At 46.5% G+C, this 144,179-nt stretch overlaps 1 protein-coding gene across 3 annotated transcripts; it reads right to left on the bottom strand.

The window, feature by feature from the left end:
• Window positions 1-64,918: 64,918 nt before the first annotated feature.
• Window positions 64,919-143,747, bottom strand: LOC146839151 (uncharacterized). 3 transcript variants are annotated; one of them, XM_085603174.1, is made up of 6 exons: window positions 143,578-143,747; window positions 101,683-101,789; window positions 95,015-95,155; window positions 83,164-83,224; window positions 72,435-72,512; window positions 64,919-71,966 (listed from the first exon to the last, which is right to left on the bottom strand). In XM_085603174.1, exon 6 carries the CDS (start codon window positions 71,105-71,107, stop codon window positions 69,557-69,559), a length of 1,551 nt encoding a protein of 516 aa, XP_085459300.1. In that variant the 5' UTR covers window positions 71,108-71,966; window positions 72,435-72,512; window positions 83,164-83,224; window positions 95,015-95,155; window positions 101,683-101,789; window positions 143,578-143,747; the 3' UTR covers window positions 64,919-69,556. The 3 variants fall into 3 exon arrangements, with proteins under 3 accessions (XP_085459300.1, XP_085459299.1, XP_085459301.1); XM_085603173.1 differs by lacking the exon at window positions 95,015-95,155; XM_085603175.1 differs by lacking the exons at window positions 72,435-72,512; window positions 95,015-95,155.
• Between the last annotated feature and the right edge of the window lie 432 nt (window positions 143,748-144,179).

Here is a 144,179-nt window from a genome sequence, read left to right as displayed (position 1 = left end):
ACAAAATGCTCTTTGGCATTAAAATGTTTGTGCCAGACCTTGATGGTCTAGACTTTGTGGCGACTGCCGCACCCTTTGACGTTGAAAACCATTGTGCTATGTTACAGGATCTACAAAAGGCTTTTGCTTCACAAGCAAAAGCACGGATGCAGCGGTGCTGATTCCGGTTTCTGGCTGACTTCCTAAAGTTGGAGATCTCATCCGAGAAAAGGTGGAGAACCAAAAAGAATTTGGTCCATCATACCGTGCACCGGTCTGAGTCCTTTGTTTGAAAGGCACCCGTTCTGTGATTCTGCCCCCACTACCTGGTCGTAAGGAGAATTGTTACATTTCAATCGAGCATGTCAAGCTACACCATATGGCCGATGCTGAGTAGTATGCCTAAAAGCGTTCAACGCCGGGATATTTCACTGAATCCGTCAGCTTCTGTTTCCTCGACGTCTCCCCAACAAATGGAGGGGTAGATGGAATCTTCAATTGATTTCTTGCCTGTTTTACCTTCTACATCTACAACTGTGGATAATGAGTATACTTCACCTCCAGTTGAAGTTATAATTGACATTCCGGAGAGTACAATTCATTCATCTTCAAATGAAGAAAAACCCCTGTTGTTTCAGCTGGGGTCCAGTGGTTACTATATGGACCGTAATAGCTTTTCCTCTGATTCATCTTCGTTGTCATCATCAGAGGCAGAGCCCCCTACACATACCAGTCTTTTTATCACCTGGTTCAAAAAGACTTCCCAAGTTCCGCCCTGCACATATGTCTGGATGGTGCTGACAATGGTGTTTCTCTTCATGTGGATTGGGTTTGTGACTATGGTTTTCCTTTTGATTAATGGCAATTACTTACCTGTACGCTCTGCTGTGGGCTTGGTCGACTTAGTTCTGGCCCCTCACACTTCTTCACATAGAATGAAAAGAGATCAAGCCCTAGTAAATATTTCAGCCTTCCCAGTTGTTCATGGCATTGTTTGGGATAAAGTACCAATCGGTATCCATGGCCCGACCGAAACTTTGAACATTCCATACATTTTCCGTGTTTCTTTAGGCGATGTGGTTTGACCTGGAATACACTCTGATGACTGGGGTGTTAATGCTGTTTATTCACTGTTTTCTTATTTAAAATATTATACTGCAGGTATCCCGTATATAGTACCAGTTTCACAACGTGTGACTTGTTGATCACAGATTTCAATTAGCTAAGCAGACTCAAAGTGCTATTGTTTCAACAATAACATGAATCTCCCCCTCCATTTTTGGAGAATTAATACACCAAATACTTAATTCGTTTAATACAGAGGGCCTTGCCCACTTTTTTAAACTTGTGGGAGCTGTACTTGTCACCTCCTTTCAGACTATTTTTGGAGTAATACCCGCTATTATTTATTCTACTTTTTCCAGCATCTTCGGAGGATTTTCTCTGGTGCTACTGCTAATTTGTGGCGTACTTGTCCTTCTATTGCTGCTCCGCAATGGCTGCTCGATCTGTAAAGCTGCCAGACCGGGTAAAGTTGCAGCTGTACCGTGATCAGATGCGCCAGCTTTTTGGCTCCATGCCATTAAAGAATCTTAACGTTGACTATTGGCTGACCTTCCATTAAGCCTATTTTACCTGCGTGCAACCTGTGTTCCACTGCCTTCGGTGCCCTTTTCAATGGGCCCTGGATGTCTGCCTCTCCAATGAGACACACGCTGCCCTGGATTATCCACTGTTAATGTGTCAGTTGAAGGCCCATGACCAGGAATGTTCCATGGGTAGGCACCTGGTGTGCGATCCTCTACTTGGACCAACAGCAAAATTGAGTACCTGTGCTCTGGATCAGAGTTTCTTCTAAGTTAACACAGGTTGCCCTGATATGCTCCTAATGGCCTCTGGATATGAGGAGCATGTGTGCTCATTCGACTTACTTAACTGGATCGCATACCTTTTTACTATGGAAGGTTCAGACAACATATTGGAGTTTATGGAATTCCGCTTTTCCCACAACATTTTGGTCTCTGAAGAGTAGCTGTGAATGGATATGTTTTTGGGAACTACATTGGCTATTTGAAAGGCCAGGTACAGGCAGAAGCTGATGAAAACAATGCAATAATACAAGCCGGTGAATGGGCATCCGAAGGAAGGTCATGTAAAAAGCAGAAGCTGATGGAAACAATGCAGTAATATGAGCCAGTCAATGGGCGTCCGAAGGAAGGCCAGGTACAGGCAGAAGCTGATGGAAACAATGCAACAATACAAGCCAGTCAATGGGCATCAGAAGGAAGGCCAGGTACAGGCAGAAGCGGATGAAAGCAATTCAATAATACGAGCCAATCAATGGGTGTCTGAAGGAAGGCCAGATACAGGCAGACACTAATGCAAACAATGCAATACCATGAGCCAGTCAATGGGTGTCCAAAGGAAGGCCAGGTAGAGGTGGAAGCTGATGGAAACAATACAATAATATGAGCCAGTGAATGGGCTTCCGAAGGAAGACAAAGTACAGGTAGAAGGTGATGCAAACAATGCAATAAAACTAGCCGGTCAATGGGCATCCGAAGGTAGGCCAGGTACAGGTAGAAGTTGATGCAAACAATCCAATAATATGAGCCAGTCAATGGGCGTCCAAAGGAACGAGAGCTACAGGTAGAAGCTTATGGCAACAATGCAATAATACAAGCCTGTCAATGGGTGTTCGAAGGAAGGCCATGTACAGGCAGAAGCTGATGCAAACAATGCAATAATACGACCCGGTCAACGGGCATCGAAGAAAGGACTGGTACAGGCAGAAGCTGATGCAAACAATACAATAATACTAGCCGGTCAATGGGCATCTGAAGGAAGGCCAGGTATACCAGAACCAATATCAATATTGGAGCTCTCTGATGCCAGGTATACCAGGTTTCCTGCTGACAGCACAAATTATCTTGATAGTGTAGGGGAACAATCTCATTTAACATCTCTTTCTATACAATCACCAGCCAAATACCATCAATTCAAATACATTTGTATTGTATTACATGTCAACTTCTGAAAAGAAGCCTTGTTGTAGGCCTGGTTATCAACCAGTGTGTGGGTCATTGAGTTCCGTTAAGGATCCCTCGCTCTTCTGGAGAGAAGCCTTGTCCTAGTTCACAAATATTAACGGCAGAGTAAGGCAGCAAGGCTCAGAAAACTGTACCACCCAGTATAGTCACTCACATGTCGCAGCTCATGTATTGCCCACCTCAAACGACCAGCTGCCACACGGTCATAAATTAAATACAATTTCAACAGCAAGATTAGAGGCAATACAATCTTAACGGGACATTTCAATCCGATGACTTTTTGTGGACGTGGGACTAACCCGATATGAATACTTTAACCAACACAAGAATTTGAAACGCTGGGAGCTGTATGGAGAGTCACATTTGATTTGATTTGAACCCAACTGTGAAGGTACTTCCATGAATACTTGATGAATTACTATTCCATGAAGGATGAAGAAGCAGTCGAAGTGCGATAGAGTGCTGGCATTACTGTTTCGAATTTTAAGATAGTGTTACTACATTACGTTGCCCTGATGAAGCCCTTGTAGGGCAAAACGCGTTGGCTGTGCCTACTTGTTATTGAAGATAACGAAATAAAAAACCTTTCTGCTTACACGAAAATACAGTGAATGGAAAATTATTGAAAATTGAAACGTCCCGTTAAGAGTTTATTGCCTCTCATCCTTCTGTTGAAAAAGCCTTGTCCTAGGCCTGGTTATAACAGTTTGTGGGTCAGGGACTTCCATTAATGATCCCTCACTCTTCTGGAGAGAAGCCTTGTCGTAGGTCTGGTTATCACACCGTGTGAGGGAATCAGTGACTTCCATTAATGATGCCTCACTCTTCTGGAGAGAAGCCTTGTCGTAGGTCTGGTTATCACACCGTGTGAGGGAATCAGTGACTTCCATTAATGATGCCTCGCTCTTCTGGAGAGAAGCCTTGGCGTAGGTCTGGTTATCACACAGTGTGAGGGAATCAGTGACTTCCATTAATGATGCCTCACTCTTCTGGAGAGAAGCCTCGTCCTAGGCCTGGTTATAACACAGTGTGAGGGAATCAGTGACTTCCATTAATGATGCCTCGCTCTTCTGGAGAGAAGGCTTGGCGTAGGTCTGGTTATCACACAGTGTGAGGGAATCAGTGACTTCCATTAATGATGCCTCACTCTTCTGGAGAGAAGCCTTGGCGTAGGTCTGGTTATCACACCGTGTGAGGGAATCAGTGACTTCCATTAATGATGCCTCACTCTTCTGGAGAGAAGCCTTGGCGTAGGTCTGGTTATCACGAAGTGTGAGGGAATCAGTGACTTCCATTAATGATCCCTCGCTCTTCTGGAGAGAAGCCTTGGCGTAGGTCTGGTTATCACGAAGTGTGAGGGAATCAGTGACTTCCATTAATGATCGCTCGCTCTTCTGCAGACAAGCCTCATCCTAGGCTTGGTTATAACAGAGTTTGTGGGTCAGTGACTTCCATTAATGATGCCTCGCTCTTCTGAAGAGAAGCCTCGTCCTAGGCCTGGTTATAACACAGTGTGAGGGAATCAGTGACTTCCATTAATGATGCCTCACTCTTCTGGAGAGAAGCCTCGTCCTAGGCCTGGTTATAACACTTTGTGAGGGAATCAGTGACTTCCATTAATGATGCCTCGCTCTTCTGGAGAGAAGCCTCGTCCTAGGCCTGGTTATAACACAGTGTGAGGGAATCAGTGACTTCCATTAATGATGCCTCACTCTTCTGGAGAGAAGCCTTGGCGTAGGTCTGGTTATCACACCGTGTGAGGGAATCAGTGACTTCCATTAATGATGCCTCACTCTTCTGGAGAGAAGGCTTGGCGTAGGTCTGGTTATCACACAGTGTGAGGGAATCAGTGACTTCCATTAATGATGCCTCGCTCTTCTGGAGAGAAGCCTTGGCGTAGGTCTGGTTATCACACAGTGTGAGGGAATCAGTGACTTCCATTAATGATGCCTCGCTCTTCTGGAGAGAAGCCTGGGTGTAGGTCTGGTTATCACACAGTGTGAGGGAATCAGTGACTTCCATTAATGATCCCTCACTCTTCTGGAGAGAAGTCTTGTCATAAGTCTGGTTATCACACAGTGTGAGGGAATCAGTGACTTCCATTTATGATCCCTCGCTCTTCTGGAGAGAAGCCTTGGCGTAGGTCTGGTTATCACGAAGTGTGAGGGAATCAGTGACTTCCATTAATGATGCCTCGCTCTTCTGGAGAGAAGCCTTGGCGTAGGTCTGGTTATCACACAGTGTGAGGGAATCAGTGACTTCCATTAATGATGCCTCGCTCTTCTGAAGAGAAGCCTTGTCGTAGGTCTGGTTATCACACAGTGTGAGGGAATCAGTGACTTCCATTAATGATCCCTCGCTCTTCTGGAGAGAAGCCTTTGCGTAGGTCTGGTTATCACACAGTGTGAGGGAATCAGTGACTTCCATTAATGATCCCTCACTCTTCTGAAGAGAAGTCTTGTCGTAGGTCTGGTTATTACACCGTGTGAGGGAATCAGTGACTTCCATTAATGATGCCTCGCTCTTCTGAAGAGAAGCCTTGTCGTAGGTCTGGTTATCACACCGTGTGAGGGAATCAGTGACTTCCATTAATGATGCCTCGCTCTTCTGAAGAGAAGCCTTGTCGTAGGTCTGGTTATCACACATTGTGTGAGGGAATCAGTGACTTCCATTAATGATGCCTCGCTCTTCTGGAGAGAAGCCTCGTCGTAGGTCTGGTTATCACACCGTGTGAGGGAATCAGTGACTTCCATTAATGATCCCTCGCTCTTCTGGAGAGAAGCCTTGTCGTAGGTCTGGTTATCACACAGTGTGAGGGAATCAGTGACTTCCATTAATGATCCCTCACTCTTCTGGAGAGAAGCCTTGGCGTAGGTCTGGTTATCACACAGTGTGAGGGAATCAGTGACTTCCATTTATGATGCCTCACTCTTCTGGAGAGAAGCCTTGGCGTAGGTCTGGTTATCACACAGTGTGAGGGAATCAGTGACTTCCATTAATGATGCCTCGCTCTTCTGGAGAGAAGCCTTGGCGTAGGTCTGGTTATCACACAGTGTGAGGGAATCAGTGACTTCCATTAATGATGCCTCACTCTTCTGGAGAGAAGTCTTGTCGTAGGTCTGGTTATCACACAGAGTGAGGGAATCAGTGACTTCCATTAATGATGCCTCACTCTTCTGGAGAGAAGCCTTGTCGTAGGTCTGATTATCACACAGCTGCAGCGCTGTGACTTTCATTGATGACCCCTCACTCACATTTGCTTCGCCACTAATGGTCATACAAATCACATATCCCTAAATATAAAATGGCCAATTTAAAACTAGTTTGTCTTTGTGAAAAAGTAAAAGGAATGTAATCCTCCTAAATGTTTATGTGTTGTGTTATGTATCAGGATGTGTGTGTGGAAGATTGGTCTCTGCCATTTCCCACCGGTTGGGTGGTGGTGATGGTGGTCAGTGGTAGGGAGAACTTGCAGGACTCGGCACTTGGATAACATTAACTCAGTGCAATTCATTGGTAGTTACTGCTTCTGTCTAATGAAGACATTTCAGTTTTTTGGTGAACCTCTTTATATGTGATGCTGGGCTTGAGAACGCCCTGGGTTTTGTGGTTCCACCCACACACAAGCCGTTTGCAGATGATTCAGAATGCTGCCTTCAATCATACTTGTAGTCTGAACAGCATCTTAATTGTTAACTCTATGCTCACAAGACAGCATCTACTTTTTAAGTCTATGCATTCACTTCCCGAAATGGGTTTTCTTTTTTTTGCATAGACAAGCCCCAGAATCAGTTGTGTCCCTTCTCCCCTGAACCCAAGTTTGTTTTTGCAGTGCTAAGGTTCCAGAAACATAAAACAGGTCATCGACTTTCGAGTATAGCTCCCTAGACCAGGAATTACGCAGCCCATCTCAGAAAAAACAAGGCTTATATTTACCCATATCTAGATGATTGGCTTATAAAAGTAAACTCTCCTAAAACAACAGCAACAGCAACATTTTTTACATTTGTGGCGGATTCCCTAATACTGTGGATGATGGACACCATTATTTGTGTGTCGTCAGCATAAGACAACATCTCCAGCCCAAAGGATCTCACAACCTTAGCTAGCGGGGCAACATAGATATTAAAAAATGACGTGCTCAATGAGGAGCCCTGCGGAACTCCACATAACAAGGAATGTGAAGCCGAGTAGAATTGGCCCATTTTCACTGTCTGTGCCTAATCACTGAGAAAGGATGCAATAATGCCAAGGGCCGTGCCCCGATCCCTATCTCCTTGAGACGTTCGACCAGCCTCAAAGGAGATAGGGTATCAAAAGCTGCAGTAAGGTTGAGAAGAACCAGCAATGTGGTGTGCCCTGCATCGACCTGAGTACGGATGTTAGTAAATTCTGCAGTTAATGCTGTCTCCGTACAGGGCCGAACTAGGAACCAAAACTGGCCCTGGCAAATTTCTCTGCCGTCCCCCCAGGGGTTGGGGATGCGGCGAGCTGTTTGCCACGGCCGGTTTCGGCCGATTTCGTTACAGCGGCCGATATTGCAGCTGAGCTGCAAAAACGGCACTGCAACAATATCAGCCCCAGGGGCCCAACACCGGCCCCCAAGCTATAGCCAGTCTGGCCTTGTCTCCGTACTATGATGGCTTCTAAAGCCATGCTATGAGCCATCAAGTAGCTGGTGATCATTTAGGTAGGCAGTAAGGTGAGAATTTAAATGTGTTTCCAAAATCTTTGCTGGGACTGGTAGCAAAGACATTGGACGATCATTTTTCAATCCCGTTGGGTCCAATGAAGGCTTTTTAAGACTGGCTTAACCACCGCAGTCTTCCTAAGGGTAGGATACTGCCCCTCGGAGATAGCTACGTTAAGTACAGCGGTGAGGTGGGGAACAATAACTTCTCTACATAATTTTAGTACCTTCAGAGGGCATGCGTCCAAAGGAGAACCGGATGTAACTCCTTCTAGCAGCCGGTCCGTAACATCTGGAGACATGCGAGGGAAGGTGAGTAGCCTGGGTGCCTCCTCCATGCTTACACAATCATTCAGGTGGAGTTTGGGCTGAGCAGATAGAACCGCTTTAGAGTTGGAAGCCTCCAACAGAGAATATATATCTGTAATGTTGGTGTGGAAGAAGTCTGGTATTCTATCACAGAGTTCCTGCAAAACCTCCAATGGATCTGTGACAGGGGGGATGTGAGAGAGTTTATAACATTAAAAAAGCTCTCTTGAAGATTTAATCGACTCAGTGATCTTTGCATAATACATTCCTTTTTCTTCCATAATAGCCGCTTTATATTCCTTCAAGCGCTGTTTGTGTAACTCTCTACCCCTCGGCGCTAAATCTGTACGCCATAGTCTCTCCTGTTTGCGGCACTATTGCCTCAGCATTCTGAGTCTGTCAGAAAACCAAGGAGCGGAGAGCTTTTTCCTAGCTGCATGGTGATTTTTAACGGGTGCTAAAGTGTCCATGGCTACTAACAGCTTTTTAGATAATTCAGCTGCTTCCAGATTTGCATCCAGGTGCCTGGGAAGCTGAAAGTTCTTGAAGAGGTTAGTGAGTGCCTCCTTGCTAATAAGGCTCCGATTTCTCCTTTCCTCCAATTTTCTACTTTCAGCTAAAACAGTCCCTGATGCCAAAGTCTGTAAATTAAAAGGAATGGCAAAATGATCTGACCAGGAGAGATGTATCGGCTCTCCCACCTTGATTTGCAGATCACTAGAAAAAATGCCATCTAATATATGCCCGCCACATGGGTGGGGCTCATAACCAACTGTGCAAATCCGCAGCAGCTCAGGGTTTCCAAGAGAGTTTGAATGTCTTTACATAACGTTTTATTCAGATTAGAAGTTAAAATCACACAACAGTGTAAAATGAGACCTTCCAGGTAGGGATCTCAAAGAGTACTTATCGGAGAGTAGGATCAGCACTTATGTTGCCCCCACTTTTTTTCTGATGTTAACACTGGTTTCTGGCTATAGTCTGGCTGGGTCTCTGCTAATCAGGGCCCCAGCCTCTCTGTTCTCTCTAAACAACTTGGACAGCATACTAGATGCACTAGTGATTGGATACTGTGGTACCTTATGAGCCCCTAGTATATGGTACCTTAGGTACCAAGGGCATAGGTACTTCACAGGCCTACCAGGGGCTGAAGCATGTATTATGCCACCCCTGGGAAGCAGACTAAATCTGACACCACAGGCTTGCTACTGCAGCCTGGGTGAGGTAGTGTTAGCACTCCTCACTGAGATATAGGTTCCCTAAATCTCACCATACACACAAATATAAACCTATCAGTCACCCCTAAGGCAGGCCCTATCAATCCTGAGGGCAGGGTGCTTGGTTTACAATGTGAGGGGGTGCCTCTGCATGAGCAGGGCCCCTCTGCAGCTGGCAGAGTCTATTCTCTGTGGCTGTTTGTGGATGCGGCTAAACCCTATACTCTTAAGTGCATTACAACCTCTCGGTAAATGCCAACTCTGGGATAACTGCATCAAAACATGTCGTGTTTGGTGTCAAACGCTTTGGAATCATACCCCCACACCAGTAACTGGCGTGGGAGTTATGATCCCACCCTTCTAGAGGGGAAGACATGTACCTACTGTGGAAACACGGTAGAAATCTGAAAGAGCCCTGGCATCACAAAATGGATGCAACCAGCACAGACACGGGGCTGCCCTCCTGCTGCTGACTGAAACTCGCAGTGCAGGAGGCCCAACAATAGGCATCCTGTCACAGGGAGGTGTCACCACCTTCCAGACAGGATTTAGTGTATTGGGGCTGGGTGGGTGCACTCCTAGAGTGCTTTGAAGTCCTGCACTGGGGGAGCAGTAGGCTCCTCTGTGCATATGCCAGCTCAAACCGGTTCAGGGGCTACCTGCCCCTGCTCTGGCACGAAACTGGACAAAGGAAAGTGGGTGTAACCACCCACTCCCCTGACCCTCCCATAGGAGTGGTCATAGAGCTAGTCCCTCCCTTTCCTTTATTATAAGTTTGGGAACCCTTGCCATTGCAAGTTAGATATCCCTTAATGACGGTCTACAAGAAGAATCCTGGCCCTTTGACGTTCCACTACCTTTGGAAGACTGAAGAATCTCCCTTGGAGTCAAGGAGCGACTCCCCTGCTTGGCAGGCACCAAAAACTTGAATCAACGGTCGCAAACTTTCCCGCTCCTGCTGGAGTCCGAAGTCCCTGCAGCCCCAGAAGTGGATTTTCTGACTTCTCGACGACCACTGTGAGTCCCCAGCAGAGCTGAGGCGAGTGGACCCCACGAGTGACGAGGAATAGCAATACCCAGGGACCGGTCACTATTATCGAGTGCAATCCCTTCACTACGTTCTACGAACTTGTGCATTGGACCACGTGTGGTCCAAGCCTCCAGCAGGATTTCCACCGAAGATCAGAGGCCTACCTCATCCCGAGTGACCATGGGCGCCTGTGAAGTGAATCCTCACAAGGTGTCTTTGCGATCCCTTGCTGGCTGGCTTGTGGGTCCCCTGAAGACTTTCTCATCAAAACAAAGGGCTCTCCTGGTTGCCCCAGATGTGCCCTCACTTACCCTTGCTGGGTGAGTCCCTCAGACCTTGCCGGTCTGCACCGCTCACTTTCTTTAAATTCCAGAAGACTTCTTGTTGCCAAGGCTTGTTGGCTCCAATCCGGTTGCCGACACCTCAGTAAGCTGCAGACTTCATGGTAGACTCCAAATCCAGCTCCTGGTCATTGTTGACGCCTCCTGGACCTCGTGGCTGAAGAGTCAAAACACCCTTGATCACCTGAAATCACCCGACTACCGTGGGCATCCATCTTGCTGGCCACCGGTCACTGGCAAGTGACTGTGAACACTGTCCCTTCTGCTTTCAGGTCTTCTTCTTCTTCTTGAATCCAGCCTTGGATTCCACCGGACACTTCTTCAGTCTTCACAAGCAGCAAAACTTTTCGGCTTCCATTGAAAACGACGACGCGACCCGACACCAAAAGACACCTATGCACCCGGCTTCCCTGGGTGAGGTAACTCGTGCACTTCGGTGCTCCAGTGGGTGTTGGCCCTCGAACTACTTACTTTGTAGTGGCTTGCTTATAGACTCTCTAGAAGTACCCTAAAACTTTAAAAATCCAACCGCGACTTGCTCCATTGAAATCAATAGGGAACCCGCGGCTGTGTTCTCACACTGCACGCATCTCCCGTGGGTCCTTTACTTACCTGCCTTGGGTGGATTAGTGAAGCCCCAGCGCTTCCGAAGGCCCTAGGCCTTGTCCCTTTGCAAGTCGACATTCCTAAACCTCTTTTTTAGTATATGGTCTGGTACGCCCCTAGGGCCCCAGCCATATTTGTGCTTGACTTATTGTGAAACGTTGATATTTGCATATGTTCCTGACTTCTAATCTCATAAAGAGATTAATAGAGTGTGTCTAGAAATAAATACATATATATTTGATATATATACCTGTGTAGTGTCCTTCCATTTGGTAATTCAAGACATTATAAGGTAAAACAAGCTGCTTTACATTCCTCAGAGACTTAGCCTGAAGGCTGCTCTCCACAGCTACCACTAGGATAGCTTTCTTTAAAAGGTTGTCTTAAACCTATCTACCATAAGAGTCGAATTGGACTGGTGCAAGGTGGCCACTATAACTAGTGACCAGCATATGCCAGGCCAACTTCTCACAGTATTAAAGTCCTGACTGAAGGATGCTCTAGATGTGGGTTGCCGATAGGATAAGACACCAGAGAAACTTTCAGTAGGATGAGTATTTATCTAAAAATATAAAGCCTGGTACTGATAAGAAAATGAGGTGAGCGGCTCGGTGCGACAAGTAAAATACTCCCTATGGAGAATGCCCAGCCCCCCACCTCATCGGCCTACCCGATCCAGATGAAGTTCAGCATGGCTTGAACGAAACGTGTTAGCTGTAATCATTGGCTGTTTTTATGAAACAGAAATAGAGAACGGAGGAATTTTACCTACAAAAAAGACCTGTGGATTTTACTGTGGATGCACCTTCCAGTGATTTGCTCTACAATATTTCAGTTTGACACCAGTTTTAAGTGACAACTGACATTTTGGTTGCAGTGCACCACACTTAGAAAGTGTAGGGAACTGTGTGGAGGTGTGGGCCCAGGGATCTGCCGTTGCGAGTGTTGAGAATACCGACTGAGACGAAGCTGCGTTCAACGCTTGCCAGGCTGGTGAATTCTTACTATTTGCATTATTTTAAAAGAATTTGCTTTTATTCCTGATTTTAACTTTGTTTACTTACACTCCTGCTAATCTGCTATTTTTGCACAAAGAGCGCACTGGGCACTTTGTCTTCAGTGCCTCGCGCTGATCATTTGTTAATGCTTGCTGCTTGTGGGGGGAATCATAGACAGGACGCCGCCATCTTGGCGGTTAGCATTCTAGCTTCTCTCCCTGGGGCTATAAATAGTCATGTTGACGCGACCGCGCCGCCGGCGCGCCAAAGGCAAGCCCGTCTGCGCCCGTCCGAGCTCGGTCCGGGCTCTGGGCCTGTCCCCCTGGTCCTTTAACATCAAACTTTGAAGCATATCCCAGGGAGCAGCTCATGGGCTGGGATCCTGAGGGGGGTAAGGCCTGCCGCCCAAGGATTATTCCTAAATTAATCAAGGAGGCACAGGTCGAGCGCTTCCCTAAGTGCTCTTTTGCCCTGCCTGGCATCACTGAGAGTCTTAGTATTCCTCGTAGTAATATAGCCCATGCTAGGACCATCCGAGCTACTCAGGCGCCACTTAAATGCCTTGTGCTCAATGCTAGGTCTTTACTCAAGCACAGTGTGGAATGTGCTTTGTTTATGGAAGACCATAACATCAAATTAGGTTTTATAAGTGACTCCTGGTCTGATGAAGCTTCGGGCCCGGTTTCTTCTGCTTCACCCTTGACAGACTCTCCAAGAGAGGCGGCGGGCTGGCAGTCATTCATCATGACTCTCTCAAACCGAAGCCTCCAAGCAGACTTGCGAGGCACTGTTAATTAATATTCATACTTCGGATCATGACACACTTAACACTATCCTCCTATATCGACCCCCAGGGCCCAGGGGTGCGTTTTTAGACTCCATAGGATCACTTTTGGAGGAAGGATTGTGCAACTAGTATTTCACAGTCATGGGCGATTTTAATGTATATCTGGAAGATCCGAACGACTCTGATAATATAAAACAAGTCTTGCATAACCACCACAAACCTCCGGTTAAGGCAATTATAACCACAAGGGCCTGGAAAAATATTGTTAATCTTGCTCTAGGAAATCTTCTACAAGGCTCACCATTGCCTAACGTAGAAGGAACCCCGACCATCAATACAGACTGCGTGGATTCTGCCTGCAAGAAACGAGTGCCAGGTAAACGGTGTATTCTCAAGCGGGCACTGCCAACTGCCCCGTGGTACTCTGAAAGCTTAAAAACTCACAAATTAGAGCGCAAAAAGTTGGAGAGAGCATGGAGGAGAGAGTATAGTAACTCTGGTCGAGAGGCCTACAAGGTAGGTCTTGCTAGTTATAAAAAACTGCTTTCTGAAACCAAAAAGACCTACTTTGGGGAACAAATTAGAGTTGCTGGATCCTCATCCAAAGTGCTGTTTAAAACTATTTCCATGCTAACTACTTCTCCCCCAAGACAGAAAGCAACTCAGAACTATGCGAGTCTTTGGCTGCCCTCTTCTTACAAAAGGTTGAAAATATTTTTTCCTCCTTTACGTTTATCCCACAGCTACTAATGAGGTAGTGCCAATAGACCCGAACAATTATAGACCCATCTCTCGTCTCCCCTTCCCGGGCAAGATGATTGAGAGGGCTATGAACGGCCAACTTAGCTTGTTCCTTCAGACAGCACGCAGTTTGGATTTCGTGCGGAGCATAGCACTGAACTGGCATTAATAAAATCCACAGACGAGATCAGGGAGGCCTTAGATCAGGGTGGTGCCGCCATACTTATCATGCTGGATCTCTCGGCCGCATTTGATACGGTCCATCACGAAGTCCTGATGGACCGTCTATCAGCGGTCACTGTCCAAGGCAAGGCTTGGGACCACCTGAAATCGTTCCTGGCCAACAGAACACAAACTGTGAACCTCGGTAGAGACAGTTCTAAGCCCTTCTCCCTCCCCTGTGGAGTTCCACAAAGGTCTTCACTCAGCCCGACATTATTTAACATATATGTCGGTCCGCTGGCAGTCCTGATCAAATCCTTTGGATTCCAGTTAACCTCCTACGCCGACGACACGCAAGTTGTGTTGTCAATCCAAAAAGGGTCACAGGCTGAGACTGGCTCAAAATGTCATAACGGCATGCAGGCGATTGCAGCCTGGATGGCATCAAACGGCCTCAAACTCAATGCAGAAAAAAACGAGGTCATATTATTCAGGAACACTGCCAACCTCTGGACACCGGACTGGTGGCCGAATACAATGGGCGGGCCTCCAGTTCCGGTGGAAAAGGCGAAAAATCTCGGAGTGATTATTGACTTAAAACTTGCTTTTGATGATCATGTCAGCAGGGTTGTCTCATCCTGCTTTTTTATTCTTGGAATTCTCTGTAAAATTAAATTCCTCCTCCCGGAAGACAGCCTGAAAACTGCAGTCACTGCGCTCATTCTGTCACGGCTGGATTACTGTAACAGTCTCTATATTAACATCCAGAAAAAACATCTGTCCAGACTCCAGATTGTGCAGAATGCGGCAGCTAGGATGCTCACAGGTACACCCAGGTTTGTCTCGGTGAGGGCGGGACTCAGAACTCTTCACTGGCTCCCTGTGGGACTACGGATTCAGTTTAAGGCCATGTGTATAGTCTTTAAAGCCCTATATCTCTCTGTATGCTGATGATCTGCTGATGTTTTTGGTGGACGCCGAGGGTGCACTGCGTGGGGCGACTGCCTTGTTGGAGGCCTTTGGACGCCTATCTGGGCTCAAGGTCAACTGGGGCAAGACATGCTTGTTCCCGCTGGGACCGGGCGGCCGGGCCCCCCAGTCACTGGGACTGGTCCGATGGGAGGGGGGCTGCCTGCGATATTTGGGGGTTAATATCTACCACACCCAGCCGGATTTGCTGGAGGGGAATATTGGCAGAGCCATTCGCGGCTTGCGGGGTAGCATGAGTTTCTGGAGTACGCTCCCACTTTCGTGCGCCGGGAGGGTGGCGCTGTTGAAGATGGTGGCGTTGCCACGACTCCTCTATTTCTTTCGCACCCTACCTATATGGGTGCCTGCGTCGTACTTCCAACGGCTCAGGGCGATGTCCACGGGCTTCATTTGGGGCTCAGGGAGAAGGCGGGTGGCTTTGACCACCCTGCGGCGGCCGAGAGCGGAGGGGGGCCTGGCAGTCCCGGACTTCGAGTGGTACTATCTGGCGGCACAACTCCAGTGGCTTACGCAGGCGGTTGCCAGGGAATACAGGGGCCCGGAGGGCCCACAGGGCAGGTTGATTCCGCGGCATGTGCTAGCCTTCATAATCTTGCAGCAGAGGCTGGACCTTGCCCTGCTTACGTTGGAGGAGCGTACACTCCGGCTGTGTTGGAACCGGTGCCAGAGGAGGGCGGCGATAACTCGCCCCTACGCCCCGGAGTTTCCTTTGGGAATGTGTACGGCGTTCCCGCATGGAGGCGACTGGTCTGGGCTGGCTGTTTGGGAGGAGTTGGGCGTACAGATGGTGGGCGACTTATTCCGGGAGGGGGTGCTGCTGCCTTTCCAGGAGTTGCAGGACTCCTATGGGCTCCCACGTGGGGACTTTTTACTTCACGCGGCCCTGGTAGCGAGCCTTCAGCGGCACTGGAATGCGGGGCTCTCGGAGCCACCTGTCGCTGCAGGTTGCCAATATGTAGTGATGGCGGCGGGGTCGTCCAAGGCCATTACTTGTCTCTACCGCAGACTGTCGTCGGAAGGCCTACCGCCCCTTGCCGCCTTGAGGGGCAAGTGGGAATTGGACCTTGAGAAACCGATCCCCGAGACTACCTGGACCACGCTGGTGCGGCGGGCCTGGAAGGGAACGCGCAATGCCCGGTTCCAGTTGGTTCAATTTTTTACGTTGCACAGGGCATATTTGACGCCGGTTAAAATATTGCAATATTTTGGGGGTGCGCACTCGCAATGCCCGCGGTGCGGAAGAGAGGGTGCTGATTTTCGTCACATGTTTTGGTCCTGCGTTCAGTTGGGTGATTATTGGGCAGAGGTTATGGATTGCCTAAATCAGGTGACGGACCGTGTTATTGACCCGGACCTGGGGGCCTGTTTACTGCTTTGGTTCCCACACACCCGCCGGACGAAGGTCACTAGCAAGTTTTACGACTTAGGATTGATAATGGCCAAGAGGGAACTGACTATGCACTGGAAGTCCAGGACGGGGCCTAGCTTCTTGCGGTGGAGGGCGGCCTTTGCGCGTTGGGCGGGGGCGGAGGGTGCGCTCCGGTTGCAATTAGCTCTTCGGAGGGACGACGAAAAGGCGCTGGCGACGGCCCGTGCGTGGGAGGCGCTGGTGGTGGAACTTCAGGGGCTGATGGCTAACAACGGGACAGAGGGGTACACATCTGGCGGGCAGGAGGAGGCGGTGAACGGGGAGTAGAAGGGGAGTAGTAGCGAGCGCTGGAAACAAGGGTGTGGCTAAGCGCGAGGGACAGCCTTGGTTCTCTAGTGGAGGGTGGGCACCCATGTCTGATTTATGGCAGGGAGGGGGCACATCAGGAGCGAGGCGAAAGACAGGAGGCACACTGACATGGGGTGGGGAGGGAGGGGGGAGGGCCCGTATGGGCTGGAAGCTTATTCTCCCGGATATTGGCTGGTAACTCTGTATGTGCAATACATTCTTTGACCGGGGAGGAAGCGGGGCTTGTACGGAGTTGTTGCTATGAAAACAATAAAAAATGTTTCAACAAAAAAAATGAAGGTCATCCTGGTATTTCTCGTACTAAATCCAGGGTAAGAGACCATTATTGGTGGACTGAAGTTGACAATACTGTTGAGAAGATTGTAAGAACCTGTGTAAATTGCAAAATTGCTGACAAGTCCAAGAAAACCTTTAATCCACCTTTAGGTATTGTTTGTTCCCCTAAATTACCTTGGGAAGAATTAGCGTTTGACATTGTGGGCCCTATCAATTGGATGGATGGTCTTCCAAAAAAGATTACAAAAATCCATCATAACACTGTGACTTTAGATAATGGTGAAACATGGCACATGAGTCGCTTAGCTTTGGCTCGCTCTACCAGTTCGGGTGATTTACCTGTTTCTGATCACCAATTAAGTACTGGCACAAAGTCATCTCCCCATCATTATTTCTGGTGTTATGAAGATACCAATAAAGATTGACATTCTTCTTCCTTTGATGTTGTTCCCTCCAACATTAACAGTGATCCAGTGCTTGGACGCCGGCGGGAGGGCAGCATTAATTTTGCTGGACCTCTTGGCAGCGTTCGCGACGGTCCCTCATTCACTTCTCCTTGCGCGACTTGCCGGGATCGGTGTGTCGGGTGCGGTCTGGGGCTGGCTTAGGTCCTTCTTGGAGGGGCGGGTCCAGCATATTTGGCTTCCATCGTCCTTCTCCTCCCCTTAGTCAGTGACAACTGGAGTCCCCCAGGGGCCTTCCCTTAGCCCCCTTCTTTTTAATATATATGTCACACTTCTGATATATCTGGCGGAAGGTTTGGTGGCCAAGGTGATGGCCTATGCTGACGACACCCAGCTGCTTTTCACCTGGGACAAAAATGCGGACTCAGTTCTATCGGTCCAACACTGTCTATCTTCTATCTTCAAATGGTTGGCAGATGCACAGCTCAAGTGCAATGAAGAGAAGTCCGAGATTCTTCTTTTTCAGAAATTTCCTTCCAACTTCCGAGAATATCTCTGGCCAGCTGAGTTCCCCTTGCCCATCTCTACAGGGAAGCCTGTTAAAAATCTGGGGGTGTGGTCGGATGAGAGTCTCTCCTTTTCGACGCACATTAAGAAGTTGGCTGGTTGTTGTTTCTGTCTTCTCAAAACCCTTAGAAAATATTTTCCTCTCCTACCTCAGGCGGCAAGGGAAACGGTTACTTGTGCACTGATTCTGTCTCGGCCTGACTATGCCAATGCCCTCCAGGCTACCTGCTGAAGAAGCTCCAGGTGGTTCAAAATACGGCAGCTAGACTTCTATTGGGCATCTCGGCTAGGAACAGCATTTACCGTCAGTTGCGATCACTTCACTGGCTCCCCGTGATGGATAGAGTTAAATTTAAATCATTGGTTCTGGCCCATCGTGCTCTTCATGGTTGTGGTCCTCTCTACTTGCAGAAACGTTTCTCCTTCTATGTTCCTTCGGGACCCTTGCGGTCTATGTCCCTACGCTTCGCAGTGCATTAAAGTGCCAGGTTTTCTAAAGTGCAGTGTGCTAAAGTGCTAAGATTCCAACGATACAGTCAAATTATAAAAAACTTCCAAACCACAACAAACTTTTTTGATGCGCCAACCCGTTTAGCATAACTTCCTCAAGTCTCCTTATCCTTGACATTTTATTTATCCATTTCAGGTAAGATGGACTCTCTTCCGACCTCCAATTTTGGAGAATTAATGAGCGTGCTACTGAAGAACAAATTGAGATGAACGTCTCTTCGGCTTTAGTCAAATCTGGCCCTGCTTTAGGGAGCCCGAAGAGAGACACTTCTGTCTCAGGGTCAATCTTTTTTTTAATAGACTGGCTCATTGCTAAAACAATGTTTCTCCAAAAGGCTTCAAGCTTCGGGCAAGTAAAAAATATATGAAGCCTGTCTCCCCCACCGTGTGAGAGACATCAAAAGCATTTATTCTCCACTTCCGCATGACATTTGTTTAGCTTTTTCGGAGTATAATAGACCAGCCACCGTGATAAGAAGGCCATCCTTTTAAAATTAGCTGCTCTCAGAGCCTTGCTTCCTACCCGGGCTATAGCCTGCCATTCCTGATGAGTGAAGGAACAGGTAGTCTCCCGAGTTATTTTTCCCAAAAATTCATCAACCAGGGGGAAAACCTTTTGTTTCAAAATTAAGGGATACCAATTTCCTATTCCCTTTAATCTTACTTTATATAGAGCATTAACCACGGCAATTGGAACCCCGCTTGGCAGGAGATTATATTTTTTAATGAAGTTAATAATCTGCATGTATTTCAAGAACCCAGGCTTAATTCAATTCCCTGCTCTACCTAGTACTCCTTCCCAGGAAATCACTGTATTTACCATGAAAAAATGGCCCAGATTTTCGAAGCCAATGTCCTTCCATCTCCTAAAACAACTGGAATGAATTTGCAGGCCAAACCCCCTACATTCCTCCAATTTTAAAAAAGCAAACCCAGACGAGTTTGCCTGTTTAAAAAAGGACTGGAGTCGAATGGAATAGTTACGAACAGTCTAATAACTGGACTTTTTGGGTAATATAGATGTCTTTAGAAAAACTGGAATTTGTGTACCGGACTCATTGATCATTCTTTCAAAAAAAATTGTGTCCATCTGGTCGTTGGGCTCCAAAAGACGTGCTGTAAGAGCTAGTAACACTGCCTCATAGTAGGTACGGATATTTGGTAAGGCTAGACCCCCTTGATTTGTCTCTAGTTGTAGTATGGGCAATTTAACCCTTGACGCCTTTTTATTCCAAACAAATTCCCTAAACATAGAGTCAAGTTCCTTGAAATATTTAGCATTGATTTTTAAGGGTATGTTAACAAACAAAAATATTAAAAGTGGGAGAATTGACATTTTTAAAAGTGCTCCATGACCGATCAAAGTCAGAGGTAGAAGGGACCACTTGTCCAATAGGATTTTAATTTTATTTCGCACAGCTAGGTACTTCAAGTTAAATAATTGATCTATGTGACTCGAAACATAAACACCCAAATATCTAATAGGCTCCTCTTTCAGGGCCTGGGTTCTTAAGATCGTGGGTAAAAAGTTGCAGTCCGTATTAAGTACTAAAATCTCAGTTTTGTTTTGGTTTATTTTATAGCCTATTTGTTTTAATTTACTAAATTCTAAAAGTGCTTTTTCTACGATCTGTTTATCCGGGCCGAGATACATAATTATATCATCCGCGAATAGTTTTAACTGAGACATCCCTTCGCATGGAGCTTTAATTAGGGGATTTCTACGGATTCTCACAGCTAGGGGTTCGATGAAAAAAGTAAAAAGCAGGGGAGACATCGGACACCCTTGTCTAGTGCTGCGATTTATGTCCACGGTCCCTATTGAGTCTCCATTAACTAACACCCGGGCTTGAGCACCTTGGTAAATATTTTTCAGCATATTTAGGACTTGCACCGAGATGCCAAATTTACCTAAGCCAAAAAACAGTGCTTCCCAGTTTACCAGGTCGAATGCCTTTTCGGCATCGACCATGGTAATAAAAGTAGGTATTTTATTATTTGTCACATAATCAAGGGCTTGAATTAAAAACCCGGTATTAGAGGACATGGACCTTCCCGCTACAAACCCGGTTTGGTCGCAGTGAATTAACTCCTGGGCGATGGGAGTAAAACGTTGTGCCCAAATTTTCATTAATATTTTAAAATCCCAATTGAGAAGACTGATGGGCCTATACGAATTAATGTCTTTACCATTTTTCCCCTTTTTGACAAAACTAATCAAAATGGATTTCCTAAAACTAGGGGGGATACAGCCTCCCTGAGTAATATTATTAAAAAGGTTTACCAGAAAAGGGGTCAGCTCTCTCCAAAAGGTTTTATAAAATTCAATTGGAAGACCATCGGCTCCGCAAGCTTTTACTCCTACAATAGATTTTATTACGTTCACAATTTCTTTTTCAGATATGTCTAGCAAGAGCTGCTCCACCATAGGCCCTGGAAGAATGGGGAGCTCGACCCCATCAAAATTGTTGTCAATTTGAGTCGCTCCAACTTCACATCTAGTGGTGTTTAGCTGAGAGTAGTGGTCAAGAAAGACTTGAGCAATCTCCTCTTTACCTGTTAAAGACAATCTAGTTTTGAGGTCAATACTTTGCGTAATGGTGGCTGCCTCCTGTTTAGTTTTGGTGCTACCGGCAAGCACCTTGCCAACCATCTGACTCTCCTCATATACACGCAGTAGATATGTTCTGGAGCTGGCAATCTCTTCAAAAATAAAAAACTCATTTAACTCGTATTTGGCCCTATCTAGCTTTGCTTTGGTGTCCCCCATCCCTGTAGACTGTACATATCTAGATGTTGTTGCTTCTACTACAGTCTGCTGAAGTTTCAAAAATTTCTCTTTCCTCAATTTGACTTGAGATGCGGATAGTGCTATCACCTTTTTAGTTTTGGGTTTAAGCTCTTTTTTATTTTTATTTGAGGTATCTTTCTTTAAGTCCTGAATGAAGTTAAAATCACCTCCCATAATTATTTTTCTGGGGACCTCCCTTAGTTGCTCACTAATTCTGAATAGGGCAGTGGTGTCATCCACAATGGGGCCATAGAAGTTGATAAAATGCAATATCATGCCATTTAATTTAGCCTCAACCCATATCCATCTCCCCTGGGGATCTCTCTTTACTTGGCCAAGCTCCCATGGGAGATCCCGGCAGAAACATATAGCAACTAATCTTTTAGCCAGTCCTGCAGAAGCAAAAAAGGCATGCTAGTACCATCTTGGGAGGAATATTCTAGGAGAATTAGTTTTGAAATGTGTCCCCTGAAGAAATAGTACTTGGGGTGAAAAGGAGGCTAGCCATCTAATTAGAGCTCCATAGTTTTGTTTGTTCAGGATCCCATTCGCGAAAGAATACTGCACATACTTAACATTTATAATCCTATATCTATAACCTCACTAATTACATCAATACTTTGCATACTCCCGACCCTTTTTTCAATCCAAATCCTTTTGCTGCCCATTTTAACCATGCTTTCACCCCCCCCCGAACCCTCCCCTCCTCTCTAATGTGGTCTCCTCTGATCCCGAAAGCCACATTTTCCCCTTTCTCTTAACGGGGGGTGCCTTGACCCTGCACCCTCAGTGACCGGCCCCACCCTAACCCACAGACAGATACATTTTCCCACAATAATCAAGTATTACAAAAGAAACTCATCTCATCACGTAGATTTCTTTAAAACAATCTTGGGCTTCTTCTACCCGTGTAAACAAGTGAAATTTCCCTTTAACCAGCACCTTGACTTTAGACTGCTGCGCAATGGATGCCTGGGCCCCCTGAGCTTTGAATAACAATAACAATCAATCAATCAATAACTTTATTTCGGTCAAAGACCATAAAAGTGCAAATAAAATACATACAAGCGCATGAATCATAAAAGCAATAAATAACAGCAAGTTAATATACTATTAAAAACAGATTAAACTGTATAGTTATCAAGTGATAAGATCAGTAAAAAACAACAATATTTACCCAAAACTTTTCCTTCTTCACCACATACCAAGTAAAAAACGGGAGACAGCAAAAACAATGAGGGGATGAGTATCATATGTTAGAATCCTGCATGCCTGTATACAATGTCTAAGCCCAAGGTTCCTACATAGTGGGATCAACTAGTGTTTCCTTATCAATTGATAAGCAGGGCAGAAAAACATAACATGGCATACATCTTCTCGGTTATAATTACAAGCCGGGCAAACAATATTTTCTGATTTTGCCCATTTATGGGTAAATACTCTGAGTGGTAAGCTGCCATGTCTTAGCTGTATATAAAGCTTCCTCGCGAGGGGTGGGTAGATTACGTCTAGGAAGACTTCTGCTCGTGGTTCGGATTTTACTAAGAGGAACTCTCTGGAAAGTCTCCCCAAAGAGCTTGATTGATATAGGGCAAGTAGTTTCTGTTGCCTCAGCTGACTTATAAGTTCCAATTTACGTATCCCTAAACAGGACACCTCTGGGGACTCCCAGAGCTCACTCCGGCCAATCCTTATGCTGAGATTCTTGATATGGTGTAACCACGCAATATTCTTATTTTTTATAAGAGCCAATTCAGGCACTGACCAGAGTCTTTCCCAATAAAGCATGGGCCGTACAGCTGCTAGGTCTTCGATTGATTCCAGCCCCAGATCAAATCGCAGAGGAATGAGTGGTGTACTTAGCGGCAGACCCAAGAGGCTTCTCTTGAAGCCCTGCTCAGCCCTAAGGAGTTTAAATATATTTTTGTGGCCCCAGAGTTCAGCTCCATACAATGAAGCCGTTCTGGCTTGTAATCGATATATTTCTATAACCGAAGCTGCCGGTTTGAAGACCGAAATTCGGTGGACTTTACTAATCCCCCCCATAATTTGGGACAGCCTGAGCGTTGATTTCAAGATTTGAGAATCCCAGTCAAAGTTCTCCGTCAAGTTGATCCCAAGGTAAACAAAAGTCTTAACTCTCTCAAGCGCGGAACCATTGAGAATGGGGTTTGGGCGGGTCTGCTTCGGAGGATTGAAAATCATAAACTTGGTCTTATCCAAGTTTATCTCTAATCCTCGAGCAGTGCAAAATGCTGCAAAGCCATCCAGGGTACGCTGAATGCCCGATGATGTTTTGGATAACAACAAAGTGTCATCCGCAAACATCAGAGCGGGCACTCGGCCGGTGGCCAACCTGGGGGCATCGTTGTCAATTACATTAACTAAATGGTCCACAAGACCATTAATGTAAAGACTAAACAACGTTGGTGCCAAAATGCACCCTTGTCGTACACCCTTCCTGACTGGAAAACGTGCAGTCAGGTTGCCATGCCTCCCGCACCTAACTTGAGCATAGTTACCGTTGTGGAGTCTAATTAAGATGTTCAGTAGATGGGGTGGAAGACCCATATCTGCTAAGACTTTCCACAACTTTTCTCTTGGGACAAGGTCGAAGGCAGCACGCAGGTCAACGAAGATGAGGTAGAGGCTACCACCCTCCACTCTCACCGTTTTCCAAAATAGGACCTGCAGCTGAAAAATTTGGTCTATAGTTGAAATACCCGTCCTAAACCCTGCCTGTAGTGTGGTCAATATTTCGTTTTCTTCCATCCACCCTTGAATTCTGTCTAGAATAATTCTACCCATTAGTTTCTGGGAAGTATCTTGGAGGCTAATGGGCCTATAATTTGCTGGAGTTAGCGGACAGCCTTTCTTGAAAATGGGGACAATCTCCGCTCCTAGCCAGGTATCTGGTGGATCAGCCCCCATAAAGATTGAATTAAATAGAACCACCAGATACGGTGCCCATATTTTAGGTTGGGACCGAAATAGGTCCCCGGGCATCTTATCTAAACCAGGAGCTTTATTAGGTAGTAGCCTTGCTATTGCAGACTCTACTTCCTTGAGGGTGATAACCTCCAACTGATCTAAGTGAAACTCGCCCCCATCCACCAGGGAGTCCTCACTCCGTCCGCCGTTCGAAAACCCCAGAAATCGATACTCCTGCTGGGGCTCAGAGACGGCGAGCAAAGAGCAGAACGTGGTTTCACCAACGGCCGAGTCAGTCCCACTCACCGGTCTATGATCGAAAAGTAAATCGGGATTAGAAAAGAGTGTGGTATCTTCACCCAAATCACCATATAGTGCTCCAAAATGCGCTTCCCACACTCCGGGTGCTATATTTGCGATTGGGGATGAGCCTTCCCTACTCACACCGAAACTCACAATAGCCCAGAACGCCTTAGGATCCCTTCGAGAGAGGGCTGATCTAAGCTCCTCCCATCTATGCTCCTCCCAGTCCTTCTTTCCCCTGGAGATAGCCTTTTTATACTCTAGGCGGAGTTTCTTAATATTGGCTCCATCTTCATCTTTTATTGCAGAAAGCAGATCCTTTTTTGCTTTTCTACAGGAGGCATCATACCAGGGATGTGTCCGATCCTGGTGGCATTTTTCCTTTCCCACGGGATTGAACACATCCACCAGCTTGGCAACCAGCTGCTTATTTCCAGGGGGGTATCCTGGGAGTCTGCACCTAAGTTACCTTCGCTTATATCCCCCATATCAGAAAGAAACGGTATAACTGTCTGATATATTTTAGCAAGTTTAACGGGGGAGTTCTGGAAATGGGGCCATTTGACCCTCCGCCTATTGTTGGATATCAACAAAGGGAGCAATAGACCATTGGGGTCGGGGGCAGGGTTTGTTAACCCAAAACTTCCCGGTTTAAGAGTTAAGACAAGGGCATTGTGGTCACTATCTTGTCTGGGATATATCGTAAACTCCAACAACTTATCCCAGTGTCTGGTTTCCATCAATATATAGTCAATGATGGAAGTTTGCCCTGGTCTATTAAACGTAGCTGACCCCGGGCGATCTGATTTCAGCCTCCCGTTACAGGCCCTTAAAGACATTGCGAGGGAGAAGGACTTAATTTCAAGGACCAGAGGTGTCAAAGCTCCAACAGGAGGGATTTGAGGATCCGGAACATGCCAGAACTGGTCCTCGTCATCCAGCTCTCCCATATCCGAGCTCTCGAGGGGCTCAAATTGGCAATTGAAATCACCCCCAACTAATAGAACCACTGAGGGGTCGAGTGACATTATAAAGTGCTTTAGTGCATCAATGGTGACAGATTCTTGACTGCTCTTAACTGGTCTAGAATAGATGTTTAATATGGCAACCCGTGACATATCTTTAAGTGTTAAGAGTACACATTGGACGTCAGGGGAGCTCGTAGATATTTGAGCTGCCTGGGTGCCCAAATGCGTACCCACCCATATTGTCAGACCACCCGAGGGTCTCCCCCTGCCCCTTGTGGTTGCCAGGATGTCAAAAGTGGCAAAACCAATCCTTTCATTTTCCTCTAGTGCCCATGTTTCCTGCATCAGGCAAATATCATGCTTGTCTATGAAATTGCCCCACTCAGGTATAGATAATTTATTCTTCAACCCGGCCACATTCCAGGACAGAATTTTTATTTTCCCATCTTCTACCCTATTACTAGCCGATGAATCACCCTCATTTTGATTAGGGCTGATTCTTCGTGATCGAATATTAGATTCAAATACCATTTCCCTTACCTCATCTCTCAACGGCACCTCAGATCAAAGAGAAGCTCCCACATATTCAATAATTTCTCTTGCTTCCATCCCTCCCCATCCCTACTCAATGAGTGGGGTATTAATGCATGAATCAAAAGTTGGTCGCACTCTGCTCGTCACACCAGCAAGTTGCCCCAAGGAACTGTGGTCAATGTAGTGGCGACAGCGAGTACGCCTATGCCACGGTGTATGTAGAAAAGTATGTGTCGCATTAGCCATCCCTGGACACATGTTTCGAGGTAGTTGCCTCTCGTCAGCAGCGAGCAGGTCAGTGTAAAGGGGTGCCGCGTGGACTGCCAAAATGTAATTAAAACAGGTAGAGTACCTCTCATGGCGCGCAGGTGCAGGTCCAAGGCTCGTCAGCCCGTTGGCTCAAGGGAGCCGTAATAAATTAATCAAAAGTTGGTCGCACTCTGCTCGTCACACCAGCAAGTTGCCCCAAGGAACTGTGGTCAATGTAGTGGCGACGGCGAGTACGCCTATGCCACGGTGTATGTAGAAAAGTATGTGTCGCATTAGCCATCCCTTGACACGTGTTTCGAGGTAGTTGCCTCTCGTCAGCAGGGAGCAGGTCAGTGTAAAGGGGTGCCGCGTGGACTGCCAAAATGTAATTAAAACAGGTAGAGTACCTCTCATGGCGCGCAGGTGCAGGTCAAAGGCTCGTCAGCCCGTTGGCTCAAGGGAGCCGTAATAAATTAATCAAAAGTTGGTCGCACTCTGCTCGTCACACCAGCAAATTGCCCCAAGGAACTGTGGTCAATGTAGTGACAACGGCGAGTACGCCTATGCCACGGTGTATGTAGAAAAGTATGTGTCGCATTAGCCATCCCTGGACACGTGTTTCGAGGTACTTGCCTCTCGTCAGCAGGGAGCAGGTCAGTGTAAAGGGGTGCCGCGTGGACTGCCAAAATGTAATTAAAACAGGTAGAGTACCTCTCATGGCGCGCAGGTGCAGGTCCAAGGCTCGTCAGCCCGTTGGCTCAAGGGAGCCGTAATAAATTAATCAAAAGTTGGTCGCACTCTGCTCGTCACACCAGCAAGTTGCCCCAAGGAACTGTGGTCAATGTAGTGGCGACGGCGAGTACGCCTATGCCACGGTGTATGTAGAAAAGTATGTGTCGCATTAGCCATCCCTGGACACGTGTTTCGAGGTAGTTGCCTCTCGTCAGCAGGGAGCAGGTCAGTGTAAAGGGCCAAATGAAAGGAGAACCACATAGTAGTTATATAAAAATATGTATTTATTAATGTAACACTCTCTACTACACGAGGATAGAACACAAAGCACACAATACTGGATCGATAGAACAGTCGTAAGTAGCACAATACACAGCGGGCTCCAGGGGGAGACTGAAACATATACTAAAAAAATGGTATAACTATTACGAGTTGAATAGACACAGTGCCTAGAGCACGTAGAATCGCTGGGACCCCAATGAACCTCCCAAGGTAGTGACACAGGGAGAACACGGAGGACGGGTACAGTGAGGAAACACAACTGCGTGCTCCGTACAACTCTATGAGAAAGTCGCTGTTGCAAAGTTATAGTTAAAGGACACTTCTAGGAGGACTTCAAGCAAACCCTTTGGAACATAAGAGGTTCTAAGCCCAACCCACCCGTGGATACCAAGGTACCCGAGTTACCTATCCCAGAGGAGCCGGGTGCCTAGTGGTCAAGTGGTGTTGGAAACGTAAGTTGTTTTCAATGGATTGCTGAGAAGAACTGCTGATGCCATGAAGGTGAAAAGTGTCCAGTGGAATCCAAGCCTGGATTCGGGAAGGAAGGAACCTGAAAGCAGAGGGGACAGATTCTGGGTCACTTCACGTGACCGGGGGCTCGGCGGTCACAAGGACCCGGAGATGTCTAGGACGACCAGGAGTCGGAGTGAGCTGTCCCACAAAGGATGTGCTGAGGGGTCAGTGTCTGGCTGGAGCACCAATCAAGCCTTTGCAAATGCAACCCATGAAGGAAGACAAACAGGTTACGGTGTGGACCAGCAAGGTCCAGGGGACTCTCCAAGCAATTGAGAGTCAGGGTACGTCTAAAACAACCAGGAAAGCCCAAGAACAAACAAGGTGACCCTCACCAGGACCCACAGGCCAACGGACCAGGAGTCGCGAGGAGACCTCAAGCAAGTTTGCAAAGTACCAGCCCACGGAGCACTCAGGGTGAGGAGGCCGGAGTTATTCAGGGAAAATACTGCTCTGGGTCAGGACTACCTGGAGTTCAATGCACAAGCTCGGGAATTGCCAACTTGCAAATGTATGTGGTGAACAGGGGTTCGGGTCAAGCAGTCCCCACGAGGGATACTGGCCTCAGAATTGCTGAGAGGGCAGATCAACCTCAGGGACCTTCGGAAACCCACCTCCTGTGTTGTTGAAATCTTCTGAGTCCTCAGGAGCTCGGGAGCAGCAAGGGCGCAGTAAGCCAGTCAGATGCACCTAGGTGCCTGTTAGTGCAGGGGAGTAACTCCTTTACTCCAAGGGAGATTCTTCAGTCGTCCAGCGTCGTGCAGACAGTCAAAGTACTTGGTATCTTTTTAGTAGAATCTTGTCCAGGTAAAATCTAGCCAGGTAACCCATTTTATACCCACGGGAAAGGGCTGGACAGATTCAGGGGACCCTCCTAAGGGAGGGGCAGGAGAGGGGAGCGGCTACATCCATGTCCTTTGTAGGAAGGTGGAATCTGACTGCATGGTTGCCCCCACTTTTTTCCTGGTGTTTTTGACTTAGTTTGGCTGGGAACCTGCTATTCAGGTCCGCAGACTATCTGCTTTCTCTTATAAATTGATTCCATGTACTTTAGGTACACTCCAAATTGGATTCTGGGGTACCCTTGTGAGTCCCTAGTGTGTGGTATACTATGTACCAAGGGCATAGGTACCCCAGAGGCCTACCAGGGGCTGAAGACTGTATTATGCCACCCCTGGAAGGCCACCCAAAATGACACCACAGGTTTGCTACTGCAGCCTGGGTATGGTGGTGCATGCACCCCTTACTGAGGTATAGGTTCACTATACCTCACCTACCACTGCACATACAAACCGATCAGTCACCCCTATAGCAGGCCTTATCAATCCTGAAGGCAGGGGCTTGTTTATATGTGAGAGGGTGCCTAGGCATGAGCTGAGCCTCTCTGCAGCCTTCAATCTCTTCTCCGGGGTTGTCAGTGGTGCAGCCTGACCATATACTCTTAAGTGCATTATAACCAAAAGATAAATGCTAACTTTGGACTGGCTGCACGGAAACATGTTGTGTTAGGTATCAAACACCTTGGAATCATACCCCCACACCAGTAACTGGTGTGGGAGTATGATCCCACCCTTCTAGAGGTAGAGACATGACAGCACTGGTAAACCCGGTAGAAACTTAATAGAGCCCTGTGTAGTATGTCATATGCATGGCATACACTTACAATATCTCATCTGGGTATTGGTTGGAAGCTTTAGAATGTTAGTAGTGTCATCTGCGATGTCACTGTATTCTAGGTTGGGGATTCAGAAGTAAACTGGGAGTTGCTGGATGACAAGGGTCTGGATGGATGGGATCTCTATGGAATAAACTTACTTCAATCTACACTTCAGCTTCCTGATTCTTTATTGAGGAATGCTTCACTGGCGCAGAGAAAACCCATTTGAAATCCCAACACAAGACATGGAAATTTGGTGAGAATTTAATCAACTTTAAACGAACTCTTGTACATTATTCTGCTATATTTACTGCTCATGGATCACAATCTAGACTGATCGGGACTTTTAGAAGTTATTGCGATAATTAGACTTCTTCTGGCGAAGTTTGTGTTAATCTCTCTCCAATCATATCCTTAATCTGGATGGAGCAAGGCAGTTTGGATACCAAAAGCTTTATCATTCATTGATACTTTAACTCTGGATTTATTTCGTGTTCCTCTCTACTCTTGCAAGTTTTTTTTAAAAAAAATAAATAAAAAAAAAAGAGAAAAGAGGAGGAAACGTGTGAATTGTATCGCTTGATTACGAGTGGATTGCTTCGTTTGACTTTGTGTTTGTACAACTGAAGGATTTCTTACAACGTTAACGCTCGCTCCACTTTGGCAAAGACGTTCAAGTAATAACAAGACATAACAACGAACTTTACCTGTCCCGAGGAGCTGTGTTGTCAGGAGTGTCTCGAGGAGCGACCAGCTGCGTTGCCTGGAGAGGAATCCTCGTCTTCTTCCCCATATTACTCTTCGTTGGAGACGCTCACGCATAAGAGCGTGATACACGTGTGAAGTCATTACGTGCGTGACAACGCAAGTCTCTACGTAGTCACGCAGAGGCTTTGTTGCGTATCCTGGCAACAGAGTACATTCGCCGATACGCACGGCTCTCGTATACAAGCAATCAAGTGAGTCTTTGGTTAACTTTTGTTTGCGTATCTTGGCAACGATATACATTCGCCGATACGCACGGCTCTGGCATTCAGGCAACCAAGTGAGGCTTAGGTAAACTTTTGTTTGCGTATCCTGGCAACAATTCACATTCGCCGATACGCACGGCTCTGGCGTTCAGGCAGTCAAGTATATTTCGCCGATGCACACGGCTCTCGGTTTGCATCGTACATTGTTTTTTTGTTAGTGTGATGATTTTGGGGCATAGTTAAAACCCTTTCACACTGGTACACACAACGCTTCTCTTAGTATATGTTGTATTTACAGTTACCTATGCAGTTGGTGTATTTTTCTACTGGTGTTTATTTAGTTGGCATATAAAGGCATTAATTAGTACTTTATCTTGTAACTTATATACATATTTCAAGACCAGTACTCAATCTCTGTGAAGATGCAAAATGGCACTGCGGCGCCATTTTTTTTATCTGAACCTGGTGAGCCTAATATAAAATGGAAAAAGTGGAAAGTAGTTTTTGAGCGTTATGCTAGAGTATGTGGCCCTTCACTCAGTGCGGAGAGGAGATCTGCTTTGTTATTGCACTGTTTGAGGTCAGAAGGGCAAGATGTATTTGACCATCTTCCAGAATTATCACACGAGGAGGCAAATGGGCTCAATGACTATGAAATTTGCATTAAGAAACTAGATAAGCATTACTTACCTAAAGTAAGTACTATTCTTGAGAGGTATACTTTTGCTAAGATGATGCAAGCAGATGAAGAAACGGTGGAGGATACATAACCATTTTAAGAAAGCTTGCGTCTTCGTGTAAATTTGATGGGCAAACTGATGAACGCATTCGTGATCAGTTCATGCTTGGATGTAATATAGAAAAAGTTAGAGAGGAATTGTGGTTACGCGATGAACCCACTCTAGATGAGGTTCTTGTCGTAGCCAAGAGGATAGAGCACTCTATCAAATGTGTGGCTGTCTTAAAGAAAGATGCTCCTAATAAATGCAAAGTTCAAGAGGTGAAGAGTAAGGACAAGGGGAACTTTAAGAATAAAGACACGCCAATAATCCAAGGTGTCCAGCTCTAGGCTCATTGTGTCCCAAGTGTAAAAAGAAAGGTCACTTTGCTCCTATGTGCAATAGTAAAAATGTATCTAAAGTAAAAGTAGTTCAGGTTGATGATGATAGTGATGATGTAGTTAACTCTAATGAATATGAATGTGGTCAAATTGTTGTGCAGGTTGTGACTGGGGAAAAGAAAAGAAAATCCCCATTAGATGATATTCTAGTTGAAGGAGAAAAAACCAGAGTTCTATTTGATTCAGGGGCAAAAATCACAACTGTCTCAAGCGAATTCTACATGAATAATTTGAAAAGCAGAGTTGAGCTTTTAAAGCCTGATATAAAACCTTTGGCTTCCGGTGGGGAGCCCATCAAATTACATGGGTTCTTCATAGGTTTAATTGAGTATAAAGGGAGATCAATCTCAGGTAAGATTTATGTATCTAGGAAGGGTGATAGCATCATCAGTTGGATTCATCAGGGAGATCTTGGTGTATTTCTTGATCCTAATGGTGATCCTCCCATTCAATTGAGGAGCGAGGTAAACTCCATTGAGAAGGCTGGGAATGTTAATCTAATTGACAGTCTCAAAAGTGATTATCCAAGTGTGTTCAGAGAAGAGTTAGGTTGTCTCAAAGGATACAAACATAAAATATTACTTAAAAAGGATTCTACTCCAGTATGTTGCAAGGTGAGAAATGTTCCAATTTCAGTGAGGGATGACATGCAGAAAGAAATTGTAAAGTTAAAAAAGGGTGGCATCATAGAAGAGGTTGAAGGGACTGAGTGGTTGGCACCAGTTGTAGCTGCACGCAAACCTAATGGGGACCTGAGACTTTGCATTGACTTGAGACAGTTGAATAAGTGTGTAGTGATTGACAAGTACCCTCTGCCTAACATAAATGAGTTGCTGTCTCTGTTGGGTGGAGTTAAAGTCTTTAGTACGATTGACTTAACTTCAGCATATCACCAAATAGAGTTGGAAGAGTCGTGTAGGGACTACACTTCTTTCATAACACCATTCGGTACTTTCAGATTTATTCGTATGCCCTTTGGGTTAGTGTCGGCCTCTTCTGTCTTTCAAAGGTTATGGAAAACATGCTTCAAGGTTTACCTGGGATCTACGTTTACCAAGACGACATTTTAATTTTCGGGCAAGATACTAATCAACACAACGTTCGTTTGAGATCAGTCTTAAGAAAACTTTCTGAGCATAATTTAACAATTAAGGCGTAAAAGTGTAGATTTGGAACTAGCTCCATTGATTATTTAGGGCATAACATAACTTGTGATGGTGTAAAACCTAAAAAAGACTTAATCAACACAATTCAAGAAATGAGCTCGCCTTCTAACAAAAGCAAACTCATGAAGTTCTTAGGGGTTGTTGAGTATTACTCAAAATTTGTAAGGAATTTTGCCGATTGTGCGGCAAACATGAGGCATTTACTAAGGAAAGGAGTGGACTTTCAGTGGACAGAAAGCTGTGAGCAAGAATTTGAGGATATCAAGAATAAGCTTAAAGCAGCCCCTTCCCTTGCTAGCTTTGATCCTATGATCAAACCAATTCTCATCACTGATGCAAGCGAAAAGGGTTTGGGGGCTGTCTTGCAACAACATGGTAAAGATGGCATTCATACTATTATGTGCTTGTCATGTAGCCTCAAAGACCCTGAGACAAGATATTCTGTTGTAGAACGGGAATCTCTTGCAGTGTATTGGGCTATAAAGAAGTTGAAGAAGTTTCTTTGGGGTATAAGTTTTGAGGTGAGGACAGATCTTAAGCCGTTGGTGGAAATATTCAGCAAGAAGGGCCTGGATTCAATATCTAGTAGAATTACCAGATGGGTAATAGGTCTGCAAGTATATAATTTTGAAATGAAATACATACCAGGGGATGAGAATAATGTGGCAGATGTACTGTCATACCTCCCGCCCATGAAATCTTCTGAAGAGGATGATTGGGAAGATTCAGAAGAACTGGTTTGTGTCATTGATCAGAATATGATTAGTGAAGAGAGATGGGGCAATGAAATGGTTATGGATACTGTTCTAAATGAAGTAATGGTTCTACTTAGGAGGGGTTGGAACAGCAACAAACAAGGATCGTTAGATACAAAGAAATTCTGGGCGGTACGTAATGAGTTGTCTGTAGAAAATGACCTTTTATTTCGAGGAACGAGACTGATTCCTCCCTGTAGTCTTAGGAAAGAACTTAAAGATCTGGTTCATTCCTCTCATGCAGGCATTACCAAGTCTAAAGAACGCTTGAGGATGTCGTATTGGTGGCCGGGCATGGATATAGAAGTGGAACGTGTAATTCGAGATTGTGTGCCGTGTACATTGAGTGATAAGTCCAAGAACACGCGTGTCCAACCTATGGTGATAAGAAGGCTTCCTTCGAATCCTCGGCAGGACATTGCCTTGGATATCCTTGGTCCGATTCACTCGAATGGATCTCAGATATTCGTATTGGTGGTAATTGACATGTTTTCTCGTTGGCCTGTGGTTTTCTTTTTGTCAAGCATTAGCTCAACTCACATCATTAAATGTTTGAAAAATCTATTCTCAGAAGAGGGAATCCCTGGTTCTATACTAACTGATAATGGGGTGCAGTTGGTGTCAAATGAGATGAAGAATTTTCTAGCATCCAAGGGCATTACACATAAAATATGCTCTCTTTACCATCCCGAGGCAAATGGGATGGTGGAGAGATTTAATTGAGTGATTAAAGAGACAATTGCACTATCTAAATCTATGTCCTTGAATTGGAAAGATGAAGTGTTGAAGAAAGTTGAAGAGTATAGATTATCTCCTCATTCCACTACTGGTAAAACACCTTTTCTGTTGTTCCGTGGGAGGGTTCCAAATACTAATGTAGAACCTACATGGGTTAATAGATATGAAGTGGGAAAGGGTAAGGAAAAGAAGTGTGATAATGAAATGATTCAAAAAAGAGAGGAGGAAAAAAGCAATTTGAGGAAGCGTTATTTTGATGGAAAAAAAGCTGTAAAGGTAACTAAAGTTATGGTTGGCGATTTGGTGATGATCAAACGCCCAGGTTTGTTGGGTAATGCTGTTTCCAAATTTATGGAACCTATGAAGGTTATTAAGATCTTTAAGAATGCCGTGAAGACACAAGATCATAGAATTTGGAATTTGAACAGGGTTGTGGTGATAAAAAGAAGGGTGGATGTCTACCATCGTGATGTGGCCAATCCAAGTATATCTGAAGGTGGTATGATTCATGCTTCAACTAGGATTTGTAAAAGGCCATCTTATCTGTTGGACTATGTTTAGAGTATAATATGTTTTATCTGTTAGACTATATTTAGAGAATAATTACTTAATGTTTATATGTTATTATTTTGAGTGATTGTATTCTGAATTTTGTGTGACGAAGGGAGGTGTGTAGTATGTCATATGCATGGCATACACTTACAATATCTCATCTGGGTATTGGTTGGAAGCTTTAGAATGTTGGTAGTGTCATCTGCGATGTCACTGTATTCTAGGTTGGGGATTCAGAAGTAAACTGGGAGTTGCTGGATGACAAGGGTCTGGATGGATGGGATCTCTATGGAATAAACTTACTTCAATCTACACTTCAGCTTCCTGATTCTTTATTGAGGAATGCTTCACCCTGGCATCACAAAATGGATGCTGCAGCCACAGACACGGGTCTGGCCTCTTGCTGCTGACCGAAACTCCGGCAGGGGAGGCCTGGACAATAGGTTTCCTGTCACAGGGAGGTGTAACCGCCTCCCAGCCAGTTTTATGTGGATTGGGGCTGGGTGGGAGAACTCTCTGAGTGCTTTGAAGTCCTGCACTGGGGGCACATTTGGTGTCCCTGTGCACAGTCCAGCTCAAACCAGTTCAGGGGCTTCCAGACCCTGCTCTGGCGTGAAACTGGACAAAGGAAATGGGTGTAGCCACCCCTCTATCCAAACCCTCCCATAGGTGGGTCCCCAGAGCTAGTCCTATCCCTTCCTCAGGTATAAGTAAGGAACCTCTGTAACCAGAGCTTTAGATATCCCTGGATGAAACTCTGAAGCTGAATCCTGGAACTTCGACGCTCTACTCAAGACTAGAGGACTGAAGAAATCTCCCTTGGAGTCAAGGAATGACTCCCCTGCTTGGCAGGCACCAATGAAGCAATTTGCCGGTCTGCATTTCCGAAGCTCCCGCCGGACGCCAAAGTATTTTCAGCCCAGGAAGAGGATTTCCAGACATCTTAGAGGCCGACCCGAGTCCCAATCAAAGCTCAGACCCGCAGCCCTCGTGAGTAGCGTGGAACCGGAACTCCTGGTCACCGTGCACTTTTGCAAGTGCATTGACTTCTCAACGTCTAATGAAGTCGTGCTTGGGCTGATTGATCGCCCCCTCCTCGAGCACAGAATCCACCAAAGATTGTTAGCCTAGTCACCCCGAGTGACCATGGGCCGCCATTTTGTGTTTCGTTTTGAGGTCCTTTCGCTATCCCTTGTCCGTCGACTGGTGGGTCCCTGAGAGGGTAACTTTGAATTTCCTTGGGCTACCCTGGTTGCTCCAGACGTGCCCCGGCACCCTACCAAGTGGTGAGACCCACAGCATCTTTCTCGTTTCTGCGTGGGTTGCTGTTGCCAAGGCTTGTTGTGTCCAATCTGGGCAGCGACGCTGCAGCACTAGACATCCTTCGTGGGGCAGCTCAAATCCAGCTCCTGGTTGTCCTCGACACCTCGTGGTCCTCGCGGCTGAAAAGTCAAGCATCACCTTCTTCACCAGAAATCACCCGACATCCGTGGGCATCTGCCTATCGCCTTCCTGGTCACTGGCTTGTGACCCAGACTCTGTCCCCTCTGCTTTCAGGTTCTTCTCATCTTTGATCCAGGCTTGGATCTCTTCGGACACTTTGCATCTTCCCGACAGCAGCACTTCTTCGGCAGCTCCCATTGAAATCGATGACGCGACCCGACACCATTTGACACCTATGCACCTGGCTTCTCTGGGTGAGGTAACACGAGTACTCCGGTGCTCCCGTGGGTGTTGACCCAAGAACTTCCTAAGTCCCAAAGGGTTTGGTCCTGACTGAATTCTGAGTGTCCCTAATCTTTAAAAATCTAACCGCGACTTTCCCCTAGAAGCTAACGGGAGCTCGCAGCTGTGATCTCACACTGCACACGGCCCCCATGGGTCCCCTGTGTCACTACCTTGAGTGGTTCCTTGGGTCCCAGCGATTCTACAGGCTATAGGCCTTGTGTCTAGTTAAGTCGGGGTTCTCATACCACTATTTTAGGATATGGTTTGGCTCGCCCCTAGGGCCTGACGTGTATTTGTGCTATTTTACTGTCATATTTGAAGTGTAACTTATGTGTTTTGAACTCTCGTCTCATAAAGAGACTAGGGGGTGTGTTTAGTAATAAATACATATATTTTATATATACCCGGTGTGGATGTCTTTCATTTAGGCACTCAAGAGATTATAGACTGGTAAAACAAGCTGCTTGACATCCCTTCAAGACTTAGACTGAAGGCTGCTCTCCATAGCTACCACTAGGATAATTTTCAATAAAGGTTGTCTTTAACCTATAACCAATAAGGGGTTGTTTGGACTGGTACAGAGTTACCACTATAATTAGTGAACCGCATATACCAGGCCAACTTTTCACATTGGTGTGCAGCAGGTGGGATTCCAGCTTGCTATTGTTTTACCAGATAATCTCAATTGAGTGACTAACTGAAAACCACTAAAGGTACCCTAGGTACATATAATACAAGCTTTAGAATACAGTAAGTTCTACTGAACTTAGAGATGTGTGTGAAGGGCTTAGCACACCCTTTGTACAACTCAATAGAGTTTAGTAGGCCACACTAGAGTAGGTAGTGCAATACACCACACAGTCTTCAAGGCCAGGAACCAGTGGGTCCCTGCTAGAAGCGAATGGGCTTCTAGTTTCCAAGTATGATAACCTCCCATTCATGGAACTGAGAGTATTATGTACAGCTAGGAAACTGAGGACAGGCAAAAGTCCAACTACCCAGCATCTCATAGTGGTACTCAGGCTGGATGATCTCAGAAGATCTATAGGATCTGAAGGGGTAGGCAGAGTGGGTGGGACAGCACCAGAGGAAGGGCCTAGGGATGGAACTCCCCATGACCTGACCTCTGATGCTGGCCAGGCAGATGACAATGACCTGGACCTGGAAAATCCAATTCCCCTGGAAGGTGATGGAGAGGGCCTCAATGGACCACTCTTTGGGTCCGATTCACAGAACTAACTTAAGACACAATCCTAAACTTACTACCATTTTGGTATTCACAGAAGGCACTTACTCATTTTGGTATTCACAGAAGGCACTTACTCATTTCGGTATTCACAGAAGTTAGGAGTCCTAACTTTAGGACTCCTAAATGCCTTCTGTGAATACCGAAAGTATTAAAATTAGGATTTTTCTCAGTTTAGTAGTAGTATAGTTAGGACTCCTAACTTTAGGACTCCTAAATGCCTTCTGTGAATACGGAAAGTCTTAAAATTAGGATTTTTCTCAATTTAGTAGTAGTAAAGTTAGGACTCCTAACTTTAGGACTCCTAAATGCCTTCTGTGAATACCGAAAGCCTTAAAATTAGGATTTTTCTCAGTTTAGTAGTAGTATAGTTAGGACTCCTAACTTTAGGACTCCTAAATGCCTTCTGTGAATACCGAAAGCCTTACAATTAGGATTTTTCTCAGTTTAAGTAGTAAAGTTAGGAGTCCCAACTTTAGGACTCCTAAACTGAGAAAAATCCTAATTTTAAGACTTTCGGTATTCACAGAAGGCATTTAGGAGTCCTAAAGTTAGGACTCCTAACTTCTGTGAATAGCGAAGTGAGTAAGTGTCTTCTGTGAATACCAAAATGAGTAAGTGCCTTCTGTGAATACAAAAATGGTAGTAAGTTTAGGATTTTGTCTTAAGTCAGTTCTGTGAATCGGGCCCTTAGTCCCTCCTGGAAGAGTTGGTAGTGGGCGTAGAAGGTCAAGATCTCCCTCAGTGGAGTCTGACCATTCTGGCTCATCCATAGGGACCTCTATTTCCTCTCACAGGAGGGAAACCGCTCAGGAGAGGAGGGAGAGACTGTTTAAGTATGAGGAAGCTCACCTGGAAATCAGAAAGAGGCAGGTAGCCCTAGATAAGGAGGCCCTAGAGCTCTACAGAGCTAGAAAAAGTTGGGACTAGAGTCCCATTGTGGTAGCAACATCCCTAGGGATAGGGAGAGGTCTTATGATCATAGAAAGCTGAATAAGATTGTCCCTCCCTATCAGAGTGGGCATGACATCCACAAATGGATAACTGCACTGGAAAGGGCCTGTAAAGTTCATTGGGTCCCCCAGGAGCAGTGGGCAGCAATCTTATGGCTCTCCTTTGCAGACAAAGGTAGAGATAAGCTCCTCACTGTTAGAGAAGATGATGCTGACAATTACAAGGTCTTGAAGAGTGCTCTGATTGATGGGTTTGGCCTAACCACTGAACAGTATAGGTTGAAGTTTAGAGACACCCAAAAGGCTCAGACTCAAGACTTGGTTGGCTTTGTAGATTGTGCTACTAAGGCTCTGGAAGGTTGGATACATGGCACCAAAGTGCTTGACTTTCATGGATTGCACAATTTGATTATGAGGGAGCAGATCCTTAATAATTGTCAAAAACAGCTTTTACACCAGTACCTGGTGGACTCTGATCTGATCTCTCCCAAAAAATTGGGAAAAAGGCAGATAAATGGGTCAGAACCAGGGTAAGGCCTAAGAATCAGGGTGGTGACCAGAAGAAAGATTCTACCAAGTCCCAAAAGAAAGGTGGGGATACATCTAAGCATACGTCCACTACAGGGCCCCAAAAGTCCTCTTCTGGGGGTGGGTCCCAAACTCCTTCCTCCCCAGAAAGGAAACCCTATTGCCATGTCTGCAAAAAGCCTGGACACTGGAAAACAGATCCTAGTTGCCCCAGGACTGGCAATAAAGAAAATGTTCCACCAACTAACACTACCACCCTTCCTGGTACTACAAGTAGTAATCCCCCAGTTGGGAGTAGGGCGCCCAAAAAGTTAGGTGCTTTTGCAAGTGGAACAGAGGTAGGCCCCAATTTAGGAAAGGCCTCCTCATCTGACTCCTCTGACTCTGATGGTGGCATGGGATTTGCCACTTTTACCATAGGTCCCAATGCATTGGGCAGGTACAGATTGGAGCTACTGATTAATGGTCAGAAAGCTGTCGCATTCAGGGACACGGGCTAGTGTCACCACGGTGACAGGGAAACTAGTCCCCCCTCAGCAGCTTTTACCTGAGTTTAAATACCAGGTGACCAACATTGATGGTATCAGAACAGATCACCCCATGGCCATAGTCAATCTCAGCTGGGATGGGGTCACAGGCCCCAAGAGAGTGGCAGTGTCCCCAAGCTTACCTGTAGATTGCCTGATGGGCAATGATCTGGAAATGTCAGCCTGGACTGAAGTTGAACACCAAGTCCATCTCAGAATGCTGAGCATCCCTGAAAAAGTTAGGGGGGCTGTGATGGCCACAGCCCCACCCCAGGAAACTTTTGGAGTGATGGAGCCTGAAAGAATGGCCCACTCTCCTCCACAAGAGAGCACAAGGGTTGAAGAAAAGTCTTCTTCCCCCCAGACTTTAGGTAAGGGTCAGCCTCCTCAGGGAACTGATCCTACCCCTAGTGAAGGAACTGCCCCAGAGGTTGTCAGGCCTGTCCTGGCAACACTTCTGATGGCAGGAGACCCTTCCGAAGTGGTACCCAGTCTGGAGCAGGTAACCTGCCCCTCTCTACCCTGCCTCAGTCAGCCCAGGGCTGTAGATGTCAGTGGACCCCACAGGCCCCCCTGTCCAGAGGAACGTCCTCATCAGCAGATTAGGGGCACCCAGTCTAGGAGCCCTAGCCAGGTGAACATTCCTCAACACACTGAGGGATCCCCCATAGCTTTGTGTAGGGACCTCCTCCAGAAGGACTCTGTTGGGCAAGGGAAAACCTGGGACCAAAAGTTTCCAAACCTGCCATGTCCCTCCAGAGTTCCGCCCAAAGGGACTCAACCCCCAGCTGTAGGCAGCCAAAGGTTGACCCTTAGAGCAAAGTGCAACTCAGTCATGGAAAGAGAGGCGTACAGGGTGATCAGTGATCTGAGGAAGTTGAGACCAACTTTATTAGGGCCTCACTTCCCTACTCAGGCACCTCACCAGCTTTTGTCTTTACCAAAACACACCACAGGTAGTGATACCCATGGTGGAGACCCCATCATACCCTTAGGGTGAGGGATAACTTAGTGGACCATAAGACAGGGGGTAACCATGCTAGTGCAGGTACTTCCTTATATGGCCACTTAGTCAATAAAGGCTTAACTGGCCAAGGTTAGCCTTATCTCCTTTCGTTTGGGGGGGGGGGGGGGGTTATGTAGGAAAGTGGGATCTGACTGCATGGTTGCCCCCACTTTTCTCCTGGTGTTTTGATGGTTTTTGACTTAGTTTGGCTGGGAACCTGCTATTCAGGTCCCCAGCCTATCTGCTTTCTCTAATAAACTGATTCCATGTACTTTAGGTACACTCTAGATTGGGGTACCCTTGTGAGTCCCTAGTAGATTGTATACTATGTACCCAGGGCATAGGTACCCCAGAGGCCTACCAGGGGCTGAAGCATGTATTATGCCACCCCTGGAAAGCCACCCAAAATGACACCACAGGTCTGCTACTGCAGCCTGGGTAGGGTGGTGCATGCACCCCTTACTGAGGTATAGGTTCACTATACCTCACCTATCACTGCACATACAAACCTATCAGTCACCCCAATGGCAGGCCTTATCAATCCTGAAGGCAGGGTGTTTGGTTATATGTGATAGGGTGCCCAGGCATGAGCTGAGCCCCTCTGTAGCCTTTGGAATCTATTCCCCGGGGTTGTCAGTGGTGCAGCCTGACCATATACTCTTAAATGCATTATAACCAAACGGTAAATGCTAAATTTGGACTGGCTGCACGGAAACATGTCGTGTTTGGTGTCAAACATCTTGGAATCATACCACCACACCAGTAACTGGTGTGGGAGTATGATCCCACCCTTCTAGAGGATGGACATGACAGTACTGGGTTACCCAGTAGAAATCTAATAGAGCCCTGGCATCACAAAATGGATGCTGCAGCCACAGACATGGGTCTGGCCTCCTGCTGCTGACCGAAACTCCAGCAGGGGAGGCCTGGACAATAGGTTTCCTGTCACAGGGAGGTGTATCCACCTCTCAGACAGGTTGATGTGTATTGGGGCTGGGTGGGAGCACTCTCTGAGTGCTTTGAAGTCCTGCACTGGGGGCACATTTGGTGTCCCAGTGCATAGTCCAGCTCAAACCAGTTCAGGGGCTTCCAGACCATGCTCTGGCGCGAAACTGGACAAAGGAAACGGGTGTAGCCACCCCTCTTTCAAAACCCTCCCATAGGTGGGTCCCCAGAGCTAGTCCAACCCCTTCCTTAGGTATAAATAAGGAACCTCTGTAACTAGAACTTTAGATATCCCTGGAAGAATCTCTGCAGCTGAATCCTGGAACTTCGACGCTCTACTCAAGACTAGAGGACTGAAGAAATCTCCCTTGGGGTCAAGGAGTGACTCCCCTACTTGGCAGGCACCAACGAAGCAATTTGCCGGTCTGCATTTCCGAAGCTCCTGCCAGACTCCGAAGTATTTGCAGCCCAGAAAGAGGATTTCCAGACATCTCAGAGGTCGACCAGAGTCCCCATCAGAGATGAGACCCGCAGCCCTCGTGAGTAGCATGGAACCGGAACTCCTGGTCACCGTGCACTTTTGAAAATGCATTGACGTCTCGATGTCTCTTGAAGTCGTGCTTGGGCTGACTGGTAGCCCCTACCTCGAGCACAGAATCCACCGACGATTGTCGGCCTAGTCACCTCGAGTGACCTGTGGGCCGCCATTTTGTGTTTCGTCTCGAGGTCCCTTCGCGTTCCCTGGTCCGTCGACTGGTGGGTCCCTGAGGGGGTAACTTTGAATTTGCTTGGGCTTCCATAGTTGCACCAGACTTGCCCTGACTCCCTACCAAGTGGTGAGTCCCACAGACCTTGCTGGTCTGCACCGAAGCATCTTTCTCGTTTCTGAGTGGGTTGCTGTTGCCAAGGCTTGTTGTGTCCAATACGGGCACCGACGCTGTAGCACTCGACATCCTTTGTGGGACAGCTCAAATCCAACTCCTGGTTGTCCTCGACGCCTCCTGGTCCTCGTGGCTGAAGATTCAATCTTCACCTTCTTCACCTGAAATCAACCGACATCGGTGGGCATCTGCCTATCGCCTTCCTGGTCACTGGCTAGTGACCCAGACTCTGTCCCCTCTGCTTTCAGGTTCTTCTCATCTTCGATCCAGGCTTGGATCTCTTCGGACACTTTGCATCTTCCCGGCAGCAGCACTTCTTCGCCAGCTCCCATTGAAATCGACGATGCAACCCAACACCATTTGACACCTCTGCGCCCGGCTTCCCTGGGTGAGGTAACACGAGTACTCCAGTGCTCCCATGGGTGTTGACCCAAGAACTTCCTAAGTCCCAAAGGGTTTGGTCCTGACTCACTTCTAAGTGTCCCTAATCTTTAAAAATCTAACTGCGACTTTCCCCATAGAAGCTAAAAGGAGCTCGCTGCTGTGTTCTCACACTGCACACGACCCCCGTGGGTCCCCTTTGTCACTACCTTGGGTGGTTCCTTGGGGTCCCAGTGATTCTACAGGCTCTAAGCCTTGTGTCTAGTTAAGTCGTGGTTCTTATACCACTATTTTAGTATATGGTTTGTGAAGTAATGTTCACCACACAGGTAAGAGACAAGTTCCTTTAATGGTATGAACGATAACTGCACCCTCAGCTTGCTGGCGTAAGGTAACCTCAGTGAAGTCAGCTTGTCAACATTCCAAGGCGGCCTTCAAGTCAAAGTTCTAAACAATACCATGTATCATGAGTGGGGAGGGGAGGGTGGATTGTACCAAGTGGCAAACTATAACACATCTTCCTCCCCAAAGACAAATGAAGAAAAGGAGAGGGAGAAGGGAAGGGTAGTACAAAGAAAAGGTAACAACAATGAGCCATATTAACGAGCCCCACGACAGAAATTCAAATATAGATGCTACGAATATTACAAATGATCATACCATTCTGAAATCTTTGTGCCAAATCGGAGGATTCCTTTGTCTCAACCCACTTGTCACTTGAGCTTCACAAGACTTGGAACTCTGGACAAGAGGCTTGCTGTCCACCCTGTGGCCAGTCTCCATCGGACCTATGGCAACCCGATCCATGCTCCATTTTTTCCCGTCTTCCATGATGACAACCTTTCTTTTAACCTCTCTTATTTTCTCTGGGGTGTAGTCTCTCAGTATAACATTTCCAAGAGCCCACTCCTTAACTTATCTGGCATTGGTCATATGGATCTTCCTGGTTATCATAAAGTGGAAAAACCGATTTCTGAATCCTTGATTGCATTGGAACATTTGCTGGCTTCCATTCTACAGTTATTGAGTAAATTTGTGGGAAGCTCTGACTGTATTCTGGAATCAGTCACTCAGATATTAAATGTTTTATTGTTAAAACTCCCGGAAAAGGTTCCTGATTTAGTTTCTAAAGTAGGTCTGCAGGAGCATGTGCTAGGTGGCGATCCCTTAACCGTAAATGTAAATCCAGTTCAAAATAATCCCGTGTCTTCCCCTAAAAATGAGCCCTTTTTAGCTTCTAAATTACCTCTATCTAATTGTGTAAAGATTCTTGTCCCTGAAATTGAAGAAGAAAGTATAGAGGTCGTTACTCAAAAAACTGAAAAAGAGCTATTTCCTATATTTGTGCCTGAAATAAAGGGGATAGGGGCGGTTGCAAAAGGAGAAATCAGAAAACAAAGAAAGAACTTAGGAAAAAAGAGGAAGCCAATCCGTAAATATAGGAAGAAAAGGCAGAGACAAATAGTTTTTGAGGATTCCCAGGTTTTAGATATTAAGGCCCATATTTCTGGAGGATCTGTGGGTAGGGAGGCGGCCACTCACTCTTCTGACACTTTGGAGCCCTCAGTATTGGGCATAGAAATCCCCCCTGATTGTCCAGCCTCTCCCGGGATTGGCCCCCAATTGGACGCAGGAGGGTCGGCAATTTCTCACCCAGTGGTAGAGTTGCCCGGGCTGATCCCCTCGTTGTCTGCACCTCTTGATCCTTCCGCCCCTGCTTTTCATGCCCCGGGTGGCGGTGCGGTATGGCCGCATTATCGACCTACAAAAATATCACAAGTTTTTGTAGACACCTTGACTATTGATTTTTTATCGTTATTTGACTCAGATTTACCTTTAAATAGAGCATGGCTACTCAAATATTTTAAGGATATAGAGAGCCTTAAATTAATTCAATCTAACGATATTGATCTAGTCGTTATATCAGGATCAGTCACCGCACCCTTTATTAGGGTCAAGTTTTATTCCAAACTTATAGTTAACCTTATTTTGCAACAGGCTGAGAGTTTTCAGTGTAGGGGAATTGACGTATTACCTGTTCTACCCTCTGAGAGAATTAGCTTTCCTCAGAATAGATCCTCTCAGCAGGGTATTCTCCAAGACAATCTTCCTACCTTAACTGATGATTTAAAGATCTCGGTCTCGAAAAATATACGTCTGGTGACGCAAGTCAAGCCTGTTCCGCTAATTCAGAATATTCCCCCAATAGAAGATAACCTACTGTGGAACTGGTTGCCTGGTGCTTTGGCAACTAAATCTTTAAACAATCCTAAGCTCTTTCGACACCTTTAGCAATAATTTAACAGTTATCTCTTGGAATGCTGCCGGGATAAATAATAGTCCCGAGAAATTACAATATTTATTTTCTTTAAAAGCTAGCATTATTTGCATCCAAGAGACTTGGTGTGTCAGTAGATTGTGCGGAGGGAGAGATTATGTTGTTCTCGAGGCAATGGCTTTGCCTTCTAAGAAAGGGCACGCAAAAGGGAGAATCGCGTGCCTTTTGTCGAATAGATTAAATTGGAATTTTACACATTATGTTGACCCAAGTAACCTTTTCCAGGCGGTGACCCTCCGCTCTTCTATCAGCAGGGGTAACAGTAACTCTTTGGTAATAATAAATATTATATTCCCCCGGATGAACGTTTTAATTCCCTATTGAAGCAAGTCTTTTCATATATCAAACAGATTAAAGCGCTAGATCCGCCCCCCCAGGTGTTGTTAGTAGGTGACCTTAATTGTAAGGTCTCTAACATCAGTTTAGAGTTATTTAGCAATAAATGCAAAGAAGAAGCATATTATATCCCTCAGATTCTTTTCCCTAATAAAATTAAAACTAATAAGAGAGGGAAGCTGCTGCTGGAAGAACTTTCTGCCGCTGAGGGGATAATAGTGAACGGTAGACTCCCCTCTGACGTCCCTGCAAAATACACTCATAGAACCTCTCAAAGCCAGTCAATTCTAGATTATGTAATTACTGATTATGATATATTTTCCTTAGTGAAAGATTTGGTGGTTTCACCAACTTCTTTTAGTGACCATAATGTGATTACTATAAACTTTTCTTTATTTTTGCCAGATTCCGATTCTTGGACCCTTAATAGTGATATAGTTAATTTTCATAAGGACTCTGGAAGATGTTTTTGGAACGTTAAAGCCAAGAAGGGCCTGGAGTGTATTTTAGGCAAAACTATTTCAGAATTGAATGATTGGCAGGGTTCTGAATTGATTTATTTTGAGAACTTTATGAAGGAGGTTACTTGTGTTGCTAAAAAAATCCACCTCCTTCAAAAAAAGGACCCATGTTCCTAGTTCAATTATCCCGTTAAATAAGGAAATAAATAGATTAGTGCGGGAGCAATTCCTGTGCAGATCCATTGAAATAAAAAATAAAATATATTTGTTAAAAAGAAGGAGAAGTAGAATTAGGAAGAAACTAAAAAAAGAAAAAGAGGACTCTCTTTGGATAAGTCTACGGGAGGCTGTCTCCCACGGCAAAGTTAGACAATTTTGGTCCCTTATTGGTGAAGGTTGTGGAGTCAGAGTTAGGCCTCTCCCTATTCCTATTGCTGAATCGTCATGGATCTCCTTTATTTCCAACCTTTATGCAGGGAATGGTGTAGTTCTGGAAAGTGAGCGACCCATTAGTGCCATTGGAGACGTTGATTCTCCCATTGAAGTTCCCTCAGAGAAAACCATTGAAAGAGCTATTATAGATATGCGTTCCTCTGGAGCAATGGGCCCTGATGAACTTCCTATTTCAATACTGAAGTTAAACCCTGCTCTATGGAGCAAGATACTCTTTCCTTTATTTAGAGCGTCCTTCCTTAGTAAAACTGTGCCTTCTTCCTGGAAAGGGAGCATTTTGGTTCCTTTATTCAAGAAGGGCGATAGGGATAAGCCAATGAACTATCGCCAGATAGCCCTTCTTGATGCTATTGGAAAAGTTTTTTCGAAATGTCTCCTATCTCTAATTACTGAGTGGGTTGAGGTGAATCAGATATTACCCCTCGAACAAACCGGTTTCCGTAAGGAGCATGGCACTCTGGATAACCTTACAGCACTACAGGTTATTTTGGATAAATATGTAAGAGTTCGGGGAGGAGGAGTGTATGCAGCTTTTATTGATTTCTCCACAGCATTCGACAAAGTAGATCGTCTTTTGCTGTGGAGAAAGTTAGCAGCCTTGGGTATGCCCCCACCTCTATTAGATCTAGTCCGAGCCTTACATACTGACACTTGGTGTCGAGTCCTTCAGGGTGGAGAAAGGGGCTTATCACGGGCTATAGCATCTATTAATGGATTAAAACAGGGCTGTCTTCTGGCACCACTACTGTTCTCCCTGTATATTGCTGAGCTTCCAGCTTCGCTTGCATCTTGTGTTGGCATAGCCCCGGTAGTGGGGGGCTCTTCTATTTCCTGCCTTTTATATGCAGACGATATTCTTATCCTAGATTTAACTCCTAAAGGCTTAGCTAATCGTCTGCAGGCTTTACATCATTTTGCAGAGTCCCACTTCATGAGGATAAATGCCACAAAAAGTAAAATTATGTGCATTACAGGGAGGAAAAAATCCAAATCTGAGAACTTTGGCTGGTCAGTCAGTGGTCAGAAATTGGAGGTGGTTAAAACATATACCTTTTTAGGAAAAATAATTTCTGCAAACCTGAGTGAGAAACCTCATATCGATAACAATTCTCGTAAAGCCCTGTCCCAAGGTAAAAGTTTGAGTGTTCTTTATTCCGCTACAGGGAGAAGACACTTTGCTTGTTTTCTTGAGGTTTATAGGGCAAAAATTCCATCAACTCTTTTGTATGGAATAGAAGTGGTCGATTTAAAGCATTGGGGTTTTCTACAGACGGTTGAAGGAAAATTATTAAGGTCTATAACCTCTCTTAATTCTGCTTGTTCTGTAGCTTCGTGCAGACTTGAGTTTGGTCTTCGCAGCTGTTGGGTGCAGGGCCTAGTTGCTTTAGTACGATGGGTTGCCTGCCTCGCCAGAGGTGAAAAGGGGGACTCTGAGATCCCTTCTCAGGGGGGAATTGTTGGGAAGTTTTAAAGAGTACTCTCAGATTGTTAAAAACGTCAGAAAGGCTGTAGCTCTTCTTGAATTAGATGAGAGCTCTATTTTTGTTATCTCTCCCTCTCAGCTAAAATCTCTTCTGAAACAGGCTTCCTGGACTCTTTGTTTTATGTTGGACAGGAAGTCCATGGAAGCTAAGAAGGGAGGTGTGTATCTGACTAATTCATACCTAAGGAAGTTTGTCCAACCTTATGTTATTTGGAATTTACCTCATGGTATTCGGAGATTTTGGTTCCTCTTGAGGCAGGATCTATTGCCTCTTAACACTCTTTTAGCAAAATGGTATGGGTCCTCCCCTTTATGTAACTTATGTAATATGTCTGCACAGGATCGTAATCATGTATTGTTTATATGTCCGGTATTGCGTCCTCTTCGTTTAAAATGGTTAAGATCTACATGTTTGCAATTGGGTATCCTGGATATGAACTCTTTTTTGCAGGCTTTATTTACCCCTCCTAATGAAATGTTTTGCTTCAACATTTTTAACTTTTTTAAAGGTTTTTTAGCTATTTATTGATGAAATGTGGAGGTCTGTGTCCTAGTCTGTCTTTCTCAGCAGAGAGTGCTGCAATTTTTATTTTTTGGGAATATGTATTCGTATTTGTGTATTTTGTTTATGTGGCCCTCTTCGGAGTGCCAAATCATAATAAATAAAATTGGATTGTGTAGTATTTATCACCTTTACCACCTAAGCTCACCGGTTTCCTGATGTACACACTTTGCCCCTTACTGAGAGACCTTTCCTTTGCACCCCATTTTCTGTCATGCCACTCTTTGTACCTCTTTTGTCTGGATTCAATTTTCTTACCGATTTCTTCCGGATTGACCTCCACAGAATCTTTAGGACACAACCAATTAGGTGACAGCTTAGAACCTGCTTTCCTCCCTCTCATCAGTTCAAAGGGAGTATGACCCGTGGAGAGGCTAGGTGTAGTATGGTATGACCATAGCATGACTCTAAGAGCAGACTCGATAGAAGACCCCGACTTGACTGCTAGTTGGATACACTCTTTCAACATTCGATTAGCCCTCTCTACTTTCCCATTGGCCTTTGGACAGTACAATGGGGTACGTAAGTGGGTTATGGACATATCCTTTAGGAACTCCTTCATCTCCGACATCAATTGAACCCCATTGTCTGTGACTAAGGTGGATGGAATACCCTCCTTTGAAAACACGTCACTCAAGAATTCTATCAGTGATTTAGTGTTGATGTTGTTCACAAATTTGTAAGTGGTCCAATTGGAGTAATAATCAATGAGCACTAGAAGGTACCGCTCCAGAGGTCCTTTAGCCCATATGGGGCCAGTGATATCAAAGCCTAACTTGTCCCATGGAGACCTGGGGATCTCAACAGGTATGAGTGGGGAGCGCCTAATACATCTGGATTTATCACTTATACCACATGCATAGCAGTCCTTCACTTTATCTTCCATTAGCTGATCCATCCCCGGGAAACAATATTCAGATCTCAATCTTGCTTTGCATAGACTCCTACCAAGGTGCCCCTCATGGGTGAGGTCAATAATTTGGCTTCTTAACCCCACTGGAGGAACAATTTTCCCCGACTTGAGAAGAAACCTCCCCACAATTGACAGTTCGTTACGCACATTCCAATATGGTTGAATGTCCCCTGGAAGGTCTTTGCACTTGTTGGGCCATCCTTAAATTATAAATGTTTTTACTTTGCTGAGGGTGCTATCCTGCTCAGTGTGATAGTCCCAATGTTCTTTCGTCACAGCTGGGAGCTTTACTTCCAGGACACCCTCCATACCTGTGATTTCTTCATCGTGTTTTTCCACTGGAGTCCTAGATAAGAAATCAGCAACTTTGTTCTGTTGACCCGGAACATATACCATTTTGAAATTAAATCCCTGCAGGCCTAGAACCCATTTTGCGATACGTGGAGTCATGTTTTCCAAGTCCTTATTGCTGAACAAGTAGACTAATGGTTTGTGATCTGTACTTACTTCAAATGGCAAACCCCACACGTAGAAACTGAAGTGTTTAATCGCCCAATACACAGCCAACGCCTCCTTTGCTACTGTTGAATAATTTGACTCCGCCCCGGACAAAGACCTAGATGCAAAAGCCACTACTTTCATACTATTATCAAATCTTTGTGATAGCATGGCTCCTATTCCTTTGCCACTGACATCTGTGGAAATGATAGTGTCCTTGTTCACATCAAAGTTGCCTATGAATGGAGCTGAAATTATGGACTCCTTTATGTTTTCAAAGGCCAGTTCTTGATTTTTAACCCAAGTGAATGCAATGTCCTTTTTTAAGATCTCTCTGAGGGGTTGCGATATCATCGCACAATTCTTGATAAACTTAGCCATATATTCAGCCAAACCTAGAAATGAGAGAACTTCCTCTTTACAAGTTGGGGTAGGTGCTCTCCTCACTGCTTCCACCAGATCAATTTTGGGCTTTATTCCCTCTTCAGAAATTGTGTGCCCTAAATAGTCAACCGATGTTACACCAACCTTACATTTGCTTTCTTTCGTGGTGAACCCTACTTCTCTTAACCTTTTGAGCACTAACTCAGCATTCAAATTATGTTCTGTGTCACTCGAACCATAAATTAGAATATCATCTTGAAAACACATCGATTTAGGGCAATCTTTCAGGACATGTTGCATTGCTCTTTGAAATGCAGAAGCAGCAGACGCTAGCCCAAATGGCATCCTTAAGAATTTGTAGTTGCCGAATGGGGTGGTGAAAGCTGTCAATGGTTGGGAATCAGGATGTAGTTTGATTTGGTAATAGGCCGATGAGAGATCAAGTACACTAAAAACCTTAGCACCTTGCAAAGTGCTCAGCATCTCATGGATCCTTGGTAAAGGATGTCTGTCAACTACAATGTTGGCATTCAAAGCCCTCAGGTCCACACATAGCCTAATGCTCTTCCCACCATCCTTACTTGTAATGACAATGGGCGCCAACCATGCTGAACATTCAATCTCTTGAATGACACCCTGTTTGACCAATTTTTCTAATTCCATTCTTAAAGGTTCTGTCATCAACAAGGGGATCGAACGTGTTTTATGAATTACAGGTATAGCTCCTTCCTTAAGTACAATTTTATGCCTGTCGTTTTTTAGTACACCCAACTTTTCGTTGAAAACTTCGGGAAATTCCTTTACAAGATTAGCACCTACCACTGGAGGATCAATAAGTAGTACCTGCTCATGGTTATTTGGGTCTAGTTTAATTCCTAATTCCTTCTGATGTTTCCACCCTAGGATACTTGAGCCCTCACTGGTTATATATATCTTCCCTACCGTGTGCCTGTTTTTGAATGAAATTCTCATTCTTACCATACCTTCCAAAGGGATGGGAACTCTATTGTACCCTAAGGGAACAATATCAAAAACTTGATGCTGTGTTTAGAAAATTTCTCATTAAAAATGTTCTTATCCACCAGGGTAAAAGGAGAGCACGAATCTGCATAAACTTTGAATTTTACCCCATCTAGACTAATCTCACATGTGGGATACTGGGTTTTTTCTTCCTTGCTCCCGTCCTCTATCTGAAAGATAAAACTCTTTTCCTCCGCTTCATCAACCACCTTGTGTTCAACAACATGAACCTTAGGACTGAATACATTGCACACTTTAGAAAAATGTCCCTTTTTGTTGCACTTCCTACACATAACGTTTCTGGCTGGACATCGCCAATTGTTGGCCAAATGATTATGGTTTCCACACCTAAAATATTGCAAGACTCCCGTTTTATTACTAGGTGCCTCTCTATTTTTATTATCTACTTTGCAGACAGCCTCCACACTAGTAGAATCTTTGATTTCAGACTTTTTCTTAACCACCTCCAAAATTTTCATTTCTCTCATACATAGTGCCGTGTGTTCCAGCCCTTTTGCTATACTAATAGCCTCCTCAAGGTCTGGATTTCTTGTAAGTAATTCCTCTTGAACCTTCACATCATTAGTGCATCTTACTAATTGGTCTTGGATGAGGGAGTCAGTAAGCGCCCCAAACTCGCAAGTGGCAGCCATACTCCTCAACACCGCTACATAAGAGGATACCTTCTCATCCTTCCTTTGATTTCTTTTGAAAAATGTATGCCTTTCAAGAACCACATTTATTTTAACTTTGAAATGCGCCTCCAACTTCCTTAACGTGTATTCATACACATCCACACCTTCCTCATCCTCATGAGGTTCATCCTCTATCAGTCTCCCTGTGATGTCCTCAAAAACTTTCCTCCCATGTATACCAAGATTGTGTAACAGTATGTGTTGCTTCCTTACATTTGAAAAATTACCACCCCCTATGGCTATAAGGTAAGACTTGAAAATTCCTTCCCACCTTCTCCATGGAATTTCAGGCTCCCCTAAGTCATTTAAAAATGGGGGTGGTTGACTCATTCCTGCACCAGCCATTATGAAATAGTTTAAACAGTACTAAAATAAATCCGGATCTTATGTCTTCCCTTTCATTTGGATAAGCAAACATCTTTCTTACTCGTTTTCTCCCTATGTCTTGAACTGTTTATTGGTTTTTATTGTTTGTTCATTGTGCATTATCTACTGAACATAATATCAAGATGTGTTTTTAACTTTTTTAATTTTGTTACTTAATTTTGTTATTGTGTTGACATTTAGGGTTTTTAATAAAATACATGAATTCTATCTACACAAATATCCGACTGGGTACAGACTCTGGTGTCTTGTTCTGGTGATTGATTGGTGCGATGCATGTATGAGTGTGTGAGGTTCTTATATGTGCCAAAAAGGGGAATCTTTCTCTGGACTAAAATAAATCCAAGCCAATTACTAAACAGGTGATTACCTAGACAGATGGAAGTGATGAAAGGGAAGATAAAAAGGTAAGAAAAATAGAAAGAAATATGTATATAGAGAGAAAAAAAAATAATAATAATAAGACTAATTACATGCACTTATGCAGAAGACATTCCTACACCAGATATTATTCTAAATATCACAAAAACGATAGTACTGAAAAAAAAAGTAACACAAATGGACAGCAACTCTTTTAACACCAATTAATTTTAGTCCTATTTTTGTGTTTAAAGTTAACCTCCCATAGTTCCACCAGAGAGGCAGGGGCGGGAACTTCCTGTTATTATATGCAGAAGAAGAAAAAAACACAGGAAACGCTGGCTTTCTCTCCTCCTGGATAAATCACAAACAAAATGCAAACCTTCTGTAGAAGTACGAGTAAAAATGTTCATGAATCAATCCTTTTAAAACCGCAGACTCCCACACGACCTTGAAAACACACACGCTAGACGCTCGTGTGGAACTCTCCGAAACTGATGCGTAGAAGCCCGGGATGCCTGAAGAGAAGCGCCGCAGTGCATACGTCTCACACATCAAATCTTCCAAGGCGCGTAATAGGGGACAGAGGACACGCAGAAGACAAAGCCTGTCAGATGAACTGCCGAATGACGAATGAATTCAGGATCCCAGGGAAACACAAGCAACAGCCTCCGTGCTAACCACAAGCAAGACGCAAACCACCTCACAGTCACCAAGACTCTGCAGAGAAAATCTTCCGGAGAAGTAAAAAAAACAAAATGAAAAAAAAAAAACGGAGGACTAGGAGATAACCGTCTGATTATCCCCCGTTATTTTGCATGATGCACCAGAAAGTCCGCTAAGGGGCACCGAGCAGCGGCTGTCTCTTAATGATGAGGAGGCTCCCCACAAAGTCAACGCTCGAGGGCACACTTGAGGGCAGGCTACGGAGGTGAATTCAACCCGTAGCAAAGCACCTAAAGTACCCCTGACTGAAGAGTCTGTCCTCTTGATGAGTTTCGGAGGGCAGGTCACTGACAAACTGCGCCCAGATCGCACCATGAAATAAGCACCCAGCAAAGATGAATAGAACACCTCACCGTCTTGTATAAATGATTAAAGCTGAATAACTCAAGAGGAGCTTCACTCGCAGGAGAATGACGGCAGTTCCTTAAACCAGCCAGCAAGACGAAATGTTCACAGGGAAGGATGCAGCGCTGTCCCTGTCACAGCTCTGTTTTCCCTCGTCGCCAAAATGAAGTAATGTTCACCACACAGGTAAGAGACAAGTTCCTTTATTGGTATGAACGATAACTGCACCCTCAGCCTGCTAGCGTAAGGTAACCTCAGTGAAGTCAGCTTGTCAACATTCCAAGGCTGCCTTCAAGTCAAAGTTCTAAACAATACCATGTATCATGAGTGGGGAGGGGAGGGTGGATTGTACCAAGTGGCAAACTATAACAGTTTGGCTACCCCTAGGGCCTGACGTGTATTTGTGCTATTTTACTGTCATATTTGAAGTGTAACTTATGTGTTTTGACCTCTCGTCTCATAAAGAGACTAAGAGGGTGTGTTTAGTAATAAATACATATATTTTATATATACCTGGTGTGCGATTCTAGAGGCGATAGGCACCCTGCCTATCACAGTCGTGGTTCTTATACCACTTTATTGGTATATGGGTTGGTACGCCCCTAGGGCCCAAACGTCTATTTGTGCTTTTACTGATGCTTAAACACTTGTAACTAAAGTACTTCGAATTCCAGTCTCATAAAGAGACTAGAGGGGTGTGTGTTATCTTAAATAGATATATTTTGAATATATACCTGGTGTGATTGTCTTTCATTTAGGCACTCAAGAGATTATAGACTGGTAAAACAAGCTGCTTTACATTCCTTCAAGACTTAGACTGAAGGCTGCTCTCCATAGCTACCACTAGGATAGCTTAAAATAAAGGTTGTCTTTAACCTATAACCACTAAGGGGTTGTTTGGACTGGTACAGGGTGCCCACTATAATTAGTGGACAGCATATACGAGGCAACTTCTAACATCCTTTGTCCAGTTTCGCGCCAGATCAGGAGTCAACAGCTCCCAGAACTGGTTTGAGCTGGACTATGCACAGGGACACTAAATGTGCCCCCAGTGCAGACTTTCCGGCATTCTCAGAGTGCACCCACCCAGCCCCAATACACTAAACCCTCTCTGGGAGGTGGTTTCACCTCCCTGTGACTGGATGCCTATTGTCATGCCTTACTCTGCTCGAGCTTGGCTCAGCAGCAGGAGGGCAGAAATGTGTCTGTGGCTGGCAACGTCCATTTTGTGCTGCCCGGGTCGAGAAAGCCGAGACCGGGTAGACTGATGACCCATAAAGGTTACTTCTGAAGGGCGGAATCATACCTCCCACACCAGTTACTGGTGTGGAGGTATGATTCCAAGGTGTTTGACACCAAACACAACATGTTTCTACGCTGCCGTTTAAAAGATAGCATTTTACCGAGGTTATAATGCACCTTTACCTATATGTCTGGCTGCATCACAGACAACCCCGGAGAATGGTCTCCAAAGGCTGCAATGGGGCCCTACTCATGCAGGGGCACCCTCTCGTGTAAAACGCCTTCCCACCTTCTCCATGGAATTTCAGGCTCCCCTAACTCATTTAAAAATGGGGGTGGTTGACTCATTCCTGCACCAGCCATTATGAAATAGTTTAAACAGTACTAAAATAAATCCGGATCTTATGTCTTCCCTTTCATTTGGATAAGAAAACATCTTTCTTACTCGTTTTCTCCCTATGTCTTGAGCTGTTTATTGGTTTTTATTGTTTGTTCATTGTGCATTATCTACTGAACATAATATCAAGATGTGTTTTTAACTTTTTTAATTTTGTTACTTAATTTTGTTATTGTGTTGATATTTAGGGTTTTTAATAAAACACATGAATTCTATCTACACAAATATCCGACTGGGTACAGACTCTGGTGTCTTGTTCTGGTGATTGATTGGTTCGATGCATGTATGAGTGTGTGAGGTTCTTATATGTGCCAAAAAGGGGAATCTTTCTCTGGACTAAAATAAATCCAAGCCAATTACTAAACAGGTGATTACCCAGACAGATGGAAGTGATGAAAGGGAAGATAAAAAGGTAAGAAAAATAGAAAGAAATATGTATATAGAGAGAAAAAAAATAATAATAATAAGACTAATTACATGCACTTATGCAGAAGACATTCCTACACCAGATATTATTCTAAATATCACAAAAACGATAGTACTGAAAAAAAAAGTAACACAAGTGGACAGCAACTCTTTTAACACCAATTAATTTTAGTCCTATTTTTGTGTTTAAAATTAACCTCCCATAGTTCCACCAGAGAGGCAGGGGTGGGAACTTCCTGTTATTATATGCAGAAGAAGAAAAAAAACACAGGAAACGCTGGCTTTCTCTCCTCCTGGATAAATCACGAACAAAATGCAAACCTTCTGTAGAAGTACGAGTGAAAATGTTCATGAATCAATCCTTTTAAAACCGCAGACTCCCACACGATCTTGAAAACAGTTCGTAATCCGAAATGGCTCACCCCTAGGGCCTGACGTGTATTTGTGCTATTTTACTGTCATATTTGAAGTGTAACTTATGTGTTTTGACCTCTCGTCTCATAAAGAGACTAAGAGGGTGTGTTTAGTAATAAATACATATATTTTATATATACCTGGTGTGCGATTCTAGAGGCGATAGGCACCCTGCCTATCACAGTCGTGGTTCTTATACCACTTTATTGGTATATGGGTTGGTACGCCCCTAGGGCCCAAACGTCTATTTGTGCTTTTACTGATGCTTAAACACTTGTAACTAAAGTACTTCGAATTCCAGTCTCATAAAGAGACTAGAGGGGTGTGTGTTATCTTAAATAGATATATTTTGAATATATACCTGGTGTGGTTGTCTTTCATTTAGGCACTCAAGAGATTATAGACTGGTAAAACAAGCTGCTTTACATTCCTTCAAGACTTAGACTGAAGGCTGCTCTCCATAGCTACCACTAGGATAGCTTAAAATAAAGGTTGTCTTTAACCTATAACCACTAAGGGGTTGTTTGGACTGGTACAGGGTGCCCACTATAATTAGTGGACAGCATATACCAGGCAACTTCTAACATCCTTTGTCCAGTTTCGCGCCAGATCAGGAGTCAACAGCTCCCAGAACTGGTTTGAGCTGGACTATGCACAGGGACACTAAATGTGCCCCCAGTGCAGACTTTCCGGCATTCTCAGAGTGCACCCACCCAGCCCCAATACACTAAACCCTCTCTGGGAGGTGGTTACACCTCCCTGTGACTGGATGCCTATTGTCATGCCTTACTCTGCTCGAGCTTGGCTCAGCAGCAGGAGGGCAGAAATGTGTCTGTGGCTGGCAACGTCCATTTTGTGCTGCCCGGGTCGAGAAAGCCGAGACCGGGTAGACTGATGACCCATAAAGGTTACTTCTGAAGGGCGGAATCATACCTCCCACACCAGTTACTGGTGTGGAGGTATGATTCCAAGGTGTTTGACACCAAACACAACATGTTTCTACGCTGCCGTTTAAAAGATAGCATTTTACCGAGGTTATAATGCACCTTTACCTATATGTCTGGCTGCATCACAGACAACCCCGGAGAATGGTCTCCAAAGGCTGCAGAGGGGCCCTACTCATGCAGGGGCACCCTCTCGTGTAAAACGCAGCACCCTGCCTTCAGGATTGATAAGGCCTACCATAGGGGTGACTGATACGTTTTAAGTGTAGTGATTTAGATAGATATAGTGAACCTATATCTGAGTAAGTGGTGCAAGAACCAGCTTACACGGGTTGCAGTAGCAGACCTGTTGTGTCATTTTGAAAGGCCTCTCATGGGTGGCATAATACATGCTTCAGCCCAGGGGAGGCCTCTGGGGTACCTATGCCCAATTACATGTGTACCATATACTAGGGACTGATAAGGGTACCCCAGTATCTAATCTGGAGTGTACCTAAAGTACATAGATAGCAATTTAAAAGACAATGGGCCTGGGTCAGCAATTTAGACACCAAGCGAGCCCTGTCAGAGGCGTTCCCTTTTCAAAGAGGAACGAGACAAGGCTGCCCCCTCTCCCCCTCCTATTTGTGCTGGCAATGGAGCCCTTGGCATGCCTAATTCGGTCAGATGACTTGATCCAGGGCTGGGCTTGGAGAAGCCACCACATCGACAAAATTGCCCTATATGCGGACGATGTCCTGCTTTTCCTGGCAGACCTGGCCTGTCTCCAGGCCCTCCATACCTTTGAGAGCGTCTCTGGGTTCCGGCTCAACCCGGAAAATTCGACCCTAGTACTCCTTCATCCCTCGAGGGAATGCTTCGACTGGCAAACCTCCATCCCTATTAGGAGACAATCCTTCAAATACCTGGGGATATGGATTGCTCTGCTCCCCAAACTCGAGAGGGCATTAAATATTACCCCGCTGGTCAGAAAAACCAAAGAGGATCTCAAGCGCTGGCAAACCTTACCACTCAACCCACTGGGGAGGGTGGCTCTGTTTAAAATGATGATCCTCCTTCCACCTCCCATGCAGCTGGTTTAAGCTACAAGATTCCTGTGGGGGGGCGCAAGACCACGCATCGCCCTCACTCGATGTCTGATCCCACTTTTGATGGCGACATGGGCATGATTGACTTTCACCTGTACTACTTAGCTACCCTACTTTTAGTCCTCCACGACTGGTTCACCGGGAGCTGGTATGACCCGGCTTACAGAGCAGAGCTCAAGGACTGGGAGTTTCCTCAGATCCAGGCATTCCTATATGGCAGCCCACTACCTACAGCAATACCACCAATTACCAGGGCAGTCCTGATAGTCTGGCGTATGGCCATCAGACACACACGTTGGGACAAGAAACTAAGCCAGCAGACACCTCTCTGGCAGGGCATGTGGCTGGGCAAGGTGGCGGCAGTCATGGGGGTTTCAGGCGATGGGACCATATTGGAATATCCCAACTGGGCGATGTCTGGGTGGGCGACCACATTAGACATTTCAAAACCTGCAGAAAAGCTACAATCTTCATACCTCACAATTTTACCTACATTTACGTCATGCTCTCGGCACACATATTCCAGCAGACACAACACTCCTTGAATTTAGCCCATTAGAAGAGGAGTTCATGATGGGAAACTTGGGGAAGGGAGGAGTATCCCGGATATACCATACCTGGTGGAAAGGACGGCTGACCTCTCTGGAGGAAGAGGACTGGCACGATGCCCTTATGGCCCCCAAAGCCATTGCAACTTTGGCCAGACTCCGCCTAATCCATATCCAAAGCGGGGTACAGAGTTCCTCAAGTACTAGAAGGGGAAGATGCGGTTGGTAAATGGAAGGTTCATTCACCAAGGTTTGTTGGTAAAAACAAGGAGCCAGGGGAATTCCTTTAGGTGGAACTAATGCTCTCACACACCCAGCAAGCTAGGTGTCATGCTTCATCATATGAGCGAAACCGGGGCTCTTTATCGGGGATCTTTTGTTCCTGCCGATATATGCTTGAGTGTGAGGGGCCTAGTAAGATAAATGTAGCAGAAGAAGGAAGTGTGTAATAAAAAGGGTTGGTCAGTTCTAACAGTACTTTATTCAAAAGGTAGACTACCCTATTAAAATGTGTAGAGTGGCTAAATGCTAGAAGTAAGGTGTCTAGGCGTGAAGCTCTACTCTAAATTGATCGACATGTTTCTTGCCATGTTAGTCAGAAGGATCTTAGGCAATTCATCAGGATCAGGAGCTGTCTACATTAAAATGGTGATGTGTACTCTACATACCACATCCGATGCTGCGACCTAATACATTGACTAAATACGCTCGCAACGGAGCTGACGGCTTTAAAGGACACCGATTGGGTCCAGCGCTAACGAGCGCTTCACTTTCAGACCTACCCAAGCCGCCAGTGTCCGGGGTGGTGTTGTTTTTACCAACAAACCTTGGTGAATGAACCTTCCATTTACCAACCGCATCTCCCCCTTCTAGTACTTGAGGAACTCTGTACCCCGCTTTGGATATAGTCTGTTGGGGCCTGTACATTGGACCTCCTTAAATATAGCCCCCCTGTCCCCCCTTTTGGATTACTTATCCGCCTAATCCAACCATATTACTTACACACTGCCTATATCACCCCAGAGCGCCTTTTAAGAGCAGGCTTACGGCCCTCCCCAAGCTGCACACGCTGTGACCACAAACCAGCAGACTTTTACCACATGACCTGGACCTGCCCATGCCTTGCCCCTTACTGAGCTGTAATAGAGTCCGAACTCACACACATCCCGGGCTAGCAGGATCCCCACAATCCCCTAAGGCTCTTTTTAGGAGTAATGGACGGTCTAGATGGATCTCGATCCAACAAGGTGTTCCCGGGGACAGCCATTGCAGTAGCCAAACGCGACGTCGTGGCGACATGGGCACAGTCTAAGCTTCCAAACATATCTGGGTGGCACCGAGGAGTAGACTGGTGTGCCGCGCAGCTAAAAACCCATATTTGAGGCCAGGGGATGCCCTACTAAATACCAAAGGGTCTGGGGCAAATGGACAAATCAGTTAAATTGATTAGAATTGACACCCACCACTGTCTAGAAATGTAATGTCCATGTGCTGTGGTTGTAGATCGACACGCTTACCTGTACCTTAACAATGCAACTGTACTCTGAGATACCAAGTCAAGTCAAGTCAAAAAAGTCTTTATTCCGAATATTTCATCATAAAAGACATGCTAAAACATCAATACAAGTTAAAAACATACAGATATATGTTGTACCAGTATACATAAAATCCTATAAATAAGTTTTCACTATTAAGAACACCAATATTATAAAAAATATTAAATGTGCAAAAATTGCAATGACTTGATATGTTTAAAACTTATGTCATGACCGACTATACGATATTAAGTGCAAAATATTTAGGGACTAAAACTCCGACTACGTAAGAGCCATGCCCAACTTAAATACTTGCCACACCAATAATCACAAAACTTGAAGTATCAGATTTCAATATTCTGCTAGCAATTGATGCTGTTCTAAGTTTGCGACAGACAGGGCGTAACCACAACCTTCTTGGGCGAATATACTCCGGGCAAACAGAGGAAATGATCTACAGTTTCTGTCATATCCTCACAATGAGGTCATTTATCATTACCCGGGGTAGACCAACTTTTAGTGAAGGAACGTAGTGGTAGGGTGCCTAGTCTAAATTGATGGTAGAGTTTCCTGTCCTGCAGTTTTGTGATTGTATCCCAATATGCCTCAAAATAAGGGTCATCCTTATTGGTCAAGTACAGTATGGTCAAAGGACTTCCGGTCATGGAGGCAAAACGCTTATCTTTGACCCACTGCCAGTATCTGTCCCTAAAGATCTTTTTCTGAGGAAAAACAGCCATCTCGGGATTAGACCACAACTCACCCATTCCCATATCAGTCAGGATAGCTTTAATTTCAAACAACCAACTGATTCTGTGGGAACCCCCAAGGTTTTTAACTTCTATCAAAGCGTTAGCGTAAGAGGACAGCTCAGGTGTGGTCCACAGCCGTCGCCAGAACGCCAGTGGCCTAAACCGCACCATGTCCTCAATAGGGTGACAACCCAAATCAAATAGAAGGGGTATGCGTGGGGAAGATTGTGGTAACTCTATTGCAGACCTGAGAAATTTATTTTGAGCCACTCTCAGGGAATTCAAATTACCAAACCCCCACAGTTCAGCACCATACATGACCGCTGGAAGGATTTTGGACCCATAGATTTTAATCAGGGGAGCCATAGGTTTGGTTAGCGAAAGCCTATGTTCCCTAAGCAATGCTCCACCCAATTGAATATGTTTAAGGGTATAGTGGTCAATCTGGGGCTTCCAACTAAGGTTGTCAGAAAAGGTGACCCCCAAGTAGGTGAAAGTGGAAGTCTGTTCCAATGTTACTCCTCCCATTTCGACCCTGGCCCTAACCGGTCTGGCACCACGTAAGACTATAAATTTGGTCTTCCCCACATTGACCTCAAGCTCATGTTCGCGGCAGAACAACTCAAAACGGGTCAGTGCTAGCTGGAGCCCCTGACGCGTTTTAGAAATTAGGAGGGTATCGTCCGCGAACATGAGCAGGGGGACCTTCATACCAGCCAATGTGGGCACATCAGTCGGAAAATCTGAGAAGTAGTCAATTACCCCATTAATAAACAGGCGAAAGAGGGTAGGGGCCAAGACACAGCCTTATCTTACCCCCTTGGACACCTCAAATCTAGACAAGACCTCCCCTGGTTTCCCCCAGCGAACCTGGGCATAAGTGGAATCATGTAATCTAATCAACAGCCTCAATAAACCAGTTGGCATGGACAAAGCCCGAAGAACTTCCCAGAGTTTGAATCTTGGGACAGAGTCAAATGCAGACTTAAGGTCCACAAAGGCGGCATAAAGCATGCCACCCCCAAGAAAAACTTCCTTCCAGTATAATAAGGTAAACCTAAAAGCCTGGTCAATGGTTCCGACATGAGAACGAAAGCCCGCCTGTAGTCGGGTTAAAATATTAATCTCAGAAATCCAATTCTGGATGCGACCCAATAAGAGGCGAGCAATAATTTTTTGGGCAGCATCTATGAGGCTGATTGGGCGGTAATTGGCCGGGGCAGAGCGATCACCTTTCTTGTAGATCTGCAATATCTCTGCCCCAAACCAAGTATCTGGAATCAGCGCACCGCCAGCCAGGGCGTTAGCAAGAGTGGTCAGATAGGGAGTCCAGAGGTCCAGGTCCTGCTTAAAAAGATCAGCAGGAATGCAATCGGGACCCGGGGCTTTACCACTTGGGAGAGATTTCAAGATTGCCTTCACTTCACTTGGGGCAAACCGTAGCCCTTCCATAACAGCAACAGACCACAAAACTCTATCTGGACTCTCACTAGACTTAAACTGACTTTCAAAAAAGGAAACCCACTGAGCAGGTTCGACATGATTTACCGGAATCATATCCTGTGGGTTCTTGCCCCATTTAAGAAGGGACCAAAATTGGCACATGCTCCTACCCTCACAAGCCTCATATAACTCCCTCCACCGATTTTCGTCCCAGTTTTTCTTGGCTTTCATTTGGGCAAGTTTATACGCGGATCTACAGCTCCTAATGCTTTCTGGTATCCTGGATTTAAAAGCTAGTGAAAGGGCTTTACGAGATTCTTTACAGCTTAAATCAAACCAAGAGTTATCTCCCAAGGATTTATGTTTGCTATTAACAGGGATACTCTTGACAAAAAAAGATTTAAGACCTGCAAATAAGTCTCTGTGAATATCCGGTATACTACACTTAACCCCATCGTCGGTCTCGCAACTAATCAATTTATGCATAGCTATATTCACCAAATTCCTAATGACTTCCTGTACGATGGCATTAGAAGCAATCTTGGGCCAGCGAACCCTTCTCTGATCATTAGATAAGATGGCATGCGCTTGCACAACACAACCATCATCAATTGGAGGGCCGTTAAAACTGCTATCTGATAGGAGCAACGTCAGGGGGTTATGGTCACTTTCTATCCTGTCGGTCACCACCATATCGATAACAGCCGGCCACAGCTCATAGTTAACCAGAATATAATCTATTCTGCTACCATTCCTGCCAATATTAAAAGTCAACGTCCCGGACCTATCTGATGTCGTTCTGCCATTGGCAGCCCGCAGACCCTTTTCAAGACAAAGACCCTTCATGTATAATGCTGTTTGGGTCCATTTCCTGATTGGACTTAGTTCCAACTGTGGAATTCCCCACACAGAATCCTCAACCTCAGACAGTTTCCCGTCCTCATCACCCAGGGGCTCAAAACATGTGTTAAAATCACCTGCCACCACCCTGTGGCCATCACTAGACACTCTGCAGAGTAAATGGTCTAAAAGATAGACTGTGGGGGAGCATTTGCCACCCGGGAGACCTCTCACGTAGATGTTTATAATAAGAATATTAAGGCCCCTTGTGGAAGTAATCCTGGTAACCAAAATATCAGGGTTATCGATCAGGACTTCCACAGCTGTGATGCCCTCACATTGACGAATCCAAGTAGTCAAACCACCCACCGGTCTACCTCTGGGACCCTTAATGGCCGGTTTGAAAAAGTTCAGATACCCTACACGAAGTAGGGGAACTAACGACCAGGTCTCCTGAAAGCACCAGATATCTGCCTGGTCGACAAAAACCAACCAATCAGGAACTGCAAGTCTAGAAAATAGACCTGCTATGTTCCAGGAAGAGATGTTAACATTATAAGAGTCACTTCTTTTATGCACTATCTGGTTCGCCGCGTTAGGGTGGGAAGTAGAACAGACATTGGGTAGGCCAGATAAAACTAAATCTTCTCCTTGGACCAATGGAAATGATTGGCCAGTAGGTGCCCGACTAGAGGGTTCTGTGACCCCTGCTGACTCATTCCCGGAATGGACGCTAACAACCCTCAGTCAGTCATTATCCTCCAAGGAGGAAAGGGCAGTGAAGCGGTTATGTAACAGAATAGAATCAAGAGGCTGCAGACCCTGCTGGGAAGCAAAATGTGAAGCGCGAAACTGTCTAGTATGTGCGTCCCTTACTGGTCTGTAAAAGTAACCAAGGGGCAGGATCATGATCTCGTTAGGGTTAGAAGCAAGTTGGGAGGCCCTCTCCAAAATTTGTTTAACCAGTAGAGGGGTCCTAAAACTCAAAACTGGTTCTCAGAAGCTCTAAAAACACAAAAACAAACATGTAGAAGAGCCGAGAAAAAATGGAGAACTAATTACGATACCCAACTCAGACAAGAATACAAAGATACCCTAAACAGCTACAAAAAACTAATAATAGCAGAAAAAAGTAAATACTTCGTTAAAAAGATCAACAAGTCAAAAAACTCCAGCAAAACCCTCTTTGATACTGTCAAAAAACTATCAAAGTTCGAAAACAACAACCCAGAAACACTGTCATCAGAATTCTGCAACATACTAGGAGAATACTTCGTGAATAAAGTCTCATCAGTATACGATTCCTTTAAAAACCAGAACACTGAGACAATAGAAGAGGATACATCACAGCCACCAATTCAACAAGACCAATCAGCTTTTAGATTTACATCACCTACAGCCGAACAGATTGAAAAAGCGATACACACTACCAACTCAGGCAGCCCAATGGACCCTTGTCCACCCAAAATAATGCAGGTTTGATCCATACAACTAAGCAGAGTATTGGAAAAATTATTCTCCAAAATTATCAACACCAATATCTTCCCAGATGATTGGAAGATGATATCCATCAGGCCACTACTGAAAAAACCCAACCTAGATTGCGAAAATCCCAGCAATTATAGACCCATAGCCAGGATCCCTTTCGCCGCAAAAATCCTGGAGAAACTGCTAAATAAACAGCTATCCCAACATCTGACGGACGGAGATTGGCTGGATCACTCCCAGTTCGGTTTCCGGGTAGAACACGGGACGGAGACGGCTCTGATCACAGCAGTGGAGGAGCTTAGGCAAATAATGGACAATGGATCGAAGGCCGCCCTGATATTACTCGACTTATCGGCGGCCTTCGACACGGTCAGCCACGAAATCCTTATTACACGGTTAAAAACAGCATACATACATGACACAGCATGCGCTCTCACAGCCTCCTACCTAGAGAACAGAACTTCCTCAGTAGAATTAGGAGAAGCGAAATCCAAGCTGTTCAATCTACCATGTGGAGTCCCGCAGGGCTCATCGATGAGCCCTACTCTTTTCAACTTGTATGTAGCCCCACTTGCACAAATAATAAGAAACAACGGCTTCACTCCTATATCCTACGCCGACGACACCCAAATTGTGGTGTCAAGAAGCAAGGAGGTACAGGACACAGCAGAAAAATTTCAAAACTGCATGACAAAAATCTATCAATGGATGAAAATGAATTGCTTAAAGCTAAACGGGGACAAGAGTGAGGTCATGATACTAGGAAGAGACACAAACATATGGTCCCCCATATGGTGGCCTAAAGATATGGGAAGATGCCCAGAGTCGTCAGAAAAGGTCAAAAACCTAGGGATCATGTTAGACACTAACCTTTCTTTCGACGCTCAAGCCAGCAAACTAGCTTCGTCACTCTGGTACATTCTAAAGATGATCAAAAAGATTCTACCGTACTTACCGTTTGATTCACGCAAGACAGTGGTGACAGCACTAGCCTTGTCCAGACTGGATTACGGGAACGGCTTATACGCCGGAGCAAGGAAGAAAATCCTACTTAAACTACAACGCCTGCAGAATGCAGCAGCCAGGTTGATACTAGGAATACCAAAGTTCGAACAAGTAAGCCATAAACTAAAAAATCTGCACTGGCTACCAATTGAAAGTAGGATACGCTTTAAATCATTATGCTTAGCGTACAAGGCACTAAACGGAATTGGATCACAATTTTTAAAAACACATCTGCAACTATATGAGCCAAACAGATTACTCAGATCCAGCCAAACGAAATGCATCAGGGTCCCTAGATTTCGGAAAACTAACTGGGGCGGAAGAAGCTTCCTGGTACACGCAGCAAGAACATGGAACCAACTACCACTAGTCCATCCCTGAAATCCTTCAGAAAGGAAGTTAAAACATGGCTTTTCTCCACACATCTGTAGTCAACATCATCAGACCCAGTGGTATATCTCAGCGCCAAGACGCCCTCGGGCAATCGCGCGCTATACAAATAGATAAATCAATCAAAACCACACAGTCCCCTACCAAGGATTTGTGAGAGTGGCCAACCCATTTTACCCGCCTAACCATTTTGAATTCATTAAGCAACCTTTTACTTGCCCCTAGTTTGTTCCCAAGATAGTAAAGGGCTTTATTTTTGAGATTGGACCAGTGCTCCCTTGTCTCTGCTGATAGTGATGGAACATTGGCTAGGATAACTGTATAGGGAGTTGCTTCCGGGGGGAGGTGTAAATTAATTAACACATCAGGGTCCACTGATGCCTGGTCAGCAGGACCTTGAGTAGAACCCCTTAGCTGGTGATCGGTCAAAGGTCTATCAACAATAGTATGGGGGGCCAACGGCTGATTAGAATTAGCTCTATTAGCTACGTGGTCAGAGGAGTTAACAACTTGGGGTCTTAAATCGAGAGGACCTTCAGAAACCCCTCTGCTTACGTTGCTGGCCACATCATTCAAATTAGGTTCAAGTGAGGTTGCTGCAGGCGGGGTTTTACTTGCCAAAAATGCTTCAATACAGTTTAGCCTTGTTGCCACAGAATCTAGCTTGTCCAAAACAGGTTGGATAAGTGAGACTAGCTGTTCCTTAAGAAGTGTGTTTAAAAGCTCAAAGCTCTGCTGGGTCATAGGTTGCAAGGGAGGAATATTAGCTGAGACAGAAGGAGTCCCACAACAATGGGCTCCTCTAATACCAAGGGGTGCCTTAGCTGCACTTGACTTACTAGGGGCTCTACCTTTCCTTTTCTTGCAGGGCGGTTCTCTAGTTTTAGGGTCGGTAGCTCTTTGTTTGGCCCTAGTTGTTACCATAGCGGGACTGGGGAGGCTACTTACGGATGGCAAGGGGTCAATAATCCCAGCCCTAGGTATTAGACATACATTATCCTCCAGAATACAGTTACCAGTCCCGGTATTCATAGGGATGTCCTGTTCATCCACATGCTGTGCAGGCGGTAGCGCCGAGACTGGTTCTAGGGATAGTCTTCTCTCCACTGCTAGAATCTTATGATTAATTACTGACTCAGACCTTGTAAGATAGTCATCAATAGTCCCCACCAGCCTAGCCTCAACTTTTCTCTTACTCATGATACTAAGCTTGATGCTTATAGCACTTAAACTGCAATAAGCATACACAGAACCCAATGAAGGAACACAAACAAAAGAGAACAAAGCCCACTTTTTGTTGCTTAACTACAAGCAACCCAGCAGCATGAACACAAAAGCCAATCAGGAACCAAGGGAATAGGCCCAGCCCAGCCTCAACCGGCCACTGACGGGCAAGGACGGGCCCGCCCTTGGCCCGGGCGCAGTCCGCGCACGTCCCGTGCAGCGGGGCAGGTAAGCGGCTTAAATAACGCCCCGGCGCTGCCTGATGTCAAGTACGTCAGGCGCCGGGCGCTATGTGAGCTGGGGGATGTAGTTATCCCAGGCCGTTCACCTCACGGCAGCAGTGTCAACTGTGGAGGAACAGGGCAGGTAGAAGATGCCCCCAACGCAGGCCGTTTCCCTCACGGCAGTCCCAGGCTGAAGGAAAGTGGCAAAAGTCCTGTAGGCGCGTCCCGCGCAGCAGGGCAGGTAAGCGGCTTAAATAACGCCCCGGCGCTGCCTGATGTCGAGTACGGCAGGCGCCGGGTGCTATGTGAGCTGGGGGATGTAGTTATCCCAGGCCGTTCACCTCACGGCAGCAGTGTCAACTGTGGAGTAACAGGGCAGGTAGAAGATGCCCCCAACGCAGGCCGTTTCCCTCACAGCAGTCCCAGGCGGAAGGAAAGTGGCAAAAGTCCTGTAGGCGCGTCCATGTATTACTGATCAAATGTGCTATGCTGCTATTTGTTTGCTCAGAAATCAATAACATTGTTTATCCCAAAAAATCCTCTTTAATAGTAAAGTTAGATTTTTACTTTCTATTTTGAAAATGGCACTTTCAGAAGGTTTTTACATTAAGTGGGATTTGATCCTGTTCACACTCATGGGGGGATCAAGTATTAAAAGTCGAAAAGAAACAATACCTCCACCAGCCTTAGATTAAACTCTGCTGACCCCTGTGGGACTGAGTCCGATTCCCCAATTGTTGTCCTCCAGGTCCTGGACCCTTGGCTGGAGTCGGGCTGTACTCCTCATTGCCCAACTGGAGACTTCACAGAATGCAGCACATGATGACACTGGGCCTCACAGCACCACTCAGCTCCTGGTCAGCAGATTTACCCTGACTTGATGCACAGCAATGCCAAGAGTTGCATCACAGCTCACAGCACTGTACAGCTCCCGATCTTTGGCTCCACCGGACCACACACAGAGCCTCACATAGAAGCACCATGCAACTCCAGAGGGGTGGCTTCACCGGGTCCAACTCAGCATGCACAGTTCGACACAGAGCCCTGCAGAGCCGCACTACACCGTCTTCGCACCAATAGCACAAGGTAAGACTTCCAGCCGAATTAACCTGGACCTTGATACGGCCCACGCTTTTTCACAGTCATCCTGAACTTGTCACTATTTCCCGCGCCGGTGTAATCAGATACCCACAATTGGTGCTTTGCACCTTTTTGTGCTATTTTTACCTAAAATTGTAAAAGCTCATAACACCGATTCTACTTATTGGATTTTTGTTTCCATGGTACCAATTTATTAATTAAAATATCCTCTATTTTTCTAAATTGGTTTGAGATTCTTATTCTTCTTGTGTTGTGTTTTCACATTATTTCTGTTAGAGTGCTATGAATACTATGCACACCGCCCCCAAGTTAAGCCTGACTGCTTAACCAGAATGTTAACCAAAGGTTTATTTAGTGAAGCTTGTGGTTCCACCTGACAACGACTGTGATATTATTAGACAAGGTTCTCACCCCCTTCAACCAATAATTTAATTTTGTACAGGCACTTTTATAACCCTACAGATATCTCTGCTTTTCTTTATTCTGACTGGTCAAGTTTTCTATCTACTTTTTATCATCTGGTATTTCAATGTCCTACGCAGTTGTATTTTTATAATTTTACGTAATTCCTTCATCTAACAATAACTGCACAATTTTGCTCCTATGTGCGTCCACTGATGGGTCAAGATTATTCTTGTTTGTACTTAAATTATTGCCAATTTTGCTGCATCTCTATAAATTATTTCTATGTTTGTTCAGTGATGATGTGTTTTCGTTGATGTCCTTGTAAGTGTACTAACCGACTAAAGCTCTTCCCATTTTCACTGCACTTGAATGCCTTTTCACCTGTGTGTGTTTGCTGATGTTTTTTGAGGTTGGATGACTGACTAAAGCTTTTCGCACATTCACTGCAATGATATGGTTTTTCCCCTGTGTGTGTTCGCTGATGTGTTTGTAGGTGTAACAACCGACTAAAGCTCTTCACACATTCGCTGCAATGATATGGTTTTTCCCCTGTGTGTGTTTGTTGATGTGTTTTGAGGTTTGATGACAGACAAAAGCTTTTCACACATTCACTGCAATGATATGGTTTTTCCCCTGTGTGTGTTCGTTGATGTCTTTGTAGGGTTGATAATTGACAAAAGCTCCTCGCACATTCACTGCACTTGTATGGTTTTTCCCCTGTATGTATTCGCTGATGTCTTTTTAGGGTTGAGGGGTCACTAAAGCTCTTCACACATTCATTGCACCTGAATGGCTTTTCTCCTGTGTGTGTTCGCTGATGTTTTTGGAGTTCTGATAATTGACAAAAGCTGCTCGCACATTCACTGCACTTGAATGGCTTTTCCCCAGTGTGTGTTCGTTGATGTCTTTGTAGGTCTGATAAATGACAAAAGCTCCTTGCACATTCACTGCACTTTAATGGTTTTTCCCCTGTATGTATTCGCTGATGTTTTGTTAGGGCTGAGGAGTCCCTAAAGCTCTTCACACATTCATTGCACCTGAATGGCTTTTCCCCTGTGTGTGTTCGCTGATGTCTTTGTAGCTGTGATAAACCCCTATAGCTCTTCTCACATTCACTGCAATGGTATGGTTTTTGCCCTGTGTGTGTTTGCTGATGTCTTTGTAGCTGTGATAACCCCATATAGCTCTTCTCACATTCACTGCATTTGAATGATTTTTCCTTTGTGTATGTTAGCTGATTCATTTTTAGGTTTCCTGAGTGACCAAAGCTCCTCGCACATTCACTGCACTTGTATGGTTTTTCCCCTGTATGTATTCGCTGATGTCTTTTTAGGGTTGAGGGGTCACTAAAGCTCTTCACACATTCATTGCACCTGAATGGCTTTTCTCCTGTGTGTGTTCGCTGATGTTTTTGGAGTTCTGATAATTGACAAAAGCTGCTCGCACATTCACTGCACTTGAATGGCTTTTCCCCAGTGTGTGTTCGTTGATGTCTTTGTAGGTCTGATAAATGACAAAAGCTCCTTGCACATTCACTGCACTTTAATGGTTTTTCCCCTGTATGTATTCGCTGATGTTTTGTTAGGGCTGAGGAGTCCCTAAAGCTCTTCACACATTCATTGCACCTGAATGGCTTTTCCCCTGTGTGTGTTCGCTGATGTCTTTGTAGCTGTGATAAACCCCTATAGCTCTTCTCACATTCACTGCAATGGTATGGTTTTTGCCCTGTGTGTGTTTGCTGATGTCTTTGTAGCTGTGATAACCCCATATAGCTCTTCTCACATTCACTGCATTTGAATGATTTTTCCTTTGTGTATGTTAGCTGATTCATTTTTAGGTTTCCTGAGTGACCAAAGCTACTTCCACAGTCACTGCACTTGAATGGCTTTTCCCCTCTGTGTGTTCGCTGATGTCTTTCTAGGTGTAATATCAGCCTAAACCTCTTCACATATTTACTGCACTTGACTGTCTTTTCCACCTTGTGTGTTTGGTGATGGTGCTTAAGTTCTGATGACAAACTGAAGATTCAGCGGCATGTGTTTTTTCTACATCCCAAGATTGTGTTTTCTCACGCCCCCTGTATGTATTGGTATTTTGTAAGTTTGATTTCTAATTTAACAATAAAGTACAATGGTCACTAAATACTTGTCGCATTCATAATATGTGTCAGGCGTCTTTGTGGGTGATTGTCTCTTTAAACTAGATAACGGTTTTGCTCACTTGTGGGTACAGATCCTTCCTCCTCCTAGTTGATGCAAACGGAGGCAGTCCTCTGTATTTAAGACCGAAGAGCTCCTCTCTCCCTCACCCTCCAGTTGTCTGGCTCCACTCCATTGTGCCTTTGTCTGGTTGCTGTGGTTTTGCCAGAAAGAGTTTACAAGACACTCAGAGCACTGAATGATGGTCTGATATCATTTTAGAAAGAAGAGCACTGCTGTAACCACATCATACCGATCCCATGATCAAAGCTGTTGTTGGACACAGACTTATACCGGAGGTGGTTTGTTATTGTTTTTGCCTTTAGTTTCTAGATGTCATTTCTTCGTCGTGTGGCTGGAGGCGCCCAACTCTGACTTATGCGTTCACTGAACTGCCCTTGACGGCTTCTTCCAGGATCGGTGAGTTTAGGTTCAGGTTCCTCTGTCTCGGACTGCGCTTATTTTGTGCGCTCAAGACTTGTTTCCTGTTGGCTGTAAAGAGATTGAAAATCGCTAAATGGAAATGTAATGGAATATGAATACACAATATTTTACTGGTTGCAAAAGACATGTCTCCTTCACTATCTGTGAAACTTGTCAAGCGATATTTCATCGTACACTAATAATTAACTAAAAGTTCTATTACCCATGTGACATCTTTACTTCACAAAAGGTGGAGATTTACCAGGGTTCACAGAGTAACTCAGTAAAGAATGGGCGGTCACAGAGCACCATGTCCAGCTTTAGGCAGACCCAAGTGGACAATATTACAATTAAACAAGAACAGATTGAGGAAACAGAGATGGATCAGGACATGATGCTGTTACTTTAGTTTGAGGAAGTGTATAACAAAGGTAACTCTTCGGGAAGTATATAACAAGGGTAACTCCATCCACACACTTCTTCACAATCCTTTCCTGTTCACATTGGATCAGCTGATGCGCCAACTCATTTCTTTACCTTGTTGCTCACTTGTTATCTTTGCCACTTTCCACAGCCCCCCTGGGGTTGGTTCAAGCATTTCTGGTCTCTTCAAACCTGTAAGATTGGAGCATTATTGTGAATTGAGGTGGATTTTCTATCGCCATAATATCCGCCCATCTCCCTGAGACTAGTGCAGCTACACGGCCTAGTTCCGGCCCGGACACTTTACACAAACTAGAGATTCTTTAGTTCTTCCTAAAGCAGATAAAGTTCGGATCTTGTTACACTTTCAGCTGCAACTCTTTCCAGAATGAGACAAGGCACAGAAACAACAGCAATATCAGTCATTTAGCTCTAAACAGAGTGAATCCACCACAATCAATAGTTGACCTGACATACCCTTGCAGCCAAAAGAGGCGTTCATATTACACAACTGTTGCTTTTTATCCTTTCAATGATATTGAATTGAATTTAATGTTGTCCGTTTAGTGCTGAGGAGGCTACTCTGTGGCCGCGAGAATATTTGGCGGAGCGGAGGAGGTGTAAGTCCATCACCCCCTACCACTCCCGTATACCTGTTTTCTCACTCTACAGGGCTCACTGTTAGCCAAAACAAAGGGAGCGGTTTGAAACCTGTACAGAGCACAAATCGGGTAACAGCCTAATAGTCAAATGACCATTGTTGGCAGTGTGGGATCACAAGCTTCAGTTTTAGAAGCTCACCTGGGAGGTGTAAATGGAGGAGGTGCACCGGTAGGTGCTTATGGGGTACAGACAGAGGAGGGGCAGAGGTAGGTACTAATGAGGTACAAGCAGAGGAGGTGCATGGCTAGATGCTTGTGAGGTACAAACAGAGGAGGTGCAAAGGGAAGTACTTATGAGGTACAAACAGAGGAGGTGCAGAGGTAGGTGCTTATGACATACAAACAGAGGAAGCACACAGGTAGGTGCTTCTGAGGTACAAACAGAGGAGGTGCAGAGGTAAGTACTTATGAGGTACTAACAGAGGACGTGCAGAGGTAGGTGCTTATGACATACAAACAGAGGAAGCACACAGGTAGGTGCTTATTGGGTACAAATGGAGGCGGTGCACCGGTAGGGGCTTATGGGGTACAAACAGAAAAGGTGCAGAGGTATGTGTATGAGGTACAAACAGAGGAGGCACACAGCTAGATGCTTGTGAAGTACAAACAGAGGAGGTGCACAGGTAGGTGCTTCTGAGGTACAAACGGAGGAGGCGCACATCAGGTGCTTATGGGGTACAAATGGAGGCGGTGCACCGGTAGGTGCTTATGGGGTACAAACAGAAAAGGTGCAGATGTAGGTGTGTATGAGGTACAAACAGAGGAGGTGGACATGAAGGTGCTTATGAGGTGCAAACAGAGGAGGTGCACAGGCAGGTGCTTGTGAGGTACAAACAGAGGAGGTGCAGAGGTAAATGCTTATAGGGTACAGAGGAGGTGCACAGGTATGCGCTTAAGAGGTACACACAGAGGAGGTGCACAGATAGTTGCTTATGAGGTACAGAGGAGGCACACAGACAGGTGCTTGTTAGGTATAAAAAGAGGAGGTGCACAGGTATGTGCTTGTGAGGTACAAACAGAGGAGGTGCCCAGGTAGGTGCTTATGAGGTACAAACGGAGGAGGCGGAGGCAGGTTCTTATGAGGTATAAAAAGAGGAGGTGTAGTGGTAGGTGCTTATGAGGTATAAACAGAGGAGGTTCACAGGCATGTCCTTATGAGGTATAAAAAGAGGATGTGCACAGGTAGGTGCTTATGAGGTGCAAACAGAGGAGGCGCACAGACAGGTGCTTATGAGGTATAAAAAGAGGAGGTGTACTGGTATGTGCTTAAGAGGTACACACAGAGGAGATGCACAGACAGGTGCTTATGCGGTATAAAAAGAGGAGTTGCACAGGTAGGTGCTTATGAGGTGCAAACAGAGGAGGCGCACAGGTAGGTGCTTATGAGGTATATGCAAAAGAAACTATTGATGGACAATGCAAACATTCACCCCTAGTCACAAGGATCTTGGTTTAATCCATCATTCCTTCAAGATTTAGGTACCTTTAATATGCCCCAGATCCCTCGTCATCCTCCGTATAACGAGAGCAATAAAACTTACCAAATGCATCCCTTATGGACTCTGGATTAGTGGTCTGTCCTATCCCCGGTTGGATAATGTCTCGCATTATATTGGATGTTGTTTGCTCCCTGGTGCGAATTGCTGGTTGGTGGCCAACCTGTTGATTTAATTCATACACCATTTCCCTTCGTGCTATCGTTTTGCTCACCGCTTTGTCCGTAAATACATTGATAATGGCTGCTTTTGCAAATCGGTATCTGCCGCTGTATTAACACAAGATCTTGACCTTCCTCAACTGCCCTGACCAAATCTTCTCCAACTGCCCCCAGATTATCCTGTAATATTTTTAGGGACTGCTTGACCTGTTTGTCACGATTCAAGGAATATTGCAATGTTTCCCGCCTAATTCTGCTTTCATGGCATCCCATACTACCTCGATGGAGGTACTTCCCTATATTATCTGCCAGAAATATTGGGATCCAGCGTTTCATATGGGTAGAATATTCAGTATCACAGAGTAAAGCTCTCTCGAATGACCAAGACCTCCAGTTAAAATTAGCTACATCTATTTCAATTTATAGTACTAACGGATTATGATCCGATAGTACTCGTGGTAGTTTCGATATATGGCATATTGAATTCAATGAATTTGAAATAAACATATAATCCAATCTTGCATGGTACCTGTGTGGATTAGAAAAAGAGGTGCACGCTGGATCATTTGATCTTAACAATTGCCAACAGTCAACAAAGCCATGAGTCTGACACATGTTCCTTAAGGCTTGAAATACTTTTGACTTTCGTCCCACATATCTCCACCCTCCCTCCAGAGACCAATCACTTGGTAAATTAATATTGTAGACTCCACATACAATACGTGGGAGTGGCCAGTGAGCGAGTTCACTCGAGATAGTATTCAATACTGTAGGATCATCTCTGTTGCATCCATATAATGTGCACAGTGTTAGTTTCTTCCCCGCCCCATATTGGTATTAAGAGATAGCCCAACGTCCGAATTTATCTGAACATGATCGATTAAACTGTAGTCCCCCTCCTTTAACCAGGATCACCACACCCCGTACCTTAACCCCCTGTGTTGTCGCACTTATCACCCTAAATCCCAGTGTATTTAGAATATGTAGTTGTGACCCATCTATATGTGTCTCCTGGAGGCAAATGATATTAGCACCCATCAATTGTAACCCAAACGCAACTTTCTGTCTTTTCTTTACACCGTTTAAGCCACATATATTCATAGACACCACTCTCAATACCTCCATACCATTTTATGGTGTTGACCTACGACTAACACCTTATCTCCATTAAACCCCGCCACCTTTCCAAAAATTTCTATCCCCTTATAAGAAGTACAGCACAAATGTCTAAACCATCCAAGAAGCAATGTAGGCATAACTTAGTTCCTTTCCTCCCCTGTCTGGAAGTCCCCCCTCCCTCTCCCCCTCACCCCCCACCACAATTAAGGTAACCAGGCTCAGCCATGAGCTCGTGTGAGGACGTCTGTACCAACTCTCCTCTCCCTTAAGCTCCTCCCCCATCGAATGTGCCTTACCAAATACCCATATCCAGAGGAACCATCCTTCAAGCCTACAATTCTTGCTTACAATAGTTACTACATTTTTTTTACAATTTACGATTTACTCCCCCATACTCCCCGCTGCAATATCGTCCAAGAGTTTCTGTGCTTTAATTTCAGAGGTGAAACTGAAATTCTGGCCTTTGTATATCACCTTTAACCTCGCTCGATTTTGTAGGAAAACCACGGTCCCTACAGATTGAAATGGGGTCATTAATTGCCTGAGCCGACCATCTCCTCTCGACCGTAGCGTGTGCAAAATCCGGTTTGGCAAAAACAGAAAAACCTTCAAAGTTCCTTTTGGCATTGGGTCTAACTAAATCATACACGGCTTGTTGAAGCAAGAAGTTACCAAAATAGATCAATATTGCATGGGGTAGAGCTTTTTCTCTGGATGAATGCCTTGATGGTAAAAGGGGGAATCTGTGAACACGTTGAACTTCTTTGTCCCAATCCCATGTTGGGAGCTCGGGTAGGGAGCCTCTTAGCATGGTTACAATGAACTTTCTTATGTTGTTACCTTCACAGTTTTCAGGAACTCCCTAACAGCCTGAGGTTATTGCGGCGCTGCTGGTTCTCATAGTCCTCAAGCTTTTACATCACATCTTTTATAGTACTGCCCTGCGATGAAGCCTGCGCCTTTCCACTGTGCTTTCAAGCATTTCCGTTCAGTCACTCAGCAATGTCGGAACAGATCTTCCCCACTTTTCCTATGGAACCTTAAAGTTTCTTAGTTGCAAGTCGTGCCTGTCGATTGTCGGCTTTGACATCATCCTGAAAAGCTCGTAGGGACTGCAATATCAGAGCCAGTGAGGGCTCAGCCGGGTTTACTCGCTTCGTCTGATCTGAGATCCCACCGATATTTTCCGCCGTTCGCTTCTCACCTTCGTCTATTCCCTGCGGGAATAGCATTGATGTTGCTGAATAGTCATTCCTCCTCCGTCTCCTGCTCCCCTGTGATCTTCCAGCGAGCCTTCTTCCCCGACACCCATTTGTTTTTTACTTGAGGTTGTGACTCTCTCTGACTCTTCTGTCAGTGAGAAGAATTTTTCCGCAGGTACATCTGGGGTCAAGCAGTCGGCTTCCATATCCCCGTTTGGTCCTCAGTGCCTCCCAGAGTATATGGCCCATTTTTGTTAGCCACAGCTGTTACTCTGTTCTCCTGTTCGCTCTTAGCTGTACCAGAAATACCCGCGTCCAACATCCGGGATTGAGTACCCTGCATTAATGCGTCTTTACTTGGGCTAGTATGTACAGCATGCACTTGTGCCTCTATAATGGTATTATCACCATTTGCCTGCCATGGAGTCGAGTTTCCCCCATCCGTGACGTCTGACCTTTTACTTTGTCCAGTGGGCGTTCGCACTGCGGATGTTATTGCCTGGTCAGTTTCTGATACATGGTCGCTTCTAATCCTGTCCATATCACCATTGCCATTATTTTTGTTATTGCTGAGGTCCTTTTGTGTCTCCATTTTTAGGGGCCCCTTCCCCACCGGAAGCTATGGGCGAGACGATGTTTAAAATGGATGGTTGTGCTTCCTCTACATCAGTGGATGGTTTAGTTCGCCATAAGTTTGTTTTTCCAGAGAGTTCAGTTTTCTCATGTTCGATTTCCCCTTGCTTGTCTCCTTTATTTGGCCGTAGATCCCCTTTTTTGAGATCTATTTTAAATCAGAGACCTCCCGCTGTAACTGTACAGCGGTAGCGCTCACTCGTTGCTTTCCCCTGCCTCGAGCAGCGATTGCCACTGGCTCGCTGTTACGCTCGGGCTCCGTGTCTAACAGCGCTCCTGCCGATAGCGTGTTGCCATCTCCAGGCAACCACTGCGAGCCGTAGGCGTGCCCTGAACCTGTTGCTGCCATCGGCAGAAGCCACATTAGGGCCTCCCAGCGTCCCTGACAGAAGTTCCCTTTAGCTCTGCAGGAATGCCCTCGCTGTCCGACTTGATGGAAAGTTGGAGAAATCCACCGGAGCACAGCATGCCCGTCGCGGACTTCCCCGCAGCTCCAATGCATACTCTTGTGCTCCATCCGGGATGTTTACAGCGAAGAGGGGGAGAGAGGTAAGCGGTGGCTCCTACTCAGACGCCATATTGCCCAGAATTGTGCTAGTAACAAATTTGTGATGATGTTTGAAGAATTTTTTAAGGATACGTTGGAGCGTATGAAAAGCTATAGTCATCGTATTAAGTTGAAGCTTGGTGCCAAGCCAGTTGTAGCTAAGGTGAGGAGGATTCCTTTAAGTGTGCAGGATGCCATGAATTAGGTAATCACCAGGTTAATGGATTCTGGATTGATTGAGCCTGTGGAGGCAACGGAGTGGTTTGCTTCAATTTTGGTGGCCAAGAAGAGTGATAATGAGATTCCCTTATGTGTGGATCTTCAAGCACACAATATGGAGGTGGTGGTGGATAAATTCCCACTCTCCAATATTGATGAGGTCATGTCAACTCTGGATAGGGCATTTTAATGTAACATTCTTGACCTAGCATCCGCCTACCATCAGGTGCCTTTGGATAAAAGTTCACAGGAGTTGACAGCATTCATAACTCCCATGGGGGCTTTTAAGTTCGTAGGGATGCCATTAGGTTTGGTGTCGGCGGCTGCCGTCTTTCAAAGGATCATGAATGATATTGTCAAGGGAACTGCAGGTGTTCGTTGTTACCAGGATGATGTGTTGGTTTATGGGAAGACTATTGAAGAGCATGATGATAGAGTGGTGAAGGTTTTGGAGAGGCTATTAAAGGCAGGGTTCACGCTACGTTGTGAGAAATGTAAATATGGAGTAACTAAGGATGACTATCTGGGTCATCACATATCAAGCAGTGGGGTTAAGTCAAATAAGGATTTGTTTGACACTATAACACAATTGAAAGATCCATGTTCTAAGGAAGAGATGGCCTCATTTTTGGGTATGGCTGAGTTTAATAGCAAGTTTGTAAAGAAGTGCTGCGACAGTTCTTCATTCCTTCATGGAGGCAGAGTCTGGTGTCTTCGGGACTCTTCGTGAGTGAGAGAATGAGCTGGGTGTCATCGGCGTAGGATACTATGCTGAGCCCATGCTGTCTGACGATGGCGGCGAGGGGGGCCATGTAGATGTTATAGAGCGTGGGGCTGAGTGATGATCCTTGGGGAACTCCGCAGTTGGTGTTGGTGGGAGCGGAGAAGAAGGAAGGGAGTCTAATCCTCTGGGTTGTGCCAGAGAGAAAGGATTGGATCCAGTCGAGGGCGGTTCCTTGTATCCCTGCGTCGTGAAGTCTGGCTGCGAGCGTGCGATGTGACACGGTGTCGAAGGCTGCGGATAGGTCTAGAAGGATGAGGGCCGCAGTGTGTGCCTGGTCGAGTAGCATGCAGATGTCGTCAGAGGCGGCGAGGAGGGCAGGCTCGGTGCTGTGGTTGCTGCAGACACCAGACTGGGAGGCGTCTAGGATGGAGTTCTCTTCGATGAAGGTGTCAGCTGGGCGTTGACGAGCCTCTCAGTGACTTTGGCCACGAAGGGGAGGAGCGAGATGGGCCGGTAGTTTTTCAGGTCCGTTGGGTCGGCCGTGGGTTTCTTGAGGAGGGGTTTAATCTCCGCCCATTGCCAGTCATCTGGGAAGATGCCAGATCTGAAGGAGGTGCTGATGGTCCGTCCTAGTTCGGGTGCGATGGCCGCGGCGGCTCTGTGGAATATGTGCGGTGGGCAGGGGTCAGTTGGGGCTCCTGAGTGGGTTTTCTTCATGGTCGAGGTGATGTGTTCAAAGGTGGCGGGATTCCAGGTGATGGTGGTCGGCTTATCAGCGGTGGTGAGGAGGGGGGTGGTGTCCAGTGTCTGTTCGCTGAAGCTGTCATAGAGGGCCTTGATCTTTCGATGGAAGTAGTAGCTGAGCTTGTCGCAGAGTTCCAGGGAGGGTGTTACGTCTGTGAATTCACTGTGGGGTTTGGTGAACTGCTGTATGACGTGAACAGTTCCTTGGCGTTGGTCACGTTGGTCTGGACTTTGTCTCTTATGAAGGTCCATTTGGTGTCTCTTATGCGCTGCTGGTATTCCTTCAGGGCGCTCCTGTGGTTGTTCCGTACTCACAGTGAACAAGGATAGCCCAAGGCTTCAGGTTATTGGAGAGATAGTGAGGGAGACAATGTACTGATTACCCACAGTGAACAAGGATAGCTCGAGGCTCGTTCCTTCTTCCTAGTATTTAAGTGGTCACGTGATACCTTCCAGGGTTAGCTGTCAGATGTCTCAACGCTTCCCTAAAGGTATGTCAAGCCACAGCCAGCTGCGCTATTTTCACCCTGTCGGTTAGTGATTAGCTGTTTCCTTCCCATGTAATTAATCTAAGTCACTGGCTGTCGGGTTCAAGTTTCCACCCGAACCTTATCTCATTTACATGTACGATCATTCTGCCACAATGATTTAACCTTTTCTGTATTCTCCGACCCCTTGCGGTCTTAGCCTGTCGGTTTCAAATGCCTTGCCCCCGCGCTGCTCACAATCCTGCAAGCCTTGATTCCCGTATTGACACGGCATTGTTTTCCATTTTGACTGCGAGCGAATTCCGGTTGCCATACACTGGAACGCACGCGTATTTACACATTCACTGCAAACCAATTAGCAATCAAAGTATCGCCGTTTTCACTCGGCACTAACTTTTATTAATTTCTCTCCCCCCTTTTCAAATCACTGAGCATTTGGCACGTTTCCCAACCTTTATCCATTAGTTTAAGCGCGCCCATTATACCGACCTCTCAGGTTTCTACTACAAAATTCTTCTCCCCTTACGTCTTCGGTCTCAGCCACAGGTTACTTCTGAACCTTCTGTGCCGCGCTACTAATCAGCCTACCCTAGTTACTGTCTACATATGGTAATTCTCCATGGTGAGTACACACTTACCTTTAGTTTTTAAAGCCCTCTTCTCCTTCAGCCACCAATACGAATCCTGACCCTAGCGATGGCTTTCTTGTTTTCCTCCTTATAGGAGCACAACAGGCCCATTCTCTCATCTCCCAGCATAAAGGTCTACGGCTGACGCCGGTAAATTTTGCTCAAAATGTTTTTACAACAAAATCATCCCTTTTTTCCTCCCTCTTTTCAGACACACCACAAATTATTCATATTGATTTCCCTAGGTGCTACCCCTTTACCCTCTGGTCCTGAAGATGACCCCACTTCCAAGACTCACAGTTTGCTAGTCCCCCATAGGTGTCGAAACATCGACATTCCTTTTCCTTGTATCTCAAACCTGGATGACAGTGATACTATAACTGCATCTGCTGTTTATGTTATTACATTTAATGTATTTGCCAGAAATCTGGCCGGATAGGTTTCATGAATTGTATGTGGATGTATATAGATGCACTACCTTTCCCTTGCACCTCACCTGCACTGACCCTCAACTCCTCACTTATCACTTTGTATGCACCTGTCTTGATCAAGAATTTTGAAAGTACAATTCAGTCTGTCTTTTTGAACTTTGATCCTTGTGACAACCGCAGCCTAATGGATTAAATAACGGTGATTCATCGCATTCAATTGTTTGGTGTTGTCTTAACTCATATTTAATCACTACATCAGAGCAGGACATTGTGATTCATCAGGTTAGCAGAGATCTCTAAATATGGACATAGTGATCCATCAGGGTAGCAGAGATCTCTAAATATAGAGACAGTGATCCATCAGAGTAGGGGATATCTCTAAATATGGAGATAGTGATCCATCAGAGTAGCAGAGATCTATAAATATGGAGACAGTGACCCATCAGGGTAGGGGAAATCTCAAAATATGGAGACAGTGATCTATAAGGGTAGGGGGGATCTCTAAATATGGAGATAGTGATTCATCAGGGTAGAGGAAATCTAAAAATATGGAGACAGTGATCCATCAGGGTAGGGGAGATCCCTAAATATGGAGATAGTAATTCATCAGGGTAGCAGAGATCTCTGAATATGGAGATAGTAATCCATTAGTGTAGCAGAGATCTCTATATATGGAGATACTAATCCATCAGAGTAACAGATCTCTAGAATTGAGATAGAGAGCTATCAGGCTAAGAGAGATGTGAAAATATGGAGACAGTGATCTGTCAGAGTGGCAGAGATCTCTAAACATGGAGACAGTGATCCATCAGGGTAACAGAGCTTTAAAAGTGAGATAGTGATCTATCAGGCTAGCAGAGATCTCTAAATATGGAGATACTAATCCATCAGGGTAGCAGATCTCTACAATTGAGATAGTGATCTATCAGGCTAGCAGAGATCTCTAAACATGGAAACAGTGATCCATCAGGGTAGCAGAGATCTTCAAATATGGAGATAGTGACCCATCAGGGTAATGGAGATCTCTAAATATAGAGATAGTGATCCCTCAGGGCAGCAGAGATCTCTAAATATGGGGACAGTGATCCATTAGGGCAGCGAAGATCTCTAAATATGGAGACAGTGATCCATCAGGGTAGCAGAGATCTCCAAATATGAGATAGTGATCCATTAGAGTAGCAGAGATCTCTAAAATGGAGATAGTGTGTCAGGATCCTAAGGAGAATTCCTGCCAACCATTCCACAATTGCCAGCCTTGTTACTCGTAGTGGAATCAAACGACAAAAGAGACCAAAGAATAAGAAATGGAAACTGAGCTGGCAGCGTTGGAATTGTAAGATGTCTGCCAGCCTAGTTCTCCTAACTGCGCACTAGTGTTTTTCTCCATAGAATTGTAAACGGAATGTGAGGTGCGCGCTGCTAACGGAATGCGCACTTCACCCGAAGAATTTCAAGAAGCAGGAACTTCCTTGAGTTCTCGTGGGTTAGTTAGTCAGGTAGTTTGTTGCTGGTGTCCCTTAGTTCCTCTTCGGCAACGCAGCGTTGAAAAGAGTGTTCCAGGAACAGTGTCTCGGTCTCATGAGCCTTTCTCAGTCGGAGCCCGTTTCCTGAGGTTTGGTAGTGTTTCTGACTGGGGCTTGCTCGTTATAAATAACCCTCGTCAGAGTTCTTTACATTGTGTCCAGAGTTAACCAACTGAATTACAGTAGTTCTTGGCAGCAACTATCTGAAATTCTCAAATCTCCCTAAATAAAGAAAAGAAAGAAAAGACGACCATTCAGAACTTACCTTACAGATCTTTCGGCAGTCTTCCGCTGGTATTCGACCTTTTGGAACACGCAAGTATTCTCTGAAATTTCCAAACAAAGAAATAATTGAACATATGTTCTCAACAACTAATGCAAGAGATATCACTTATAATACATTTTAAAATCTAGAAGAAAAGAATTGAAAACTGAATAATTAATTACAGAAGAGGAGCTATAGCCAACATTGTAATTGGGTATGTGGTAATGTGAATTGGAGTATTAAGAAATATAATATAGAAACTAATAGCAGCTAGAATAGTTAGAGAGGGAGTTTTACATCATCTGTTATGCTTGTTTTTTCTTTCAGTTCCATATCCTCCTAGAAGAAAAGGACTATGCTTGGGATAGTCAATTGATGAAAGGAAGATTCTAGAAGAGGGAACCATAGAGTGTAGGCTGTCTCTTCTTTTACTCCCCAGCCCCTTTCCACCGTTTGGAACGCTTCTGTGCTATATATTGCTTGGAGGAGGTGGAGAGCGTTCCGAGTGGGGGCATTGGGAAAAGCCTTCATTCTGATCCTGTGCAAAATGGAGATAGTGATCCATCAGGGTAGACAGGATTTCTAAATATGGAGATAGTGATCCACCAGGGTACACAAGATCTCTAAATATGGAGACAGTGATCCATCAGGGTAGTAGAGATCTCTAAATATGGAAAGAACTCTGACATTTTCCTAACAATACAAGATCATTTTAAAGTGGGAGTCCTGTAACATCATAAGAGCTACTCTGTGCCTACAGGCCTCTTGCTGACAATGCAAGCTCTTGGACCTCTGCCTGTGACCTGGAGGTCTACACCAAGCATGCCTTCTTATCAGACATTGGACTACTGTCCCTGCCTTGGGTAAGACACATGAGCGGTGGAGGCAGAAAAACAAGGTTGTGAATTCACAGATCAGACCTTTTCCATCTGTGACAATGAAAACATGGTCTACTGACCTCTCTCAAGTAAACGTTCTGCTGTTGAGCGAGACGCAGAAATGTGAGCTGGAAATCCGGTTGCTTATTGAGTCTGTATGTGTGTAGGGTGAGTGTATAGCAAAGATATGGTGTTAGGACTCAGTGTGTGTGTGTGCGGTGAGTGTGTAGCACAGCAATGGTAGTAGGACTCCGTGTTTGTATGCATGTTTAGTGAGTGTGTAGCACAGATATGGTTGTAGGATTCTGTGTATGTATTATGTGCAGTGAGTGTAAAGCACAGATATGGCAGTAGGACTCTGCGTGTACATGTATGTATAGTGAATGTGTAGCACAGCTATGGTGGTAGGGTCCTGCGTGTGTATGTATGTGCAGTGAGTGTATAGCACATATATGGCGGTAGTGCTCTGTGTGTGCATGTATGTGTAGTTAGTGTGTAGCACAGATATGGTGGTAGGACTCTGTGTAGGTATGTGTAGTGAGTGTGTAGAACAGATATGGTGGTAGGACTGTGTATGTATGTGTAGTGAGTGTGTAGCACAGATATGGTGGTAGGACTTTGTGTGTGTATGTGTGTAGTGAGTGTGTAGCGCAGATATGAATGTAGGACTCTGTGTGCATGTATGTGTAGCACAGCTATGGTCGTAGGACTCTTCGTGTCTATGTATGTGGAGTGAATGTATAGCACACATTTTGCAGTAGTACTCTGCGTGTGCATGTATGTGTAGTGAGTGTGTAGCACAGATATGGTGGTACGACTGTGTATGTATGTGTAGTGAGTGTGTAGAACAGCTATTGTGGTAGGACTCTGCGTGGATGTATGTGTAATAAGTGTGAAGCACAGATATGATGGTAGGACTCTGTGTGTCCATGCATGTGTAGAGCGTATGTGGCACAGATATGGTGGTAGGACTCTGTGTGTGCATGCATGTGTAGTGAGTGTGTAGCACAGATATGATGGTAGGACTCTGTGATGTGTAGTGAGTGTGCATCACAGATATGGTGGTTGGAATATGTGTGTGTATGTATGTGTAGTGAGTATGTTTCACAGCTATGGAGGTAGGACTCTGTGTGATGTGCAGTGAGTGTGTAGCACAGCTATGGTGGTACGACTGTGAGTGTATGTATGTGTAGAGAGTGTGTAACATAGATATTGCAGTTGGACTCTGCATGTGTATGTATATGTAGTAAGTGTGTACCAGATATGGTGGTAGGTCTGTGTGTGTATGTATGTGTAGTGAGTGTGTAGCACAGATATGGTGGTTGGAATCTGTGTGTGTGTATGTTTGGTGAGTGTGTTTCACAGCTATGGCGGTAGGACTCTGTCTGATGTGCAGTGAGTGTGTAGCACAGCTATGGCGGTAGGACTCTGTCTGATGTGCAGTGAGTGTGTAGCACAGCTATAGTGGTAGGACTCTGTGAGTGTATGTGTGTGTAGAGAGTGTTTAGCACAGATATTTCGGTTGGACTCTGTGTGTATGTATGTGTAGTAAGATTGTAGCACAGATAGGGTGGTAGGACTCTGTGTATGTATGTGTAGTGACTGTGTAGCACAGATATGGTGGTAGGACTTTGTGTGAGTATGTATGTGTAGGGAGTGTGTAGCACAGATAAGGATGTAGAACTCTGTGTGTGTATGTATGTGCAGTGAGTGTATAACACAGATATGGCAGTAGGACTCTGCATGTGCATGTATGTGTAGTGAGTATGTAGCACAGGTATGGTGGTAGGTCTGTGTGTGTATGTATGTGTAGTGACTGTGTAGCACAGATATGGTGGTAGGACTTTGTGTGAGTATGTATGTGTAGGGAGTATGTAGCACAGATATGGATGTAGAACTCTGTGTGTGTATGTATGTGCAGTGAGTGTATAACACAGATTTGGCAGTAGGACTCTGCATGTGCATGTATGTGTAGTGAGTGTGTAGCTCAGAGACGGTCGTAGGACTTTGTGTGGGTATGTGTGTAGTGAGTGTGTAGCGCAGTGAGGATGTAGGACTCTGTGTGTGTATGTATGTATGTATGTATAGTGAGTGTGTAGCACAGATATGGACGTAGGACTCTGTATGTGTATGTGCAGTGAGCATGTAGTGCAGTAAGGATATAGTACTCTGTGTGGGTGTATGCATGTATAGTGAGTGTGTAGCACATAAATGGTGGTAGCACTTTGTGTGTGGATGTATGTGGAGTAATTGTGAAGCAGAGATATGGTGGATGGAATTTGTGTGTGTATGTATGTGAAGTGAGTGTTTCACAGCTATGGCAGTAGGACTCTGTGTGATGTGCAGTGAGTGTGTAGCACAGCTATGGTGGTAGGAGTCTGTGAGTGTATGTATGTGTAGAGAGTGTGTAGCACATATATTGCAGTTGGACTCTGTGTGTTTGTATATGTAGTGAGTGTGTAGCACAGATATGGTGGTAGGACTCTGTATGTATGTGTAGTGAGTGTGGAGCACAGAAATGGATGTAGAACTCTGTGTTTGTATGTATGTGTAGTGAGTGTGCAGCACAGCTATGACTGTAGGATGTGTGTGTGTGTGTGTATGTGTAGTAGGACGCTGTGTATGTATGTGTAGTTAGTGTGTAGCACAGATATTGTGGTAGGACGCTGTGTATGTATGTGTAGTGAGTGCGTAGCACAGATATGGTGGTAGGACTCTGTGTATGTATGTGTAGTGAGTGTGTAGCACAGATATGGTGGTAGGACGCTGTGTATGTATGTGTAGTGAGTGTGAAACACAGATATGGTGGTAGGACGCTGTGTATGTATGTGTAGTGAGTGTGTAGCACAGATATGGTGGTAGGACGCTGTGTATGTATGTGTAGTGAGTGTGTAGCACAGATATGGTGGTAGGACTCTGTATGTATGTGTAGTGAGTGTGTAGCACAGATATGGTGGTAGGACGCTGTGTATGTATGTGTAGTGAGTGTGAAACACAGATATGGTGGTAGGACGCTGTGTATGTATGTGTAGTGAGTGTGTAGCACAGATATGGTGGTAGGACGCTGTGTATGTATGTGTAGTGAGTGTGTAGCACAGATATGGTGGTAGGACGCTGTGTATGTATGTGTAGTTAGTGTGTAGCACAGATATGGTGGTAGGACTCTCTGTGTATGTATGTGTAGTGAGTTTGTAGCACAGATATCACGTGTGAGAAGCAGACCTGGTATATGATGTCCACAAATGTAAGCAGGCGCCCTGCAACATTCCAGACAATCCTTATGGTGATTTAAGAGGTCTTAGACAACCTTAAAAAGCTCTCTAAGTGGCAGCTGTGGAGATCAGCCTTCAGGCTTAGTCCAGAAGGAGTGTAATGGAGCTTGTTTTACCAGAATTAAATCTTATACCATAGATTAAGTGAAAAAGAACCACACAAGGTATTTATAAAAATAAGTATTTATTATATAATACTCTCTAACGAGTTTAGATATCTCCTACCCGAGATAAACACAATACTTTTTTTTACAATACAGTAAATAGCACAGAATACATAGTGGACCACTGGGAGGCGGGGCCAAACTATATACTAAACAAGCATTTGCAATGCAATAGGTCTCGCATTTGCAAAAGTTTAAGCTATTGGCATTGTTCATGACAATGCCTTTTTTTAAAATCTATTTTATAAAACAAACACAAATAAATGCAATTATCATTTACAATGCCAATAGCTAGTGTTGCATTATTATTAGCAATGCCAACTGCTCACACTTTTATATTGCGAGACCTATTGCATTGGGGGCCGGGGGAGAATCACAAACAAAGAGTAAATACACTTGGTGCATAACACTATTTGCATATTGAATTCTTCACCTCACACCTGCATTACATACCCAAGTCAGGATGTGTTGCCTCTTTTAACAGTGCATGCTTTTTTGTATCCCTTGACAGCGCTCGACAGCATGAGACAGTCCTTACCATCCCATTAGGTTTTTTTTTGGATAATTTGAGACGTCTTACACCAAGAATGCAGTCGTGATCTTACAAAGACTTTGGAGACAATGTTTGTTTCGTAGAGTGTCTATCTCTAAAGTGCTAACACTCTTTCACCTTGTGTCAGCACTTTCAACCCAGACCTACTGGCATTCTAAAGGCATATTCTCATTTTTGATTGGGTACTTGCTGTAGGTGGCAACTATAAAGACAATTTATTGGAGACAAAATGGTATATCTGCTCATTGCTTATAGGATATCACAGCCAGAGCCTGCCCAGTACCTCTTTGTTGCATTAAAACTCTTTCCTCTGATAAGTGTTGATGTTTACAAGATTTCTCCTTCTATTTAAAGGGGTTTTCAGTGTGCCAATGGAGTTATTTTTTAAATCTACTTTTATGTTTCTCTCCTACCTTTTGGTGTGCGGTTATAGTTTGTCACATTTTTTTATTTTCCTTTTGTGTGAACCTAAGATTTGCCTGTTTTACATTTCTTTTCAGGTTGGTACATCCTTAGTTGAGAATAATTTTATATGTGGAATGCTCCACTGGGAATAGTTGTGAACATCCACAAAATTTCGACCTGTTATTTACACTTCAAGGTCCACTTATCTGCCCTTATCCTGGAAACACCAGTTTCCCCATCCTTAATCCTCAATTCACAGTGCTGTAAAAATCTAGTGCTTAATTTGTGCTGGGTTTTCTAGCGAGCGTGTGTTCTTTCATCAATGCACTCTGACCAAAAGCAAGAAAGAAAGGGACAATCAAGAGGAAACCAAAGCATAGGAAGCAATCAAAGATATAAAGAATGGATAAAAACCTGCAAGTGACATTAAGAGCCAGGAGGCGTAGGGTCAAAGAAAGAGTCATTGAAACCATGAAGTGCAATCTGGACTAGGCAGGCTTGGTGTACTGCAACTGCAGCCTTCAGCAGCATCAGCAGCGCGCTCTGAAGAAAAACTTTGCGCCTCTGGACTTGCGTGTTTTTGGTTAAGTAAACACTGCGTAAAATCGAGCATACTCTCGGTTTTCCTCCACTGGAAGAGCACTTTACCATCTTAAACTTCATTTTAGATCACAAATTACTACTAGCCCCAAGTTATGCTTCGGTGCACTGAACCCTCACAAGAAGGCAGCTTTTCCAAGCACTATTATTAATTACACTGTATATATTGCTCCGAGTTCCTATAAAGTCTATTGAGGATCTGAGTAAAGAAAAAAAGTGTCATTATTTAATAAGTAATGAAGAATTCAATGACGTTGCATACGAGTCACAGAGAGGATTTGTTACACAGGAGTCCAACGGGACAATTGCTGCATTCTAGCAGTCAATGGAACAGGCATCAATTTTGCTTTAAAATGAACTGTATAAAAATGTACTTTTTTTTAAAGGGGCAATGCACAAAAATAGAACATTTCAAGCTTGGACATCCACAAGCGATGATCTAACTCCCACCACAGACAATACCAAGACAGCAGCGACATATGCCTTTCGTCTCATCGACGTAAAGCCCGGACTTCTGTTCCAAGACAAAATTAAGTAACAGAGGTCTCCTCCTTAGAGACTTTCAAAGAAGATGCACTAGCCAGTGGGACGTTTTAGAATATCGCCCCCACCTATTGGCTAAAGTAACTTTCAACCAATCCTCTTCATTCAATAAATAGAAACTAAGCATGCTGGGACCTATACGTCCTAGCATGCTTAGTGATGTCAGATGAACACCACGGCTAGATAAAACTCGCACAGGTGACATTTGGCCACTCACTGCGGTAATCTGTGTATGATTCCAGGGTAAAATCACTCAATTGGTTAATGCACTGGTCATATAAATGGAAGAGGTAATACTACAAGTCCCAGCATTCTTAGTACAGCGGTCTGAGAACTAAAACCCGCTGAAAGTCATCGGTGTCACATGAAGCTAGCTGACAGCTAGGAGCTCATAGTTTTACTCAAGAAAATGTTGCCAAGTAAGATGTGCCAAAGTGGACCTGACGAAGGGTGCAGTTCAAAATAAACTTTGCAAAAAGGCCCGGGTACTGATGGACTGTGCCAGAGAGACTGAGAAGCGGCCTCTGAAAGGCCTGTCGGGCTGGGGCAGGGAGCCTCCGCCAGATGTCTTTCTCCAACCTCGTCCCTAAAGCCCTCGTGTAACCGGCACACAGCTGGTGACAACTCTCCCAGAACGACCTCGCCCGTGCTAGGCCTGGGCGATATTCTATTTGCGCTAGCGAAATTCTCAAATTTCAACTTACGCGAAATTTGCTGATTTTCGTGATTGGCAATTTCATGTCATTGTTGCCCATTAGATATTGCTCTGACCAGAAAGTGTCTCAGCAGAGTCATTTTTTGCTGCAAATTAGATTTTTTCATGTGAGCTGCACACTCCCGTAAAACCAGCCACACGAGATTTGGGCAAGCCACATGGCATATGTAGGGCACCAGGGCACTTCGGAGCCTGGCAGGCCCGAAGCCAACTCTCGGCCGTCCTGTGACGCCAGGCTGCCCAGAGCAAGTGACAGGAAGGGGCAGGACAATAGAAAGAGACACGTGGTTGTAGAGCCAAGGATGGGCCCTATCCACATAAGATATGATGCGGGCGGGAGGGCCAATGCAATTAACGATGTAAATTAAGAGATATAGGTAAGGGGGCGAAGGAGAGGGGGTGGGGGGCTAGATAGAGACCGAGTAGTTCAAATGTCAAAAAAGAAACCCCCTAAACATTTTTCTCCGTCACTCTGTGACCTGTTTATTTGATGCCTCTTTCCTGCAGACCCCCTTTCATTTACGTTCAGAGGGTGTGAGAGTGTCAGCACCGGAGAGAGACAGCTGCAGGACAAGGAAGAGTGAGCAGGGAGTGTGGCATAGGCAGAGACACGAGACTGCTTTCAGTAGAGTCAGATAAAGAAACATTATTGAGTCGAGACATATTCAAAGAGATGATTGACAGAGGGGGTAGAAGGAGAGAGAGAGTATCTTAAAAGAAAACCGCCAAAGAGACAGACTAGTCAAGGGAGAGTGGATAAAGAGCGATGGAAATAACGGCAGGTGCTGATGAAAAAGACGGCAGGCCAGATCAGTACAAATAGATAGCGAAAGAAGAATGGAAAGAGCTGGATAGATACAAAGCGTAAGAGACAGAGTGGTGAGCAAAGTGAGTGACAGAATAAGCAACAGAGGGAGACGGAAAGAGCCGAAAACACATAATTGTATGCGAGAAAAGGGGGGTGGGGGGAATAAAAAGACGGGAGAGAACATATAGTGCCCACTACAAGTTAGAGATGCCTTTCTCATTTGCATAATATAGTCTGCGTGCTCGCCTAGGTTTTTAGTCCGAGGTCATTTACCATATTAAACTCTCATTGCATTTAGATACTCTTGACAGTTATACCGAGGACGAAAGTAATGGCTGTATGCAAAACGAAAGTAATAGCGATCGCGATCAAACCGAAAGTGATCACGATCGCTTGGACGGGAGCGCTGTGTGGCAAGCACGTGAGTGGTGCGCGCGCAGCAGTGATTGGCGGCTGCGCGCGTGCACGCTCACGTGCACTGAAGCTTTAGGCCACAGGCAGCACTTGAAAATTCCTGACTACAAAATGTCTCTCCGAGCCAGCGCATGCGCTGGGCTCCGCGAGACCTAAAAATGGATGGGGAGCAATGAGGAAAGCAAATGACAAACTAGGCGTGGGTGGTAACAGTGCAGAGGGGCAGGGATTTGGAGAGGAAGCAGCACATAAGGCAAAGAGCAAGACAGCACAAGCACTCATATGGAGTGCTGAATGAAAAAGAAAAAAAGTAGCTCCCTAAATGTGAGCAGTAGAAGGATACAAGTCATCCAATCAAGAGAATTGTAAAAAAAAACTATGCTTCATGGGAGTAACAAATACAAGAAGAGGAAGCAAACAATATTGACAAGAAAGTCAAACATTAGCATGAAATGGGCTAACCAAAACCCATTGTAAGTACTGTATGGTTCACAATAGGTCTTGACAACAAACTATTTGTAGGAAAGACCTAAAGAGGAGACATAAATCTCTGACTAGAACTCAATCGTCGAACTACCCAATATCAAAACCAGTTGGATATGAAACCCACCAACATATAGGCAAACAATCTCCATTCAAATGTCTTTCATGCTGTGTTTTCTAAAATGTTCATGTTGAATACCCTGGAAGCACGGGGTGAGGGATATTATACTATACATCCAGAAAGGCCTAGTTGTGGTCAGTTTGGTGAGTGTGGAATTTGTTTGTGTGTGTGGTCCTGTGAGTGGCTATGGAAGTGTGCAATGTGTGTGTAGGTGTGTGAACAAATATTTATGTTATGTATAAATCTGGATGGCTGCAAGTGTATGTGTGTTTTAAGACTTGTGTTTGCATGTTTATGTATGTGTGGTCTCAGCCGGGGTGAAATTTAAATTATGCTACTGTAATTCATGTAATTTGGGAAATTTTGCATTATGCTTCTGACGTGAAATTCTCAAAATGAAGCCATTACACTTTGTTGTGTAAATATGCCGTTATTGACAGTAAATTATAGCAAAGTGCAGGAACAACGCAAACCGTCAGAGCATGAGACGCTATTGTTTGCGGCAAATGTGGTTTTTGCGCTATTTTTTAAAATGAAATGAGTCCTCATGTCAAAAATTGGCATACAAGCGCATTTCACTCTGAGATATCGAGCTAGTTGGCAGATGAGTATACCACTGGTGTGGGCATGTGTATGTTTTTTTTATGTTTGTAAATGTAAGTAGGTTTATGTGTGCGTATCTAGGTGGTTGTAAGTGGGCACGACTGTGCATTTGAGTGTATCTTTATGTATAGCAGGATGGAGCAAAGGCTCAATTCATAGACAAGATTCTGGATGTAGCAGCCATGTAGAAACAGACGTGCCACCATTTAACACACTGTACAGTGTGCGAGAGGCCACTGTATGCCCAGGCCCTACAGTTCACAATCCTTGACTGATAGATTCCAGCATAGATGTGCACATGTTTTCTGAACTCATTTAGGGGCGTGACGCTAAACAGTGCAACAGGCGCAGAAGCACCAGGGCCAGGGATCCGAGGGGCCCTGTGAACTCCAATGATGGCCATATGCCACAATGTAATGAAGAGATTGAAAGGCCATTTTGCATGACTGGACTAGGGACCTTAGCATGTTTGTTACACCACTGGGCTCGATGCCTGTGCTGCACACACATGTCCAAACCAGCACCCGTTTAGCACCAGGCATCTGTGCTCTCCATGACTCAGTTGTCATGCGTACCTAGACTTTGGCTTTTGCTGATTTCGAGAAACAGCATGTCAAACAATTCCAAAATCCAGTAACAAACATAAGCACAGCTTTAAATGCAATTAATATCAGCTCAGCGCTGGCACATGCAGAAGAAGGGATGGCTACTTATATAATGGTGGGTTTAAATGATTGGTAGATCGAACAAATGTGGCTCCTCGTGGGTCGGGCCTTTGCCTTCCTTGCCCTCAGACAGGGCATTTATTACAATTACATATTAGCTGCAGTAGGCAACATTTTAGCTGTGGCCCAGCGCCCAGCTTCCTTTGAAAGAACAAGTGTTCTGGGAAAAGTGCTTTGTGTTATACAGATGCGTCAGTGTCAGACAGGTATCTAACCGCATTGCATGCTGGGTTCAGCCCATCGCGAGGCCTGCCCTGCAAAAGCTTAAAAAGCCTTCTTGTGCATTCAGTTCACAATGAGCACACACGGTTTTGCGAGAGAGGGGACATGTTTATCTATGTTCACTGCGGGAATATGAAGTCCGCACCTTTTATTGGCGTGTTCTCTGACATTTAAGCGTGCCATCGCAGGTCCTACTTTGAAGGTGGTCACGCAAGTGAGACATTATTTGGGGTTCTTACGTGATTCTGCAAGCAGTCTCTCTGCTATGAAAATTGGAACTCTTGTGCTGTGCCCGAGTCAATTGCGCAACACAAAATTCGAGATGATTTCGTGAGAAAATGTATTTATTTAGTAAATGCACCAAAACTGTGATTTGACTGTAGTGATTTCAGTGTCAAAAATACTTTCTTTTGTGAACGTGGTGGACGGTTGCCCACTCCCATCACGTGGCGTGAAATTAAACAACCACATCTAAGTCGGTGCCTGGGACCAATAGGGGCTTAAATCAACAACACACTGAATGCCTTCTCACGAGAAGGCCTGCTTCCTGAAAATAAAACGCTGCCCTGGTAAGCACGTGGCACCCTTCAAACCAAGCTGCAGTCGCTGCCAGAGTACCTGCTGCAAAGTAAGGTGGGGGCGAGGAGCTCAGCTCTGCACTGCAGTCTTCCCATTGTGTGATCTTTGGCCGTGAGCCTTGTGCTCGGCTGGCGCCTCGGGCTTGTTTACTACGGGAACACATGGGAATGCAAAGCCATTAATCAAGCAGGGTGGCTCTGTCTCCCTTCACGCCCAGGGAGGAGGGAGATGCAAGCAAAGCATCAAAGGGCTGGGTGAGAAGGGAGGGGGGAATGCAAGGGTCCAAGCTGCGAAAGTGAAAGTAATCGAGCAGAGCATCAAAGGGCTGGGTGAGAAGGGAGGGGGGAATGGAATGAGCAGAGGAGCAGCTGTGCACGTGCATGTGATCTCGTGCACTCAAGGTTTAGGCCAGCCAAAAGACTGGGTAGCACTTTGAAAACTCACATATAAAATGTCTCTTCGAGCCTTTGGCTCACGAGACCTAAAAAGGGGTATAAGAACCATGACTCGGGTCAAGACAATGTCAAGAGGACATAGAAGTGCTGGGAACCCAAGGAACCACCAAAGGTGAGTGACTAGCAACCCCACGGAGCGAGTGTGCAGTGTGGGAACACAACCGCACACTCCCTACAACGCTACGTGTAAGTCGCGGTTGGATTTTAAAAGATTAAGGACCCTTCCCAGTGGACCCTGAAGAAACCCCATGGAAGACAGAAGGTTGGAGAGCCACCCCACCCATGGATACCCTAGTACCCACATTACCTACACCAGGGAAGCTGGTTGCATAGGTGTGAAGTGATGTCGGAAACCGCTGTCGAACCCAATGGAGGACTTCAGGAAAGTGCAGCTGCTGACGAAGGAGAAAGTGTCCAGGGGAATCCGAAGGTGGATTCTAGTTGAGAGGTACCTGCAAGCAGAGGGGACAGAGTCTGTCACTCAGGAGTGACCAGGAGATCTGGAAGACGAATGCCCACCAATGTCAGGAGTTGCAGGAGCGTTGATTAGGACATTGACTCTGCACCTGAGAGGACCAGGCGATGCTGAGGAAGACCAGGAGCCATGTAAGAGCTGTCTCATGTCGGATGTCAAATGCTGAAGGGTCGGTGTCCGGCGCGAGCACCAACAAGCCATAGCAAGTGCAACCCACGCAGAAGTTGAAGAAAGTGCAATGTTGGCACCAGCAAGGTCCAGGGGACTCACCACAAGCAGGGAAGTCAGGGTAGGCCCAGAACAATCAGGGGAGAACAAAAGTTACCCTCAAATGGACACACAAGCTGGAGGCCCTGGAGCTGCGAGACGACCTCAAGGTGGGCACGATGCACAACGGTGCTGTGAGGCCAAAGATTCTGGTCACTGGAAGTGCTCAGGGTTGGGGCTACTTGGAGCCCGAAGATCTTCTTGGAAGGAAGTCAACAAGGCTTTGCAACTGCAAGTTAGCACAGTGCAAGGGGGTTCGGTTATTGCAACCCCCACGAGGGATACTGGCCTCAAACTTGGTGAGAGGGCATGGCAGACCTCCAGAGCTGTGGAGAACAACAACCTGTGTTGCAGAACCTTTCAGAGTCCGGAGGAGCTCAGGATCAGCAGACCGGTCGACTTAGATGCGGTGCCTGCAAATGCAGGGAAGTGACTCCACTGCAAGGGAGAGTCCTGCAGGTGTCTTTGATGCCCACAGGCCTTGGAAGGTTCCTGTATGGTGCACAGGCACAGACAATGCAGCAGACTGGAAGGGAGATGAAGTTGAGCCCAAACTAAGGCCAGAGTGCCCAGACAGTAGAGGAAGAAGTGGTGTCTGATCTGAATCTTGTCCCATGACGAATCTAGGGACCCACCCACAGGTAAGCCCTCAAGTACCCTTAGGAAAGGGTTGGGACGATTCAGGGGACCCTCCCAGGTGAGGGTCTGGATGGGGGGGGAGGTTGCTCCCATGTGCTTTGTCCAGTTTCGCACCAGAGCAGGAGCCAACGGCTTCCAGAGCTGGTTTAAACTGGACTATGCATGGGGACACCAAATACACCCCTCATGCAGAATGAGTGGTGCTGGCAAGCACACTCACCCGGCTCCAATACACTAAATGCTGTCATTGTTCTGCCTTCCCCTGGTCGAGCTTGGCTCAGCAGCTGGAGGGCAGAATCATGTCTCTTGCCGGCAGCCACCATTTTGTGCTGTCCGGGTCTAGAAGGCTGGTACCAGGAATACTGAGAGCCTAACGGAGGGATCTTCCAGTACTTAGAAAAATACCTACACACCGTTTACATTGTGGGAGGTATGATTCCAACATGTTTGATGCCAAACATGATAGGATTAGTTGCAGCCGTTTTCTAGATGGTCATCGCGTTATTACATGGTGCCCCTCTATATAGTATATGGCTGCTTCACTTACAACCCGGGAGAATGGACTCCGTAGGCTGTAAGGGTGTCTTCCTCATGCAGGGGCACCCTTTCACTTAGAACCAAGCACCCTGCCCTCAGGATTGTTAAGGCCTGCTATATGGGTGACTTATAGATTTTAAGTGCAGTGACCCTAGATATAGGAAACCTATATCTTTAGTAAGTGCTGCTAGCACCAGCTTACACAGGCTGCAATGGCAGGCCTGTAGTTCCATTTTGAATGGTCTCCGATAGGTGGCATAATGCATGCTTCAGCCCATGGGGGACCTCTGGGTTGCATAGGCCCTTGGTACCTTACTACCATATACTAGGGACTGATGAGGGTAACACAGTATCCAATCTGGGGTGTACCTAAGTACTGAACACAACAATTTATGGAAGAAAGCAGATAAACTGGGGTCCTGATTAGCAGGACCCTAGTCAAGAACAGCATCACATCAAGCAAAAAGTGGGGGTAACCATAGAAGCAGATCCTACTTTCCTACATGGCGATAGGACTCTGTGTGAGTATGTATGTATAGTGAGTGTGTAGCACTGATATTGTAGTAGCGCTCTGTGTGAGTATGCATGTGTAGTGAGTGTGTAGCACAGATATGGTGGTTGGAATCTGTGTGTGTATGTATGTGTAGCGAGTGTGTAGCGCAGCTATGGTGGTAGGACTGTGAGTGTATGTACGTGTAGTGAGTGTGTAGGACAGTTATGGTGGTTGTATGAGTTTCAACCTTGTGTAAGAGCTTACCTGTGTGACCCCCTCATGCACTTTCTTCCATCCTGTCGCTGTTAGGGGTTCATCCATTGCAGGGTCCCATTTTGTGTGAATTGGAAGGGGACCGGTGGGAAAATCTTCCTCAAGCGCTCTGTCTATATGTGACAACAGTCTACGTCCTCCCGCCAGGTTGGATATCGTCTGTGGGACTGTCGTAACGGGTGGCTCTTGCGGAAATACCGGCCACAGTTCTCAGGCCACTGCGGACATTTTCGCATATTGCAGTAATTGCCTTCTGGCAAGCTCAAACTGGTTCTCTGCCTCCTCGCTTGTTATAAACTGCTCAGCGTTATATGTCTCCCATCATGTGGCAGCCTCTATCCATTTATTAATTGTCATTGTTTGCCCTGTCCTTTTGAAGAACAGTAGAGCATCTGGGGCATAGGGCGCTCGTTTGACTACCTTCTGTACAGCAGTTTCCCAGATCGCAGCAACATGCCTGATAATGTATGGGAAGGATTCGGGCACCCCAGACCCGGTCATGAGGAGCTCCGGGAGAGGGGTTCCCTCGTGTGTACCTGCTAACAGCTGTTTCTCCCAGTTCTCCCGTTCATCCAACCAGTGCACGGCATGATGCAGTTGTGTAGCCATGTAATATACTTCTAATTGAGGGACTTCCAGCCCCCCAGCCCCCCTGCTCCCATCTCCTCTGTAAGGTCCCTTGCTTGATCCGTTTTCTTTTGGATCCCCACAGTAGTTCCACTATCAGGTGTTCTAGTTGTGAAAAATACCTGTGTGGGATTCTATATATAGAATTCTGAAGGGCATATAGACATCGTGTTAGGATGACCTTTTTTGTTAGCGCCACTCTGCCCATCACCTTTTAATGCCCTCCACGCTCCTTCCTATATTACTTTCTAGATAAACCATGTGTGTGTGTGCCACTCTAATCCCAAAATACCTCACCTCGTCACGTACCCAGTCCATCCCCACCCTTGGTAGCTAAGGCTCACTTTTTCCCACGAGATTTCCCATGGGGAACAGTTTGGATTTCCCCGGGTTAAGGCGCAGACCGGACTCCTCCCCAAATCTCTCCAGCTCTGTGATAAGTGCTGGTACTGCTACTTCGGGGCGACATAGGTACAACGTGTCGTCGGCATACATAGATACCACATGGTTTGTGTCCCCTAATCGAAATCCCCAGCCCTCTATTTTGTTTCTCAGGGTAGTCGCCAACGGCTCCATCGCAATGGCAAACAGCAGCGGACACAAGGGGCACCCCTGCCAGGGAACCTCTACGAAGGCGTATCCTCGCTGCCACCTTAATGTATAGTATTTCCATTTATTTTATGTACTGTCTTCCCAATCCCATCCTCTCAAGTACCGCCCATACATAGTTCCATTCTACAGAATCAAAAGGCTGCAGTATATCCAGCAGACCCAGCGCCCAGCTCTCTTTTTCTAAACTTGGCACATGCCACACATGTGCCAGGCTACGCAGATTATGTGTGGTATTTCGTCTAGGAATAAACCCAGCGTGGTCCAGGTGGATCAGCTGAGGTATGTAAGGCAACAATCGGATTGCCAGAATTCCACTTAGTATTTTAGCATCTATATTTAATATGGACATCGGTCTATATGAGCTCGGGGAGAGGGGGTCTTTGTCTGGCTTCGGGATCATAGACACTACCGCCTCCAGCATAGTTTTTGTAACACTTTGTGGACTAGGGCATTCATTAAACACGTCCAGTAGGCGGTCGGCCAGCAGCAGGGCAAATTTTTGATAATACCCCGCTGGGAGCCCATCACCCCTGGGACATTTCTCCGGTTTCAGTTTTTTGATAGATGCGAGAATTTCCTCCTTGGAGATTGGCGCCCCCAAAGCTTCTGCGTCTGCCTCTTCTAGGGTGGGGAGTACCGTATCCACCAGGAATTCCTGTAATATGTATGACCTCTTTTCATGTTTGTCTGAATTACGTAAATTGTAATCGTATAAGGTCTCAATATCCCCATGCCATAATGTCGGTATCTCACATTCAGCATCTGTTGCCCCCTTTTGGCGTGCTGGTGACTATTTGACTATTCCACTGATAAAAATCCTTTGTCATGATGGGTTCCATCCCAGCCAGACCTCTTTTGGCATTCTACTGTCCCACTGTCGCAAACTTTGTTAGATGGAACTTTACCCGCTGTAGCAATCTACACGGGGGAGAGAGCATCGATAGAGCCATGTCACCACCACTAAACATGCTTGGGACATAAGACATGACAATCCTCTCTCTCCCCTCATATTTACTCTGTATTTGGAGCCAGCTGCAGACAAAGGGAGGTGCAAGACTAATTTTACTGGGAAAAGAATTGTCAGGAATAACCACAAACTTGACCTATACGCATGCAACATCTTGGCGTTCTTGAGCGGCCCAACAAAGTCTCTTCCTAAGCTTGTAAGAGAAATGAACCCCTTTAGCGAGGTATCGGGCTTTAGCCTTAATCTTCAACCAGTCTTAGCAAAGCCAACAGGTCTCGCTTATGAGAGAGCTGTTGGCTTTGTCAATGTCTTTATCTATATCTTACAGCAGCGCGGCGCTGCATTGCATGGCTAAGCGTTAGAAAAATAGTGCTGGCTGTCACGCTGCCGGGTCTGGGCGCATCATAGCACTTTTTTTTATGCAGGAGGGGCAGGGCAGGCAACATAACACTGGAGGGGCGACAGGGTAAGTGACAACACAGGAGGGAGTGGAGGGATTAGGTAAGCAACACAATGCAAGAGGGAAGGTAGTTGGAGCAAACAAAAATGCAGTTAGGGGTGGAAAAGGACCAGGAGGGGGAACAAGGCATGCAACGGAATGAGGGAGAATGGTGGGGGGTGAGGCAAGCAACTCAGCTCAGGAGGGCGCAGGAGATCCAGGACAAACAAGAACAAAGGGGCGAGCAACGACGACGGGTCAAGCTACAATGGCAAGGCAAGCAACAACAATGGAGCAAGCAACCGGACCGGGAATCAACAACAACACGGTCAGTGAGGTGGGAGGACAGTGCAAGCAATAGAATGTTGGGGAGAAGGGGCAATTGATGCAACGCAGGAGGGAGCAGGGGCGAGGAAAGCACATCACATGGGATGGATAGGACAAGCAACGACGGAAGGAAAATAAATGGCCTCAGAATTCTGAAAACGAGCAACGGAAAGACACATAGTAATCAAGGAAACAGTACTTGAGTCATGCTCCAGGGGACGAGCAAACATACGAACAGAAAGTGATGCCAGCATGTGAAGACCAAAGAGAAGCAAGGAAATAAGAGTGACAACAAAGATAATCAATAGTAAATAATGGCTGGGCTCTAAGGCCCCTATAAGTAAACCTAATGTCTCACAAGAACAACATACTGGGGCAAGAAGATACTTTGAGTCGCACTACCCGAATCAGACCTCTGTATACATATGTTTCTCTACGCAGAGAGATCTGGAAAGAGGGCTAGAAGACAGAGCAGTGAGGAGCAGCCTTCCTAGGAGGGACATCAGCTTGGGCTATTCTCAGTGGTACACACAAGAAGGTGTGGGGTCCCAGAGAATACAGTATTATGTAGGGGTACAAGTATCACTGTCAAAATTTACCTCACTAGGTCCAGGGATTGTCCTTATCAGGATGCACAGACACTAATTAATTATGTTGGATTTGTGATTAGATCCTGCTAGTCCACAACCATCGGTCTTTTTAATCCCACCATTGATCCAACCAACTAACAATAAAATAGTCAGCAGGTTATTTATAGGTCATTCTAGCTATATATCACCCAATCTAAACACATTCACTCCTGACACTTATCAAGGGATTAAAAGCATCGCTCTTTCGACCACTTTACATAACGAATCATAAAGATCTCTACAACATGGTCCTGACGGAGCCCATTAGGTACTGTACACCCCACCCAACGTGGAGCACGACCCGATGATGAAGCATGCCTCCTCGGTGGGTGATGTCTGAGCATCTGATGAGGATAATCCCGGGACCTAAAGAGATCAATCATTCCCAGGATAATTGTAGCCCAACAAACGAATGTTTCTTTCACAACACCACACCTTGTTGGGTGCACTTATGATTTAGGAGGAAGTGTGAAGGCCCAACATAACCCTCTCTTTCCCTTGATATTGAAGGTTATTCCCAGCGATAGAGGAAGTATTTGGAAATCAGGCCTCTGTAAGATGGTGGTTGATGAATTTGTAATGTTTTAGAATATTTATACAAAATGTCATGTTTTTATGCTGTTTAAGGACCAAAGGTCTAAATAAACTTTACTTTTTTGACTTGACTAGACACTGATAGAGTAATTTGACTTACCAGACGCAAGACCTGCTGAGTTTGGCAGCCCAGAAGATTTACCGATGGAACCTCTGGCATAAGACTGCGCCGGTGGTGTGTGGTAAAAAGGCTGTGGTGTTCTGCAGCTGAAAAGAAACACAATCGCTTTATTCAGGGATAGATAAACACATGCATCGATGGACAGATCACACTTCATGTTTGGCCATCAAATTAAAACAAGGAAACATTTCGGCACAAGGACCGAAGGATTGCTGTCGTTGGGCGCGTGAGGTGGTGTACGGACTTGTGAGATGGATCACTAGCGACGGGGAGGAAATCTTCTGAGGAGCTACATATGTCTTAAGAGGATCAACCTCTCATGAAACCTTATGACAACCACTTTATACCAATAGGTATAAAACTAAAGCATGAATGCTTGGACACGGCTTTGCAGACAGTTTAGCAGGTTGTAGTTCTCGCAATATATCCTGCTGACGCTGCATTCTTTCCTGGAGTTGGGATAGCGTTTCTGCAGTGACTTTGGATCAACAGCTGATGGTGTAAGGAATGGACAACTGTGAAACGTAACAGGTATTGAGAGATTTATTGAGAGTTGAAATATTGAGACTTCTGGAATTGATCAAGGAACCAGTGTGTGCTCAAAGCAGTTGAACTCCCGATACCAACAGCCGCATGAAAAGATATTTGAGCCAGTGAGCCTGGAGACTTGCTGGTTACAAACCACAATGATGCTGTGGCAGGTACGGCACAAGAAGTGTGAAGAGACAAGAAGCTACAGCCAGTGAGAAACGTCAGACAACTGACGTGCAGGAATCAGAGATCATCTTTGTGAAAATAAAACTTTAACAGATCCAAGTGCAGTGCAATGAATGGGAGCTGGAGGAAGTGTCGACCAGAGCCGCTGAGCACACCCAGCAGGACACTCCACCTGGGTACTCTCACCAGGGTCTGTCAGGTAAGGAGCTGGAAGAAGTGCCGACCAGAACAGCTGAAAACACTCTCCTGGGCACTCCACCTCGGTACTCTCAGAGGGAGCCGTCGGGTACAGGAGCTGGAAGATGTGCTGAACAGACCCGCTGAGCACACCCAGCAGGACACTCCACCTGGGTACTCTCCGGAAGGTGCCGTCAGGTACAGGAGCTAGAAGAAATGGCGACCAGGGACGCTGAGTACCCCCAGCAGGACACTCCACCAGGGTAATCTCTGGAAGGAGCCATCAGGTACAGGAGCTGGAAGAAGTGCCGACCAGAGCCGCTGAGCACACCCAAAAGGACAGTCCACCTGGGTACTCTCCGGCAGGAGCCGTCAGAGGTAGGAGCTGTCAGAGGCAGGAGCTGGAGGAAGTGCCGACCAGAGTCGCTGAACACACCCAGCAGGACAGTCCACCTGGGTACTCTCAGCAGGAGCCGTCGGGTACAGGAGCCGGAAGAAGTGCCGACCAGACCCGCTGAGCACACCCAGCAGGACACTCCACCTGGGTACTCTCCGGAAGGAGCCGTCAGGCACAGGAGATGGGAGAAGTGCTGAGCTGAACAGCAGAACACATCCAACAGGACACTCCACCAGGGTACTCTCCGGCAGGAGCCGTCAGAGGCAGGAGCTGGAGGAAGTGTCGACCAGAGCCGCTGAACACACCCAGCAGGACACTCCACCTGGGTACTCTCACCAGGGTCTGTCAGGTAAGGAGCTGGAAGAAGTGCCGACCAGAACAGCTGAAAACACTCTCCTGGGCACTCCACCTCGGTACTCTCAGAGGGAGCCGTCGGGTACAGGAGCTGGAAGATGTGCTGAACAGACCCGCTGAGCACACCCAGCAGGACACTCCACCTGGGTACTCTCCGGAAGGTGCCGTCAGGTACAGGAGCTAGAAGAAATGGCGACCAAAGACGCTGAGTACACCCAGCAGGACACTCCACCAGGGTAATCTCTGGAAGGAGCCATCAGGTACAGGAGCTGGAAGAAGTGCCGACCAGAGCCGCTGAGCACACCCAAAAGGACAGTCCACCTGGGTACTCTCCGGCAGGAGCCGTCAGAGGTAGGAGCTGTCAGAGGCAGGAGCTGGAGGAAGTGCCGACCAGAGTCGCTGAACACACCCAGCAGGACAGTCCACCTGGGTACTCTCAGCAGGAGCCGTCGGGTACAGGAGCCGGAAGAAGTGCCGACCAGACCCGCTGAGCACACCCAGCAGGACACTCCACCTGGGTACTCTCCGGAAGGAGCCGTCAGGCACAGGAGATGGGAGAAGTGCCGATCAGACCCGCTGAGCACACCCAGCAGGACACTCCACCAGGGTACTCTCCGGCAGGAGCCGTCAGAGGCAGGAGCTGGAGGAAGTGTCGACCAGAGCCGCTGAACACACCCAGCAGGACAGTCCACCTGGGTACTCTCAGCAGGAGCCGTCGGGTACAGGAGCCGGAAGAAGTGCCGACCAGACCCGCTGAGCACACCCAGCAGGACACTCCACCTGGGTACTCTCAGAAGGAGCCGTCGGACAGGAGCTGAAGAAGTGCTGAACAGACCCGCTGAGCACACCCAGCAGGACACTCCACCTGGGTACTCTCCGGAAGGGCACTGTGGTAAATAATTTAATTACCGGTACTATTTTTGATGCGGAAAACTTTAGATAATAACTCAGTAAAATGAGAGGCAGAATCCGTGGTATTAGAGGTTCTGAAAGGGCTTTATTCCTTTACAAGTTCGAACTGTAGTCGTCATATTCCATCACCACGAGGGTTCAGGAAGTGAAGAGCAGGAATAGGCATAGGCATATGCAATGGCAAGGATAGCTAGCTAGCAATAAATTATTGACAAGTAATCGTATATATACAAAATGCATTACATTGAGACAGATGCAGGAGGCGTAACAGCTGATAATACAGATAAAAATATGCATACGTAACTAAAATAGGCGTAACTAGAAAACGTCATTATACATGGGTGGATCCATAAGAGAATCCTGCAATGTCAGCAGAAATACTTGGCAGAGATGCGCGCGCAGCCGCATGACGTATGATTGACGTGCAACTAGAGGGTGAAGGGACTTGACATTTAGCTCTATATGTGGAGACAGAAAGTCTAGGGGGTCAGGTCAACCTAATCCCAAATCATATCTAATATCTTATGTTTAAGGAAAGGTTTCTCGGACGAAATCTATTCTATACTGACTGTGAGTGCGTGTACAAGCGTCTAAGTGTCTACATATGATGCGAGGGAGCAGAAATCTTCCATGGTAACACGGACTATGAATTACTTGCATGAAGACAGTGAAACCGTGCCCCTTGCTCGGTAGCTGGAAGGATGTTTACCTAAACTATTAGACAGGAATGCATTGGATGAGGAGCGGAGCAGATAACTTGAAGGCTGAATACAGTTTTTGGCAGGCAATCAGGTCGCGTCAGGCACCGTTAGCCGCGCAGGGAGTAGGACAAAGTTCATGGATACAGATGCAAGCTCAGGCTGGAGCTTTCAGAGGCAGAATGCAGAAAAAGGCTTGATGACAGAATTCAGGGCCTACTCGCTTGAACTGTAAAACGTGGAAAGTGAACCATATAAAGTCGGTGGCCTTTCATACTTAGGAACGGAATATCCGACTCATTCATAGCGGATCTGAAAGAGGACATGTTGACGGTGGACGCACATGTATTTGCGTCTTCATAACTGGAACTGGAGGGAACATACATGTACTTGTAACTTATACATGGAGCCGTTGGGGTCTAAGATAGGGGACATAACTGATCATAAAATTTATATTTCCTCATTCCCTCCTTGTCCCCTACGGACCCTTAGGAGATATCGATCTTCATCAATCCATCTATTTGTTCGTATAGCATCATTTGTTCTTCTTTCTTCATCCGGGATCTTGAGCGAAAACTTGGAGGCGGGATACACGACGTGGCACACAGACCACAAATCGCTGGCCCACATTGTAGACATAAGCAGGAACTGAATAGTATGAGAAAGCCAATACCTAGGAAGGATAGGATCCTCCATCCCCAGGCTGACAACACGCTCCAGAACCAACCGGACCAAGTCCAGGTGCCTGGGTTCTGGTGTATCTGGCTTACAATCTTATGGAGGCGAGTTATGGCTTTATATACAGAAGGCGAATTTTCTGGGATGAATACGCAGCAACTTGATCCGATGACCCTACAAGCTCCGCCCCTATCAGCCAGAATGACGTCAAGGACAAGACGATTTTGAAGAACAACAATCCGCATTGCAGACTGCTCCTCTGTTAAGTTGCCTAAGGCGGAAATAGTTTCATTCACTACTGCTTCAAGGGTTCTGGTTAATCTACGTATCAGCTTACTATTAGTGACTGTACCTATATAGGGAAAGAGACCTTTATTGAAATCTGTGTATTTTTCCCATGCCGTTTCAGTGTAATCGACAATCGGGAGATCTCTCTGCTGTCTGTGGTGTACTGAATAGGTATTCCTATGGTAATCAGGCGGAGCTAGGAAAACAGGTGGCAGAAGGAATGCAATGTAACAAGTACCATCCCAATCTGGAGGCAGACGTATATATGCAGTCTGACCACATATGAAGTAGGAATGACGAGAAGCTCTAAATGTAGATTTGCCTTGATCACTGAACTCAATTACAGTGGTACATGTACTATGGCCCATGTGTATTGAACCATTCTTTCTTATACATAATTCACCTTTTACTGGAAATACTGACATAGCGGGCAAGATTGGTGTAGCTTCTGATTCAACATTCAGAATCATGAGGTTAAGTGTAAAGTTACCTAATCCATATACTTCATTTTCTAGATCGGTTCCTGTTCTTTTGGGAAGTCCCTCCTTGTTAGGGTAGCAGACTTTAAGTAAAACTAAGTTCAGGTTACCTTGATAAACTATGGTGTCTGAATCTAAAGGATTAATCAAACTAAACCATGCTCCACAGGAGCCATTGTGTGTGAATGGATACGGAAAGAGGGGCAAAACTCCCTGGTATTTCTGATAGGGAGGGAGTCGGCCACATATCCAACAATTTGTAGCATTGCTGGTCTGATGGGAATGATGTAACATACTAATGAAAGTGTTGTTACGCAGCGCAAATCTATAGGACAATTCATGCGGAGGTAATTCGCTAAAAGAATGTTCAGCAGTAACATTGAAAATATGCTTAGAAATAGGATAATACATGTGTAATAGTATACTTGCAGCAATGATCAAAAGACTTAAGAAAAACAAAATTAATAATGTTACTGTGCAATGACTACGCAGTGATTTACAATACGCATGCTTTTTCATCTTTATCTGTCCATTTCTTTCTCTATTCAGGTCTAGAGGATACATGTCAGTGACAAATTCAACCGATTCACCTTGGAGAGGACTTAAACAATCAAATTGTCTGACTTGTTAGACCTTAATTTTAGTTTGTATAGTTCTGTATCGGATTGTTCAACCAAGGGGAGTTTTGAATCAGTCTGTGAGGAAATGCAGGGTTGAGAGTTCAAATCAGTAGGTAGTCCATAAAACTTTTTGATGTGGCTCGAGTGCAACCACCCTTTACGACCTTCAATCTTCACGGCTGTCCTTGTGGTTAGCAGAACAAGTTGAGGCGATTTCCACCTGGGATCCAGCTGTGTTTTCCGGTCAAAATTCCGTACTAGGACCAAGTCACCGGGAACCACGTCATGGGGTTTTACCTCGGTGTTATCGGGAAAAGCTGCAGCTACCTGTGAACGACAAGATTGTAGTGCAGACATCAAGGAAGCCAGGTAATCTGTCAGCATATTACAATCAACGTCTGTAATTTTACGAGGTATAGGCGTCCCCCACATATTTGGTGGTCTACCGAAGATCACCTCATACGGGGATAGCCCTGTTCGAGAATGCGCTACCATTCTCATGTAAAAGAGCGCAACTGGTAAGGCTACTATCCAGTCAATACCTTTTTCTCTACATATTTTAGATAATCTAATTTTCAGAGTTTGATTATGGCGTTCCACGAGACCTGCTGCCTCGGGATGTCGGACACAATGAAACTTCCAATTATAACCTAACAAAAGTGAAACGTGTTTCATTAGCTCGGATGAGAACGGCTGACCGTTATCTGAATATACAACACGTGGTAAACCGTACCGTGGGAAGAATTCTCGAACTAACTGTTTGGCAGTAGTCGGGGCAGTGTAATCTGAGACGGGATACGCCTCTGTCCACCGGGAAAGAGCGCATACAACTACGAGGACATATTTGAATCCTCGACAACGTTCCATCTGGATATAATCCATCTGGAGGACTTCAAAAGGATGATCAGGAGGTTGAAATCCACCCTGTTCTACGGGAATGCTTTTACCTGGGTTAAACTGACAACAGATCATACAGGTACGGACTTTTTGTTTAGCTGCTGCTCGTAAGTGTTTGTTGAACCAAATGTGTTGAATGCTGTCTAGCATAGCTTTTTCTCCTAGGTGTGCTGGACTATGTATTGTGTTAATAATGACTTGGACCATAGAGTCAGGAAGAAACCATATAGATTTTTCCTTCGTCATCCATCCCTGATCTGTTTGGATCCCTCCTAATTCAGTCCATTTCTTTATTTCTTCTGGTGTAGCATGTGTCTGTATGTCTATTACATCAAGGGCGGGATCCTTAACTGTCATGCAATGTGTCGGTGTCGGAACTATTGTCTTTGTCAAGTTGGGTGTACGAGTTTGATTCTGAGCAGTTTGTTTAGCTGTTCTGTCAGCTAGGTCGTTACCCTGAGAAATAATATCGGTGACTTTTGTATGGGCTTTGCACTTCATAATCGATATTGCAGTAGGTAGATGAATTGCATCTAATAAAGCGTGAATGAGGGGTCCGTGCTGGATGTGGGCACCGTGAGAAGTTAAATAACCTCTTTCGCGCCACAGCACGCCGAAGTCATGGACGACTCCGAATGCATAACGTGAATCTGTGTATATATTAACTTTTTTATTTGTAGCTTGAATACAGGCTTGTGTCAGAGCAATGAGCTCTGCTGCTTGAGCTGATAAAGTGTCAATACAATGTGTTTCAATAACTTTAGTGTCTGTTGTGACTGCATAAGCGGCCACTAACTCTCCTGTACTTGCTCTCATGCATGAACCATCTACATACAATGTCATGTCTGGATCTGGTAATGGGATGTCAGTCAAGTCTTGTCTAGGTTTTGTTGTAACCGTAATGACTTCAATACAATCATGTGCCAGTGGGTCTGTTCCGTTTACTGGCAAAAGTGTGGCAGGATTTAATGTATTACAACGTCTGATTTCTATATGTGGCTGAAACAATGTTAATTCATAACCGGTAAGTCTTGCTATAGTCAAGTGTTGTGTTTGCGTTCGGTTCAAAAGAATCTCTACTGCATGTGGTACCTGTACGGTCAATGGATGTCCTAACACTATGGCATCGCTTTGTCTGATTGCTAAAGCTGTTGCTGCCACTGATTTCAGGCACGCAGGAAGAGCTTGAGCTACGGGATCTAACGTACTAGAGAAATAAGCACATGGCTTGTGTGATCCTGAGTGAGTACTGACAAGGCAGTACCTTCGCGTTCTGTAACAAAGAGTGTAAAATGTTTATTGTAACATGGCGTTGCTAAAACAGGTGCTTGACATAAAGCTTTCTTTAAGCTCTCAAAAGCTTGTGTATGTTCTTGAGTCCAAGGGAGGACAGTCGAGGTGGCTGCCTCCTGTGTTGTCAACTGAATGAGTGCTTTTGCTAGAAATGCGTATTGAGGGATCCACTGCCTACAGTATGAAGTGAGGCCTATAAAAGCCCGCACCTCCTTTTGTGTCTTGGGTATTGGCATGTTAGCAATTAACTGGATGCGATCGGGTGTAAGCTGTCTTCCCTCCTTGGACAGCGAGTGTCCAAGATAAACAACTTGCTGGACACAAAATTGCAGCTTAGAAGGCGACACCTTGTGCCCCTGGTTGGCCAAAAATTGCAAAACCGTCAGTGATGCTTTTTCACATTCAGGTTCGCTTCGGGCGGTGATCAGCAGATCATCGACATATTGAAGCAAAGCAGTGTTAACTGGCATGTGGATACTGTCAAGTTCTCGTTTCAGTGCTTGGCTATAGATGCTGGGGCTTTCTGTGAATCCTTGAGGTGCGCGTGTGAATTTAAAACTTTGTCCATTCAAACTGAATCCGAACAAGTATTGGCTTTCCGGATCTATTGGGACGCTGAAAAAGGCATTCTTGAGGTCAATTACAGTAAAGAACGTTGCTTCTGAATCAATGGCTGTTAGTAAGGAAGAAATGTCTGGGACCACGGGGTATTGTGGTACAATGCATTTATTTAATTCGCGCAGATCAATAACTAATCGATATACTGGCGGTGCTTTTGGATCAGTTCGTTTAAGAATCGGAATTATCGGGGAGTTACATACATTGGAGTCGGTTTCCATAACCACTCCTTGGGCAATAAGCTCGTCAATGATTTGCAGTAAAGCCACTATAGCATCTGGAGGTAACTTGTATTGTCGTATTCGTGGTAGTACCACTCCTGCTTTGAGTGTGACTCGATATGGTGTAATGTGCATGCAACCAACATCAGTGGGGCCTTGTGCCCATAGATGTGTAGGTAAATTCTGCAGTCTGTGATCCATGTCCCTGGACACATAGTGCCCTTTAAAATCACGTAAAAATAATCTTACTCCTTCCGGAGAACAGCATATTATAGCTCCTAGAGCTTTCAATGTTTTTATACCTAACAAGTTTTCTGGACATGATTTAGTAAGCAATAAATCTGTAGTTTGTGTCAACGGACCAACCGTAAGTGGAAGAGGTTGTGACACTTCATTAATGATAGGTTTTCCTGAAAATCCAAGGGAAATATTCTGTGAGCCTGAGAGGGGTGCCCCTGGAACTTCACTACGTCGTATTGTTGTTCTGCTTGCCCCTGTATCAAGTAAAAACTTTCTATCTTGACCTAATAGTTCACTATGTACATAAGGTCCCTCTTGATCTACAGGAACCTCGATAAGGGGTAAGCCAACTTCCTTCTCTAGGCTATTTCATGCGTATCGTTGATAATCAGGATAGTCATATTGTGCATACTGGTACATTTGTTGTGTCGTTGCTTGTGTGGCAGCAATAGGCTGCTGCTGTGATGTGACTACGTTCCGTTGTGGAACTGGCATGGATTGTTCATGCTGCGGGACTCCTTGTTGGTTCTGATCCTGTCTAGGTGGCCGTGGTCTTTCCTGTGTTTTACCTGTGGCGATATTATGTTTTAAAACTGGACAATCGTGTATATAATGACCTGGCTGTTTACAATAGTTGCATGTCCCTTTCGCAGGACCTGCTGAATCACTGGACTGTGTCATACCCTTTTTATGACCGTCAACTGGAACTGACTGGGCAACAAGCATTTTTATTTTCGTGTCTTTCATGCGTCTTTGTTCATGTTCTTGTTCCTCCCTAATTCTATTGTGGTGATATTGTAACATCTGTAACATTTGTGACGGGGTGTTACCTTGCCAGGTACTCTCGAATTTCAATACTCTATTTTTAACTTGAGGCAGGGAATTCTCAACTAATTTGGTCACAAACAGATGTGGATATGATTCGCTACTTGCTTTTATACCACTGTTTATACCAAAACATTTTTCGAATCGAGAATAGAAATCACTAGTGTCTTCATCTTGCTTTTGTTTACAGGCTGAGATTGCATCCCAGTCTTCCTTTTTCGTAGTTAATAAACGTGGCAATACCTGTACTAATAAACCTGGTAATGCTGTAGTCTTTACCCCAAGCCCTGAACCTGCAGCTCGGGCTTTTTCTTCGTTTTCTAATACTGTCCAATCTATCTTTTGGTCTCCCACCTCCCAATCCTTTTCTTTGAGTTTTTCGTAAATGCCAGCAGGCATTAATACTTTCAATATTTTCATAATGTCGGGATAGGTATATTCTCCCATGAGTAACATGTCTTTAATTTCACGGTGGAAACCTGCAGGGTCTTTGTCATGACTAGGTACTACTTTCTTCATTTCTAGTAGTTCCATTTTAGATATGGGTGTGTATACAAACACGCGTTTAAACTCATTGTCATCACCTTTTATTGGGTGCACTTCGCGTAAGGGATTCTGTCTATCCATATAATACGTTGTTCTTTCCTTGATGGGCAGTGAGACATGTTCTGGACATACAAAAAGAATGTACTGGTTTCTGAATTCTAGTATTTCTCTAATTAAGTCAGTACCTGAACTTCTCCATTTATTCGTGAGTAATTCAGTCAATATATCAGGTAAAGGACCAGGATCGGAGTGTTGGCTTTTATATAATATAAGGAGATGTTGGATCATGTATATACCAGCTAAACGCTGTTCATCTGGGGTAAGGTTCAAAAACGTGTGTGTTAATGCATCATCACTGTATTTTCCGGGACTGTCAGCCCATAGTACTGCTGATCTAGCTAATTCTTGTTCGTCCATTGAATCAAGTATATGATATCCCCTCCGTTCTCGGAGTAAGTTGTCAGTGGCTTGGAATAAGTGTTCGGGAGATCTTATATTTATCATAGGAGTTTGGAAATTTCTATTATTTTCTAGACGTATCGGACGTACCGAATCATTAAAGCATCTGGTATTATTAGAAAATCTTCCTCTACCTACATAAGCCATCGTATTCACTTGTCGAGTTTGTATTCCTGATTCTTCCCCTTCCTCTCTGTCTTGTTCGGGCTCGTCTATCTCTAATCTTTCTTCGTGTATTCGTTCTACTTCTTTGCGGATCTTTCGGTACATGGCTACTATACATAACTGTTTATCATGTTTCCCTTCTGATATATTCCTACCCCATGCGGTAAGTTTTTGTATTTCTTCCGGATTTACTCCAGGCCTGTCTTGATTTCTGATTACACAATTTATGAAAAAACGTAACAGTTGTCCCTGTACTTCCGCTTTCTGGTACTCCATGGCTCTACTAATACTTTCAGGACCTCGCCCTGATTGGACAAAGTGATATATATTTTCTAAATGTGTCGTCATTCCTGGTAGCATCGCTAAATATATTGCAGCTCGTCGGATACGTAATGATGATAGCAGCATTTCGTCCCGTCTACCGGGCACAGGATCATATCTACAATCCACTAGAAGTTCTTTAAGTACGTCGGGAGTTGCTAGTTTAGGCGTGCGTTGGTGTGCTAATTCTCTAAGGGAAAGTTTATTTCCTCTGGGTGGCGTAGAAAAAATGTCTGTCGTACCTCCTGTAGCACCATCTGAGGTGCTGGACGTGAAAGGATTTGTTGGATGTAGGACAGAAACCGTAGATGCGGGAAAAGCGGTAGAAACAGATGTGTTTGTCGGAATGTGTGTCGGAGCTTGTTGTTGCGGAGATACAGACGAAGGGTCTTGGCGTTGAACACTATCGGCAAGCGATCTGGGTGGTGCGGAGTTAACATACTCGGGAGCTGCGTCATCTAGATAGGAGGAAAGGAAAACATCTTCTGCGGTTCTGGGATGCCCTTTGGGATGTACTTTTATCGGAAACAATGGAACTGGCAAATCTTTGGGTATTTCTGAAGTAGCCTTAGGTAACCCCTCGGCCAGAAGAGGATACATACCATTCATAAGGGCGTTTCTTTGTCTATCTACTTGTTCTGATTTTACTCGAGTACCTTCTTCAATTAATAGGTTTTCTCGGACTTTATTTGAATTCTCCTTACTTTTCTCTTCCTGTCTGAGTGCTTTTTCTGTACGTCTATATGATTCTTTACGCCATAATTCAATGGCATCTTTCTGTGACTGTCTAACTTTCTTTTTCCATAATTCTTCTTCTACTCTCATGATACAATCTGCATCCCAGGTCCCAGCTGCGGGCCACTTCTGACTTTCTGGTAATTCCTTGGTGTAGTCCACCCATAAATCAAGAAATAATACGGCGTCTAGGCCATGTTTATGATACATGAAGTACCCTGGAGTGTCCCTAGGAGGAATGGGAACAGCTTCTTCGAGTACCCCTTTTCTAGTTTTGATCTGTCTTAATTTCGAAAAGAGCGGCATTTTGAGAACTGGTCAGATACTTAATCTTGAACACACTTAATACAATAAACACAATAATGAACAGTCATTCATACCACAATATGCAAAACGTGTGTAAAACATTTAACATTTAACATTTAACATTTAACGAACAAGAATGATGGCCATTAGGGAACTAGTCACTTAGCATAATACTCGGTACTAACTAGGTGATTCTGAATTACATACTAGACATACTAGATATACTGCTAAACAGTACAGATACACTGCTGAAACAGTGCAGACCGGATTTGTGTACCCAAACCCGTCTTGACCGGCACAACCTATGTGCACGTCAGAACGCCTCCCCGGCAATCGGTACTCACCGGGTAGCTCGGAACGGAAGGCCTCGGAACTGAACTGAACTGGACTGGAACTGAACTGGACTGGACTCGACTGGACTCGACTCGACGCGGAACTTCGGAACTTCGGGACTTCGGAACCTGGCGGGTCTCTGTATACCTCGGATCTTGCTCTCTCAGCTAGGCTCTGGTCGGGATACTTCGCACTTCTCACCGCCTCGTCTGGGTGTTGATCGCAGCCTCAGTCGCCCCCGCTTGGCAGGAGGGAGATACAGGAAATCCTGCGGGTACGCGTTGTTGTCCGTCCGGCTGTGGCAGGAGACCGGGCCTGCAAAGCACCTCCGGCGCGTGAGATGAGAAAGTGTCCCTATTCGGGCGCCAATCATGTGGTAAATAATTTAATTACCGGTACTATTTTTGATGCGGAAAACTTTAGATAATAACTCAGTAAAATGAGAGGCAGAATCCGTGGTATTAGAGGTTCTGAAAGGGCTTTATTCCTTTACAAGTTCGAACTGTAGTCGTCATATTCCATCACCACGAGGGTTCAGGAAGTGAAGAGCAGGAATAGGCATAGGCATATGCAATGGCAAGGATAGCTAGCTAGCAATAAATTATTGACAAGTAATCGTATATATACAAAATGCATTACATTGAGACAGATGCAGGAGGCGTAACAGCTGATAATACAGATAAAAATATGCATACGTAACTAAAATAGGCGTAACTAGAAAACGTCATTATACATGGGTGGATCCATAAGAGAATCCTGCAATGTCAGCAGAAATACTTGGCAGAGATGCGCGCGCAGCCGCATGACGTATGATTGACGTGCAACTAGAGGGTGAAGGGACTTGACATTTAGCTCTATATGTGGAGACAGAAAGTCTAGGGGGTCAGGTCAACCTAATCCCAAATCATATCTAATATCTTATGTTTAAGGAACTGTGTTATCCAAAAGGAAAGGTTTCTCGGACGAAATCTATTCTATACTGACTGTGAGTGCGTGTACAAGCGTCTAAGTGTCTACATATGATGCGAGGGAGCAGAAATCTTCCATGGTAACACGGACTATGAATTACTTGCATGAAGACAGTGAAACCGTGCCCCTTGCTCGGTAGCTGGAAGGATGTTTACCTAAACTATTAGACAGGAATGCATTGGATGAGGAGCGGAGCAGATAACTTGAAGGCTGAATACAGTTTTTGGCAGGCAATCAGGTCGCGTCAGGCACCGTTAGCCGCGCAGGGAGTAGGACAAAGTTCATGGATACAGATGCAAGCTCAGGCTGGAGCTTTCAGAGGCAGAATGCAGAAAAAGGCTTGATGACAGAATTCAGGGCCTACTCGCTTGAACTGTAAAACGTGGAAAGTGAACCATATAAAGTCGGTGGCCTTTCATACTTAGGAACGGAATATCCGACTCATTCATAGCGGATCTGAAAGAGGACATGTTGACGGTGGACGCACATGTATTTGCGTCTTCATAACTGGAACTGGAGGGAACATACATGTACTTGTAACTTATACATGGAGCCGTTGGGGTCTAAGATAGGGGACATAACTGATCATAAAATTTATATTTCCTCAGCACAGGAGCTGGGAGAAGTGCCGACCAGAGCCGCTGAAAACACCCAGCAGGACACTCCAGCTTGGGTACTCTCAGCAGGAGCCGTCAGGTACAGGAGCTGGAAGAAGTGGCGTCCAAAGCCGCTGAGCAAACCCAGCAGAGCACTCCACCTGGGTACTCTCAGCAGGAGCCGTCAGGTACAGGAGCTGGAAGAAGTGGCGTCCAAAGCCGCTGAGCACACCCAGCAGGACACTCCACCTGGGTACTCTCCGGAAGGAGCCATTGGGCACAGGAGCTGGGAGAAGTGCCGACCAAAGCCGCCTAGCACACCCAGCAGGACACCACCTGGGTACTCTCCGGAAGGAGCCATTGGGTACAGGAGCTGGAAGAAGTGCCGACCAGACCCGCTGAAAACACCCAGCAGGACACTCCAGCTTGGGTACTCTCAGCAGGAGCCGTCAGGTACAGGAGCTGGAAGAAGTGGCGTCCAAAGCCGCTGAGCACACCCAGCAGAACACTCCACCTGGGTACTCTCAGCAGGAGCCGTCAGGTACAGGAGCTGGTGAGCGCTTTTCTTGGTGTCTATGACACTGCAACTGAATAACCAAGTTATTCCAGTGAGTAATTGACCCTCAAGGGGCAGTGAAGTAGCAAAGAAAAGCATTCAAGGCATGCACTGGCACAGGTTGGAACTCAGACGCAGCACAACACAGTAAGACACACACAATACGGCCAATGTCCAACCAGAGCTAAAGCGTCAAAGAAGAGTTGGACTTTCATCAAAAAGTACAAAAAGGAGCAGCTACAAATATACTGAAGGTGCTGGAACCCCCGTGGGCAGAGATACAAACCCCCAAAAAGTTACCACATATCGTGTTTACGCACATAGAGTTGGAGTTTTCAGTTGAACCTGTGTCTAAAGTTAAGCTCTGGCATAATACTCAGGTGATCCCAGAACTCCTTAGGACTCAGTAGATCATTCTACAATGTTTACAAACAAAACTAGTCAATAGAAAGTGGTAGCTAGTAGAAACTGGCCAGCTCATTGGGTCCGAGTCCCTGCTACCATTTTCTCAATTATGAACAATGTAAAATCCATCTTAAAAAAATAAAACATTTAAGCAGCACAAGAGTTACACCCAAGTACTCTACGTATGTTATTTGGTGCCAAAAGTCTCAGGGTCCTGTCAGAAAGCCTTATACCTATGTTTACTGCTGTAAATTCTTCCACTGATACCTGACAGCTATCCATGAAAGGATTCCTTCCAGTTTAAATGTTTTTAACACCGTGAAGTTATCATTCAGTCATGCATAGTTGTACACACTAGTAAATGCAGAGCAAAAATGGGGGAGTGGGAGGAGCAAGGTGAAGATACCCTTGACAATTTGTAAATGACCACAAACTTGTGAAAATGTGAGCATTTCACAAAGTTGAATGTGACCCTTTCCCAATCTGGACATTGTTAGAGATTTACTTCAGAAAAATGCTGGAGTAACTTCACATCCAGGGTGGGAAGGGAAATGGATCACCAACCATATTGGTGGCATGTTGAAGGGGTTTCTCCCGGATAAACTGGTGAGATGGCAATAAGCACTGGGAAAATGGCATGTCACTAACATGTTATGGTATGTGTATTTGTAGAGCACACTAGTCATCCTAGTGCTGAAAGCATGAGCTACAAGTGCCGTTCCCGGTCTTACATTTATTGCAGAATCCACAAACTGAGGAGGCGGCTCTGATACGTAGCGGACGGTCGTCTCAGACTTAGGAGCGTAGGGGAAGGCACAACTGCCAACTGGCTTTGCGTAAGCTGGGGAAGTGTGTGGGTAGGGGTCTGGCGGAGCAGAAGTGGCTAGTAGGTTTGTGGAAGTTTATGAAGTGGTTGAGGCATGTGAGGAACAATGTTGTGTAAGGCTTGATCTCACAGCATGAGGTGCTTGTTTATTGACTGACAGCCAGTCAAGATCTTTGAGGTGTGAGGTGAGCGCAGGGAGGTAGGTTGAGTGCGAGTCTGGCTGCTGCGTTTTTTATGGTCTTGAGTCTTCTAATGATTCAGACATGGAATGCATAGCCGTAGTCCAGCTTGCTAGTGATAAAGGCTTGGGTGACGGCTCCGAGCGTGTAAGTGGGGAGCCATTTGAAAGGCTTCTTGAGCACTGTGAGTGTGTGGAAGCAGGAGGCGGAGACTGCGTTCACGCGGCCAGTCATAGCGAGTTGGTTCTCTATTACTAGTCCAAGGTTTTTAGCATGAATTGCCAGGAGGTGTGTAGGTCCACATTCAGTAGGCCACCAGGTGGAGTATGAGATAAAAAGCTCTTTGCCGAAGGTAACTTCTCCTGTCTTGTCTGTTTTGAGCTTGAGACAGTTAGTTCCATCCATTCGGTGACTTCCATCATGCATGTGAAGAACCTGGTCTGGGTGCTTGCCATGTTTACGAGAGGGAGAGTATGAGCTGGGTATCTTCAGCGTAGGCTATGACATTGACTGCATGGACACGGATGATGTTGGTGAGTGGGGCAATGCAGGCGTTGAACCAGTTCAGGTTGAGCAAAGATCCTTGAGGAACTCTGCAGATGAGGTTGGCATCTTCTGAGATGAAGGGAGCCAGGCCGACGGACTGGGTGTAGCCTGAAAGAAAGGAGCAGATGCAGCGAATCGCAGGTCCTTGGATGCTGGCTTTGTCCAGTCGTTAGATTAGGATGGGGTGTGAGATTGTGTCGAAGGCTGCAGATAGGTTCAGTATGGTGAGGGCAGAGGTGTTTCCTCTGTCCGTGATCAGTCATATGTTGTCGGTGGGGGCGATGACGGCAACGTCTTGTGCCTTAATCAAGACTGAGGAGGTGGTCAAAAGGGTCAAGTCATTGAGGTTGGTGGCTAGATGTATGGTTATCATCTTTTCCATAACTTTAGCTGTGTAGGTTTGCAGCGAGATAGGTAGAGAGTTGGCAAACGTCTTTGTGTCTGCTGAGAGTTTCTCGAGGAGGATGGGGGTACTTTGACATATCTGCAGGCATCTGGGCTGAGTTGACTGGATCATTCGGGATTGGGGTAAGGGCTGCACTGATTGGGCCCAGTCCTTTAGTGAAGAGGTAGTTACTGCAGGGATCAGAGAGTGCTCTGGAGTGTATGACTGCATTGTTATTGTCGTTTCTTGAGGTGTGATGGTGGGCCAGACAGTCTGGGCACTCGTCTGGGTGACTGTTGGTTGGGTGTTGGTTGTGATGGGCAGGATGGCTGCAAGGATGGAAGAGTTTGGTTGGAGTTCAAAGATGGGAAGTTGCAATACGCACCAGGAGGAAAATGGCATGTCTCTAAAATGTGACATGACATTTCAACTACACAACGCCAACTGGTCTCATAGCTGGAAGGTTCTCATTGAGCGATAATGGCAGTACTGAGGCCGTGCTCTCTACCGAGTCTGGTGCAAGGGGCTTTTTCTGCCAGTGTCTTGAAAGCTTCAAGCTGCAGTCACATTTTTGTAGTGGCAGGGCGTTTTTGGATTGTATTCACTGCTGACCAAATACTTGTCCAGTCCAGCTGAAACTAGGATTTAGGTCTATCAGCACCTTCGGAATCCATCGTCTCCAGAACTATCCACGCTACAGAGATGGGGGAAATAGTTCTGTAATCAGGACAAGTGCTTGCAGACAACAGGGCACAACACCAATGGCAGGGGGTGAAGAGGAAAGATCTGTGTCTCTTTGAACAGGATGGTGCCAGATATGGGTCCACTAATGGCACCGGCTGATTATCAATCGATCCCTTGTTTCGAAGTTGGCCCTAGATGCTTGCAAAGAAAGTGTGAATAATCATCACCTTAACTTGCATTTTTGTTTGGGTAGAGTCCAGAATCCCATCCTTGTCATAGCATGGAGACATTTCTTCTGACCTTCCCAGATGAGTTTCAAATGACTCGTAATGAAGGGCTTGGTGCAGTTAGAGCTGACAGCTACTTTGGACACTGTTGACACTTGATAATGGTTGACCGTCCTTTGGCGACAGGTCTAGCGGCGTGGGTTTCCAAGGCGTCTGCTCCTGTGTGGGTGCACACAGGTTGTTGCTCCTCTGCCCTTCTGCTCAGCAGTGTAAGGAACAGTGTATGGAACAGCCAATGGGATGTAATGTCTCATCCTTTCTCTTTACTATGCATTCGGCACTACTGAGGGGTTATTCCACTCCTTTAGTTTGATGGTATCACCCTACGTCAATGACACACAGCTGTTTCTGAGGCTGAACAGGATTCTGACAAGTGCATCAGTCTTCTGAGGGTCTGCCTCACACCTATTCAAGTCCTGACAACTACTAAAACTTTAAAGACAAACAGAAATAAAACAGTTCTTTTCATTGGTGGAGCACAGGAAGCCAGAACTTTGGCCTCCACTGGTTGTCGTGCAACAGGGTTAGAACCTGGGCATCACATTTCTCTCAACTGTGCATTCCTGGAGTGGTTCTGGCATTACTCCTCACTCCTTAAAGAGTGGAAGAGGTAAGAGCAGTTATTCTCTACCAAGTAGACTGTCTGTTAAACCTGGCATCTTTTGGTGTGTTTCCCCTGGACTTTTGCTTCTGGCCTCCTGGTTTTTGTGGTACTCTGGATCTTGTTTTCACTGGTTTCCCTACTACAGTGCACTGTGTGTACCGAGGGTACGTAAACCAAATACTGCTAGTGGGCCTGCAGCACTGATTGCGCTACCCACACCAGCAGCCAGTCAAAATGTTCTCAGACCTGCCACTGCAGTATCTGCGCTCAGTTTCCGCTGCCATGTCGACCTGGCAAGTGCACTTGCCAGGCCCAAACCTTCCCTTGGCTCAACATTCCCCCATGGGCAGGGTGCAGTGAATGTGCAAGGTAAGACACGTACTGGTGTGTGTGACATGTCCTGATAGTGAAATACTGTCAATTTCGTTTTCACTATTGAAAGGCTATCTGTCCGGTAGGCTAACATGGGAGTTACTTTGTACCATCTTACAGGCATTACTTTCCATTGGGACAAAATAGAGACATAGAGTTTAGGCTTCCTGAACTCAGAATTTAAAAATACATCTTTTAGTGACGATGATTTTTATGTTGTATGTTTGAAAATGCCACTTTTAGAAAGTGAGCATTTTCTTGCTTAACCATCCTGTGTGCCTCTGCCATTTGTATACTCACCATCTGGGTTCAGAGTGAAAGGAGCAGGGATGTGCATTCACACTAGTCAATCGCAAGGGGTGGTGAGGTGTGCCCTGCCTTTTCTGGGTGACTTATACCAGGCAGAATAGACCTGGCTGCATTTAGAGCAGGGGGAGGACTTGTCACTTGCACCTGAATGGACTGTGGATGCCTTCCACAATGCTGTCTCCACCTGCCTGAGACAGATAGTACTGGATAGGTGTGCCAGGAGAACTTTGGTTGTGCCAATACCGCAGAACTTCAAAGGGAAATGTGATATAAATATTAGGGCTCAGACCCTGGGATCTAAGAACTCTTTTGGATCAAGAAACCTGCCAAGAAGAAGAGTTGAGGAAGCTGTTAGGAGAGACTACCACTTTGCTGAGTGCTTTGCTGTGTTGGCCTGCAGTGGCTGCTTCTGTGTTGGGTAGTGAAAGGACTGGACTTTCTGCATCCTATTTTCCTGAGTTTCTCCAAGGGCTTAAGGCAGAGCTTTCCTCCTGTTCAAGAAGTCTCAGGAATAGCAAAGACTTAAACTTCATCTACTGTCAGCACTGGGAACTGAGAGTTTTGTGCCGCAACAGAAGAAAATGCAACCCAACGCCGTCTACGAAATCGCTGCCGTCTCCATGACCTGAAGGCACCGCAAAGGGCACCGCAAAGGGCACCGCCGCATCGCGCACTGCAACCCTGGTCTTACTGACTATGCCGTCTGATGCGGCCACTAAGCCACTGCTTGCATCGTGACCTGTGTGTACTGCACTTCGCCCCGCCTCGCTTCACACTACCGCCTTGGTATCCCGGACGCTGCCGCTCCACGTTGACATCGATGCCACTGTTTGCACCGTAATTTGGGGGCACCGCTCTTAAGTTACATTAGGCACCGCCCCGTCCTACACTGCAGCGTTCCCCCACTGACGTCATCGACTCCAGGTCGTCAGCCAACGACAGTTCTGCAACAACAACGCTGCCTGCTTCGTGACCTGCCAGCACCGAGATGAGCTCCGCCCACTTGGCACCGCAGTCCTGGTCTCACTGATGCCACTGGATACCGTCACTGAGCCGCTGCCTGCACCACGACCTCCCAGCACTGAGATAAGCACCGCAGCCATGGTCTCACTGATGCCACTGAATGCCGTCACTGACTAGGTGCCTACACTGCGACCTGAGGGTAACGCACATAACACCTCTGCCCTTCGCCTTGACACCCACCGAAGCCAACATTCACGCCTTAAACCGCACTGAGCTTGATCTGAAACACATGTGACTTCAAGACCCTGATGACTCCTGCACCAACCTCCAAATCCAACGCCTGCCGATACCAGCTCTTGGAGCTCACTGCAAGGTCCCTGACCCCCTGCATTTCTAAAGGAACTGTTTGTAGGTATTCCTGACACCATAGCTGGGCTGCGATGCCACGGTCAGCCAGAATTGTTGGATTTGTTTGGTCACGACGCCGTGATAGCCCCGAACGGAGCTATCAACTTCAAGGAACTTGTTTATAAAGTCTATTTTTGCTTCATGAGTATTTCTGAATAACTGTATGTTGGATTCTTATCATTTTGGTCTTGCTTTACACAGATAAATATTGCATATTTTTCTAAAACTGGTGCGTCCTTTTCTTATGTTTTCACTGTATTACTGTTTGTTATGTGTAAATGCTTCATACACTGCCTCTAGGATACGCCTGACTGCTCGTGCCGAGCTACCAAGGGGGTGAGCAGGGGTTATTTCAGAAGGGTAACTCTCTTATCCTGACGGGGAAGAAGGGTCCCTACTTGGACAGGGTAACAACCTCCAACAAGAGACCCCCATTTCTAACACTATCTATCTTGGCTTACTGTAGGCTGCGATGGGAAGACTCCAGCACATTCAGAATATATCAGTAATGCAGACGCCAGTGCTGCAGAAATCCCATCATGTCATTTCAGTAGTTCCCAAGCAAAAAACCAAACAAATCCACTTTAAAATCCTCTGTCTTATTCATCAGACCTTTTACTATGTACAATGGAAGTCCAACCTCCTTGTCAGACACGTTGGTGCCCCACACTCTTACATGGCTTCAGCGATCCAGCCAGCAGGCCCTAAATCCTATTCCTTGTTTCCAGAGGACTAGATACAGGCAGATGATCTTCAGCGAGCTGGGTCATCGCCTATGGAACGGGCTATCTTTGGCCCCTCGACTCATCCCTTCCTATTGTAAAGTCAGAGTAGCTTTAGGAATGATCTGGCAATGTCCTTATTCAGCTGACGCACTGTCCTGTTGGCCTGTGCTTCGTCTGTCTGTTTCAAGTCCATGAGTCTGACCTTAGTCACTAGTGCCAGGACGCCTGTGGTACGATTGATAGATATACCGTTTCTACAGCTACAGGAGCTTGGATGAAAAAGTGGTGCACGACACACAGATGCAGTGGCACAGACTTCTTTTAGTACAGTAAAATGCAGTGCAGCGTCCACAGATTTCTTATTGTACAGTTAGATGAAGTGGGACAGATTTCTGAAAGTGCAGTGTGAGGAAACCAGGCTTTTGTAGGAATCCCCCCAATTGTTGCCCCTATTTTTGACTGATACTGGTGTTTTCTGACTCTGATTGTGCCCTGGGCATTGCTAACCAAGCCCAGTGCTCCATTTAAAAGGTACATGGTATTAGGTGTAATTACAATTGATACTGACAGCCTACCTGTAAGTCCCTAGTATATGGAAGGGCAGGTAGGTGTAGAGGCCCTGTAGATTTAATGCACTTAAGTGTGCACTGCCGTGGAGCCTGATGTCATTTTTAAACCAGCCCTTTCTTTCAGGCTGCTTTTAGAGTAAAATTATGTCCAAGTACTTTGGAATTAAAAGTACTTCTAAAGTACCTTATTCTTGCATATATAACCCCAAGGTTCTGCCCTAGGTGCCCCAAGAGTAGGGTGCCATAATAAAATAAGCAGGGACAGTGTAAAAGATGTTTTAGATGCCTGGTGAGGGAAAAACGACCAAGTTGGTTTTCCCCATTGTAGTACACTAACTCGATAGGCTAACGTTGGAAGGCTTGATTTGACATTAATAAAGTTTTTCTTTTGACAGTAGGGAGCTAAAATAGTAAGTCAAAGAGTCAAATTAACAGTCGCAATGAATCTACAACTTGCCATGGTTGTATTTATTATAACTATTGTAGGAACTAAGTTATAGAACGGCTTTCCTAAAGTTACCCAATTCAACCCTGTAGCAGCCGCTTTGGATTGGCCAGCCTTTGACAGGCTGAACCAAGCTGCCCTGATGCGATGTGAAGCAGCCTGAAATGAGACGAAGTAGACATCTGGTCGGAGGTGATCTGCAGCCTGCAGATGTCAGGACAGGAAGCGGGCTCGGTAGCCAAACTGACCTCCAAAGGAAGAAAGACAGTGAGGACAGGAACTAGGCCCACCCCACTTCCTGCAACCCCAGCCAGGCGGGCGCCCCTGTAATTGAATTAGGAGGGGATGGAAGGCAAGTGTATGGGGAAAGTTAGCCACACCTGTGGGTACGCTTAACATGACCTGAAGCTTCATGAGAAATTTTTGCCATTTTGTTTTTTGTGGAAAAGTGATTTCTGAGATAAAAATATACCACACATCTAAGGAAGTGGTCATCACATGCACCCCATTGGTCAGTTTTTTTCCAGCCCAGAAACCTGGATACATAGGGGAGACCTGCCCAGCAACACAGATGCCTGCCTGGAATAATCAAGGGAAAAAGGACTTCCCTGTTGAAGAGCTGGTCTGCACCACACGAGGACTGCCCTCATAAGGACTGCACCTGCTCCACGCTTTGGGCTTCACAAGACGAATTTGCCTTGCTTCAAAAGATTAAGGAGTGGACTCCCTGAGGCACCAGGTACAAAAGACCTTCGAGAAGTCACCTACATCAACTCCACCACGACAAGTCCATCTGGCTAGCTTCGCCTGGAATTTAAAGGATTTGACCAGGTGCATTGTGGAAATTGTAGTCCCAAACCTCCAAGAGGCAAATCAGAGCTTCTGGACCCTTGGCTGATGGTGTGGACCCTCAAAGACCCAAACGAAATATCTGGAGGAGAAGGACTGCCCTGCTGGACCCTTGAACTGCACAAGAGAGGCCTGCACTCATTAAGGACTGCACCTGCTGCACTCACAAGGCTTCACAACCGTGCATCACAATCAAAGACTGCCTGAGGACCAGTGTGGGACTTGCCTTCTCCCTCTACTCACATGTCATTAAAACACAATGCTCCCCCTCCCCCCCTAACTCTTTCAACAACAATCTGGGGAACTTCAGGTTTGCTAACTACCCTTCCTCTACATCACCCTCGCCTGAATGAGAGCCTCACTCATTCACCGCGCTCCCCAACCCACGGGCTTAACTGCCCTAGTACACAACAGGCCTATGAATGAAACTAATCCGGCACCTTTTCCTACCCCACTTCCTCTCTCACCTCCAGCACACCTCTCACTAGCCTACAACATCCCATCACCTTGCCTCCTACTTACCTCCTTACCTATGAGGAATCCTTACTGCATACCAACACTCCCTCCTCCGAGTGATCTCACTATCTACCCCTAGACCATCTACCCACACTATAAACCCTCCCTCCACTGAGGATAAGCTGCAGACCTCAAGCATGATCTTCAACTAGTTAAAGGTGGCTTTCAAAACCGATTACACTGTCTATGAAGATAGAGAAGCTTTGGAATCGCAATATGACCTCTGAGACTAATCAACCCAGCCCTCCCGCAATGGTTAAACACAACCGGAGAGGAACTTCATCCATGAAAAACCCGGTGCGCCTGCATTGGAAATCACTGCCACATCTTAATCACCATTCCAGGCCCCATAGGATTAATGACCATTTGTCTGAGGCCGACATTCACTCCATTCTACTTTTTTACAACGCATCTCGAAGCGACTCATTACCCCGCACCATTTTAGATCCAAACTATTCCCTCCAACCCGTTTAGAGAAGTCAGTGTCATTCTCAGAACTATGAACAAGGATAGTTTATTACCTGTCTCCACATCACACCTAGAAACCCTAAAAACTAAATCTCACATCAAATCAATGCCTCCTAACTGCAGGTCAGCTGTAAGGCCCACAGCTGATATTGCAGACCTCAATCTTACACAAGAACTGGACCTCCTGATCCTAACTGAAACTTGACTCAATGATTCCTCCTTACTAATTTTGGACTTTTTAGTTAGCCCGAATATGAAATCATCAGACTGAATAAACCTGGCTAAAGTTGAACCACATAGCATGCATCTTTCGCTCCATTCTCACCCTGAGGCATACACAAACTGCTCCGATGTCTACTTGTGAACACCTGGGCATCGAAATCTGGAACAATGACAAGATAGCTTGTACACCCCACAAATCTATCACCCCCCAGGTGCTAATTTTTTTATCAAACAAATAATGGAGACTATATCCTCTAACTCTGACCAACACCCTAACCAAATCTTCCCTGGGTATTTCAACTTACACTGGAACAACGCAAATGATCCCTTACTGTGCACCTGAGATGCTTTCCTCTCCGACCTAAACTTCGCCCAGTCCTATAACAGACCTACCCACAACAAGGGCCCCACCCTTGATTTAATCATAGCTAAAGATAACGTTACACAACTGGATGGCATATCACCTTGTGACTGGTCAGACCACTACCTAATCTCTTTTCTAATCTTGGAAAGGATGCTGACTAGACAGGGACAACCTCGTAAGACCAAACACAGGTCTAGAGATTTGACGAACATCAACGTAAATGATATAACCTACATTTGCAATAACCTACTTCCTCCGCCCCCCAATATGACAAATCTGGATAACCTTACTGAACACTACATCCACTCCATGATAGATTTGTTCGACGCAATTGCTCCAAAGCAATTCAAAAGGATTCCCAACAAACATTCCAATCCCTGGTTCAATTGCTCCCTTAACGAGGAAAGTCACTGTTAGAAGGCGACCTCAGAGGGGCCCGGAAGGGGCCCTGACTGCCCTGAGACCCACCCTCGAGGTATCGTAGCCGGGCACTGGCGGGAGACTCCTCAGGGGAGGAACCTCGTCTCTAGGATCGTACACTCGGCACCACACGACAGAGAGACAGTACACGAGAAGTTCTTAAGAGCAAATCTTTATCAGATCGGAGTTGTAGGATCTTTATGATCAGCAAGGAAAAATATATACAAGTAGAGCGCGGGCTCACAAAGTCTTGGAGGGGGGTTAGGAGGTAGCGGGACAGTCTTTGGGGATAAGAATCAAATGCAGGGGCGTACCCGGTGCACAGCTATCAATCCTCGAGCTGGGGGATACGCTTGTCGTCGTGGGGTCCGGCGGGACCAAGAGAGTCTGTGGGAGCTGTGAGTCACTCAGCAGGCTCGAGTATAAGTTCGGAGGTCTTACGATCTTAGGGGAGCCGCGAGTCGCTCAGCAGGGCTCAAGCACAAGTTCGGAGGTCTTACGATCTTCAGGGAGCCGCGAGTCACTCAGCAGGGCTCAAGCACAAGTTCGGAGGTCTTACGATCTTCAGGGAGCCGCGAGTCACTCAGCAGGGCTCAAGCACAAGTTCGGAGGTCTTACGATCTTCAGGGGAGCCGCGAGTCACTCAGCAGGGCTCAGGTGTTCCAAGGCGAATCTGCCGGACGGTCCCAGAGCACCCCTTGTTATAGGGCGACTCCTCTTTGATGTCCGGAGTCTGTGCAGGCAGGGGTCTTGTCACCTGGGGGTCGCTTGTTGGGGGTTTCCTGCCATTGTCCTTTGATCCTTTCAGGGCCGGGTCGGGAGGAGCCCCAGACACCCAGCAGGCGTGGAGCCAGCCCTCGGGGAGGCCGGCGGGTCGATCGAAACCCACCTTCCCAGGGAAGCGCAGAGGTGTGATGGAAACTGCTCCTCCCTTTCTTACCCCAAGGGGAGCGCGATGTCCTCCAGCCGGAGTGGCGCCTCTAGGCCAGGGTCGCGCTGGGGCCGGGCGGCCATCTTGGTGCATGAAGTGGGCACGCGGGCCCGGGGTGGCCGAAGGAGGAAGGCCATGGATGGGGGAAGTCCGGGTCGGGTGTGTGTGTTCTGGTGGGAAGGATCGGCTAGGCCGTGGGCTCGGGGCTGGTGTGAGGTGCAGGGGTCAGGTCTGACTATGTTACGAGGGCCGGGTCTAACACGCGTCCCCCCCAGCTGAAAGCCGGAGAGAACTACCCATCTTCTTGGGGGTTCTCTTCGCTGAGGCGGAAGAATCGGGAGAGGCCATCGGCGTTGGCGTGGTCCGTACCAGGGCGATGTTCCACGGTGAAATCCATCCCCTGGAGGGAGATTGACCACCGCAGAAGCTTGGGGTTTTCTCCCCGCATCTGCATGAGCCATCGCAAGGGGCGATGATCGGTTTGGACCCTGAAATGGGTGCCGAACAGGTAAGGGCGTAGTTTCTTGAGGGCCCAGACTACGGCGAACGCCTCGCGCTCGATGGTACTCCATCTCTGTTCCCGGGGCAACAGCCTTCGGCTGAGGAAGGCCACGGGCTGGTCTAGGCCCTGGTCATTTACCTGGGAGAGGACTGCCCCGATGCCATGCTCGGAGGCATCAGTCTGTACCACAAACTCTTTGGAGTAGTCGGGGGCCTGGAGGACGGGGGCCGTACACATGGCCGTTTTCAGGGCATTGAACGCCTCTTGGCAGGCAGGGGACCACTGTACCTTCTTGGGCTGTTTCTTGGACGCAAGTCCCGTGAGGGGACCGACCAGGCTGCCGTAATTCCGGATGAATCTCCGGTAGTAGCCCGTGAGGCCCAGAAAGGCTCGGACCTCTGTTTGGGTAGTGGGGGGTTCCCAGGCTAGGATGGCGTCGATTTTGGGCTGTAGAGGGGCGACCTGCCCGCTTCCGACCTGGTGCCCCAGGTAGGTTACCGAACCTTGCCCAATCTGGCATTTGCTGGCTTTCACGGTGAGGCCCGCCTGGCGTAGGGCGGTTAGCACCCTCCGGAGGTGCTGGAGGTGCTCACTCCATTCGGAACTAAAAACTGCAATATCGTCGAGATATGCAGCGCTGAATTTTTCCAGCCCGGCCAGGACTCTATTTACCAGTCGCTGGAAGGAGGCCGGGCCATTTTTCATCCCGAAGGGCATCACGCGAAAGCGATAGTGCCCATCCGGGGTGGAGAAGGTGGACCGCTCCTTGGCTCCCTCTGTGAGCGCAATTTGCCAGTAGCCGCAGGTGAGATCGAAGGTGCTGAGGAACCGAGCAGCCCCGAGCCGGTCAATGAGCTCGTCGGCTCGGGGAATGGGGTGGGCATCGGCTCGGGTGACTTCATTGAGTCCCCGGTAGTCCACGCAGAAGCGGAGTTCTGGGGCGACCCCGGGGGCAGCTGCTTTTGGGACCAGGACCACGGGGCTGGCCCAGGGGCTGTCTGAGGGTTTGATCACGCCTAGGGTCAACATCTTTGAGACTTCGGCTTGGATGCAGGACCGGACCCGATCAGGGACTCGGTAGGCTCGGTGTCTTACTGGCGGGCTGTTCCCGGTATCCACATCATGGACACACCAGTCGGTGACCTTGGGGACCAAGGAGAAAAGGTCCAGAAACTGCCCTAGGAGCTGGCGGCAATCCTCACGTTGCTGGGGAGTGAGAGACGGGGAGAGGTTCACTCCCTCTACGGAGCCGTCCTTCTCTTGGGTGCACAGAAGATCAGGGAGAGGATCTGACTCTTCTTCGGACCCGTCGTCAGTGGCCAGTAGGAGGCTCAGCTCCGTCCGCACAAAGTGGGGCTTGAGGCGGTTCACGTGGAGGACCCGGAGGGGGTCCCGGGGTGACTGGACATCTACCAAGTACGTGACCGGGCTCTTCCGCTCAACTACTTTGAAGGGCCCGGTCCATTTATCCTGGAGAGCGCAGGGTTTCACGGGGGCCATGACCCACACCAGCTGGCCCGGCTGAAACTCGACTAGCGCGGCGTTCTGGTCGTACCAGCGCTTCATCTCCTCCTGACTCGCCTCCAGGTTGGCCTCTGCCATCTCCCGGAACCTCCTAGTCTGATTTCGGAGGGTCAGGACGTAACGGAACACGTCTCGGGGGGGGGCCTCGGGGCGCCGCCTCCCACTCTTCCTTGACCAGGCTGAGGGGCCCCCTGACGGGGTGCCCGTAGAGTAACTCAAATGGGCTGAAACCCAAGGATTTCTGGGGAAACTCTCGGTATGCGAATAGGAGGCAGGGGAGCAGGAGGTCCCACTTACGCCGGAGGGGCTCTTCCAGGCCCGCGATCATCCCCTTCAGAGTCCGGTTAAACCGCTCTACCAGGCCGTTTCCTTGGGGGTGGTACGGGGTGGTGAACTTGTAGGACACCCCGCACTGTTGCCATAAGGACCTCATGTATCGGGAGATTAACTTGGTACCGCGATCGCTCACGACCTCGCGGGGAAAACCCATGCGGGAGAAGATTCCCATCAACGCCCGGCCCACCACGGGGGCCGTGACGGTACGCAGGGGGATGGCCTCAGGGTAACGGGTGGCATGGTCCACCAGGACGAGGATGAACCGGTGCCCCTGGGAAGTTGGGGGGTCCAGAGGTCCTACAATGTTGATCCCGACCCGCTCAAAAGGGGTACTGACGACAGGGAAGGGTTGGAGGGGAGCCTTGCGCTTCTCTCCACTCTTCCCACTGGCCTGGCACGTGGGACAGGACTTGCAGTGGGCTTCCACATCCGCTTTCATTCTGGGCCAGTAGAAGTGAGTCACGAGGCGACTGTAAGTTTTGTCCTGACCCAAGTGGCCTGCGAGGGGAACGTCGTGGGCCAAGCCCAGGAGGAGGGTTCGGAAGCGTAGGGGGACCACCAGCACCCGGCCGGACCCTAGCTCCACCGACTTCTGTTCGCTGTACAAAAGGTCATTCTCCCAGTATACCCGGTGCGTCCCCGTTTGGTCGCCTGCGGCCTGGGCCTCTGCCTGCTGCTGGGGCCCGACCAGGGAGGGACAGGTAGCCTGCTCTCGGCAGAACTCCTCTCGGGAGGGGCCCCCCTCGTGGCGCCACTGGGCTAATTCGGGCAGATCGCCTAACTCGGTGTCTGGGGTGGAGTCGGAAGGTGGGGGTTCGTCACTGGCGATCGACTCTTCTGGTGGGGGGATGTGGGGACCCTCGGCCGGGACCATCCCATCTCCAGGGGCCGGGGCGTCGTCGACGTCCCTCAGGGGGGTCAGTCGAGCCGCCATGGATCGAGTGGTGGCGCACACACACTCAGGGAGACCCATCATCCCTAGGTGGGTCTTGCGCTCAACTTGTCCCCAGGGGGAACTTTCTAGGTCGTTCCCCAGGAGACAGTCGACGGGCTAGGAGGTTCTCACTGCGACCTTCAGTTTGCCGACCACCCCTCCCCACTCAAAGGGCACCAGGGCTACCTTACATAGGCTTTCTGTGTTGTCGGCTGAAATGACAGGGCAAAATACGTTGGGGAGGACCTGGTCTTCGTGGACTAAGTGGCTGAGGACCCCGGTGATGCTGGCCCCTGTGTCACGGAGGGCTTCTACTTGGTGGCCATTGATCGTTACGAGCTGCCCATATTTCTTTGTGTTAGAGGGCAAGAGGCTCCCAGGGACCATCTCTCTATCTCCTAAGGATACTAGGGCCATAGCGGCGGGTTCCCACTCCTCGGCCTCCTCAACCTCCTCCCCCAGGGCTACATTGGCTATCTGTCTAGCGGGGGTTGCTGCCTGGGTGGTGCGTGGGGCCATGGGGCATTCAGGGTCGTTGGCGTAATGCCCGGGCTTCTGGCAACGAAAACACGTGATGGTTACCCGGTGCCCCCGTCTCAGGGGGGGGCCGGATACAGCTGGTGGGGGTGCCGGGAAAGGTGGAGATTGGGACTTCGGGGGACTAGCCTGGGACTCTCTCTGCCCTCCCTGGTTCCCCCCCCCTCTCTGGCGGGGTGGTCCCTGACTGGCTCGGGGGTACTCTCCTACAGGGCCCCGGGAGACCCGGGTGTTGGTCCAGCGATCCGCCTCGACAGCCAGCTTCCTCGGGTCCGTGAGCTTGCTGTCGAGCAGATGCTGGCGTAGTTCCACAAAGCAGTTGGCAGCCAGGTGCTCCCACAACATAAGGTCGGTTAGTTCTTCCAGGGTGGTTACCTTGCTGCCCTTGATCCACCCATCGAAGGCGCGGCTGAAGAAATTCACATATTCCACCCAGGATCTTCCTGCAGTCCCGGAACCGCTGGCGGTACATCTCCGGGGTGAGGCCGTACCTTGTGAGGAGGGCCGCTTTCATGTGTTCATAGGAGGTCTGCATGGAGGTGGGTAGGTCGAGCAGGGTGTCTCTCCCTTCGCTCAGGAATCGTCCCCATAACCCAGCCCCCCAATCCTTCTGTGGGACCCGATGGGAGGTCATGGCGACCTCGTAGGCCCGGAACCACTGCTGAATGTCATCATTCTTGTAATATTCTTTGACCACATCCTTGGGGATGTGGACCTTCTGCTCCGTCGGGGCGGCCGCCTCCCGGTTCCCCGGGGGCCGCGCTTCTTCGCTTCTTGCTTTCAGTTCTATTTCCTTCAAGCTGCGTTCATGTTCCAGTTGAAGTCTCCTTCCCTCGTGTTCTCGTTGGAGTTTCTTCTCTTCTAGTTCTCCCTGTACTCGCAACTGTTCTACTGCTAGCTTTTTCTCGGCTAATTTCAACTCGCCCTCGATTTTGAGTTTGGCTAATTCGAGCTCGTGATGGCGACTTTTTTCTCTGTCTGCGAGTTCCTCCGGGGATAGGCCCCCGTCTGGTACGAAGCCTCGCACCTGGTTGCTGCTGCGTTCTCCTTGGGAGGGTCCAGCTTCGTTGTGGGGCTCCCCCGCTCCTTCTGGGCGGGAGGCTCCAGAATCCACCCAAGCTTTCAGTGCCTTTTGCATATCTTCTTTGGTGTTGAGACCAGTGGTAGCGATTCTGAGTTCCTTACAAAATTGCTTTAGTTCTTTGTGAGTGTACTCTTCCAGTTGTTCCACCTGGAACACGGTACTGGCGTCGTCTTCTACGAGAACCACGGTGTTTCCTTCTGCCATCTTTGTCGGTAGTGCGTCAGCCGTTCACGGTACGATCTCTAGATTATGGGCCCGAATCCCGTCGCTTGCCACCAATGTTAGAAGGCGACCTCAGAGGGGCCCGGAAGGGGCCCTGACTGCCCTGAGACCCACCCTCGAGGTATCGTAGCCGGGCACTGGCGGGAGACTCCTCAGGGAAGGAACCTCGTCTCTAGGATCGTACACTCGGCACCACACGACAGAGAGACAGTACACGAGAAGTTCTTAAGAGCAAATCTTTATCAGATCGGAGTTGTAGGATCTTTATGATCAGCAAGGCAAAATATATACAAGTAGAGCGCGGGCTCACAAAGTCTTGGAGGGGGGTTAGGAGGTAGCGGGACAGTCTTTGGGGATAAGAATCAAATGCAGGGGCGTACCCGGCGCACAGCTCACAATCCTCGAGCTGGGGGATACGCTTGTCGTCGTGGGGTCCGGCGGGACCAAGAGAGTCTGTGGGAGCTGTGAGTCACTCAGCAGGCTCGAGTATAAGTTCGGAGGTCTTACGATCTTCGGGGAGCCGCGAGTCGCTCAGCAGGGCTCAAGCACAAGTTCGGAGGTCTTACGATCTTCAGGGAGCCGCGAGTCACTCAGCAGGGCTCAAGCACAAGTTCGGAGGTCTTACGATCTTCAGGGAGCCGCGAGTCACTCAGCAGGGCTCAAGCACAAGTTCGGAGGTCTTACGATCTTCAGGGGAGCCGCGAGTCACTCAGCAGGGCTCAGGTGTTCCAAGGCGAATCTGCCGGACGGTCCCAGAGCACCCCTTGTTATAGGGCGACTCCTCTTTGATGTCCGGAGTCTGTGCAGGCAGGGGTCTTGTCACCTGGGGGTCGCTTGTTGGGGGTTTCCTGCCATTGTCCTTTGATCCTTTCTGGCCGGGTCGGGAGGAGCCCCAGACACCCAGCAGGCGTGGAGCCAGCCCTCGGGGAGACCGGCGGGTCGATCAAAACCCACCTTCCCAGGGAAGCGCAGAGGTGTGATGGAAACTGCTCCTCCCTTTCTTACCCCAAGGGGAGCGCGATGTCCTCCAGCCGGAGTGGCGCCTCTAGGAAAGGGTCGCGCTGGGGCCGGGCAGCCATCTTGGTGCATGAAGTGGGCACGCGGGCCCGGGGTGGCCTAAGGAGGAAGGCCACGGATGGGGGGAAGTCCGGGTCGGGTGTGTGTGTTCTGGTGGGAAGGATCGGCTAGGTCGTGGGCTCGGGGCTGGTGTGAGGTGCAGGGGTCAGGTCTGACTATGTTACGAGGGCCGGGTCTAACAGTCACAAACTAAGGTTGGCAGGGAGATCATGGAGAAACTCTCATTCTATAACATACCTCAAGCAGTTGAGGATGACAAGAAGAGCGTACAACAAACACATCCATTGCACCAAAGCTGATCACTTTAAGTTACTGCTAGGCAATGCCAAAAACAGACCAAAAAAACCCTTTTTGGAATCATCAAACAAGAAACTAACCACTCCACTAACCAACACTCTGCACTCAAGGACTCACTCCCTAGCCGTGAGACGTTCTCTACACACTTCATTGAAAAGACAAGAAAGATTGAACTAGAAATACAACTGACCTCAAAAAAAGCATGATCAGACCAAGCCCACTCCCTCTCCATGGCTGCCGTTGGCCAGTTATCCGCTTTCTGGCTCTAGGGAGTATACTGAGAAAAACATCGCATCATGGAATACCTTTATACAACTAGATGATGCCGAGCTACTCACAATTATAACTTCATTGAAACCTTCAAATAATTTCAATGATCCTTTGCCCGCCAAGTTCTTCAGGGAGCTTAGATCTTCCATTCTCCCACCCTGGTCTAAGATTGTCCATAAATCTCTTGTGCAGGGCTTGATTACCGACTGCCTCAATATAGGACAGGTCACTCCCATCCAAAAGAAGCCAAATGCAGACTTATCTGATCCTAACAACTTCCGACCAATTTCTAATATCATGATTTTAGCCAAACTACTTGAGAAATGCACACACACACAACTCTGTAATCACATCCAACAGTTTCAACTCCTAGACCAATACCAATCAGCCTTCAGATCGGGACACAGTACGAAACTGCCCTAACGCGCATTGTTGATGACGCCCTGAGACTACTTGACTAGAACGAACTTTGCCTACTTATACTTCTTGGTCTTGCCTCAGCATTTGACACGATCAAACATGACAACATGATTGATCTCCTTGAAAAAGGATGGGGTTATCGGATCCAGTTTTAACTTGGCTTGCCTCGTTCCTACATCACAGAAAGCAGATAATCCAAGTCAACCATTCCCTTTTTAGCAGTACACCGGTCTCAATTGGATGCCTCAAGGATCCCCACTCTCGCCCACGCTCTTCAACATGTTCATGGAACCTCTCACCGAAACTCTGAACTGCTCAAACGTACAATATCACTTGTATGCCGATGATTCTCAATTGTACTTGAAAAAAATGTCTTCACCGGTTGATATCCAAACTCTTAACTGTGCTCTTCTAAAAACTCAACAATGGTCAACTCAAAATCAACTTATGCTAAATACATGCAAGACGGAATTCTTCCTGATTGCCCCCCACAATCACTCTGGCCCCATTCAAGATTGGTTCAAACAACTAATGGCTCTCAACTGCGCTCCACGTGTAGTAGCCGAAACTAACATTCCTTTCATGTTTACAGCACTGTTCTATCTTTCAACTATGCAATGCTTTGCTTCTTTATATCTAATATGATGCTGGCTGTTCTATTTTTAGCATCGTGTATGTCTAGCTTCTTATGTGTTTAGTATTTTACGCCTTCACTTGCTTATCTTGTCCGCTTCTATGTACAGGGCTCTGATACCCTGACCATGTCTGCGTGGACTTTGTGGCCATGACCTTTCACTTCCGTGCTAAAGAAAAGCTGCATTTCTTTGCTCGGTGCTTTAATTGTTTTTTATACAAGCCATGGCAACCGTACTTGGCCAGTCCCCTAATTCATGACCCTGCAAAGTTTAGCACTGCTCTGTGGCGGCTACACCGATAACTATCCTTTACTGCTTTATTAGATTGGTATTATTTTTCATGTTTCTGAATTGGAGTTTGTTTACATTATTTGTGCTCCCTTCCACGGGCCTGTCTTCCCCTCTGCCTTCTTTCCCTCCTTATTTTGCTTTCTCACAGACATCACACACTGCTGTACCAGCTCCCTTTCCCATAGACCATACACCATAACTATTGACCAAACAATGCAGCCTTATTCTCAAACCACAAAACAACTTGTATAGTTTAAGATGGCAGTCCTGTTTTTTTAACCAGTTTCCTTGAGTTGTGGATAAAAGTTTCCCTCTGTGACAATCCTCATGTTGTCAGTGCTTGTCCTTTTTCTTCCTCCCATTGTTGGTCAGTTTGAGAAGCTCTTACTCTGGAATTCCCCCGTTTTGTCACAAAATAGGTGTGACAATAACTACTGGCTGGGACAAAATTAACCTGACTAGTACCAGTTTTGTACCTGAATTCAACAATCCGCAACTGTACGGTGACAGATAAACTTTGCAGAGAACATGCCAGTGCCCAGCACAACGTCACGCTTTTTGTTGTTTTGCTTTCATTTGAGCTACGATGTGTTTATTGTTATAATCTGAGATTATGCAGTAGGTTGAGGATTATGTGTCATGTTTGTGAATTACATAGTCCTGTGGCTTCAAGAGAATATAATTCCATTGTTGTTTCTTTTTTTTTCACAGCCAGCATATTACTCATGTCTCCCCTCCCTCATAACCTAATTCCCATTTTCTGGTTCTCCAGCGCCGCAAGGTCATACGAATGGCAATAGTGCTTTGCAAATATCACCACTCCAATGCATACAAAAAACAAAAGTAAAGACATTGTCATTTTTAACACAAGAGCTCTAGCTTTTACAAATTTGATACCTATTGCATTGCAAATGCTTGTTATAAATTGGTGTTGGACTTGTATTGTGTGTTGTTTCCTTCTTATTTACTGTTATTGGTGTTTTTAAATGCTGAACACACCGTCTCCCGAGTTAAGCCTCAATGCTCGTGAGCCGAGCCACCATGGGTTGAGCAAGGATTCATTTATTGAGACTTTACTGGACCTTACTTGCGATTGTGGCGTTGCTCCTAGCTATTGGTACTTACCTACACTTACTAACAAACCACCTTCCAACATGTGGTGCGCAGTAGTGGGGTCCAGTGTTTGCGTTTAATGCAATACAGCATTGAAGTGAATATCTTTAAAAATACTCCAAACTGACCTAGAGCAAAATAGATTTTTGAAATTTTGACGAATTTCTTTTAATTACTTCATTTTTTAATCTTTCTAAATTGTTCTGATCAATTGGTGCCAAAGCTTTTGTGTGACCCAAAACTGATCGATCTGACTCGCCTACCCACACTCACAGTAGCTGAGCTTAGGGTGATGTGCAGAAAGAGGGGGTTACCTGCCCATACCAACACTAGGAAAGGAGAGCTGGTGCATTCCTTTGAGCCCTGGGCAGTGCTAGAAGAAAGAGGAAGTTCTACAGATAGAAGGGGAGAGGGTAAGTTGACCCTTCCAACCTCCACGAGGAGGATGATGACCGCCTGTCCATTCTTTCAGACACCAGGGCCAGACCTACAGCTCGTGGGAGGAAGGATTTATGGGATCCACCAAAGAAGAGGCAGAACTGTCCCTCAGGAGAAGAGTGTGAGGCCCAGTTAGCTTACATAGCTGTGGAGGATAAAAAGCATGCCTTGGCCTGGGAGAAGTGGACATGTGAAGACAAATCAAGAGATAGTGGCAACTAAACAGAGATTTGAGATGTCAAGGGGTGGTGGGTTTGACCCAAAGCTGCCCAAGGAGGTTGTCCCTAAGTACCAGGAGTGTGACAACATACAAGAGTGGCTGGCAGCATTTGAGAGGGCCCCCAGAACGAGAAGGGTTAACTCTCCATACTGGGGTTCACTCCTGTAGCACTTGGTCACAGTAGCTGGGAGGGATGGGCTCCTGACGCTAGAGGGGGAGGCAGCAGCGGCTTACTCACACATGAAGCAGTGTCCGATCGGGAAATCTGGGCTCACCCCACAGCAGTACAGGATGAAGTTCAGGGCACCCACAAAGTCAGCACCCAATCTTGGGGGGACTTTGTTGGTATATCAGTGAAGGCACTAGAGGGCTGGATACAGGGTAAAAAGGTAAGTACATGTGTGGGGTCTCTCATCTGTTCATGGAGGAGTCTCAGTGTCTAGTTGATTCAAAGTTGTCTGGCCCCAGGGAGGGGAGACAGCTGATAGGTGGGTGTGTACAAGAGTTCCAAGAAGTCCCCGGGGTAGACTCCAAGAAGGGAGCGGGGGGTAGGCCCACAAAAACCTAAAGAAGGAGGTGGTAGGCCAACTAAAGTGATTCCCCCAGTACCCCAGAACCCTAAAAAGAAGGAGAGCAGATCCTACCCCAACTCTGACAAGCAGAGGTAGGAAAACCAGGGCTTAAAACCATCTTTGAGAACACAGTGTGTTTTGACTGTTTGAAGCCAGGTCACTTTAGAGGTGACCCCGCCTGTTCCAAAAAGGTGGTTAGTACTGGGCTGTCCAGTGTAGCCTCCATAAAGTTGGACACCTCAGACGAGGAGGTCCTCCTAGCATTGTGTTGGACGACAGATCCAGATGGTTAGCTGGGGATCCCTGAGGGTGGGAGTTGGCAATGGGGCGGTCGCCCAGGGCACACACCCATCCAAAGATCCTGGGTAGCCAGTCCCCATGGTTAGGAGACTGGGATCCCAAAAGAAAGGGGAAAAGAAAAGGAAAGGAAAGGGAAGCCACTCCTAAATAGAGATTCAGTGAGCCAAGGGAATCCCGACCCAGTAAGGAGGAAGAGCAGAGATGGCATGGTAAGGCTTCACCTGACTCCAAGGACGTCCTGAGCAGTCCGGCAGCTGTCAAGGTGGAGGGTGGAAGAAGGGTGTCTGCCACAGGATGTGGTAGCCCCCACTCTAAACAGCAGAAGAGGTTCTAAGAACCCATAGTTGCCCCTAAAGCAACTCAGCCACTTGTCAGTGGAGAGCTGAGGGTGTGGTCTATGATTTGCGCTCCCCTCAGTGTTGAACAGTCCATGATTTGCGCTTCTCTCAGTGTTGAGTGTAGTGTGACACTACAGTCAACAATGACGGGAGCGCAAATCATGGACTTCATGTACCATGATGCAAAGGAGCAAACTTTTCTGGGATATGATGTAGTGTCCGGCCACACCATTTTCCCTGCCCAAACTGCTTTTCATGACCTTCTCTAGCATTTATCACACATTCCTAATGTTCTTTTTTGTAACAAATTGGATTCTGGCCCATTATTACACTTCATCTGGCCTGAGCCAGTGAGTACGGCTGGAGCCCGAGAGTACGGCCCGGGTGTCGAGAGTACAGTCCGGGTGAGGAGATTCTGGCCAGACTGCGGAGATTCCGGCCTGACTGCAGACATAAAGATACGACTCATAAATGACCTCTGTGAATACCAAAAGTCGTAAAGATAGACTTTTGTCTCAGATGGCCTTTGTGAATTCGGCCTATCTTTTGACAGGAGTAAGCAATAATAATAATTCAAAGTGTCAAATTAATAGATGCAATGAATCCAACAACTTGCCTTGGTTGGATGTATTGTAACTATTGGTGGAATGAAGTTATAGAATTGCTTTCCAAAGTTACCCAATTCAACTCTGTAGCAGCCTCTTCGGATTGGCTAACCTTTGACAGGCTGAGCCAAGCTGCCTTAATGAGGTGTGAAGTAGCCTGACATGAGACTAAATAGACATCTGGTGGGAGAAGATATGCAGCTGTCAGGACAGGAAGGGGGCTGGGTAGCCAAACTGGCCTTCAAAGAAAGACAGTGAGGACAGGAACCAGGCCCACCCCCGCTTCCTGCATCCCCAGCCAGGTGGGAGCCCCTGTAATTGAATTAAGAGAGGGGCTGGAAGGCAAGTGAAGGGGGAAAGTTAGCCACACCTGTGGGTGGGCTTAGCCAGACTTGAAGCTCCAGAGAGATTTTCTCCATTTTGTTTTTTGTGCAACAATGCTTTCTGGGACACAAATATGTCACACTTCAGGGGAAGAGGTCATCACAGAAGATGGCACCCTGCACCCCATTGGTCAGGGGCACACCCCTTGTTGTCAGCCCAGAAACCTGGAACAATAAAGGATAGCTGCCCAGCAACATCAGATGCCTGCCTGGAAATATCAAGAGAAGAACGTCTGCCCTGGTGAACCCCGGGTCTACACTACAAGACGACTGCCCTCATAAGGACTGCACCTGATACACACATTGTGCTTTACAGAAGAGGACTTTACCTTGCTTCAAAAGATTAAAGAGTGGACTCCCTGAAAGCAAGTTAGAAAGGAGCTCCGAGTACTTACCTGCAACAACTCTACCAAGACAAGCCCATCTGACTAACTTCACTTGGACTTTAAAGGATTTGACCAGGTGCATTATGGGAATTGTATTCCTAAACCTCCAAAAGGCAAATCAGAGCTTCTAGACCCTTTACTGGTGTTGTGGACCATCAAACACCCAAACTAAATATCTGGAGGAGAAGGACTGCCCTGCTGGACCCTTGGGCTGCTCAAGAGAGCCCTGCACTTATAAGGACTGCACCTGCTGCACTCACAAGGCTTCCCCACAAAAGGACTCTGCCTGTCTTAAAGGATAAGTATTGGACTCCCTGATCAGCAACAGGAAGAAAAGTGCTGGAAGGGCTACCTGCAACATCAGCAACAAGGACAACTCCAGCTGACAAACTACACCCGAATTTTAATTGGATTGACCTGGTGCATTGTGGGAGTTGTAGTCCCAGACCCCAAGAGAGGTCTGGGACTACAACTCGGCAGACATCAGACGCACCCCCCTACCTGAACACCTTCAGGAAGACCCTCAAGACCAGATCTGCGGACCCCTCCTCCCCCTCAGCGCCTTGAGACCCTCACGGGTGAGTAGCACGCTTACAATTCCCTGACTGACTGATTGATTGAAGAGGCAAACCAGAGATTCTAAACCTTTGGCTTGTGCGGTGGACCACTTCCTGCATCAACAAACACTTCTGGAAGTAAGTGTAAAAGTATTAAATTGCAGGCGGCCTGAACTCTTGACTTTGCCCCAGTCCAGAACAACCTTTTCTTAACTCTTTGAGTGCTATTTGCTTCTAAGTACTAGTTTTACTTTTAATATGTACAAATTCATATCGCCGGTTCCTACATTAGATTTTTGTCGCTTTGGTGTCATTTTAATCATAAAAATATTGGCTATTTCTATAAATTAGTGTCAGATTTTTATTTTGTGTTTTTTCCTACTTATTTACTGTTATTGGTGTGTTCTAAACCCTTTACACACCTGTCTCCTAAGTTAAGCCTGACCACTTGTGAGCCAAGCTATCAACATTTGAGCAAGGACTAATTTATTGAGACTTTACTGGATTTTATTTGGGATTGTGGAGTTGGTAATAGCTGTAGGTACCTACCTACTAACAAACCACATTCCAACGTGCAGTAAGATACAGTGCGGCGTTCAGAAGTTTCTTGCAGTACATTAAGATGCAGTACAGTGGCACAGATTTCGAACAGCTCAGTAATAAGCAGTGCAAATTGAATAGATTTATCGCAGTAAGATGCAGTGCAGTGGGACAGATCCCTCACAGTGCAGCAAGGTGCAGAGCACAGATTCCTCATAGTGCAGTAAGATGCAGTGCATTGTGAACAGATTACTCACAGTGTAGTTAGATGCAGTGCAGCATGCACAGATTCCTCATACTGCAGTAAGATGCAGTGCAGTTTGCACAGATTCCTTACAGTGCAGTAAGATGCAGTGCAATTGGCACACACTCCTCAATGCTGTAAGATGCAGTGCAGCATGTACAGATTCCTCACAGTGCAGTACAATGCAGTGCAGTGTGCACAGATTCCTCATAGTGCAGTACAATGCAGTGCAGCATGCACAGATACCTCATAGTGCAGTAAGATTCAGTACAGTGCACAGATTCTTCAAAGTGCTGTAAGATGCAGTGTCAAGTGCAGATTCCTCACAGTACAGTAAGATGCACTGCAGCATGCACAGATTCTCAAAGCGCAATAAGATGCAGAGTGCACGCATTCTTCACAGTGTGATAAGATGCAGTGCACAAATTCCTCATTGTGCAGTAAGATCTAGTGTGCACAGATTCCTCACAGTGCAATAAGATGCATCGCGGTGTGTAGAGATTCCTCACAGTGCAGTAAGATGCAGAGCAGTGTGCACAGATTGCTCACATTGAAGTAAGTACAATGGGCACAGATTCCTCACATTGCAGTAAGATGCAGTGCAGTGTGCTCAGATTTATCATAGTGCAGTAAAATGCAGTGCACAGATTCCCCATATTGCAGTAAGATTTAGTGCATTGTTTACATATTCCTCACAGTGCATTAAGATGCAGTGTGCACAGATTCCTTATAGTGCAGTAAGATGTAGTGCAGTGTGTACAGATTCCTCACACTGCAGTAAGATGCAGTGCGGTGTTCTCAGATTCCTCATAGTGCAGTAAAATGCAGTACACAGATTCCTCATAGTGCAGTAAGATGCAGTGCATTGTTTACATATTCCTCACAGTGCATTAGGATGCAGTGCAGTGTGAACAGATTCCTCATAGTGCAGTAAGATGAAGTGCACAGATTCCTCACAGTGCAGTAAGATGCAGTGCAGTGTGTACAGCTATCTCATAGTGCAGGAAGATGCAGTGCAGTGTGCACAGATTCACCACAGTGCATTAAGATGCAGTGCAGTTCACAGATCTTTCATAGTACAGTAGGATGCAGTGCACAGAATCCTCACAGTGGAGTATAATGCAGTCCAGTGTGTACAGGACCCTCATAGTGCAGTAAGATGCAATTCACACAGATTCCTTATAGTGAAGTAAGAATCGGTGCAGCATGCACATATTCCTCAAAATGCAGTAAGCCACAGTGCATGGGTCATATCTCAACTTTAACACAAAGGAAGGCCCCCCGAGGCCCCCGGATAAAAGAGCCCAGCTCAGCCCCCAGGGGCCCCGGATAGAAGAGCCCAGCTCAGCCCCAGGGCCCCCGGATAGAAGAGCCCAGCTCAGCCCCAGGGCCCCCAGATAGAAGAGCCCAGCTCAGCCCCAGGGCCCCCGGATAGAAGAGACCAGCTCAGCCCCAGGGCCCCCGGATAGAAGAGCCCAGCTCAGCCCCCAGATCCCACTGGATAGAAGAGCCCAGCTCAGCCCCCAGAGGCCCCCGGATAGAAGAGCCCAGCTCAGCCCCCAGATCCCACCGGATAGAAGAGCCCAGCTCAGCCCCCAGAGGCCCCCGGATAGAAGAGCCCAGCTCAGCCCCCAGATCCCACCGGATAGAAGAGCCCAGCTCAGCCCCCAGAGGCCCCCGGATAGAGGAGCCCAGCTCAGCCCCCAGAGGCCCCCGGATAGAGGAGCCCAGCTCAGCCCCCAGATCCCACCGGATAGAAGAGCCCAGCTCAGCCCCCAGAGGCCCCCGAATAGAGGAGCCCAGCTCAGCCCCCAGAGGCCCCCGGATAGAGGAGCCCACCTCAGCCCCCAGAGGCCCCCGGATAGAAGAGCCCAGCTCAGCCCCCAGATCCCACCGGATAGAAGAGCCCAGCTCAGCCCCCAGAGGCCCCCGGATAGAAGAGCCCAGCTCAGCCCCCAGGGGCCCCGGATAGAAGAGCCCAGCTCAGCCCCCCCAGGGCCCCCGGATAGAAGAGCCCAGCTCAGCCCCAGGGCCCCCAGATAGAAGAGCCCAGCTCAGCTCCAGGGCCCCCGGATAGAAGAGCCCAGCTCAGCCCGGCTCCTGCAGAGATTCCCTCCAGGATTATTCAGTCTATTTCTACAAACGCAGCAGAAGGTGCTGAGAATCTCCTACCTGAGCAGAAACCTGTGCAGACATGTCCACGTTCTCTCCTCCTCCTCCTGGGGGGCTGGGGAGGGTGGCAGATCTAGGGTCTGGGGGGGCAGGGGCAGATCTAGGGTCTGTGAGGGTCTGAAGATGAAGTTAACTGCACAGACACACAGGGAGTCCTTCCTCCTCTGTAGAGGCCGAGGGAATGTCACCACAGCTGCTGGTGCTGTCTCTGCCGCCGCTGACCCGGAAGAGGAAACCCTTCTCCCTTTCATCCAATGTGTAGCTCAGTGGTTTCATCAGCAGGCGAGGAGCGCCCTCTGGTGGCCGCTGATGGAACCGCCGCCTCCAGGCTCCAGCAGGGAAACAAGCATTGGTGCCTGTAAAGACACAGACATGGGTGTTTTTAAGACACACACAGTCCATGACAGGCCTCCCAGGGATGCTCTGTGAGACTTCAGCAGGAGCAGGACTCTTCTACATCCTGTTTCTTCAGCAAACTCCAAACTGAGTCCATCTTCTGCCATTAGTTTTGAGACAAACCGAGAAATGTCACTCGAGGGGATGTAGTTCAGTGTAAGTGAATGCATTCTTTGCTCCTCAAACGATAGCTTTTGTATCTGTTT

Source organism: Triturus cristatus, chromosome 4_2, assembly GCF_964204655.1.
Source record: "Triturus cristatus chromosome 4_2, aTriCri1.1, whole genome shotgun sequence".
In the NCBI taxonomy this organism is placed as follows: domain Eukaryota; kingdom Metazoa; phylum Chordata; class Amphibia; order Caudata; family Salamandridae; genus Triturus; species Triturus cristatus.
Note: the sequence above shows the minus strand (reverse complement) of the source record. Positions and strands in the feature narration are given on the sequence as shown.

What these genes read in the sequence shown, in the direction of transcription:
- LOC146839151 (XM_085603174.1), bottom strand. Translation starts at nt 71,107, where the DNA reads ATGAATCAGCTAACATACACAAAGGAAAAATCATTCAAATGCAGTGAA.